Source organism: Glycine soja, chromosome 4 (assembly GCF_004193775.1).
Source record: "Glycine soja cultivar W05 chromosome 4, ASM419377v2, whole genome shotgun sequence".
NCBI classification, from domain to species: domain Eukaryota; kingdom Viridiplantae; phylum Streptophyta; class Magnoliopsida; order Fabales; family Fabaceae; genus Glycine; species Glycine soja.
In genome coordinates, this window is record NC_041005.1 from 17136678 (window position 1) to 17278626 (window position 141949).

The 141949-nt window shown below is 33.5% G+C and overlaps 7 protein-coding genes, 1 long non-coding RNA gene, 1 other non-coding gene and 1 pseudogene across 12 annotated transcripts; 4 read left to right on the forward strand and 6 right to left on the reverse strand.

The window, feature by feature from the left end:
• Positions 1–31209: 31209 nt before the first annotated feature.
• On the reverse strand, positions 31210–32329 carry LOC114408134 (putative nuclease HARBI1). The gene is made up of 2 exons (XM_028371238.1): positions 31862–32329; positions 31210–31781 (listed from the first exon to the last, which is right to left on the reverse strand). Exons 1-2 carry the CDS (start codon positions 32289–32291, stop codon positions 31324–31326), a joined length of 888 nt encoding a protein of 295 aa, XP_028227039.1. The 5' UTR covers positions 32292–32329; the 3' UTR covers positions 31210–31323.
• A 367-nt stretch (positions 32330–32696) lies between these two features.
• Positions 32697–38145, reverse strand: LOC114409453 (L10-interacting MYB domain-containing protein-like). Its single transcript, XM_028372922.1, has 2 exons — positions 37798–38145; positions 32697–33386 (listed from the first exon to the last, which is right to left on the reverse strand). Exons 1-2 carry the CDS (start codon positions 38128–38130, stop codon positions 32850–32852), a joined length of 870 nt encoding a protein of 289 aa, XP_028228723.1. The 5' UTR covers positions 38131–38145; the 3' UTR covers positions 32697–32849.
• Positions 38146–45456: 7311 nt separating this feature from the next.
• Positions 45457–47544, reverse strand: LOC114409454. The gene is made up of 2 exons (XR_003666094.1): positions 45874–47544; positions 45457–45800 (listed from the first exon to the last, which is right to left on the reverse strand). It is a non-coding gene; the product is annotated as an uncharacterized LOC114409454 (long non-coding RNA).
• A 945-nt stretch (positions 47545–48489) lies between these two features.
• LOC114409455 (protein RBL-like) lies at positions 48490–61503 on the forward strand. Of its 4 annotated transcripts, XR_003666095.1 has the most exons (7): positions 48490–48617; positions 48719–48817; positions 49526–50619; positions 50700–50961; positions 51636–51773; positions 52045–52439; positions 61120–61244. XR_003666095.1 is itself a non-coding variant. In XM_028372923.1 (6 exons), exons 1-6 carry the CDS (start codon positions 48599–48601, stop codon positions 61251–61253), a joined length of 1746 nt encoding a protein of 581 aa, XP_028228724.1. In that variant the 5' UTR covers positions 48490–48598; the 3' UTR covers positions 61254–61503. The 4 variants fall into 4 exon arrangements, 3 of the variants coding, with proteins under 3 accessions (XP_028228724.1, XP_028228726.1, XP_028228727.1); XM_028372923.1 differs by lacking the exon at positions 52045–52439 and having other exon boundaries at positions 61120–61503; XM_028372925.1 differs by lacking the exon at positions 61120–61244 and having other exon boundaries at positions 52045–52535.
• A 10332-nt stretch (positions 61504–71835) lies between these two features.
• Positions 71836–74357, reverse strand: LOC114409456 (inactive protein RESTRICTED TEV MOVEMENT 2-like). Its single transcript, XM_028372927.1, has 2 exons — positions 74139–74357; positions 71836–73252 (listed from the first exon to the last, which is right to left on the reverse strand). Exons 1-2 carry the CDS (start codon positions 74326–74328, stop codon positions 72021–72023), a joined length of 1422 nt encoding a protein of 473 aa, XP_028228728.1. The 5' UTR covers positions 74329–74357; the 3' UTR covers positions 71836–72020.
• A 3473-nt stretch (positions 74358–77830) lies between these two features.
• Positions 77831–78382, forward strand: LOC114410624. Its single transcript, XM_028374582.1, has one exon. It carries the CDS (start codon positions 77831–77833, stop codon positions 78380–78382), a length of 552 nt encoding a protein of 183 aa, XP_028230383.1.
• Positions 78383–87928: 9546 nt separating this feature from the next.
• LOC114409457 (T-complex protein 1 subunit eta-like) lies at positions 87929–88522 on the reverse strand. The gene is made up of 2 exons (XM_028372928.1): positions 88209–88522; positions 87929–88061 (listed from the first exon to the last, which is right to left on the reverse strand). The coding sequence occupies exons 1-2, from the start codon at positions 88341–88343 to the stop codon at positions 87936–87938; spliced, it is 261 nt and encodes an 86-aa protein (XP_028228729.1). The 5' UTR covers positions 88344–88522; the 3' UTR covers positions 87929–87935.
• A 10777-nt stretch (positions 88523–99299) lies between these two features.
• LOC114409458 (inactive protein RESTRICTED TEV MOVEMENT 2-like) lies at positions 99300–101031 on the reverse strand. Its single transcript, XM_028372929.1, has 2 exons — positions 100848–101031; positions 99300–99858 (listed from the first exon to the last, which is right to left on the reverse strand). The coding sequence occupies exons 1-2, from the start codon at positions 100936–100938 to the stop codon at positions 99497–99499; spliced, it is 453 nt and encodes a 150-aa protein (XP_028228730.1). The 5' UTR covers positions 100939–101031; the 3' UTR covers positions 99300–99496.
• Positions 101032–111247: 10216 nt separating this feature from the next.
• LOC114410938 lies at positions 111248–111354 on the forward strand. Its single transcript, XR_003666330.1, has one exon. It is a non-coding gene; the product is annotated as a small nucleolar RNA R71 (small nucleolar RNA).
• Positions 111355–130097: 18743 nt separating this feature from the next.
• On the forward strand, positions 130098–131579 carry LOC114410625 (annotated as a pseudogene).
• Positions 131580–141949: the final 10370 nt, after the last annotated feature.

Sequence of the window (141949 nt, forward strand, 5' to 3'; positions counted from 1 at the left end):
TATTCATTATATAGCAAGCAGTATTTACAGCTTCAGCCCAGAAATATTTAGGAAGGTTTGTATCACTAAGCAAAGTTCTGACTATTTCTTCTAAAGATCTATTTTTCTTCTCAACTACTCCATTTTGTTGAGGGGTTCTAGGTGTAGAAAAATTGTGTTCAATGCCATTTTCATCACAAAATGATTCAAAATCCTTATTTTCAAATTCTCCTCCATGATCACTCCTAATAGATGTAATATTGAGATTTTTCTTATTTAGAATAATTTTAGCAAGTTTCTTAAAAGCATGAAAAACATCTCTTTTATGAGTGAGAAAAGATGTCCATGTGAATCTTAAATAATCATCAACTATAACAAGAGCATAGTAATTTCCTTAAAAACTCATAGTTTAGAGGGACCAAAAAGATCCATATGCAATAGTTGTAAGGGTTGAGTTGTAGAAACAATATTCTTTGATTTGAAGGAAACCCTTACTTTTTTTTCCTTTTTGACATGCATCACATAATCTATCTTTTTGAAATTTAAGTTTTGGTAAACCAATTACTAAATCCTTAGAAATTGTATTATTTAAATGTTCCATGTTTATATGAGCAATTATTCTATGCCATAACCAAGAATCATTATCTTTACTAAGAAAACATTGAGCATGATTTGATGTTTTATCTAAATTTATCATGTATACATTATTTGTTCTATAGCCTATATGTTTTATATTTTTATCATGTTTATTTTCAATATCACAATTATGAGAGTCAAATGATACTAGAAAGCCTTTATCACATAATTGACTAACACTTAGTAGACTATGCTTAAGACCATCAACAAGTAGAACATTTTCAATGGAGGTAGATGGATTCGTACCTATATTTCCGACTCCAAGAATTCTACCTTTATTGTTGTCGCCATAAGTCACATGTCCACTATTCTTGGGAGAAATATGAGTAAACTTTGATGCATCTCCCGTCATGTGTTTAGAGCATCCGTTATCAATGTACCAACTTTTCTTCAAAGAATCCTATATAATCATATTTATGACTTATGTTTTTGGCCTTTAAGTTATATTGTACCCTTCTTCTTTCTTCTTCATCCCATTGTTCCCTGTGTTTTTCTATAGTTGCATTTCCTACTACCATAGTAAGGATGTAAGGACCGATTTCAATGTCTTCCCAGATGTTTAAATCTATAGCCTCTATGAAGATTTGCATACGGGTTTCCCAGTAATGGTAACCCACACCATTAAATATAGGAGGCCTATTAATATAGTTTCCTTCAGGAAATAGAAAGTTTGATGAGACCATAACTATTCTTGAAGTTTCTAAATTTTAAACAATAATCAAGCTCAGATGCCACTTGTTGGACAACTGGCCTCAATAACTTAAGAGGGGGGTGAATTAAGTTTCAAAATTTTCTCACTAACAAACTTTAATTCCCTTTTTAATACTATATGACATATTTAACATGCAGAAGAAGGAGCAACAAACAATTTAATTGATGTTCTTTAAATGCGCAAGATAAAATTAATTGCAATAATATAAATCATATAAGGGAAGAGAGAATTGCAAACTCGGTTTATCCTGGTTCAGTCATTTCCTGTGCCTACGTCTAGTCCTCAAGCAACCTACTTGAGATTTCCACTATCCTTGTAAAATTCTTTTACAACTTCTGAACCACCTTGGGATCCCTTTCCCTTGTGTTCAGAAAATCTAACAAATCAAGAGACACACAACCTCTTGATCACAACAACAATTTTCTTTTTGAAGTACAAAAGTTTTTCTCTCTTTTAGAAAAGAATGATACAAATTGAAGATCTTAGAAGAATCCTTAATTGATTTGCAAGTGTTTGGACAAAGGTTTATTTTTGAGAGAATAAGACAATGAGGTTCTGAAAAACTCTGAAGATTTTCCTAGACAAGTCACATATAAATAGGCCCTTGGTGGCTTTTCAAAAACTCATGAAGGGATGTGACTTTTCAGAGCAATTTTAAAAATTTCCTCACTAGTAATCGATTACAGATCTTTGATAATCGATTACACAGTTACAAAATGAGGGGTCATGACTTTTCATTTGAATTTCAGGTGTTCCATTAATGGTAATTGATTACATACAAATGGTAATCGATTACAGCTTTTAAAATTCAAATTTCAAACTTCTTGAAAAGTTGTTTAAAATAATTTGGCTTCTGGTAATCGATTACAACTCCTGGTAATCAACTACCAGAGGAAAAATTCCTTTTTCAGAGAAGCTAAAATATTAAAAAAAACTTTTTCATAATTAATTTAAAATTATGTTTTGTGGCCAAACCTTTTTCAATCATTAAGAGATTCTTTTAACAAAATAGACTAAGGCGTATCTTTTCTCTTGATCTTGATTTCAACTTGAAGTAAACTTGTGTGGCTTTTGTCTTTGGCATCATCCAAACCTTCATACATATACATTCACATCCATGAATCCATAAGGAATAGAACACTAATATATGTATGTATTAGTTCTAAGACATCCTTATTTCTTTCAGCACCTAAATTTCATTTAGTTTGTTTATTTTCCCTTTATATACTCAATGTAGAGTATAAGGTCCAACCAATATAAACGATCCAAAATTTCTTATAACACAAGCATCCAAATTCTCTATTAAGAGATATGACTTAAGCGCTTATGTTATAAAGTAACGAAATTCTCATTTAATTTTATGTTTTGTACCACCCAAAATTTTTGCAATAGGAACACTCAAATAACCATAAAAGAACTCATAACTTGCAACATTTGAATCACAAGAGAGACTAACTTTATTATTTCTAATTGAACAAAAATAACTGAATTTGTCCAAATTAGAAATAAAATTTTGTTTAATAAATAGCTCAATATATGTCTCAACCAAATTCAAATGAAACCGAGTCTTTTAAAGCAACATAAAAGTTCTCATAGCTTCCACTATAACTTTATGTCATCGCCCACATAGAAGAATCTTCCATTATCACTTGGTAGATGACTCCATAGGTAGCATCGAGTAGACATCCTTTTGTGAGTAGTAGAACCAAAATATACCCACTAAGGTCCTTCGGTACAAAACTAAATTAACTTTAAAACAAACAAAAAATGAGAAGTTTACCATTTTCGCACACTAAATAGTGTAAATGAGACTTTTTTTTATATGCTTCATCCTACAAAAGCAAAAAGGAAATTCCTTGTCTTGTTCTCTTGTTTCTCCTCTAGAAAAAAAATAAATTGTGCAATATCTTCAACTCTCAATTGACTCCCCTCAAACTCTAAATTTTATACATGCAACTTTGGGATTTAAATAATATGAGTAATTTAAACAATAGTAGTAACAACAACAACAATTAAAGAAGAGAACAATAAACATACAATGCACAAATAATCTTTATGGTACATTTCAAGACCTAAACAAGATGCCTACCGAACCATTAATTCTCAATCTTTGGATTGAAAAATACTAACTACAAGTGGTACTCTCAACACATTGATTAAACATGAGCAATAAGTCCAGTCAAACAAAGGTTGTCTTTAGACACTTCATTGCTGACATGGAAAACTTATATGATGATTATTCCAGTCAAATAATGATTGTCTTTAGACATTTCATTATTCACATGAAAAATCACACTATTTACAATCATCACATGTTTACCATCGCAAGCTTGTAATTATTCTGCCAAATTGTGTCTTCCTTTGGGCCGAGCACAATTCGCATGAATAATTCCATGTAACATCCATGTAAATTCAATCAAATCAACTTACGCAACAGAGGTTACTTTAGAAACATCTTGTTTCAATCAATTTAACAAAAAAATATAAGACAATTTAATATAATAAATCGAAGGTCTTAAAATTACACAACTTTCACATATAATTTAGTTATATAAAAATATACATAACAGAACATGCAAATATGTTGCGTAACAGACCCATCACAAGATACCTAACACAATATTAATTCTTAGAGAAATTAATTTGTAATTGGTACTTTCAATGCAATGATCAAATATTGATAATAAATTCTGTCAAATAATAACATTTCTTTGGACCGACTATTATTCACATGAAAACCCCTTATAACTGTCACACATTTATCATCACACGTACAAAATATTATTTGGTCAAGTTGTGTCTTCCTTTGGGTCGAACACAATTCGCATAAATAATCTTATACAAAAATCTATGTAATTTTAATCAAATCAATTTTCACAATAGGGATTACTTTGACAATATATCGTGCCAATCAGTTTACCGTAAAACAATTATATTAGGTATTTATCATTAGTGAGTTTTATTTTATGTGATCAAATTAAGTGAGCCTGTTAGACAACTAAATCAGATGATATGGACTGAAATGAGAAGATGTCACTGTTGGCCCATTAGGAGATAATGGGAACCCTATTAGGTTAACACACTATAAGAAGGCTATTGTCCCCAATATATCGAACCGTCACATATAGTTTCTCTTCTCTCCATCCGAAGAGTTACGAAAGTGCTATTAAGGAATAAAGAGGCTCGATTGAGGAAGAACCATGAAGCCACCGGTTACGCTGTTAGCCGGTTATCCGTTCCGTAATAGATCTTAAGAAGAGTACATAGATCAAAAATCACCTACGGATTTAGATTTCGCTATGTTTGTTTGATCAATCATTATGGATCCAGGTATTCCTAAAAATCTTCTTGATAATCTAACATAATATGTTCCTAGTTGTTATATTGGTATTTTATAAGGATCCCCTAAAATTCCTACAAGTGGTATCAGATCCGTCATTACAGTTAGATTATTGGGATTTAAAGTTATTTGAGTCTAATTATACCTGGATTGCTTTGTTTATATGAACCCAATTTTTTTAGGAACAACACATATTAATTGTTGGTAAATTGGATATTTGATTTAAATTTGAGTGTATTTTGTTTTTTTGGCATCGTTATTTGGATTTATGAACGACTTCTCTTCATGGCTATTGTTCATAATATATATAAGGAAGTTTTTTGCACATACAGTTTTTGTTTTTTTTATTTGTTAAAAAAAGAAGGGGGGGGGGGGGGGGGGAAGTTATATAAGGGAGTAGATAATGAAAATGTCTTACTTGACATCAAAACTAAAAGCAATTAAGCTAGAGCCTGGTAAAGACCTGCTCATGCATTTAGTTTTGATCTCACTTCCTGCACACTTTGGGCAATTCAAAGTGAGCTATAACACTTGGAAGGACAAATGGTTCATTAATGAGTTTATATCTCATTGTGTGAAAGAGGAAGAGAGGTTGCAAAAAGACATATATGAAAGTACCTCTTTTAAGCTTGACCTCTCATAATAAATAAAAAAGGAAAACTAAGGGTGCTCTATGTAACATCCCATTTTTTTTTGTATATAAAATTTTAGAGAATAATGATGTTTTATAATTAAATAAATAAAGAAAAATAGTTATTATAAAATAATGGTTTGAGAGAAAATAAGAAGGGTATTTTATTATTCATTTGATGGAGAATAAAATAGAGTTTCTTTTTTTATAAAATAATAAAAATAAATAAATAAAATAAATAATAGGTCGTGAATACCCCTAGTTATAAATAGCGACATGCTAGGTCAGTTTTAAGACCGACTTCTCAGCCTCCTCTGTCTACCAATTTCGTTTTTTCTCTCTTTCTCTCCCAAAACCCTCTCTTTTTCCCGCAGGCTATCAAACATGTCTCAGAAAAATGATGATCTCGTACTCATTTACCGTTGGATCGTCGTGAAATTTAAACAGCATGTTCGCAACCCATTTCTGAGCATCCTCACCGTTGATAATTTCAATATCACGTTTGAGCTAAGAGAAATACCCCTCGCATTGTAGCATTTTTCTTTCCCGCAGAAACCCAGAGCTGTCTTGGTAAAACTATGATCCCGGTTTCGTTAACCGTTGGATTGTCGTAAACTTTGGATATGTTGTTCGAAATTCAGTTGCGCACGCTTTGACCGTTGGGATTTGCAAGATAGTTTTCGTGGAGGGAGGAAAAAGAATCGCATGAAGATAGTCCAAATGGAGGCTTTAATCCTTTCTCCATTTTTCTAACGTTTGGGAACTCTATCGGAGCAGTCGGAGGAATCTTAAGGAACCGTTAGAGATGACGGTGGGTAGACACGTGAGTCCGCTTAGAGGTAAGGGATGAGTTATTTACAATTGGGGATTAGTGAGAACATGTGTAGGGATCCTTAGAGATATCAATTGGAATGAGTTTTGGGGGGGTGTTTTTGCAATTCCTTATAATTATTACAGTGAATTATATATGTTTGACAGACCAATTGTTGTGAAATTGATATGCTATTGTGTTGATTGTGAACCCTATAAATCGAGCATTTTCTAATTAATATGAATTGATGAAATAAAGTAAGGAAAAATTTAGAGAGAGATATTGATTTTGTATTTTCTCTTTTTCTTGCTTTTTTTAGGTTTTTATATATAATTTAAAAAATTAATATCATAATTGAAATTGACCAAAGTGTTCATATAATTATTTATAATTTGTGCATTGAAATCTTACTTTGATATTTGTGATTCAATATGATGTATGTTAGCTTATATATATAGAGGTAGTTATTTATATTAATAATTTATGTAAATAATATTGTAGAGTGTTATAGTATGATTCCAAAAATAATTAAGTGTGGAAGTTTGAGAATATTATGGTTAAATTTGATGAACATGTGTGTGTTGTACCTTATGAATATCATTAGGAATGTTATGAGATGATTGATGTGATGTTATGAGATGTTAAAGTGTGGACATGATATTCGATTGTGAATAAGCGGATGAGTTTAACACTTGATGTTACATTAATTATATTGTGAGCTATGAATTATACAATAACCCGACCAGTGTTTATGCGCAGTGTTAAAGAGAAAGTGTAGGTTCCTAGTTAGGAACCAGTGTTAAATTGTAGTGCAATTGTGTTAAACATGTTTGAAACATGAGTGTGAAGTCGTGGTATTGTATAATTCATGAGTAGTGTTTATAAATGAAATATGTGATGAATTATGGAATAATATGTTGCCTTGAGATTATAATATTGTTATTGAGATTGAGTAAAAGTGTAAAGTAGAACATGTGTTGAATTGTGAGATACGTGAAAACATGTGATGGTGGATTGTGACATTATGAGATGTGAAATTGTGAATGAGTTTTGGTTGTGAATAAGTGTGTGATTAACTCTTGATGTGACATTATTTGTGTTGTAAGCTGTGAATTGTACAATAACCCGACCAATGTTATCTTGAGAAAAGTGTAAATGCGCAGTGTTAAAGAGAAAATGTAGGTTTCCTATTTATGAACCAGTGTTAAATTGTAGCGCAATATGTTGTACGTGTTTAACACACGAGTGTGAGGTCATGGGTATTGTATAATTCACGAGCAGTGTCTGTGTGCTAAAATGATTTTAGGGGTTGGACCTGAATCAGAAGGGAGAGGCCCTGACGGACTCTTCGGAGTGTAGGCCTTGGGGGTCACCGGGTTTGAGTGCTCCTTTAAGACTATGCTGATCCCATATGATTGGAGCATTCTCGCAAAACATCGTGACCCTGACTGGTCTCCCTATGATCTTTCTTAGTGAGAGTGACCTGACAAACCCATGGTGTGGTGTGTCTTGTTATGTACTCCTAAGTGCCCCAAGGTGGTTTTTCACTGACATGGTACCACATTGCATATAGGATTGAGTCTTAGCATAACTGTTGCATATGCTTGCTAATTGATGTGTTATTATATCTTGATCGAAGTGTGGGATTCTTGTGTAATGTGATTGATGATTGATGATTGAAAAGTGAATTTTGAATGACGAAGTGGTGAAGTTACGTGAGCTATGTTTAAGCAAGTGGTATCTCATTTATATAATATGTATATTTAATTGTCTTGTTTCTCTATTAGCTAGGAATTTGATAACTCACTCCCTGTGTGTTGTTGTGTTTGGATCCTGTGATGATCTTGAACTTGTGTTCGGGGGAGCAGATGAATAGGTGGATGACTATGAAGAACCTCATGCTAGAGGACACGGGAATACAATGCTCTGATAGGATGTGACATTAGGATATAGGTTCTATATTTATTGTATGAAGCTCAGACGACCTTGTTTGAGTCGAGAATACTTTATTATTTATTTGGACAAGTTTGAATATGATGTAGAAGAAAATGAATGTGAGTCTTTTTCCCCTTTGAATGACTTGTAAAAAAAATGTTTTAAAAATACTTTTAACTAATATTTGAATTTTTTTTCCTTATTAGTATATATGTGAGGGGTAGAGGGTGTCACACTCTCAGCAAAAGAAACAAAAGAAAGATGCAATATTTACTTGGGGTATTTTAAGTATAAATCAATGATAACATTAAATATAATTTAAGGATATGATATTTACTTGTCGTAATTAATGTTTTATATTTTTTGCTATCATGATTGAAGTTAATTTAGCAGTAACAGATCATTCCCATTTATTTGCATATCTAGTGATTTTTTTTTGAAGAAATAGAAAAAACAACCTAATTCCTACAAACTAGTTTATTGCAAAAAAAAAAAACTTTAGAATTTCCAACACTAAAGTCGACCAGAAAATTTAGAATTTCTGAAATGAAAATCCAAACAACGAAAAATGTTTTTTTTTCTATTCTTGCATTTGCTTGTGTGATTTGAACAACAACAAATTGGAGACGTATCATGCGGGGGAAGAGGAGGAAGAAGGAAAAGAGAAGGAAAGGGTCAGAGAAAGCAAGGAGGGTAGTTCAGTGGGATTCAATGGTGCCACAGAAGCCATTACTAGTGTGACGACAAGTCCGCGTGCGAGAGAGAAGTGAGATGGCGGTGGCATCTTCGATGGTGGTAGGAGAAGACAACACGATCAAAGAGTAGTGGCTGTCTTTTGAAGTTTACTTTTGGATTTTTATTTTTAAAATTATCTTCTACTTTCTACCTTTGGTGCACCTTGACGTATCTAGCCCTTCATTTTTATCATACGGCTTAAATCACTTCCCCATTGTGCAGGACCTATGAAAGTCATGCCTAGTAGAAGCTATCACTAAAAATGAAAAAGTGACATATTTGTACAATCCAACAAATATTCAAGTCTTAAATATCATGCACAAATTTAATTTAAAATTAATACAAAATAAAATAAGTGAGAATGAATTAATTAATAGATTTACATATGACAATATCTTTAAAGTTGTGCATGTTCTTTATAGTAATTCCGCATGTTGTCTAGGGGATGACAAATACCAACAAACCTACAAAGGGGATAGCACAAAATATTTTTTTTTTATAATTTTTTAAGCAAAAGAGAGGGGCAATACTACTTCTGACCCATCCTAAAGGCCAAAGACAATCACCCTCTAATATCCATTAATAAAGAAGATTACAGACACCTGGGGGGACCCAAATCCAAGAAAGAGACAAACAAACAAACAACAATTAAGCAACCTAAACCTGTAATCAGCAATAAAGTGGGGAATGAAATCCCACCAACAAAAGAGAGATTAGATGTGTCGTGAGCGACTAGTCTAAACTTCCTCCAACCTTTGTCATGGAATATGTGACCAAGCAAAGTAAGATGAATACAATTCAAGCAAAGAGGAATTTGTTTCAACCCAAAACTTCCTCCAACCTTTTTCATGAGCAATTGCTATAGTTGTTATCAGTGTCATAACTTTGACAAAAAAGGCATTCTAGGAGCCAACATGTAAAGAAAAAGCAACCTTTTATTTACTTAATATGGAAATTAATTAATTTTTTGTCCCCATAAAAAAATAAGTGTTACCCCCATAAAATAATTATTTTAAAAAATAAATGTAAACATTAATTACTTGGCATATTAAGTAAAAGAAAAAAATAATTTAGTACTAATTTTATCGACAGAAAAATAAATTAGTGCTAATTTTATTCACATAAAAATAACTTACTTATGAATTTATTCACTTTATCTTTTTAATTTTAACCATTCCAAATTTCTCTAATACCTAATATTAATATGAATAAAGAAAAAATTTAATTTTGAAGAAGTTTAGGTATTTAAGTTTTTTGTTTGTCATGAAATTGTCTTTTGTAAAAATTTATAATATTTTTTGTTTGTAAAAATATTATAAATTATTTTTTGGCCCTCACCAAAGAAAATTTATGGATCCACCACTGATGGTCAATGTTCAGTTTGATTTTCAGATTGGCTTGTTATTGCCCCTTTACTAGTATTTGTATATTGATGTTGTATGTGCATGTTAGTGACTTTCACATCAAGGTGATTAACCTTTATCCAAAAGAAGCTTAGGATCTTGATCGGTTATATATCAAATTTGTTCTTGTTGCTAGATCGTACATAGGGTTTAGGAGACCTAACCTAGAAGTATTCAAGCGAGAAAGTGTAATTTGTTTGGCATCTAGGTCAAGTGTTAAGTTATATACCTTCTATCACATTCAATTGGGTCAAGATATTCAAGGATGATTTATTTTAAAGTTTTTAAATATATTTTGTTTATTTTACTAGAATCTTTTAAGGTATCATGATATTTGTTGGTTTTAATACCAATCAGAAGAAAGAATTAGAAACTACCAAGAAAGCACAAAACTAAACCAAAACCAATAAACCCAAAACATGCAACAAGGAAGAAAAAGCAAAATTCAAAAGCAAGAACGTATAACGAGAACATAATGCAATAATGTGGTTCATCCAATATGGCCTACATCCATCGAAAGGAGAAGGTCCACTATGAAATAGAATCAATGAGATACAACAAAGAACCTTCTTAGTTCTGCCCCCTTGAATTCAAGAAGAACACTCTGCATGAACCTAAGCCTCACACTCTGTTTCTGTCTCTTCCCTACGTACCTAGTGTTTCCTCTTTTATGTTTCTCACAACAATCTTAATACCTCTCACACTTCTGATGATAGTTAGTTACACTTACACAAAGATCCCAAGACATCTATTTATAGGCCCTAAGTCACTAAGACTCAACAACATAAGCCTAACAGAAAACACTCAATAGTCTAGTGTGTATTAGATTGATGAAACAAACTGTTCCATATGATTAAGCATCAGAATATCCTTAATTTGATCTCAACAGACGTCCTCATTTGACCGAACATCCATTAGATTGAACAACATATTTTGAGTCACATGCAACAATTCTCCACCTTGACTCCAAATCTAAAACTGACGATTCCTTCCACCATAGTGCTTCTCTCCCACTTCTAAAACTATGATTCAAGATAAATTAATCAAGTCCAAGCAATGCTTGAACTTCGACCTTGGTAGAGATTTTGTGAACAAATAAGCAAGATTGTCTTCAGATGCAATCTTCACAATCTTAACTTCTTCAAATTCAACCACGTCTTTTATGAAGTGAAGCCTAACATCAATATGCTTCGTCATCTCATGGTAAACATGATGATTTGCAAGATGCATAGCACTTTTTGTCTATCACATTGAATTGTCACACAGAAAAATAGAAATCCATGTTTAATCTCAAAGAAAAACAGAAAATCAATCACCATTGAAATATTCATCATAGACGAACCAATTTCAAAACCAAATCCATCTAAAACAATCATTCCCAAAAATCAGAATTCTTCTTCAAGACTTTTGATGAACGCAACTTCGATCTCCACATGACACTGCATTCCATAGAGGCAATTGTTGTTTTGCTCACTAAAAATTCTATTGCTAACCACCATTAGAAGACTAGATCTAATATGTCTACTCACTACACCAAAGCTCATCAGACAACAGGGGCAAGGAGCCAAGGCTCAACATTGAAGGAGAGGTTGGTGATAAGGAATTGTTCAACGTGAATGACGTAGTGGAGGAGGGGCCTTGGAACTCAAGGTTGACATTGGCAAAGATGGAGTTGAAGGTGCCTAAGCCCACAATGGTGACGCGGTAGTTTAAGATGAAGGCATGCTAAATGTTGGGTAGTGAGGACCATAGTGGGGAGGAGTTCCAGGAGGGTCATAGAAATAGACTCTGCCAAGGTAAGGGCTTCCAATGCTTGAATTACAAATTTATATGGATCCATTGAAGAAATGGTTGTTGGTACACCAAGTGTGGGTGTGAGAGTGGATCTAAGCTCATATTTGAGTTTGAGAGGTGGAAATGCACCTCCCCAAAATATCCCCTTCTATAGAAACCCTCAAACAAGAAAGACAAATTTGGATAGCAAAAAAATAAATTTTATTTGTTTTTTCTTTTTTTTAGATAACCTATGGAAGCTAGATTCCATTTGGATAGTGTTGGACAAGTGGCCTCAGATATCTTAAGAAGGGGGGGTTGAATTAAGATATTACAACTTATTTCCCCAATTAAAAATTCTATTTAACTTTCTATTCAAGTTATAAATTCCCTTAATAATGAATTTCTTAAATATTGATTCAAATAGAACAATTTGAATATGAATATAAAACAATAATAAATAAAGGAAGGGAAGAGAAAATGCAAACTCGGATTTATACTGGTTCGGCCACACCCTTGTGCCTACGTCCAGTCCCCAAGCAACCCGCTTGAGAGTTCCACTATCTTGTAAATTCCTTTTACAAGTTCTAAACACACAAGGACAACCCTTCCTTTGTGTTTAGAATTCTTTCACAACAAGAGACCCTCGGTCTCTTAATCCCTTTTCAAAATGAAGAAGAAGAGAAGAAGAAATCTCTCTTGAAAGAGATAGATTGAACAATTTGAGCACTCAAATAATTCCTTATTGAATCACAAGTAATTTGGCCAAGGAATTTGTAAGAGGATAAAACGATTTCTCTTTATAGGAGGATAAGACCTTTTTGTTCTGAAAAACTCTTATCAAATTCGTGTCTCAAGTCACATATATATAGGCCTATGATAGCCATTCAAGAACCACACAAAAAGATGTGATTGTTGAGAATGTTTTTTGAAACTCTCTTCTAGTAATCGATTACAGTATATGTGTAATCGATTACAAGCTTTAAAATTTGAATTAAAACGTTCAGAAACTACTGGTAATCGATTACTATATATGTGTAATCGATTACACAGTGCAAACTTTGAATTCAAATTTTAATAGCTGTTGTAAATCAGTTTTGGCCACTGGTAATCGATTACATCCTCTGGTAATCGATTACCAGAGAGTAAATTTGTTGAAAAAGACTTTTTAATTTAAAATTCTTGGCCAAACCTTTTGCTACTTCAATTGGAATTCCCTTCCTATTTAATATACCCTTTCTAAGACTCTAGAGACTGTCTTGATCATCCATCTTGAATATCTTTAATTTCTTTGTCTTGAATAAAGCTTTGAGACTTTGAGACGCATGTGAAACTTTGGCATCATCAAAACATTCAGCTTGATCCTTTGTCTACAATCTCCCCCTTTTTGATGATGACAATCCCTTAAATCAAGACAAGATGTATACAAGATGATAGCACGTTCACACAACCCTTACTCCCCCTATCTTTTGGCATGTATGCCTAACTTTACTTAATGATAAATTTCTAATTGATAATTGATTTCTAACCCAAGTTCTCCTCTCAAGTTCTCTCCCCCTTTGGCAGCATCAAAAAGAACTAAGCAACATAATCAATATCCAAACAGAGCCAATCAATAAACCAAAATAAATCCATACATTGTCATAACCAACCAAATCAAAGTCAAGAAATATAATATAAGTGCAAGACTACGATAACTAAGCAATAATAAGCCAAATACACGACGATAAACCAAAGTACTAATAATACTTAGTCATAATACTTAAGCTAAGACGATGATGGAGGCGGTGGTGGTGGATCAAAGCAAGTACGGATGAAGGAGACATCTTCTTCAACTTTGGTGATCCTTGATTCCATGGCATCGAACCGCATGTCGACTTGCAATTCCATGGCATCAAACTTGTCACCAACAAAAGTCTGAAGTTCATCAAACTTGTCCATAAGCCTTCAAAGAAGAGTGAAATTATCTTCAACTGGTAGGTTGCCTTCTTCATCAGCGGGTTGAGCGCCCTTTTTGACCCAAGAGCCATCATGGTCTTTGCGGTAACCAAAAGAAGCAATCACAGCAGCACCAATTAAAAAAGATATCTTGATTGGAACATAAGGTTCAGAATCAAGAGGAATTTGAAAATGGCGGAAAAAGAGAGTGACAAGATGTGGATATGGCAAAGGTGCAATTAATCGCAATGCCTTATGCATGCGATATCTTACAAGATGTGCCCAGTCAAGTTGACGGCCGGTATGAAAGGCCCACATGATAACAAGATCTTCCTCAGAAACTTGGGCAAGATTGGAAGATCGTGGAAGCAAAATCCGCACAATCAGATAATGTAGCATGCGGCTTTCAAAAGCCAATGAACCGGCAAGAAGGCGTCCGGTCATATCCGCATTGTTGGTGCAAACCAACTGGCGGGCATCATGTGCAGAAAAATCAAACTTCCAATCGTCATTCAGTGTACCTTCAAATGGTACACCGTCACTGGACAATTGGGTTAAGTCATGGAAAAAGGATTGGTCAATGACCATTTTTATCCCAAAAACCTCAGAAATTAAAGTGTTGTCCTGAATTTCAAGATTACAATAAAAGGCTTTAACCAATTCAGGATAAACAGGCAATTGTAATGACATGAAAGGTATAAGACCTAGGTTCTGAAAGGCTTGAATGCAATCAAAAGTTTCAGCAGAAAAGAATTCCATATCAATAAACTTAGGGTCGATAATAGAACGAGATGAGAAGAGATTTGAATACCGTTTCTGCTGTTCTTCGGAAGAAAACAATGTGGAAGAGGATAATGAGGGTGGAATTGGTGCTGTGGATGCGCTAGTGGCTCCGGAACGATGAGCTCTTGAAGCCGAAGCGGAGGCGGATGAACCCTTATGTTTCTTTGACGATTCTGCCATTTGAAGGAGTTTTTGCAGATTTCAATCGGTGAAATCAAAAGAAAAATGAAAAAGAAGAAGATTGCAATTTACGGGAGTTGATTTGATGAAGAAATGAGTGAGATAGGAAGATTTAGAGGTTTGGGAATGGAGGAACGTCGCAAGGAGGAAGGGGCTGCGCAGGGATTTCTGGAAAATGTGATATTTATAGAGCAGGACGCGTGGTAATCAATTACAAGTAATGGTAATCGATTACAGGAGGAGGACTGGTAATCGATTACATGAATACTGTAATCGATTACAGGCCATCTGTTCTAGTGTAATCGATTACAGTATTCATGTAATCGATTACCAGAACAAAAAATAGCCTTTTCCTAAAAGAAAAACTTATTTCTAAGTCTAAAAACTTATACTATCTTAAGAGTTAATTATACTAACAAGAAAAGTAAACTAAATTAAACAAAACAAGCGTCATACTTAATCAAAACACAATCAATCATTCATAAAAATTACCTATCCAAATCACTAAGGTCTAAAAGGCCTAATTCTCTTCCTATTGAAAATAATATTTCTTTTGGGAGAGGTTTTGTAAAGATATCAGCAAGCTAATTCTTTGTATCAACAAACTCTAATATACAGTCTCCCTTTAGGACATGATCTCTAAGAAAATGGTGCCTAATTTCTATATGTTTGGTTCTAGAGTGTTGAACAAGGTTTTTGGATAGATTTATGGCACTAGTATTATCACACCTAATAGGTATACGATCAAGAAGGATACCATAGTCAGATAATTGTTTCTTCATCCATAAAATCTGTGCACAACAACTGCCAGCAGAAATATATTCCGCTTCAGCAGTGGATAAGGCAACACTGTTTTGTTTCTTACTATGCCATGAGACAAGAGCGGATCCAATGAATTGACAAGTTCCACTTGTGCTTTTTCTATCAGTTTTAGATCCGACAAAGTCAGAATCAGAATATCCTATTAAGTTACATGTTGAGTTCTTAGGATACCATAATCCTAAATTTATTGTACCTAATAGATATCTCATGATTCTCTTAACTGCACTCAAATGTGATTTTTTGGGGTTGGATTGAAACCTAGCACACATGCATACACTAAACATAATATCAGGCCTACTAGCAGATAAATAGAGAAGAGATCTGATCATACCTCGATACTGTTTCATGTCTATAGATTGACCAGAGTCATCTTTATCTAAGTAACAGCTAGTGCTCATTGGTGTAGCCATGTGTTTTGCACTTTCCATCCCAAATCTTTTGATCAATTCCTTGCAGTACTTGGATTGATTGATGAATATACCTTCTTGAGTTTGCTTGATTTGTAATCCCAGGAAGTACTTTAGTTCTCCCATCATTGACATTTCAAATTCACTTTGCATATCAAGGGAAAACTCCTTGCACAATGAATCATTAGTGGATCCAAAAATTATATCATCAACATATATTTGAACCAACAAAATATCATTATGCTTTCTCTTTATGAATAATGTGGTATCCACTTTTCCTCTAGAAAATTCTTTTTCTAGGAGAAAATTACTTAAACGTTCATACCACGCCCTAGGGGCTTGTTTCAAACCATAAAGAGCCTTTTGTAATTTATAAACATGATTTGGTTTATCCGGGATTTCAAAACCTGGAGGTTGTTCAACATATACTTCTTCTTGAATTAAACCATTTAGAAAAGCACTTTTAACATCCATTTGATAGAGCTTAAAATTCATTATGGATGCATATGCTAAGAGCATTCTAATGGTTTCTAATCTTGCAACTGGAGCATATGTTTCTTCATAGTCTATTCCCTCTTCTTGATTATACCCTATTGCTACTAACCTAGCCTTATTTCTAATAATTATGCCATGTTCATCTAATTTATTTCTAAAAACCCATTTTGTTCCTATGACAGGATAATTTTCAGGTTTTTCTACTAGTTTCCAACATTGTTTCTTTCAAATTGATTCAGTTCTTCTTGCATGGCAATGATCCAGTTATCATCTACTATGGCTTCTTTTATATTTTTAGGTTCAATCATAGATACAAAAGCCATATTATTGCATAAATCTTTAAGAGAATGTCTAGTTGTTACCCCTTTTGATATATCACCAATAATGTTGTCGAGGGGATGATCTCTTGAGGCTTTCCATTCTCTTGGAAGTTCATTATTTGCTCTAACTCCATTATCTTGAGAATCTTCATTGCTTCCTTCATCTTTTTCTTTAGAGTCATTTCCATGAATATGTCTATCTTCTAAGGAATCTGAAATATCTTCTAAAAAATCCTTCCTTGGAAGAATGGCATTAGACTCATCAAAGGAAACATGTATAGACTCTTCAATTGTCATTGTTCTTTTATTATATATTCTATAAGCTTTACTATGCAGAGAATATCCAAGGAAAATACCTTCATCTGACTTAGCATCAAATTTTCCTAAGTTATCTTTTCCATTATTCAATACAAAACATTTACAACCAAAGATATGAAGATGTGAGATGTTTGGTTTTCTGTCATTGAACAATTCATATGGAGTTTTCTTTAAAATGGGTCTTATTAAAGCCCTATTTAAAATGTAGCATGCAGTGTTAACGGCTTCAGCCCACAAGTATTTTGGAAGAGGAGTATCATTTAATAAAGTTCTAGCAATCTCTTCCAAAGATCTATTTTTCCTTTCAACAACACCATTTTGTTGAGGGGTTCTTGGTGCAGAAAAGTTATGCTCAATCCCATACTTATCACAAAATAATTCAAATTCTTTATTTTCAAACTCACCCCATGATCACTCCTAATAGATATAATCTTGAGATTTTTCTTATTTTGAATGATTTTTGCAAGTTTTCTAAATGCTTGAAATGCATCATTCTTATGAGTGATAAAAAGAGTCCATGTGTATCTAGAATAATCATCAACTATAACAAGAGCATAGTAACTTCCTCCAAAACTCATGATTCTGGAAGGACCAAACAAATCCATATGTAGTAATTGTAAGGGTTGAGTAGTTGAAACAATGTTTTTAGATTTGAAAGAAACTCTAGTTTGTTTTCCCTTTTGACAAGCATCACATAGCCTATCTTTTTCAAATCTTAGTTTTGGCAAACCAACAACTAAATCTTTTGATATTAATCTATTTAAATGTTCCATGTTTATATGTGCAATCCGTTTATGCCATAACCATGGATCATCATCTTTACTAAGAAAAATTGATTATTATCTAGTTTTTGACTTAAATCTATCATGTAAACATTGTTGACTCTAAACCCTATATGATTTATATTCGTATCATGTTTATGTTCAATGACACACTTTTGAGAATCAAATGATACCAGATAGCCTTTGTCACATAATTGACTCACACTAAGCAGACTATGTTTAAGACCTTCAACAAGTAGAACATTTTCAATGGAGGTTGAAGCATTTGTACCTATTTTTCCAACTCCAAGAATTCTACCTTTGTTGTTGTCACCATAAGTTACATGTCCGCTTTTCTTGGGAGAGATATGTGTCAATTTTGATTCGTCTCCCGTCATATGTTTTGAGCATCCCTATCTATGTACCACTTTTTCCTCAAGGGTTCCTACAAAATCAAGGTTGTAACTTAGGTACCCAAACTTTATTGCGTCCTTGTGTGTTAGTATGAATGACAGATCCTTTTGGGACCCAAATCATTTTAATAATGTTACAATTTCTTCTAAAATAGCATGTAGATGTGCCATGCCATTTTCTTCCACAGTAAAAACATGTGATAAAACTAGAATTATATTTTTGTGTGGAAGTATAGAAGTTTTTATGAAATTTTTGTTGTTTTTCAGATTTATATCCTAGTCCAGCCTTATTGGAGGCATGTCTTTGTTTTCCTAATATGACATCTAAATTATTTTTACTATAAGAGAATTTTGCAAGTGAGTTTTTCAACTCTTTGATTTCTTTTTCATACTTCTCACAACAACTACAAGAATTTGACATTTTCTTGTCAGAAATAGTAGAGATATGAACTTTTTCATTTGGTTTAGAAATTGAGACTTCATTTCTAAGATGATCTAATTCTTTGTTTAATTTTGAAATTTCATTTTCTAAATTTGAAATTGTTTTCTTTGAAGATGAAACTAATTTTGCAAGTTTAATTGACTCTTTATGCAGATCAGCAAATGCATCTTGCAATTCATCAAAAGAAATAGATAAATTGTTTGAAGATGTTACCTCTTCATGACTTTCATAACTTTTTTGCCATAAGGCAGAGGTTTATTTCTTCATTTTCTGAATCTTCAGAAGATTCCAAATCGTTTTCATCCCATGTAATGTATGCTTTCTTCAATTTCTTTTCATTAATATTTTTCTTTTCAGACTTCTCCATCTTTTTCTTGAAGATGGGACAATCAAACCTCAGATGTCCAGGTTGATTGCACTCAAAGCATTTTAGAGTAGAGGATGAAGTTTATGTCCTTCTTTTAGGTTTAAAATTGGGTCGCTTTTGATTTCCTCTGACTTTCAGGAACTTGTTGAATCTTTTTACAAACAGACTAATATCTTCATCATTATCCAAGTCAATTGAATCTTCTTTATCACTATCTTCTTGGATTGCAGATGAGGCTTTAAGAGCGATTCCCTTTTTCTTCTTATCAGTTTCTTCATGCTGATTTAATCTTAGTAATTCCATTTCACGCTCCTGCAATTTTCCAAATAATGTAGCAAGAGACATACTAGATAAATCTTGAGATTATGTGATGGTTGTTACTTTTGGTTGTCATTCTCTATTAAGACATCTTAAGACTTTATTTACTAGATCTTCATTTTGAAAAGTTTTTCCTAGAGATGCAAGATGATTAACTATGTGTGTGAACCTCTTTTGCATGTCTTGTATACTTTCATTTACATTCATCCTAAAAAGTTCATATTCACGAGTTAAAGTGTTTATCCTAGATCTTTTAACATCTGTTGTGCCTTCATGTGTTACTTGTAGTGTATCCCACATATCCTTAGCACTTTTACAATTTGAAACCCTAAAGTATTCATCTATTCCTAAGGCAGATGTAATAATATTTTTGGCCTTTAAATTATATTGTACTAATCTTCTTTCTTCCTCAGTCCAATCTGCTTTAGGTTTTTCTATTGTTGCACTTTCGACTATTATAGAGGGAACATAAGGTCCTTGTTCTATGGCTTCCCAAATATTTAAATCTATTGCCTCTATAAAGATTTGCATGTGGGTTTTCCAGTAGTGGTAACCCACTCCATTAAAGATGGGAGGTCTATTTATAGAATTTCCCTCGGGAAACAAGTAGTTTAATGAGGCCATAATTCTTGAAGCTTCTAAACTTTATACAAGAATGAAGCTTTGATACCACTTGTTGGACAAGTGGCCTCAGATATATTAAGAAGGGGGGTTGAATTAAGATATTACAACTTATTTCCCCAATTAAAAATTCTATTTAACTTTCTATTCAAGTTATAAATTCCCTTAATAATGAATTTCTTAAATATTGATTCAAATAGAACAATTTGAATATGAATATAAAACAATAATAAATAAAGGAAGGGAAGAGAAAATGCAAACTCAGATTTATACTGGTTCGGCCACACCCTTGTGCCTATGTCCAGTCCCCAAGCAACCCGCTTGAGAGTTCCACTATTTTGTAAATTCCTTTTACAAGTTCTAAACACACAAGGACAACCCTTCCTTTGTGTTTCTTTCACAACAAGAGACCCTCGGTCTCTTAATCCCTTTTCAAAATGAAGAAGAAGAGAAGAAGAAATCTCTCTTGAAAGAGATAGATTGAACAATTTGAGCACTCAAATAATTCCTTATTGAATCACAAGTAATTTGGCCAAGGAATTTGTAAGAGGATAAAACGATTTCTCTTTATAAGAGGATAAGACCTTTTTGTTCTGAAAAACTCTTATCAAATTCGTGTCTCAAGTCACATATATATAGGCCTATGATAGCCATTCAAGAACCACACAAAAAGATGTGACTGTTGAGAATGTTTTCTGAAACTCTCTTCTGGTAATCGATTACAGTATATGTGTAATCGATTACAAGCTTTAAAATTTGAATTAAAACGTTCAGAAACTGCTGGTAATCGATTACTATATATGTGTAATCGATTACACAGTGCAAACTTTGAATTCAAATTTTAATAGCTGTTGTAAATCAGTTTTGGCCACTGGTAATTGATTACATCCTTTGGTAATCGATTACCAGAGAGTAAATTTGTTGAAAAAGACTTTTTAATTTAAAATTCTTGGCCAAACCTTTTGCTACTTCAATTGGAATTCCCTTCCTATTTAATATACCCTTTCTAAGACTCTAGAGACTGTCTTGATCATCCATCTTGAATATCTTTAATTTCTTTGTCTTGAATAAAGCTTTGAGACTTTGAGACGCATGTGAAACTTTGGCATCATCAAAACATTCAGCTTGATCCTTTGTCTACAGATAGGGGGTTAAGAGTAATGTTCTAAAATGAAGGGGTATCAGTGTAATAACAGCAAACCTTAGGGGGGGGGGGGTTCCATTTAATTTACTCATAAAAACACTATGAAAAATTACATCGATGAAAAGAACATTATAATGGTATTATGTGTAAGTATAACTTGAAAATCACATCACACAACCTACTACATAAGGTTCTTCGGATCTAAATTTGGATCACAATTAAGATTCAAATTGGGTTTAACTTCATGGTCTTAATTTGTTGACTCTTTTGTAAAACCTAAATCCTATAGTTGAATCAATGATTTTATGTAACTATACCTATTTTTTTTTCTTCTTCTTTTTTCCCCAAGAATCCTTTCTCTCTGATAAAAAATCTCTTGAATAAAATTAATGAAATTTTTTAAACTCCCAAATACAACTACCTTGTTACAACTTCACTCCAGTCACTAGCTTGACCTGTTGCATCCCCCTCCTTAATAATAAGGTAATGACTATGGGCATTGCAAGTGTTGGGATTTGAACAAAAGTACCAAATCGCTCAAGTAACACATTGATAAGTAAAATATCGACTCCATAGGGACTTGTGCAATAATTGGGTAATTAATAGTAAATTAAATGGACTACAATGATTAAAAGATTAAGTAACCGAACTAGACAATTGCATAAAAATAAAAGAGAAAAGTAAGAGAAAATTGGTTGAGAATTTCGTCAAACACTTGATATGTGTGAAAAAATGGGATGAAATCAACGAGAGAAATAGCCGAGGTTTAACTTCATTAGACTTCCTAGTAAGCAATCACTATGTATTCCTATTCAATTAAGCTTATGTTATCATTAAACCACAATTTTATCCTAGCCTTAATCCTAGAGCATGAGGTTATACTATCAATCCCTCGAATTAGCATAACGAAACGATTTGCATTAATAAAATAGGTTTATGATGAGTAATCTTTTTTACCCTATCCCTAGGCATAAAGAAAATTAGTTGTCATCTTTAGTTTGCAATCCAAAGGAATTTTCCAATTATAATTGGAATAATAGATTCATGAAAATAGGATGATCAGGCCCACGTTCATCCATGTGGCAAGTACATATGTGCACAATGGCTTTCCACATCATTTTGGACTAAATTGTCACTTTTTTTAATGTATTGATTTTCAAAGCAATAACACATAAAGATTACGTTTAGATGAATTTGCCTTCTAAAAATTTTCCACCAAAACATATATACTTATTGACAAATTGATCCCTAATAATTATTACTAACTGACAAACTAGCCTTGAAATAAGTAATAACATGCACTTAGCATAATCATTCATGAAATAAGATAGCATGCACGTAGTCCACAAAGCTAAAATGAGCATTCATAGAACATAAAATTGTTGTTCATTACACATAACATACCCAAGTTCCCAAGTAGTAGTAAAATTTCTACCATGATTATAAATTACCAAAAAAACAAAGACACCAAAGCATGTCACAATGTCACTGTCATAATAGAAATTTCCAAAAATAAAAAACACGTTAATACCTAATGTTCTAAAATATATTCAAAATATGTCTAAAACACGTTGAATCACTTTGAAGGGGTTGAGGCCATTCGATGTGTAGGAATGAAGCTCGTGAAGCTTATTGTGGCACTGTTGGAGATACTCCACTTGGAAATGGAACTTTAACCATTGGAGTATTTGCAGATTGAATAAGAGGTGGTCTGACTGTAGCTACAAGTAGTACAAATGTGGGGACATTGGCAACCTCAACAACAATTGCTATTGGTGTAACTTCAACTACAGCCTCTTCAGTGACTGGTGCATTTTGAGAACACACCATTTCTTCCTACATTGAATGAATGAAATTAAAATAAGTTACTATATTGATGTTTGAGAGTAAATGATTTCTAAATAACAAATAGATCACCAAAAATATTAGTATATTATTATTTGAAATGTTGCAGCTCCAGTAAGAGTAACAACAACTTCAGGTGAAGGTTTCCATTTTTTGGGTTCAGGTGGCACACCACCATTGTTGTAGCCCCTACTATTGTGATCTTCAAGGCCACATCTCGTACCAGTAATAGTGGGAAAATTCCTTTTCATCATAGTCCTATTGTTGTTGCATTCTCCCTCAGTTGTGTCCTTTCTCCTAGCCTTCTTAGGCCATCCAGGTCTTCTCTTCATTAAGGGTGGCTTCAATTTGTCATATGGTATCCTCACCCAATATTGTTGACTCCTGATAGGATGGATCTAGTAGTCCTATGTTGCATTATATGACCCTAATTTCAACATCCCATCACAGTAGCCCTCAAGTCTGTAATTTTTTAAATTGATTGCAATAATGGCATGCCTGCATGGCAAACCTAGATACAACAAAAGACAACAACAAGATAGGAATTCAATTCAATTCAACACTAAACATAGGATAGTATGAAATAAGAAAAATTAAATATATGCATGGACATATATACCAATAAGCAAATGAATTGAATTCCACAACCATAAAAGTTAGAAATGTTATACCTGTCAACTACCGTAGTCTACAAGTACAATGTCCAATGTTTAGATCTACATCAACCTTTGTTTTGTAGTGATAAACCTTATATCTGTTGCCATCATCATCTCCCAGCCACTAAGCAATCCACTTGTTGCTTTCATGCTTTTCTTTCTCTAAACCTAATTGTTGCATGGGTGCCAAGGATCTTATTCTAGCAGCCATTTTTAGTTTGTACTGCTCATTTTTCGCATGATATAGCACCTGATCTCCTCCAATAAAGTCAGGATTGGATTGCTCCTATACTTCAGTATCTTGGCATTGAAAGATTCACAATTATTGTTTGTGATTATATCCACCTTACTATTCTCACTGAAATAGGCTTTTGTCCAGGATTCCTTTGGCCATTTGTCCAAATACTTGAATGAATTATCATTCTTCCTCTTGATAGCTTCCATTCCCTTTTCAAATTTTGGTTTTGTTGTAGCCCTTGCACATTGCCAGACTAATCCCCTCAGCTCCTTGTATTTCCATTGTTTGAAAAAGTTCCTCCACAAGTTCATAACACAACTTGTGAAAAGCTCCAGGGAAGACCTCTTTCATAGTTGGGAGCAGACCCTGTGTGACCAGTAACAAGGCACAATCAAAATTCAATATAAATTATATTGACAATTTAGACCCTAAGGTTTTTCACTTAATGATAAATTGGTCCCTAAGGTTTCTCACTTAATAACAAATTGGTCCATGAAATTTAATGCAACCAAAAACATTCATTCAAGCATGCATGTATGCAAGGTCATTAAGAGAGAAATTCACCTTTTGTAAGTCAAACATAAAGTTCCAACCAAATTGAGAGTAATCACCAAGATCCTGATGTAGTAAAGTTAGAAACCATTTCCAATTTTCCTTGTCTTCCACATCCACAACAACATAAGCTATAGGAAATATTCCATGGTTAACATCCTGACCAACAACACACAACTATTGTCCTCCATAATATCCTTTTAAAAAACACCCACCAAGGCCAATAAATGGTCTGCAACCAGCTTTAAACCCCTTCTTGCATGTATCAAGACACACAAATTCTTTGAAAGATGGGTTGGGAATAGGGTACAAGAATGCAATCAATTTTCACTGTGCTTCCTTCATTGCTTATTGTCAGCTCATTAGCATAATCCAAAATTATTTCATACTATTTTTTAATATATCCTTCAACCATGCTTCTTGCAACTTTCAAAGCCCTAAACATCATCCTCTCTTCTATAATCACACCGTAGTCAACCTTCATATGGGCATGTACCTTATGATGAGTTAAAGTAAAGTGTACCTTTAACTTCTCAGCTAGCTTGTTTGCAACCCATTTCTTGTGAGTTCTTAAAAACCCTTCCATAGTTGTGTTCCTCAACAAAAGTCACACCCCCTTCTTCTTGTACATTATGATGGGCATCCTCTGCACATTTTTCAGCAAGCACCTTGTCACCCAATGGCACACTATGATCCACATCATTTGAACATTTTTCAGTGTCCACCTCCTCACATTGTAGCACACTAATATCAACATCCTTTGTATATTTTTCAGAATTACTTGCCCATTGTATTCAACACCCACATCATCCTCAATCACCATCACAGCCTCCGGATTGTCATCAACCACATGATTAAATATATATGTGAACATCCTTCTCCGGATCAATAGAAGTTGTGTTACACATACCCAACACATCTACTTCAATCTCCAATGGAAGTAACCCCTCCTCAAACCTTATTTCTGGTACCAAATAGAAAACTTTCCGAAACCAGGTATATCCGCCGTATTCCTTACAAAGATCCTAAATAACCCAAATGTTCATCAAATCAGTCTCCACTGAATGCCAGTAACATTCTTCCCTATCTAAATACTCCAACACCCCTTCATCATTACAGCCAAAACAACCCTTGGTGGTGCAACACAAGGTTAATTTTAGACATTCTGAAAAAATGAAAACATGTGCTAATTTAGTGCTTTTTTAACGCAACGGGGCACAAAAGTAACAGGGCACACAAAAAAATCATCATGAAACCATAAACCAACCCCTTTCAACAAATCCAAAAATTTCAAAGTACAAACATAATCGAATAATAGTCAGAATGTGTGTATATTGTATGGATGAAGAAAGAAGCAAACAAAAAAAAAACCTTGGTACTTTATGAAAGCAAACACAATTTTAAACATTGAACTACAAAATTCTAACATCTATAAGCACAAAAAATTACTACAAACATTGCACACCTAGAAACAAAATTTCTCCATCTACTTGTTTCTCATCCATTATCAACCATCAAAATCCCCAAGGAACTCTCCAATGATGGAAGGATTATGCAGAGAAAAGCTTCAAATAACCTTTTCCAAATTGTTTGTGCAACTGAACAATTCAAAATATATTAGAATGGATAATCAAAACCAGAAATTGATAATTCCATATTTTAGGATATGAAGTTTTACTTGCTCCCCAGTCTTTTAAGTGGCAAAACAATAAAGAAGATACCATGAAAGTACCATATGAAAAGTCTTTTTTTGAATATGTATGCGACTAGGGAATGAGGCATGGGAAAATGGAATTCACAGGGATCAAACCCCCTAACCAAAGAATAACTTCATCTCTAAGGTTTGCACATATTCAAGAACATTGCCAACAAATAGGTGCCAAAGAAGCAAGGCTATTATTATTCTATAATTACATTAATAACACTATATAACCACCTAGTAACTTTCAGAAAGCCTGATAGAAACTCAATATAAGTTTTAGACAGTCTCTTAACTTCATCCTACAAGACCAATTCATGAAAAGATCTTATAGTGTGTTTGGATAACACCAAGAATCAATTCTTACTTTGTTTAAAAGGCCAAATACATTTGAGATACAACTAACAATTGAATTATCTAGATATGCAAGTGTGAGTATTAAAGTAAAAAAGGAAACTAGGTGCTACAAAGCTCCAGACATGGTGGAGTCCAGGGAATGGTTTGATCCATTAAGGGAACAAAAAAAAAGATGTTTATGTTGGATGGAGTTACTTTGGAGCTAGGATTCACTACTAAAAAAATTGCTTTCCACGTCGCGGTATCTACATCGGTTAACAAAAAACCGATGTAGTACATGGTGCGGTGGCATTTTTGTAATAAATGCCAACTATATTATGCTGTTAACGACAGTTTTTTTATAAACCGCCTTTGATGTTAACGTTACAAAGGCGATTTTATAAAAAATGTCTTTGATCGAAGTCATTTTTAATTATTTTATTCATTTTCACTTTCATTAATTTACAACCCTTAAACCTAAAAAGCTTCCAGGAGAAATATGCTCCTCAGGAGAAAGGAGGAGTGACGCAGAGGAAGGCCCGCTGTTGTGGTGTTGTCAGAGAAGAAGCTGCCAAGGCCGCGCCACACACAATGAAGAAGACCATGAAGCGGTAACCTCTCTCTCTACTATTTCCCCCCTTTTCACTTCCACTTAGGGTTAGGTTTCTCCCTCTCTCTCTCTTCAATTCTTTAGGTTTTTCTTTTTGTTTCTTTCGAATCGAAACTCCTTTGGAGAAATTAACGAAACCATAACAATTACTGCCATCGATTCATTCCACAATTTTCTTTCCTTTCTTTCTATGTTCGATTTTCTTCGATAAAACGCTACTGAGCCACGCGTCGATGCAGTGCGCGTGGAACACGTGACCACACTTGGATAGCAAGTGGAGCGCATCATCGGCGTTGTCGAACTCCGCCAAACACACCGCACACTGAAACGCAGGGTTTTGCGGGGTCCTCATTTTGACTACGAAGTAGGACATGAAAGGACACATGGCGAGCATGCGCGGGTCAACTCTGCGTGCATGGCTTGTGGAAGCGCCTGGGGTTGTTCTTCGTGGGAGTAGTAGAGAATGAAGATGGAGCCGAATGAGGTGAAGAGGAAGATCATGAGTAACATGGGAAGCGTTGCTCTGGTGGAAGGGACATGAGCCACTGCCGGTGCTACAGGGGATTGAGCAAATGAATATGATGATGATGATGCTAGGAGGAAGAAGAGTACAATGAATTTCATTTGGATTCTTAATTAGTGTGTGTGTGACAAATTAAGGTTGTTGGGTTTTAATGATATTTTGAGTGAGAGTGGTTTTTGTTGTGTTTAAATAAGTGTATGTGCTGATGTGTTGCCATAGTTAGTTTGGTAAGAAGAGAAAGGAACATGGGAATGTTTTGTTTGTTTAACTTGTTAGGATAAGAAGTGGTTTTGGATGTGTCGTGATGGTTTTTATGATGGATAGAAATTAGAGTAGATACCATGCAAAACAGGTTTTCATATTATTCTTTTATTTTGACGAGCTAATGTTTTGAAGTATTGTGTGCTCTTATTATTCTTTTATTTCACTATTTTTTTATTTTATTGGTTACATTGTTGCTATTAGGGAGATTGGAATGGAGCTGGAGCTCACTCAAACTACAGGTAACATAACATAGAGCCTATATTGTATTTTACTTTTTTAGATTATTGTTTGAATTATTTCCATTTTGAGAACTTGAAATGAATGGTGATTTCAGCACCAAGTCCATGAAAAACCTTAAAAATATCACAATATTTTTCTTATAGTTGTTAACAGATGGATATAAATTTATACCATCAAGTATCAACTAATAAAGAATTGAATTATTCCATTTAATCCTTTTCATAAAAAATAAGTAATAGTGTTAAAAAAAATACTACTATGTTATGACTTGTTTTGAAATGATTGGAACTAATATGCAGGGCTTTAGTCCTTAGTTTCTTGTTTTTTTTCCTCCTAAAAGTGCTTTTTGAAAGTTATCGAAACAGGGCCTGAGTATGTTTCTGTGATTGCGAATCAATTCGTGTTTTACGTTTCAAACCATTAATGGAATGTTCTGTATGCATGCGCAGAGCTGAGTTCATTTAGTTCAGAAAGGGTTATAGTGAGTCCGCGAAAGATGATGCTTGCCATGTCCAATTACATTCCAAATTTTAATCTAACTAGCCAACAGGTAGAGTTGTGTGTGTGCTTAAGGTTGACTCTATACAATAAAAATTATCTACTTATCTCATGATAGAAAAGTCGGGAATCCACTTATGTAATAAAGTAGATCCCCATATATTTTAAACATATGGTGTAGTATCAAATCCCAAAGATAAAAACACTTTACAAGAAAGAAAATACTTTTTCCAAGATTCTCAAAAAAATGTCACTAGGTTAAAATTAACTTATACTCTCTAACTTTCTCGAAAACTTGTACTCCTATAACTTTTCTTATAGTTAAGAATAAAATACTTGACTAAAAGCTTACATAAGCTAGAAGCTAATCCAAGTTGGGCAATAGTTATTTACTTATATGGAATCCATTTAAGTGCTTGACATCCTGATTCAATTCTAATGGAAATCTATTTTTTGTATTCAGTAAGAGTTAGTTCTAGGCCAGTTGATGTGCAATTGCTAGACTTATTCAAGGAACAAAGGTGCTTACATCAGGAGGGCCTGATAAGCTATTTCAACAAACATTTGGGGGTTTTCTAGGAGAGAAGCTCTTACAGCCATGTGCTTGCTACATATCAACAAACTCTAGACCTCTAATTGGAACACTCTATATATCCACCAAAAGATTAGCATTTTGCAGTGACTCTCTATTGTGCCATCATCCATTCTCCCTGCAGCAGCATGAATGCGTTTATTATAATGTACCTTTTCACCTCATTGCCTAGTTATATTTTTATGCAGTTCACATGAATTAGTTTTAGGGATGATATTCACACATTATTCATCAAAGTCTCATTGCCTAGTATTTTTTATTAGTATTAAATTTGTTTTAGTTACTTATCTCAGGTCTCAGATGAAATACAATTGTATATTTCAAAGCAATATTTCTCTCATTTTTTGTTCCAATTTTTTATAAATGTTTTGTTTGCTTGTGGAATTAATGGTGATTTCATGAATTTAGATGTTGTCCTCTGTTGGGCTGGAGCTTATGCATGATTTTGGTATAAATATTATTAAGAATTTGTTGTTTATTTTAATCATGCTAATTTTGAATGCAGTAACATCTCTGTGTATCCATATTTGTGTTTCTTTACTTGTATTCCATTAATAAGTAGTTCATCTGCTGAATATGTAACTATATTTGAATTTTCAGGGAAGAGTGAAATGGCGGCATCACCTGGCATCATTTTTTATATTTTCAATTCCAAAAGTATCATTTTAATAACTTCTCATGTATGCATAATTCCTTTCTCCCTTTCTGAATGATGAACTAAAACAAATTTTTGGGTTTTATGGAGAAATTAGAGAAGTTGTTCTTGTTGGTTTTCATCCAATTTTGGCCTTTGTGTTTTAAAATAATACAAGCATTGTTAAATATTGTCTCTGTAATTGCAGATCTATGAATATCCATAATTGAATCATGTCAAATTTATTGAATTTTATGATGTCCGGGCTGCAGAAGCTTCTCTTTATGCATTGAATGGGATCTGCTTTGCTGGGAAGCACATTAAGCTTGAACCTGGTCTTCCCAAGATTGCAACATGGTTGCTGCTGCCACTTATTTTTTATTTTTAATTTAATTTTCTCTTTTTTTAAATTAACTTTTGCAACTATTTTCTACTATTTTATTGCAACATGGTTGCTGCTACCATTTTAAATGTGCAAACCTTGCTTTTGTAGTATGATGCAGCAGTCACAAAAGGGAAAAGATGAACCTGATTTTGGTCGTAGTTTGAGTGACAACATATCCTTAAGGCATAAAGGTATGATTTTTGTCTGCTTTTACTTGTCTTTTTTTCCTCGTGGTAGTATTGGGTCCACACATGCCTCCATGGTATCATTGGTATATACGGGCCTGTTTGGATGCACTATTGTAAAATACCTTATAGAGAAAGAACTTATCCAAGAAGCTCTTATCTGAAAAGTTACTTTTACATAAGTTAATTTGATGTTTGGATGATAAACTCTTAAGTGCTTATTTAAATTAATATGTTGTTTGGATGAAATTGTAGAAGATCTTTTGCATAATTAAAATTACCAAAAAGGATATTATATGCTTTGACATTATTATAACTAATAATTAAATACTTAAACATTATTATATAATTATTAAATGCCTTAAATAATTAAATATTATTAAAAATAATAAAAATTATTTTCTTCTTCTATTTCATTTATAAAAATATTTTAACTTTATCATTATATTTAAAATATTGTTATATATTTTCTAGAAATTTTGATTAAAAAATAATTATTTTTATAAAAATAAAATAAATGTATCTCATAAAAATAAAGTTATACACCTTTCTACATAATTACTTTTCATATTTAAAATCTAATTAATTTATTGTTTTAGTAATGTTGTCACTTACACTCTAGTTTATAATTTAATTATTATCTATGTAATTATAATTTATAACAAAATATAAAATATCATTAACTTGGTGATAATACGATCAATAATGTCTTTCAATATAAAATTGTTCAAATGTACCCATACCATAAACATGCAACCTTGTAGTATTAAAAAATAAAGAAATTAAATACGTGTTGGAAACATATTCTTCAAAGATTCTCTAAATCGTTCCATTTGTAGAGTACTTTGAGCATCCGGTTCTTCCCATGTTGTAATACTAGGACCAACTTCACTTTCATCCTCATCACTATCTATATCTTCATCTAGCGAATCAAATTCTCCATCACTCTTGTCATTTCTTTGAATGAAGTTATGTATAGCCATGCAAGCAACAATGATTTGGTTTTGTGTCTTCAAAGCAAAAGGTGGCATATTACCCAATATCTTCCATCTTGTTTTACATAAACCAAATGCACGTTCAATTGTACTTTGAAGACTGAAATGATAATAATTAAAAACTTCAACTCTTCCCCTGATTCTAGGCCCAATTCTAAATTGCGGGAGATGATACCTAGTTTTCATGTACGGTCCTAGAAAACTCATAAAAGTAGGGTAACCAGAATCAACAAGATAATATTTACCTAAAGAATAAAACAATAGAGCATGTTAGAACACAAAATTATAATGATACATATATTTATAATATATAAATTTTAAGTACCTTGAGGAGGATGTGGAAAATGCAATGCAGGCTTACGTAAAGCCTCCATAAATATCTTAGTATCATGTTCAGAACCTTCCCAACCTGCCCAAACAAAAGTGAAACACATGCTAAAATCACAAACAGCCATGACATTAGTAGTAGTGTAGCCTTTCCGACCAATATAGACTCCTTGTAGATGAGAGGGAACACAAACTCGTATATGAGTACCATCTATTGCACCAATACAATCCCTAAAGTAAGGGCGATATCTAGCATCTTTTAGAATCTCATCAGGAGTATCCCTAAATGATGGATCAACAGGCTTAATTATATCCTTTGCAAACATACACACAGCTTCTAAGACATTATGGAAATGTCTAGATATTGTTTCACCTGAATGTTGAAATCTTTCCTCACAATTATGAACAAAACCTGGTTGACTAAACATGTATAAAAACAAGCCAACTTGCTCATAAATGCTGACATTTCGAGTTTTATTTAAGTTGTACTTGGTTTCCAAGATATCACATAATTCAAGAAAGACAAGTTTCTTCATTCTAAACATCTGATAACAACGTATTAGATGACCATTTAGAATTTCAGATACCCAACGATGGCCTGTCATGCTTGAATCTCTACATGGATTTTTCACAACATATTTCATGAAGTAATTGGTAACATTAGCTACAACAAACATCAACACTTTGTTCTTCGTAATGTGATCGTCATCGTCAGATGAAGAGTCATTTGATGATAGTGATGAGTCATTTGATGATAATGATGAAGACATCCTGGAGAAGGAAAAAAAATCATAACACAACTGAAAATAAAAAAATCAAGAGCCAAACCATAACTAATATCCATAACATAACCAAAATTAAAATCAAAGATCCACGACATAACTTAAATTAAAAACTAAGATCCATAACACAACCAAGGTTCATAACCAAGCAAAACTAGCAAGTGTCAATGATATAAAATAGAGGAGAAATTAAGGAATTTGTGCTTAAGTTTCAGATTTGATCCATCCAAGTTGTAGCTCAGGCTCTTCTAAAGCAACAAAGGTGATCCTGTTTGCCCTTTTTTTCATAAGTTTAGTGGCTTTGTAAAATAGTTCACTCCCACGCTCAAGTCCTGGTAGATCTTTCAACTTTGCTACACATGCAGTAATGCTAGTTGGGTCTTGAGCAGATACACTAGATTCAAATGTTTGAATAATATGATCTAATTGTGAGAAAAGCTTGGCAGCAACCCCAATTCTTTTATCACCCTCTCTTCCTCTCTTCCTCTGTCCATTTTCCTTTGCCGAAGACGTGTTCTGAGTTGTCGTGTCTATCTCAGGCTCATTCACTTCCATGTCAGTGTTATCATCAATGTTATCATTTGTCTCTTCTATTCTTGTGTTGAATCCTTCATATTGTCTTGAATCTTCAGATGGTGCATATGCTGCAAAACCAGTAGCAATAGTACCCTTAAAAAGGAATTCCATCTCAGGTAAGAATTTGAGGCCTTGCTCTCTAAACTTTGCTACTTCAGGATCCTCCTATAAAATAAAAAATAAGAATTATAATATATATTTGGCATGATAATTAAGAGATAAAAATCAATCTCATTATAATATATTTGGTAAGGTTGACATTCCTATATAATTTAAATTAAGCAAAAGCTAATCTAATATGAATTTTTGCATATGTTAACCTGTGGCATAATATAAGTCCTCCTAACAACAACCTGACAATTCTCAATATAATGCCATTGTCTAACAATAAGGCACATGTATTGCTTTCAAATATTATAACTCAAAATCCCATATTTACAAAAAGCCATACCATAAAAGCTACGTGCCTACCAACTACCCAACACATTAAAGCTGTCACAAACCAAGAATATTTATAGAACAGGTCCTACCATACGCTCACAAGGAAAGCAATGAAGCAAAACAAATTATTTCGTTCCATTAAAAATAATCCACATCAATCATCCATTAAACATTAAGCTATCTAAAATACTGAGAAAACTAGAACAAGAGCTCTAATCACACAAAGAACCACTACTCAATTGCTGACTCAACATGCAAAACCAATCCTGTAACCAGAGAAAAACTTTGATCAAATCCTGCAACTGCAGTTTAGACCAGATGTTCAATTCAGTCAAAATAAGTTCCATCCGTATATATGATCATCAATTTTTCCTCTTGCATCTTCAACAAGAATCTTTACTTCCATGCAAATGTTACTATTTGTATAGTGAAGAAAATGTTCTAATGTCACAGAAAAATAGACCAGTAACAAAGCTCATGGCATACACAAAGCGGAGGTGCAATGCAATTATACTATGATCTCAACATTGCAGTTTGATAATCTGTGCATAGCTTCAAGCATATTCGCAATGATGCACAAAGCCAAAGAGTTTGTAACAGGTGACAATTCCAATAAAATTTATCACAAAGAATAGAGGGATGGAAGGACAATAGGGGTACAATACAGTGAACTAAAAAATAACCTACAGTAGCTAAAGGTATCAATAGTGATGGAAAAAAAAGCATATTAGATATAGCTAGTACTAAGACACATCATGAACTACATAGAGCATATTGAGTAGCAGGCTAGGCTGGCAATACTAACATCACTAAAAGCTAACAAGAAAGAAGAAGCAACAACATGAGTGGTGTGGGAAGCTGAGGCAATCAGTTGACATGTCAAACAAAAAAAAAGAAGATCTTCCTTTGATCCCATTCATGAGTAGGAGAGTGGCTAATGAGAGAAACTAGAAGGGAAGACAAGCATTTTTAAGTCATAGAAGTTAAAAATCAAAGTGTAGCATATATATATAACAAACATAACTTGCAAGGTTTGAATTTTGGACCCAAAAAGCAGCAAAGTAAAAGCAGGGTAGTCTCAATATATATATATATATATATATATATATATATATATATATATATATATATATATATAATCATTTTGGGTGAATCAATTACCAAGAAGAATAAGTCCATCATGTTTTGGGTGAATCATTTTGCCTCGATAAACTATACAGAAAGTCAAATGTTATGGTATTTGATTCAATGACTCGCTTTCGTTCAACCAATGCACATGCAATTCACACGGTTAATTCAACGAGTCTCTGCCTCAATCAATGTTTATGTCATTCAGTACTTTGCCACTTCCCTCTCTTTCTCTCTCTCAAAATCAAAGCACACTAACACAAGTCCAAACCCCTTACAAAGAAGTTACTACTCTCTACTTTGTTGTTCAGATTGTACTGTGGTGTTTTTTTTTGTTGGTTTTATCTACTCTTAGTTCTCACAATGAAATTGTCATTTGGCAATCATTAATTATGAAAAGGGAGGAAGCATGTGTGTCTCCTTCCTAAACCATTCTTTTGTCGTTACCACACTCTTCATTTCCTATTAAATTTGGTTAGCATTGTCGGTCTGCTTTTATTTTAGTCTTTTTCTCATAGGAGGTTGTCCCCCACAGTGCTTCAGCATATGCTGCCTGCAGGCTGTAGCTACCTCCAAACTCACTTCAATATTACTCTCCATTTGGGTTGTCAGTGAAAGATCTTCATAATGGAATTGCAGCTTATTTTCCTGCTAATTAAGCTACATTTTGTTATATGTATTCCCCAGCTTTATGAATATGCTGGTATGAGCTTAATTTAGACATTTTGACTTGCTTTTTACTACTTACATGTATGATCCATTTGAGTAGCCCATAAATTATTAATGAACATGAAATGTGGTTCATTATACATTTATACATTTACGGGTATTTCTTGTTTGAACATAATAAGATTCACCCAAGAATAAAATATCAATTGTTTGAACATAATAAGATTCATAGTAATTGTTTGCACTTTCTAGATTGCTTTGCCTCAAAGGCGTCCTTCAATTCCTAAATTAATATTTCAAGAGAATTGTGTTTTTATTATGGCTTCTAAGTATTACTTCTTGGTGTAGAGTGTTGAGTCAACCTATTTATTTATGCTCTGTACTGTACACATTCTTGTCCACATTGATGCCATTTATTAATATTTAGCAGTACATGCTTCACTAGCATATGCAGTAGCAAAAATATTCTTATACATGTACCTGTAAAAATTGGATACTCTTATGCTTCACTACAACTCATTTTATAGTGAGGATTTAAGAAAAAGTGAGCAATTTTTTAGTTGTAATGTGTTGCTTAAACAGTAAACATAATGATTTGAGAGTGTTTGGGGTTAATAATAATGTTATGTCTCCCTCATCTTGAACAATTTGCGGCTCTACACTATTTTCTGTTAAATCATTTAGAAATTGTAGAAAGAAGCATTCAAAGAATTCAAATATATAATCAAGATTGTAATTAACTCTTATTTCTCTTGAATATTCCCAGCAATCTAAGAAAACACACCATGTTAGAAGATTCTTTCCCGGTTTCCATATCTGTGGGAAGGTATGTGCTTGAAATTAAGCAACATAAGAACATGGCAAAATAAAGCCTCTTGTCATGAAATTTTTAAGAAAAATCCTGAAGACCACCTGAAATTCAGTTAAGAAAGGGATTTTTGGGGACTAAAACTCCTTAACTAGAACCACTCTTCAAATTTACCATCACTTATGAGTATGCTCATAAAAGATCAAAATACCGCATCTATGCTTAAGATACAAATTTTGTTCTAGATTATGAATACGCACAAGCTGTTAACGAAGTGACTTATTTATATACTTTATTTTTTTAAAATATATTTCCCCATGAATCTAACCGGTGTTGAGAGAGGGAGTGAAGAGGAGAGATGAAAAACAAAATAAGAAGCAAGCAATCAATTACCTTGGAGGACATGAGCATGATCCAAATCAACCAGTAACAACAAAGAAAGAAAAGAAAGGATAAATCAAAGGAAAGTTAAAGAATAAATTAAATAGAATGAATAGGGAAATAGACTTTGAATATATGATAAAAATTGGAATTGTTATTAACCCCACATGTGGTGAAAGATACATGTGACAGTGACAGTACCAAAATATTGAATAAAATTATATATGGAACCAACTTATGGTGCCATAAAAGGAAAAGGAAAAGGTTCAGAAAAGTCCAAAGATGATTTAGTTTATTTTATTTTATGTTTTTAAAATATTTTTGGAGGATGCCACAATTAATGATCTAAGATTTGAAGTGTGCTTTGTTGTTGAGTTCTACATGGAAACCTGCCACTCACTCTAATGAATTGGCAGAATGTGGCAAATTTAACGACATGGAATGGCGAGAGGATAACTGCAAACGAAGAGGGGACGCAGAAACAACCAACTTTAACATCTCTTAGACCAGAGAATTCAGAGTTCTGCTCTTTAATAATTTGCTGAATACACTGAACAAAGCATGGACAATCTGGCAACCGTGCAATGTAATGAATCACATACAACAATATAAAGAAGAGAAGCAGAAGTGAAATTGAGAATCTGCACCTAAATATTAAGCATTTAAAAATTCTGCAGCCATAACCAATTCTGCACCTAAATATGAATCACATACAACAATATAATTCTTTTAACTCAATGGAGCCTCTGCCCTCTAAACCAACAATGGTAGTTGAAATTCCAATCACTTCTTTCTAGTTTCTAGTAGTGTATAAGAACTAAGAATGTAAAAAACAAACACCCATAACCAATTCTAATGTTAGTTTGATACACATGGTAACTCTTCTATCAGTTCTAAACTCAATCTTTGTAGTTTCAACAAATTAGAAACTGCAATTTGCCTTTGGCATATCTATCAAACAAAGCTCAAAGCCTCGGACTAAAACAGGAAAACTCACAGAACAATTTGAATCAGAGATATATTAGAGTAAGTAAGCCTTTGGAAGTTGAATCCTAGAACCAAGCCTCTGAAGTTGTGATGATATACAGAGATGAAGCAAAATAAAAACAAAAATGCACAAAAACTCTATTTTCGTTGAATAACAAATACCTGAATTTTGGCTTCCCACCATTCATCACTAGCTGCAATGGTTCTCTTCTCCCCATCCCAGCCAAGACCCGTGTCCTTCCCAATAAGCTTAGCCCATAATTGCCATTCCTTTTTCAAAGAATCCCACCTATTTCTGAATTGTTTATATTCATATCTCAAATTTGTTGCCTTATTGAACTTTTCTGCAATATTTGCCCAACCAAGCTTAGTGAAGTGGTTGTGAGGTTTATTTCCAGCATTCACCTCTTCTATGCACACTTTCAACATAATCTCAGTATTCTTATCACACCATTCTGCTTTCTTTCTTTTCACAGGAACTTGATTGAGAGACATTTCACAAGCTTAATGAAACAAACAAAAGCATAACCTTAATCCATAACAATATTGAGAAGAAAAAGAAATTAATGAAGAACCTGTGATGCTAACAAAGGAAGAAGAAAAAATGACGAAGGATGATCGGAAGAGATGACGAAGAAGATTGGAAGCATGGGAGAAAAATTCCGAGGAAGGCACAGCACCGCAAGTTCTCAGGAACGAGAGAAAATTTTAGGGTTCAGAAAAATGAGGAGGGTATGCTTGTCATTTTGAAATTTTCTTGAGGACATTATTGTCCAAGCCTTATTTTGGGATCAGATTCCCGAAAAGGAGATTTGAGAAGCTGGGAATCTAAACTTGAGAGGAAGATCTGCTGAGAGCTTTTGCTTTTGTAAAAGCTAAAAAAATAATAATAACCAAACACTCTTAAAAAATAAAAAAGATTTTTTTTCAGTAGATAAGATAATAAAAGATCTTTTGGGCCACATCCAAACGGGCCCTATATCCATGACTCAAAAGGCCTTTTGAATTTAACTTTCTTGCCCATTTGCATTTCATGAAATCTTTCAAGTGTGCATCCTTTATATTTCCAAACATTCTTTTACTTTCGAAGTTAAGTATGTATAATTCTTTTGCAAAATTCACAGCATTTTCGTTTAAATTGCTTTCAGTTTAGCTGCTCTGTTTTAGATGTTTGCACTTAATTTTGGTTTGAATTCTTCTATATTTCTGAAATTTACATACCTTTTTTTATATTTTTGGCTATTTAGGAAAGATATTTTAACTAGATTTTAATTTTTTTACTAACTAAAAAATGTATTTAATCATTTGATAAATAATTTTTTTAATAACTTTTAATTATTTGAAACACTTTTAATAGCTTCGAATTTAGTTTGTCTCTATTGATGCCTGCATGATTTGTACTTGGCTATTTGCAGTTGTTTGGAGAGATTCCTGCACAGTAAATATAAGTATCTTTCTGCATTCCCCTTTTATTTTATGCCTAAGTTCTTATAATTTATAGATTGATATGATCTAAATTCTACTTTTTTTTTGCTTAGTTAATTTGAGTAGATTAATTTATAGATCTATATGGATAGATGTTCAAAATTTCTCTAGCAAACTCAACACATAATTATTAACATGATATTAGATTTTAAAAAATGTGTTTTTTCTTTTGTTAATGTTAGAATAAAGAAGTCATATGAGACCCAAAGAATGTATTATAATTGTTTTCTTGTCATAATATATTATAATTGTTGTTGTTGAGCAAGTCCTTTTGAAGTTTGTCTAGTATTTATCATCAAGCTCTAGAATAGGAGTTAAAGGAAAATGGACGTCATAAGCCCGGAGAATTTAGTTCTTAGAATAGTTCAAAGATTATTAACAAATTATAGTTCAAAATTATTTTATTTATTTTGAATCACCATCCCTATATAAGGAAGTTATCTTAACAAAAAGAAAAGGGAAATAATTATTAGTGACGAAAAAGAAGCATGAGACAAGGTGATGAAAGGCCAAGAGTTTAAATTCATAAATCATAAGCCCGGAGAATTTATCCTTTCCTGTACGTGAATTAAAGTGCTGAGTGTTTTTCTATGGGGTTGTTATTATTATTAGACAATTCAAGTAAAAAATGTTGGCACTTAAATTTGCATAGGCCAAAAGGTTGATAGGGGCTTTCTAGTTTAGGATAATTTTTGTTATATGGCACACTAGTATATTATTTTTTTTTACATGTTTTACTTGTGCAACAGATAAGAAACACCAAAAAGATGAAAAAGACTGCAACAAAAACATTAAATATTAAGCAAGTTTCACCATTTTTATCCGCGTAACTTACTGGATGTCCGGGATGCAAGACATAAACACATAACATAGGAATCTTAATTAGGATCAATTACATCTAGGGGTGGGAATAGGCCAGGTCAGGCTTTAAAAGGCTTGAACCTGGCCTATAGCCTATCAAAGGCTTTTATTTTGGCTCGACCTGACCTTTTTAAAAGTCTAGCCTGACCTGATAGCCTTTTTAAAAGCCTTCTTCATATTAAATCTTTAATATTCCTTTGTTGTGAGTAGGAACGTAATAGGAAAGTTAAAGGAGAACAGAAATGTTAACAGGAATATGAAAGCCAATAAAAATAATGAGGAATATAAAGGGGCACATGACTCACACCTAAATTGTAATTAAAGTCTTACTTGATTAGAGGAATGAAAGTTATGAAGCAGTAATGTGTAATCAAAGTCTGCTAGTTTCAAAAAAAAAATTAATTGTACCCAAAAAATAATATAAGTATATATACATATATACAGACTTATAAGACTTTTTAATAAGCTTAAGTCTGGTCTATTTAATTTAATAGGCTTTTAAAAAAGTCCGAGGTTAACCTTTTAATTAAATAGACCAGGCCAGACTTTATGTAAGCCAGGTCGTAGGCCACTATAGGCCGGTCTGGCCTATTCCCACCCCTAATTATATCTATGCCTTGTGAAAAAAATAAAAATGTAGCTAAGACACATATGTTGATCTTTTTTTTTCTTTTTTTACATCATTCTAGTGATACTCGCTGTCATGATCCTTGCATAAAAAAGTATAACCAACCATATGCATGCTTGTTGGATGCAAAAGTAAATATCTTATTATCATTTTTATTACATATCGTTTTAATATTTTATAATTTTTTTGGTTGTATAAAAAGTAGAAAGAAATACAACTCTCCTTACATTATGTCACATGTCCGGCAAGTTTTTTTAATACAGAGCAAAACTTGTTATTGATGTTACTTATTATTGACATTTATTTGTTTATTGTTTTTTATATAAAATTTGATAGAAAATACAAAAAAAATGCAAAGTCTTAAACTAAATAACAGTAGCAAAATAACTTTAGTTATCATCACATGAATTAACAATGCAATATATCATATAATAAGCACACAAAAAAATTTAAGGGAGAAATTTTTAATGAGCTTGAGTTGAAGCGCAAACGCTATCCTTCGAGAGAAAACACGCCCACTGCATTGGTAGGAAAATCTGATTGCGCTCCTCTCCCAAGATACGATAACCCATTGGTTCCGATCGTGTCCAGCGAAATGATCCCCGAACCTTTTGAACATCAATGCTCTTGTTCTCAAAAATAATTTTTTTTATAAGAAAGGAAAAGACAAAATTCAGATAGAAAGAAAGCAAATTGTTTATTCTGCTTATGTCTTTTCTATAGAGGAGGAGGAAAGAGATATATATAAGCATAAACTCTCTTATGTTACATAATAACAAAAATCTCAAAGTAAAACTACATGATCGTTGGAAATCAACATGTAGATCAAAACAAACGTAACAAACTACATTGAAATAAATATTTATTAACATTCCCCCACATAATTTAAAATTTTAAAATATTTTTTTAAAAATAATTTGTATAGAACATAAAAGAAAGAGCATGTGATATTATATTTCGGTATAAAGAACCTTTCGGTTTTAAGCCTTATACCTAGTGTTTATGAATTTTCGTCCGAGAAAAATGTAGTGACTTAATTGTCTTGAACTACACATTTTTTAACTGGACTTTAGTACAGAACTCCTACAATATTGACATTCATTTAGGTTCTAATAAGTGATAGCGCGTTACATGGCCTTACACATGTATCTTGTTTCGTGAGTGTCACTTAGAGATTAACCCATATCTCACAGTGGCGGCCCCACTACCACACTCACTAGGTGAATCCTCAAAGAGTGGTTTGTGACCTCATCCCTACAATAATTGTCATCCGATTCATTAAGATGTTTTTTTTTTACCAAAAATACACATATATAAATATTTCAACCTTAATATTGCCACAATTTATAATACTTCTCGTCATAGAAATGAGAAACGGAGCAACTCCACAAAATTTTATTTTGGTGTACTTTAGTCAATAAACAATTTTGTTATTACTCGTTGAACTCCATTCATGGGATCACTAATCACACGGAAATGGGTGTCCATTATTGTAACTAAATAATGGGCTCTAGTCCCATTTCCCTTGACGACTCAAGTACTTGTTGGTGCGTCAACCCTTTTGTAAGCGGATCTGCAATATTATTTTTTGACCTGACAAAGTCAAGAGAAATGACACCATAAGAAATCAAATTTCTGATAGACTTATGTCTTACTCTTAAGTGTCTTCTTTTTTCATTAAAATTTTTTCTAGTAACTTTAGATATAACAACTTGACTATCACAATGCACAGAAATAGGAGGTATAGGCTTATTCAATAACGACAAATCACATAACAAATTTTTAAGAAAATCAGCCTCACTAGTAGCATTATCTAAAGCAATAGTTTTTGCTTCTATGGTAGAACGTGAAATAATAGTTTGTTTAACAGATTTCCATGATACTACACCGCCAGCTAAAGTAAAGACATAACCACTTGTCGATTTTGTTTCATCAGAATCAGAAATCCAATTTGCATCACTAAATCCCTCAATTACTTTCTAATCTATCAATTGCATATGCAATGTCAGGCCTAGAGAAGTTTGTCAAATGTGACAAAGAACCAATAATTTGAGAATATTTATGTGAAAAAATTCATTTACTCAAATTTTTCTTTAACTTAATGAATGAGTCATAAGGAGTAGAAACATGTTTCACATCAAAATAATTAAACTTCTTCAAATAATGTGATTGGGTTAAAATCATGTCATCATCTTTCTTTATAAGCTTAATACCCAAAATCACATCTACATTAACAAGGTCCTTCATATCAAAATTACTAGACAATAAAGACTTCACATCATTTATGAAATGCATATTATTACCAAATATCAATATGTCATCCACATACAAACTATCATCAAATTGTTTTGCATACACACATTTATCACTATTATTGATTTGAAAACCATACGAAAGAACGACTTGATCAAACTTTTTGTGCCATTGCTTTGGAGCTTGTTTCAAACCATATAAAAATTTAACAAGTTTACAAAATTTCTTTTCTTTACTTGGTTCTACAAAGCCTTCAAGTTGGCTCATATAAATTTATTTTTTTAAATCACCATTTAAAAAGATAGTTTTTACATCCATTTGATGAATTTCTAAATTAAAAATATAAGCAAGTGCAATTAAAACTCTAACAATAGTAACTTTAGAAACAGGAAAATATGTATCAAAGAAATCTACACCTTCTATTTGTTTACAACCAATCATAACAAGTCTTTCCTTAAATTTTTCTATAGACCCATCAATTCTTAATTTCTTTCGGAAAATTCACTTACAACATATACTGTTACAACTAGGGGGAAGATCGGTATGAATCCAAGTTTTATTAGTTTTAAGAGAACTATTTTCATCATTAATAGCTTCTTTCCAAAAAGTTACATCAATATACCTCATGACCTCACCATAAGTTTTAGGATCATCTTTAAGTAGAAAAGAACAAAATTTAGAACCAAAATCCTTAAATTTTTCAGATCTTTTACTCCTCCTAAGTTCAAAAACAATGTCCTTATTAGCATTACTACAAGATGATAAATTAGACCAAGAAGTATCACAAACAAATTTAGACAATTTATTTTTCAAAGGAAAAACATTTTCAAAGAAAGTAACATCTCTAGATTCCATAATAGTATCATTAGATGTTTCATACACTTCTAAATTAACAACCAAAAATCTATAAGTAATATTATGCAAAGAATATCCAACAAACACAATCATAGTTTTTGGTCCAATTTTTCTTTTCTTATTAATAGGAATGTTAACATTTGCAAGGCGCTCCCACAATTTAAGATATTTCAGATGTGATTCTTTTTTTTTTCATAACTCATAAATGGGTTTTCAAAAAAAAATAATAATCTTAAGATATCCTAATAAGAATATGACATGCAGAATATAAAGCTTCACCCAAGTGTTTATTTTATTGCTTTGTGTATTATATTTTCACACGTTTATTTTTTTTTAGCAAGGAACTACATATATAGAGGCAACCAGTCACTCATGTGTAGCAACAAAATACTTGCAACAATGACGTTAAACAACAGAAAATAAAAAGCAAACAACAAACTTCTTAATTTTAAAGACTTGTAAGTTTACAAAGGAATTTGACCAAGTAAAAGATAACTTCCTGAAATTAGTATATAAATAGAAGTAATGAGATGCCTTTAGTTTTTCACATAGACTAATTCTAAAAGCATTTTATCTTTACAAAACATAATTAATAAAGAAAATATATTTTAATTTTAAAATTTAAATTATAAGAAAATATTTTCCAACAATCTCCCACTAATTTAAAATTTAAGGAAATGAAATAATATAATAAAAACATTTTTAATGGAGCATAATACATTGTGTTTTCATCAATTAATTTTCCAGGCTTACTAGAAAGAGACTCAATCATATCCATTATAGACATTTTGATAAAATAGAATGCTACTACAACAAAGATTATACAAGAAAGTAGTTTTTGTCTCTAAGATTGTTACAAAATTAAAATAAAATAAAAGAAATAAATGAGAAGAAAATGCAAAACCCTCAACTAAATAACAAAACAATAGTAGCAAAATAACTTCAGTTGACAGAACATGAATCAACAATGCAATATATCATACAATAAGCACAAAGGAAAATAATTTAAGGGAGAAATTTTTAATGGGTTTGGGTTGAAGTGTGCAAACGCTATCCTTAGAGAGAAAACACCCCATTACACTGGTAGGAAAATTTGATTGCGCTCCTCTCCCAAGATACGACAATCCGTTGGTTTCGATTGTGTACAACAAAAGGATCCCTGAACTTTCTAAACACCAATACTCTTGCTCTCAAAAATAATTTTTTTATAAGAAAGGAAAAGACAAAATTTAGAGAGGAAGAAAACAAATTGTTTATCATGCTTGTGCCTTTTCCAGAGAGGAAAATATGTTGACCATTGGAAACCAACGTGTAGGTCAAAATAAATGTAACAAATACGTAACAAACTGTATTGACCCACTAAAAGCAAAATTTTAGAAAAGGTAGAAAATCTAATTTTACGTAAGAGATTCTAAAACAAATAGTTTATTTTATAAAAGTAGAATTAATATGAGTAACATATTTTTATAAATTTTAAATTATAAAACAAATATTTACTAACAAAATTTGGGTGCTTTTGATTAGGAATGACAACAGACACGGATAATGTCTAGCTATTACCCGTCCCACGAGTTAGAAAATCAGCCCGTGTCCGCCCTGCGAATCCGTGGATATCCGCAAATCCAATTACTCGTGGATTTTTGTATACCTACGAATACCCATGGGTATCCATGAATGTTAAAAAATGAAAAATCTTTTTTGTAGCAAAAAAAGAAAAATATATAATGTCAACACCTTGATTGCATAACTCAAACATAAATTCAAATAACATTAAAGCATAAATTCAAATAAGATTAGTCTCTTTAAAACATTGGTTCAAATAAAATTAATCTATCTACAACATAAGTCCAATAAAAGAAGTTCAACTTCAATTCCTTAAATCTAAACAACTTCAACTTTACTCTTCAACAACCTCACTTTGGTCACTTGTTCCCGAAACAAAAAAACATATAAATTAAAACCATTGACGATAAATATTGTTAAAATTGGAATGAAATATATATAAAAAAGATACTAACATCATCAACTATTTCCTCAAACACTTTTTGGAGTAACATTTTGTCCACCTTAGATTTAGTTGAGCCTGAAAAAGAAAACAAGTTCATTAAAATATGTAAATAATATGAATAGCTAATTTAAAGTATCAATTTAACTACCTTCCATGTCGGTCCAAAGTCAATCTGCCTCCAAAGTATCTAGATGTAATCTACTACGATGTGAAGTAAGAATACGACCATATGTACTAAATGAAGACTCAATAATCATTATAAATTTGACCCATTTCCATGAATGAAACCATCAACCTAAGGTCATGGACTACTTCATTTCAATAGTATAATAATTCATAAGAGGGAAATATAAAAATGAAAGCTATACAGGAGAAACATGAAAATTTAACATTTGTAGTAGAGGATTAAAAAAGAGGCCAAAAGAAAACTCAGCAATTACAAGATTAAAAAAGAATATCTTGTTCCATCGAAGCAATTGAGCAATACCATAATGATCATCTAATCATCATCTATCTATCAGCTATAGGAGATTTGGCCATCAGAAACCTAAGCATGCTCAAGCACACTCTTAGCAGAAATCAGGAAAAGCAATGCCTTTGTTGTTCATTTCATTTTCCCTTTCATCTCCTGTCAGTTGTATATGTGAACCATTTCTGGTTGTTCAGAATCTGAACTTAAGTGCAAGTCATTGAGAAGTTGCTAGCTATACTCATCTACCCCTAGCTATCAATCCCAACTTTCTGGCGGCCCTGATAATATCCCAAATGTATATCACGATAGGCTTATCAGGCAAGACCCTTTCAGGTTCCATTTAGGGGAAATAGATTGCTTTCTTTTCCATTCCCCCTTTTTGTACAGTGCCTTCTTTCTGCATTAATTCATGATTTAAGGTGTTGTGTGCTGGTGTTGGTTAATTTTTAACATGTGCAAGTATATATAATATAATTATATACAATGAAGTATATTTCTCATTAAAATGTAAGGATTACATAACATACATTTTACGAGTCAATACTACAGTTGAGTACTTTTTACGTTTTTAATCTATTAAGAACAAATGAAAAATTAATTAATATCAGAAAAATTGCGGAGATGCCACGTTGATGTGTACTTTTTTTTTATTAGTCAGAATGCCTTGTCAATTGAAACCACCATTATCCCAGTGATCCTCCACAGCTCTTGCCAATCCAAAATTCGAAACTTTAGCCCTAAAATTCCCAAATCCCCCAAGTTTCAAATTCTAAATGCTAAATTGCTAATTACCTCATCCACACCAGAACCAAGTTTCAAATCCCCCAAATCATAGTATTAGGAGGGCGAAGGACATTGTAGAAGAAAATAGAAATTGAATGGAGATGTACATGTGCATCGAGGTTGTGAGAAGATTGGTGACGGTGTTGGAAGTGTGGGGTGCGGCGGTGATGACGAGGTTGTGAGAAGAGGAGGTTGTCCTCGGCCCTTTGCGCGGTGCAGCGGTCATGACGGTGTTGAGTGTTGGCAGTGTCGAAGTATGGGGTGCAGAGCGGCGATGCTTTGCGGCGGTGCGTTGCCGGGTGGCAGTGCTTTGTGGCGGTGCGGTGAGAGAGTGAGGCTGTGGCCTGTGGGGCACTGGGGCTGCGCCATGCGCAAAGTGTGAGTGAAAAGAGTACGGTTTTTTCCAAAGCCTAACTCGTTATATATATGAGGGTATTATGATATCCACTCTGCCATCGTGCGATAGGATATAGCGGGTACCCGGAGGACAGGTAAAAATGGATAGTTAAAAAATCCGTTTCCTCGGATAGTGAGTATCTGTTTACATTACCCCTTTTCTATCCATTGTGGATTTTGTCTTCCCTACTTCGGTTGCAAAGATATAAAGCAGTTAGAATAATAATAAAATAACGTGGTGGTTTGTTGTCCGACAAAAACTATAGTCTAAAGTCTAAACTATTGAAAATATGTCTGTGAACCTGTTTTTATCATTTCAAATCAGCTTTCACACATTTCAAAATATAGTAACAGTTAATTTAATCTTTTATTTTATATTTTGTTGTGATTTTAGTTTGAAGAACTCAAATAAATTCATAAAATTTGCTTTAAATTTCATTTAAATTCCTAAAATTAACTAGTTTTATCATTTTGGTCCTATTCCAGGTACTTAAGTAATAGTAATAACAAAATTTTTGGGACCAACATGAGAGATAAAGGTTAATTTTAGGAACTTTGCTAAAACCTTAAAAGACTTCAAGAATTTATTTGAGTTTTTATTTATTTCAATGACTAATGATAACAAAATATAAATCTAGTAACTAAATTAATCATAAAGAAGTAACATTTTGAACATTTTTGATTGTGCATCACTCACTTTGGACTGGATTAGACTCAACAAATTTCTTGTTCCTGCATCTTCTTCCAAGTTTTAATCTATAAAATAAAGACAAATGATAATAAAAAATGCAAAAATAAGCACATATTTTTTTTTTATCAATCTAAATAATTTGAATTGATAATCAATCACATATTAAATAAATTTTTATATTTCTTGGTAATTAATTTGAAAAGAATCCTTAAATTAATAATATAACCGATAGTATGTTTATTTATATAATTTAGTTCGTATTTAGTCTAATTTATATTTAAAAAAATAATCTCGTTAGCCCACTTTTTGATTTTTGTTTTTTGAATAAAAAAACATATACTGGAAGTCCTTTTTGTCCGGGGTCCTATTTGTAATTTTGTATTTGACCAAAGAAATAGACATCACCGGCAGCAGCAAAATATTTCTTTTATTTCTCCCTTATTCCCTCTTTCTTTCCCTCATTTCAATTTTGCTGCTCTCTTCCCATTTTCTCTGCTACACTTGTGCACCTTGACCCTCTCTCCAGCAACCATGAACGCCTCCATCATTGGTTCGTTTTCTTCTTTTCTCACACCCTTTTCTTTATCTCCATCTCACTCATCTTCCTTGTTTCACTTTTTTTTGACGTTGTGTTGTGCACCGTTATTGAAGATCCGTTGCAGGGCGATTTCCCTGAAGTGATAGAGGAGTATTTGGAATATGGTTGTATGAAATGCATTGCCTTCAATCGCCGTGGCACCCTTCTTGCTGGTAACGCCTCTCTCTCTCTCTCTCTCTCTCTCTCTCTTATGTTTCATATTCAACTGCTGCTGTGTCCTTCCAGGGTATTCTCCTTTGATGCATTTTCGTGAAAATTTTTTATCTTTTGGTTTTTTGTGGCCTGTGTTTATGCTAATCATTTGGTTTTAGAAAACGGGTTGTGGGTAAAAACTGAATTTTATGTACTAAATATCGATTTCAAGGTTAAAGTAGCGAACTTTAGTGCATAATTCCCTTTTTCCCTGATGACCCAGATAAGAAAAGGACACTATTTTTACTCATATTGTATATATTGTATATGTACTATGTAGGGTGTTTTTTTTGACACTTTTCATTGTGGGGCTTATGTTGAATTTTGGGATTCTACCATCAAGGGTGGTGTCCTGTTTTTAACTTTTCATGCCTTGGCTTGGTGATGGAGAAATATTAAAGGGTATGGATACATTTTTCCCTAACGCAGTAATGATGCAATTGATGCTGAAGGCATTGGATAAGCTTGATGTGCATGATGTAGTTGATGTTTACTTCACCATTATACTGGAATAAGTTTGGGAGGCAATAATGGGTATGTGTGGTATTTGTTCAAATGTGACTGGAGTAAATATTATAGCAAGTGTCGAACTAATATGAATTATTTATTGTAGTTATTTGCAATATCAATTTTCTTACTTTTGATCTTGAGTTGCTCAATTGAACCAGCTGGATGCAACAATGGAAGTTGTGTTATTTGGGATTTTGAAACCAGAGGCATTGCTAAGATTCTGCGTGATGATGAATGTTCTTCTCCCATAACTAGCATTTGCTGGTCAAAGTATGGTCATCAAATTCTTGTATCTGCTGCTGATAAATCATTGATATTGTGGGATGTTATGAGTAGTAAGAAGATAACACGGATAGTTTTGCAACAAACCCCTCTACAAGCTCGTCTTCATCCAGGATCCTCGACCCCATCTCTTTGCTTAGCATGTCCTCTTTCATGTGCTCCAATGATTGTTGATCTGAACACAGGAAACACAACTTTACTTAAAGTTTCTGTCTTAGAGACATGCAATGGACCAACACCAACCCCTCCTTCACGTAATAAATGTTCTGATGGAATTACCTCCTTCACACCAACTGCTGCTTGTTTTAATAAGTATGGGACTCTGGTTTATGTGGGAAACTCAAAAGGGGAAATTCTTGCCATTGATTACAAAAATGGTGACGTGCGTGCTGTAGTTCCAATCTCTGGTGGTTCTGTTGTAAAGAACATTGTGTTCAGCAGGAATGGGCAGTATCTGCTCACAAATTCAAATGATCGAATAATTCGAATCTATGAAAACCGTCTACCCCTGAAAGATGAAGTCAGAGCCCTTGATGACCTGAGTGAGAACCACAATGTTCTAAATAATATCGAGAATTTGAAGGCTGTTGGATCAAAATGTTTAACTTTATTCCGGGAATTTCAAGATTCCATCACGAAGGTACACTGGAAAGCACCTTGTTTCAGTGGTGATGGTGAGTGGGTAGTCGGTGGTTCTGCTAGCAAAGGTGAGCACAAGATTTACATATGGGATAGAGCTGGACATCTTGTGAAAATCCTTGAAGGGCCTAAGGAAGCTCTGATAGATTTAGCATGGCATCCTGTGCATCCTATTGTTGTATCTGTTTCGCTGAATGGTTTGGTTTATATATGGGCAAAAGATTATACTGAGAACTGGAGTGCATTTGCTCCTGATTTCAAGGAGCTTGAGGAAAATGAGGAGTATGTAGAGCGTGAAGATGAATTTGATCTGATTCCTGAGACTGAGAAGGTAAAAGATTATTTATTCGATTGGTCATGGACATCATTCTTTCTTTTTGCCCATTCTCTTTTTATGTTATATGCTTGCAGGTGAAAGGACCTGATGTTAATGAAGATGAGGAAGTTGACATTATAACAGTGGAGAAAGATGCTGCTTTCAGTGATTCTGATATGTCTCAAGAAGAGCTATGTTACTTGCCATCAACCCCTAGTCGTGATGTTCCTGAGCAGCAAGAGAAGTGTGTAGAAAGTTCTTCTAAGTTGTTGGACAGCAATAACACTGGATCCCCTCTTTCGGAAGAAGCTGGACCAAATGGACATATGATGAATCATGCATCTAGTCCTCTTGAAGGTAATAGCATGCTTTGCATTATATGCTTGTTGCTAAGTATTTGAGTTCTTTAGAATCTCAAATTCTAATACTCCCTCCTCCAATAAATAAAAGGTATAGAGTCATGATCTTGTAATTTTGCCAGCAAATTTATTTGGTGGGCTTGACTTTGGAATTTGCAACTCAACTTGATTAAGTCTATTACTGAAAGAAATGGATTACTTGTCTCTGTTTGTTTGAATGGACAGAAAATGAGGGGAGAGAAATATTTAAATTTGAATTGAAGATAATGGCGGAGAGAAAATTCTCTAATTTTGTTTCTTAAAGTCTAGTTTTCTCTTTCTCCCTCTCTCTCTCTCTCTCTCCATTTTCTCTTAAACCAAACAAAAAGAAATGCGTCATTATTTGTTCTTTTTTATTATTTCTACTCTATTTCTTTATAACCAAATATTGTGGTAGGCTTAATGTGATAGTTATAGTTTAGGACCAATTAACTTAGTCATTTAGTCTCTAATTATGCTTCTAAAAAGTTTCAAAGTCTCCCCAATTTTATTTAGACAAGACTTAAAAGTCCACCTTTTTATCCCCAATGGGTGGTTAAGTTGTAATGTATTGTCTATGCATTTTTCTAATACAGACCTTTGACTCTTCTGATGCCTTTAATAATAATATTTTATTTTTCTATTGTTATGAAGATGATGCTGGGCGCATGAAAAGAAAGCGGAAACCTTCAGAGAAGGTGTTGGAATTACAAGCAGAAAAAGTTAAGAAACCCTCAAAATCTAGCAAATTGGCAAAACCTAAGAGCAAATCTTTGGCCGATCAAGATAATGGTAACGGTTTTCATGGTGATGGACTTTATGATGAATAATTGTAGATTATGAAATTCTTGTTTACAAAAGCACAGTTTTATCTTCATTTTTTGTCTTTATTAGTTTTTCTTTTCTAAAAAAACTTACCTTTATGGCTTTATTTAAACTTGCCTCCTTTCTCTCTATCCTTGACCTATGTTTCTAAGTTGGTGGTGGTTAGTGAAAGCTGATGTGTTCTCTAATTTATATTTTTTTGACCATCCTCATTGATAATAGAGTTTTTTCGAGATAGGTTTGAGCAGTGTTATTAAAAAGCGGCCATGGCGGAATGGCGTCGCGGAATTTTGGAAAAACGCCACCAAATAGCAGTGGCGTTGCGGGTTGCTTATGGCGGCCATGGCGGAATCACGTGAATGACGGAATAGCGGATTTTTTTATTTTAAAAAACGTGCGTGACAGGGGTTGGGCTGACCCGAGCCAACCATACCCGAGTTTCTCCTCTTCAGCGGCACGACCAGCAGCAGTCTCCAGCGCGACGAATGGCGGTGTGGGCGCCGGCGACACAAACGACAACCGCAGACGACGTTCTCGAGCATGACGGCAGCAGACCAGCAGACGACGCATGCGAGAGACAGACGACCGACGACCAATGCACCAACGCACGTCGACGGCGACGGCAGTGCTCTGGTGCGTTTTAATTTTTTTGTTTTGTCCATGGCAAACTGGTCTCTTAAACAAAGAAGGAAGAAAGTCTAGACATTTGAGAATTGTTTGTTTCTTTTTTCCTAGGCTAAGGGCGTTTTCTTTTTTCTGTTTGACACCCGTTTTTGATGAGGGTTGCTTTTTTTTTTTCCTTTTTCTATTTGACATCCTTTTTTATTTTTGACACCCGTTTTTTGTTTTTTTTTTCTTTTCTGTTATTTGAATGCAATCCATTGTTTTTTTTCAATTTTTTATTAATATTTATACGTATATTTTTATTTATTTTTTGTCCGCCATAACGTCCGCCATCTGCCATATTTTTATGGCGGATTTTTGACTTTCCGCCATGAACCGCCATCCGCCATTAACAACATTGGGTTTGAGTTCATATGAATATCTTTGAATTGGCTAATGTTAACTTTTTATATTTTTTTTTAAACTTGTTGAACTTTTGGCTTAGCAATATTAAATAAATTTCTCAATTAGTTTGATTTGATCTAAGAGTAAATAATCTTATTAGTAACTTTACCACTACGTTTATAACTAAAAAATATGTATGTGGAGTCTCCAAACATTGCATATGTCAGTCTTGTTTGTTCTAAACATTGGATGGCTATTGTTTGGAGCAACAAACAACACACTTTGTTGTTGGCATGTTAAGTGTCACATGTAAATGACAACAAAGCCAACAATAAACATCTCTTTTCCTCCCCCAAAATTTCCTCTAAACTGATTTACCCCATTCTCATACAAAGGCATAACTTCCAATCCCATTCGGAGTTGATGGATCTTGTTGTGGGTGGGGTTTTGAAGTAAAGAGGGGAAGTTGTTTGAGGTTAATGCAAAATCCACACCCCTTTTGTTATTGTATTTATTGAAGCATGTTCAATGTTTTGTTTTGTTGTCTTCTTTTGTATAAATGCACTGTTGCATTCTGCATTTTGTTTTTGTTTTTGTTTTCTTTTTTAACAATGATTTGCGCTCCATTGTTTAAATTGATTGTGGTCCCATGTAAAAAATGTTTATGTTAAAGTATAGTTTAAACTTTAAAGTATATTTGTTTTGCTTTACATTGTCCCGTTTTTTTTTTTTTTTTTGAGCTGCAAAGTTAATTTATATTAATGATAGAAGTACCAGTGGTACTACAAGATACAGATTAAGATTGACTGTTGAAGGGATACTAAAACATACAAACAACACTACAGAAAAAACACAACCCTGCCCTTCCTAGAAACATTAAAAAAATGCTAAAGACATTGCTGAGGACCACTGGAGAAAAGGGACATTAAAATCCCTTTCCCACCCCTTCAGCCAGGTCCACATAAGAAAAAGAATACTATCTGCCAGTTTAGAGATATCAAAGGATTGACTATGGAAAATGATATCATTCCTGAGCTTCCAGATTGCATTTGTAGCTGCCAACCACCAAAGTTTCCATCTTCTAGCAGTAACCAATGATCCTGCAGTAGGTGAATGCTGAAGAAAGTTATCCATCGGTCTACAGTGGATGATTCTGACTTCCTGAGCTTTACATTGTCCCGTATTTTGTTTAATATACAGATATGGAAGTTGGTGTAAGAGGGTTTGTGAAGCTAGTTAAATTGTTTAGGATTGCATGATCTTATGATTTTTCAAACAGCCTACAATCCTATGCTGTGCTGAATTTGTTTTGGGGTGATTGGTTGGATTGCATGATAGTGAGCTTAAAATCATTAGAATAGGCTGATTCTACTTTGGCAAAAAAAAGATCTATTAATTGAGACCCACCCTTGTTCCACTTCATCAAAATTCTCAAACCTTTTTTTTTCCTGCTCATTTTGACCTCTTTGCGCCACTTCTCGATTACCATTCAGATTTGTGTTCTGTGTTCATATTCTCTATTTGACCGGGTTCATTTTCTTTAATTTCTGTCTCGTTCTATGATTGGGTTGTTGGACTGCTTTTGGTTCAACTGCTTCTGGTATATTTTATTTGATTACTTCTGTTGTTTGGTTTCTCTTTTTGCTTCTGCTTTCTTCTTTGCTTTTGGGTTGAGTGCTTGTGAAGTTGTTCTCTCCTTTGCTTCTATAAGTTTGTCTTGTTTTGGTGTTGTATCATGCTGGTTTGAAATGTTTTCATGTGGGAGTAGTGGTGTTGTGAGAGTTAATGGGGGTGCAGGTGCTGCTGGTCGCTTTGATGATGCCAAGAGTGTGAGAGTGGGGTTTTTTAAATGCAGAAAATGCTCCTGGAAATAGGAGTGATGTAGGATGAAAAGTGTTATCTATCTCAGTTGATGGAGATGCCTAAAAAATTAAATGCAAACTATGTAGACGGTAATAATTGGTGGGGTTTATTGATTGAAGCATCATTTGGCAGGAACACAAAAATGTTGGAGCTTGCAAATCTATTAGTGATAAAGTGAGGAAAAAAATGTATGAAATTGTTTTATCATTGCAAGAGAAATCAATTAGGAAATCAATAACATTTTTAAGGGGAAAAAGATATAGAAGTGTTTATCAGGAATTGTGTATTGTGTCATACACACACCGATTTATTTATAATCATAGGTACAAAATAATTAAGGAAAGAAAGGATATGAAATCCTGACATATTTATGAAATATATCCTATTTCCCTATTTGCATTCAATCTATTGTAACCATATCTTTAACATCCCCCGTTAAGCTGGAACATATATGTCATATGCACCAAACTTGTTCCAAATATAATAAATGCGAGACCGTTTGAGAGATTTAGTAAAAATATGCACCAGGTGGTCACTAGAGTTGACAAAGTCAGTGGTGATTTCTCTTCAGAGCACTTTCTCTCTCATAAAATGACAATCTATCTCTATGTGTTTAGTTTGTTCGTGGAAGACCGGATTAGATGCAATGTGAAGAGCGGCTTGATTATCACAAATAAGCTTAGTGCCCTAGGTGTCTCCAAATTGGAGCTGTTGGAGAAGTTGCTGTAGCCATGTAAGTTCATGGTACAATATTCAGTTCAACACTGGATCTAGCAAATGTATTCTGCTTCTTGCTCCTCTATGAAATCAAGTTACCTCCGATAAGAACACAGTAGCCAAAGGTAGACCTTCTGTTTGACAGCGATCTTGTCCAATCAACATCAAAGTAACAAACAATTTTGGAATTGCCTTTGTCCTCATATAAGAGTCCGTGACTTGGTGCATTCTTGACACATCGAAGGTTGCATATGACGGCATGCCAATGGCTATCACAAGGGGCATTAAGGAATTGGCTTACCACACTTACGGAAAATGCGATGTTTGGCCTGGTGAAAGTGAAGTAATTGAGTCTGCCAATAAGTCTACGATATCTTTTCGGGTCTATTAGTGGTTGCCCCTGACCCGAAAGAAGCTTGAAGTTGGGATCCATAGGAGTGTCACTTGGACAAAATTCAAGCATACCAATCTCGGTGAGAATGTCCAGAGCATATTTCCTTTGGGAAATGGCAATACATGAAGTGGGTTGAGGAACCTCAATGCCTAAAAAATATTTGAGTGGACCAAGATCTTTCATTTGAAACTGACTCTGAAGGTGAGATTTGAGTCAGCAGATACCATTAGAGTCATCACCAGTAATGACTGTATCATCGACATAGACCACCAAATAAATGCATTGGCCAGATGAAGAATGAAGGAAGAAAACAGAGTGGTCAGCTTCATAGCAAGTCATACCAAACTGAATTAAGGCTGAACTAAAATGGCCAAACCAGGCACGGGGAGATTGCTTCAGGCCATAAATAAAGTGTCGAAGGCGACAAACAAGATGAGATCCATTAGAAGCAATAAAACCTAGGGGTTGATCCATGTAAACCTCTTCCTGCAGCTCACCATGTAAGTTGGCATTTTTAATATCCAACTGGTGAAGTGGCCAATGATAAATAGCAGCCATAATAAGAAACAAGCAAACAAAAGTAATCTTGGCCACAGACGAAAAGGTATCCCTATAGTTGAGGCCAAAGATTTGAGAGTATATCCCTTAGCCACCAAACGAGCTTTGAACCGATCAATACTACCATCCAGTCCAACCTTCACTATATACACCCAGCGACTACCAACAACAATCTTCTCTGGAGGCTAAGAGACCAACTCCCATGTGCCCCTAGCTTGTAAAACAACAATTTCATCCAACATTGCATGTTGCCAATGGGGATCAACCATATCATCACCTGTAGACTTGGGAATAGACAGAATCCAAGGAGGAGATAAAAGAGAAATAGGAAGAAGATAATTGGTGATAATGAAGAGTACAAGCATATAAAGAGTTAGCATTGCTTGTAGACCGAATACCTTTGTGCAAGGCAATGAGAAGCTTAGGTGCAAGAGATGTTGTTGGAGGGCTGTTTGGGGTAGGAGATGATGCCTGGGGTATCAGTAGGTGGAACCACCAGTGGATGTCGCTGTTGTTGCCGATAAACAATTAATGGTGGTGGAGCAACAACAACAATCTAAGTTGGAACAACAGGCTGATCAACCAGAGGTGCATTATTGTCAACAGTCTCAAAGAAAAATGGAGTAGACTCAAAGAAAGTGACATCAGTAGAAACAATATACCTTTGAAGCTGTGGACAAAAGCAACGATATCCTTCATGGAGGCAAGAGTAATCGAGAAAACCACACTTAAGAGACTTGGTAGAGAGTTTATCTTGGAGTAAGATCATGGGCAAAACAAGTACATCCAAAGACATAGAGAGGAACATGGTAGAGGTCTTGTTGCGGGTACAAAATAGAATATGGGGTTTGATTGTTGAGGATAGACGAGGGCATGCGATTGATCAAGGAATGTGCAGTAAGAATCGCATCACCCTAGAAGCAGATAAGAACATTATAGTGAAGGAGAAGGGTACAAGCGGTTTCAACTAGGTGACGATTTTTTCGTTTAGCAACACCATTTTGTTGTGGTGTGTGAGCACATGAAGTTTGATGGAAAATTCCCTGCGATGTTAGAAAAGACTCAAATTGGCATGACAAATATTTTCTAGCATTATCAGTGCGTCAAATTTTAAAGGGTATCCCAAATTGATTAGTAATTTCATGCAAAAAACTTTGCAAGATAGAGAAGACATCAAAACAGCTTTTCATGAAGAAGACCTAAGAACAACGAGAAAAGTCATCAATAAAAGTAACAAAATAGTAATAACCTAAAGTTGAACATACTCGACTAGGCCTTTAAATATCGGAGTGAACTAAAGTAAATGGTGATGCAACACATTTATTGACTCGAGGACTATATGAACTACGAACATGTTTTCCTAACTAACATGACTCATATTGAAACACCTTAAGTGTACAACGACTAGGAACTAAAAGGCGTAACTTCTCCAAGTTGGGATGACTAAGGCACTGATGGGCAAGATCGACAGAAGTAGTGGTTACATAGGAAATCAGTGGTGAAAGATGATACAATCCCCCAGATTCATGTCCTACTCTAATCCTCCATCCGGTACGCTGATCTTGAACAAGAATAGAATTATTAACAAGCAAGACAGAAATTAAGGGAGCGAGTGAGTTTGCTAATGGAAATCAAATTGACAGGACAATCAAGAACAAACAAGATAGATTTCAAAGGGAGGTTAGGAAGGGGGTGGGTTTGACCAATGCCACGAAGTTTAATCTAAGAGCCATTTGTGAGAGTAACAGAAGGCAAAGAATCTGATAATGACAATTGAGAGAAAAAAGATTGTTATCGGTCATATGATCAGAGGCACTAGAGTCAAGTATCCAAGGTCTAAGTGAGGATGATTGAGAGACAAAGGCTATAGGATTACCAGACTGAGTCGTGACAGTAATAGTCGAGGCAGATTGTTGGGCTGTTTGACACTAAAGGAAATCATGATACTCACTAGGGGAGATAGTGTCATCCTCAAGGGGGCAGGATTAATGACCTGGGCAACATTTGCTGATTTCGACTGGTGTCAGGCCTTGTTGCAACAATCGGGTTCAATATGACCATAAATTTGACAATAATTGCAACATCGATTCTTCCCACCACGACCTCAGCCACGTCCCCATACCTTTTGCTAGGAGATGAGTGTGAGACAAGGGTGAAGGAATCCGCAGAAGAGACACTGAAGGAAATCATGATACTCACTAGGGGAGATAGTGTCATCCTCAAAGGGGGCAGGATTAATGACCTGGGCAACATTTGCTGATTTCAACTGGTGTCAGGCCTTGTTGCAACAATCGGGTTCAATATGACCATAAATTTGACAATAATTGCAACATCGATTCTTCCCACCACGACCTCAGCCACGTCCCCATACCTTTTGCTAGGAGATGAGTGTGAGATAAGGGTGAAGGAATCCGCAGAAGAGACACTGAAGGAAATCATGATACTCACTGGGGGAGATAGTGACATCCTCAAAGGGGGCAGGATTAATGACCTGGGCAACATTTGCTGATTTCAACTGGTGTCAGGCCTTGTTGCAACAATCGGGTTCAATATGACCATAAATTTGACAATAATTGCAACATCGATTCTTCCCACCACGACCTCAGCCACCTCCCCATACCTTTTTCCAGGAGATGAGTGTGAGACAAGGGTGAAGGAATCCGCAGAAGAGGCAGAGGTAGAGGAATGACCAAAAACATGCGAAGTGGAGAGATGCAGTAATTGTTCACTAACCATGTCATAAGTAGGAACAGTAGGGGCCGATAGAATCTGGTTACGCATCGAATGAAGGTCATTTAGGAGAGCAGCAAGAGCTAGAACCATGAAGTACTAGTTACATTGTCAATAAAAGGTCTTTGCATTAGAAGTGAAAGACATCAAATTGTTATAATCAACTATCAAATGGTCGAGCTTACCAAGATATGTCCATATATCCACATTCTCAAGTTTGGTGGACAACATAGTGGTTATCTCACTATAGAGATGATGAACATCATTGGAGTAGACTTTCTTGGCTTTGCTCCAAGCCTTATAACACGTGTCAAATGCTTGGTACAAAGCTTGAATCAATAGAGAACCAAAGGACACTACATAAAGAGGTGTCGATTTGCCGCCAATGGGCTCAATCATTATTGGGAATATCCGTGGCCTTAGTGGTCAAGTGGTTGGCATGTTCTTGATTACGAAGGCAAAGCTTGGATAGTGGCCGCCCAGGTAGTATAATTGGTAGATCCGGTTAATTTCTCACAAGGAATAAGTGGGACAATGATAAACATCATGGCGGAGACGGTGTCCATAGTACCTAAAGAAGCCATTAAAAGTGAAAACAAAAATATAGCCAAACAAGGGGCTTGTGTGGGTCGCTTTAGATGGAAGAGGCCGGGGTTGTCTTGTCAGCAAGCGGGTGTCATCGGAGATGCGTCACGTGCTGGAAAAGAGGGCAAGTGTGAACTTCACGCGCCAAAATTGTGTATTGTGGAAACATTTTTAAGAGGGGAGGAAGAAATCAATTCACCATTGTGGAAATATTTTGAAGTGGGGAGGAAGCAGTCAATCCACCATCAATAACATTGTTAAGAAGGGTTTGAGAGAAGAATACAGAGTGATTGCTTCTTTGTTCTACAAGTTTGCCATGCCATTCATTATGGTTAGGTGATGAACTTGACAAGTTTGTTGGAATTTGTTGCAAGGCATGGCATACTGTTTAAGCCACCATCCTACCATAACATTAGAGTCAAATTTTTAAAGAATAATGAATTTGACTATGGAAGCTATTGAAGAATGTAGAGCTCATTGAAAGAAAACGAAATGTACCATAATAATAGATGGGTGGATCAACAAAAGATGGAGGCCCATATTACTTTTGTTACACTATGATTCAAATTAGGGAAAGGAAAGAAAAGAAATGGCTCTCTTTTTTGGTTTGGTTAAAGGGGAGAAGTGACGTTCCCCTTGTTGGGTTAGCTAGGGGGTGGGAAATAATAGTAAATAAGTATTAGAAGGGAAGAGAAAGGCAAATAGAACTTCAAGAATGATATTGTTAGTTCACTCTAAAAATTACAAACCACTTTTACTCCCTTTCCAATTCAAAATCATCCTAATTTTAGAAGGGAGGGATTTTAGCTCCCTCATTTTTCATCTCCTCCCTTCTCCAAATGTTTGAGCCCAATGAGATAAAATTAAAAAAAAAAAAAAACTCCCTCACCATTTCATTTGAACCAAATCCATTATTAGTGAATTGTCCTAGGAAACATTTTTTGAACTCTGTTGATTGTTCTCACATTCAAAATAGTTGGGTGGAAATAAGCAGGTAGTCTGGCCTGCTTATTGAAAAAGTTAAGTTTAGGCTTTTTAAAAACTTTGTTTAAGTAAAAAGGCTAGGCTTTAAAAGAAAACCAATTATAATATATATATATATATATATATATATATATATATATATATATATATATATATATATATATATATATAAACATATAGTTATTAATATTATTTTTTTAAAGGCCCATTGGTTTGTTTATAAGCCTTATATAAAGCAGACCATGTAAGTAGACTTAGGCTAGGGCTAGTCCTTCAAACAGTCCTGGCCTTAAAAATTGGCCTGTAACATTAAAAGGGCCAGACTTAGGTTTTGTAATTATGAACCAGGCCAGGCTCAAGCCTAGTTGGCTTGTTCCCATTTGTAAAAAGTAAAAACAGTTGACAAATTTTTTAAGATGACAGATTACATTGTTGTGGAGATTCATGAAGAAAATGTTGCCTTTATTGTGACAGATAATGCAACAAATCACAAAGTTGTAGGAAAAATGACGGAGTTAAAGAAAAGATTTGGTGGAATCTGCCATTACTTGTTTCCCACATCATACCTAAGTTTAGGATGCCTCTCAATGACAACAAGGGAGCATTGATTAGAATGTTCTCATCAAGTCAATGGAAATCTAGGTTTGCAAAGACATAGGATGGGAGTTCTTTTGGAAATATGATTATGGATAAGCAGTTTTAAAAAGACAATTGTGATGAGAAGCAAATGTATTGTTTGGTTGATTTGGATGAGAAGCCAATTGTGATGTATGAGGAAATGGATTGGGCAAAAGAGAATATGCAAAATGCCTTCGATGGTGTCAATAAAAGGTAAATAAATTACCAATTTAGTTTAAATGTTGGAAGTCTTTGTTTGACAAGTAATGCTATTTTTTCATTATATATGCCTCTACAGACATGAGACAAACAATTCCATAGGCCATTGCATGTTGTAACCTAGTACCTTAGCCCTCAATTACTCTCTAGTCCTAGATTCAAAGTTGATTTTGAAGTTAAAAGTTAACTATTAAAAAAGGATGGTGGCAAGTGTTTTAAAGCAACTAAGATTGATGCTTAGTTTGAAGACTTAAAGAATAACCATGTGTTTGGATGGAGAATTCTAGCAATTTAAGGAAATTAAAATACATAGCATTTGAATTACTTGTAATTGAATTCCCTTCATTTTACAAATAATTTGTTTGAATAAAGCATTTCAAATTCCTTGTGTTTCAATTTACTTGTTTGGATAGAGTAATTCAATTTTTTCTGTATGTAAAATTTTGTTTTTAAATATTTATTTAAAAAATAAAATTTCAATATTGAACTTTATTAAAAATAAATATCAACTAATTTTTAAATATATCATAATTCAAAATAATTTTAATAATAATTCAAAAATACAAATATAGAGAATTCACAAGCACCAGCATATAAGAAACTTCATTTATAAATTTATAAAATATTCATGAAACAAATCAAATCATGAGAAAATAAATTCAATAAATAAAATCATGAAAAATAAGTAAAAGTAGTACATACAAATAAGTGAGATAACATCTTACAAATTTAGCAAAGCATACAATTTCTAACTATTCAATATTTTTACAAGGATAACTATAAATTGAAACTTTGAATGCATAAGTCATTAGTTGTACAACTCTCATTCTCTCCACAACTAAACCTAGATAATGATGAGAGGACAACACATTCTATTCCAATTGGCTCAATGACTTATGCAGAGTATGTCTGTATAATCTTTGGCGTGGCAGTTTCAGATTGGACTGGATGATCTTCATCCTATGTATGGTCCTGGGCAGTAGTACAAGCATTGATCAATATTATGTATAATAAATATTTATATCAGCACAAGAGCAAATGAAGACTTGGATTACTAATCAATTTACGAATAAAAAATAAAAATACTAAACAAGTGAATTAGAGATGTATTATGATTTTGTTCAAATAGAAAAAGATCAAATTTATGCCAAAGTCTCTAGAATTGGAAGTAGTAATAGAAAATGTACAAAGGATGGCTTGTTTTGCACTTAAGAGTAAATCATTAGGAAAAGAGAGATTAGATTTATGCCAAAGTCTCTGGAACTGGAAGTAGTAATAGAAAATGTACAAAGGATGACTTGTTTTGCACTTAAGAGTAAATAATTGGGATTAAGGAAGACTTGCAATTGATGGTACAAACATATTTCTAAAAATGGTGCAAACTAACAATATAGGAGGCAAATAATACCAAACAAACAAAACTTAGGACAAAACTGAAGTGGTCAATATCTAAGAGATTCAATATGCGGGGATGAATGGTGTATTAATCATGAGAGAGAGAGAGAGAGAGAGTGAGAGGGAGCGAGAGTGAGTGGACCACCATGATCAGAGGGAGAGGAAGACAGAGGGAAGGGGAGAGAAAGAGAGAGGATCCCAAAACGAACTATGCCTACAACAAGCCAGGACAATCTCAAAGGTATTACCATGAAAACTGGAGGGACAAAGATGCTATCACAACGTTCTACTTCACGCGATTCCCTGAACACACAACAAAGAAGGATCTCTGGGCTCATTTCAAGAAATGGGGAGATGTGAGAGAGATCTTCATCCCTAACCATAGGAACAAAAGGGGCAGAAGATATGGATTCGTAAGGTTCAAAGGGGTATCCGACGAATGCAAATTAGAAAGACAGCTTGATAACATCATATTAGATGGACTCAAGATGTATGTCAATGTTCTAAAGTATGGGAGAGGAAAGGTGAGGTTTGACGAGCATACCACCATACTTAGGACCCAAATGGAAGGACACAACAATGAAGTGGCAACCGCGCGACACACGTCAATGCACTATAGGACCCCTCTTAAGTCGTATGCGAAGGTGGTTTCCACTACCAAAGCGGATGTCGAACACAAGAATCACTTCCCACCTACGCATCCCAGACAGGCTGAGTCACAATCGTCGGTCCACCTTGAAGTTGCAGTGGGGGAAAAGAAGTGGCTCACAGACGCATGGGTGGGTCGGCCTAAGAAACTAGGGGCATTCGAAAGAATCGAACACAACCTACCCTAAGAGCTAGGAGTAAATGTGGTGTCGAAATATATCGGCGATGATATGATACTCCTCCTTGGGCTATCGGATATCAAAGTTGAGGAGATCATCAATGAAGAAACCCAACACGACACATCTCCGTTCCACTCGATAGAAAAGTGGAATCCAACGATCAGGCCGGGAAATAGATTGGTCTGCGTCCAATGTTTGGGAGTCCCTTTAGAAGCATGGGACATAGGGAACATTCGAAAAATAGTGGCGGCAGTCGGAGACCTTATCGAGGTCGCCGACGATGTTGAAGAGCTAAGAAGGCTAGATGGGGCCAGAATCCTCATCAGAACTCCATAGAGACCGTTAATCCATCACACAGTCGCAGTTAACATCGGAGGGGAGGTACATAATGTGTACATCGTCGAAAAGGGGTTGAGCGATGCCGGAACGCGCCACTATATGGGTCGAAAAGTCTCATATTCATTGGAGGAGATCAACTCTGATGATATCGACAACGCATCATCGCGCACAGCGACGTCATCAACGGATAATCTCCGGTATCCGCCAAACAGCCCCGACGGCGACCGAAATGTTGTTACCGACAACAGTCAATCCCTGCTTTTACCCAAAGGTACTCGACCCAAGGAGAACATAGTGGGTATTGCACATCGAAGCTGGGCACAACTTCCCAGTATCAATAATTGTGCGCGTTCAGACATGGAAAAGGCAAAAGAGCAGGAGCCCGCGGCGCACTTTATCGCAGAGATAACACCCAAGATCGGTGAAGATTGTGTAAGTGAGGTGCCAATGCAGAAAGCCCAGGGGAGTAGAGGTACGTTGAGAGTAGCAGAGGAGCGTTCAGGTCACCCTCAAAAGGAAATAGTTGTTGCGACTGCCCAAGTTCAAAAGAGAGTTGACCATGAAACTCCCAACGGGCCACAAATGGCCTTAAAATTGCCACTTCAAACCCAAACTAATGAATTTGTGCCAACAAATGAACTGGGCCTTATTCAACACACAACAGGCAGCCCAACACCTAACAAAGCCACCAACGTGCCTATAATGCCCTCAAAAGTGGCACGTGACTGTGCAGCTGCTGAAGCTAGGCCAACTACTAAGGTGGGCCTTTCTAACCACACCACTGCCAATAACCCACAACACAACAATGCAGCCCATTCTTATCAAACCTCCGACGGAGGAAGGGAGTGGAAGGTGTTTGCCAGGAAAAAGGGGTGTAAACAGAATATGGCCCAACAGAGTGAGAATCAACTCAAATTGGGCGATGCTAACATGACTACCCATCAGGATCCCACTAGCGCGGCCATGAAATCAACAACTACGGGGTATCCATCATACCCATCTTCCATGGAAAGAGGCACATCAGAACAAACCACAGAAAACAACCCAAAGCTGCTTCCAAAATCTAAGGGACCCAACGAAGGATAGATTGAAGAGGCATCATCTCAATGGGAGCTTGCAAAAATCATGTGGGTGTCTAGCGATTCAGAGCATACCATAATCATCAACAAAATCAGTGCTATAGAGAACAAAGACAGGAAAGAGGTTGAGGAATTGGGTGACAGACAATCTTCATCATGAATATTGTCTCCTATAATGTTAGAGGGCTTGGGAGAGGGGTCAAATGGGTTGCAATCAGGAGAATGGTCAGGAAACACAAAGTAGACATGTTATGCATTCAAGAAACCAAGAAGGAGCAAATTGACAAGTCTATGTGCCAGGTTCTGTGGGGAGATATGGATGTTGGATGGGAATTTCAGCCAACAATAAATACAGCGGGAGGACTACTGTGTATTTGGAGTGAACAAGCTTTCAAAGTGGAACAAAGAGTTAGGGGAAGAGGCTTCATCCTACTGGAAGGAGTGTGGACCCAAGAAAATCAGAAAGCATCTATAGTAAATATATATTCCCCATCTGATAGTCAGAATAAGTGGGAACTATGGGACTCACTCATGCAGTTGAGACAACATGGTCCTCAAGGACTGTGGTGCTTCCTGGGAGATTTCAACAACATCAGGCATCAATGGTAGGGTAGTGGAAGCCAACAACATCAATGCTTCCTAGGTATTTCTTCAAACATGGTCCTCAAGGACTGTGGTGCTTCCCGTGTCTCATAGGGTAGTGGAAGCCAACAACATCAATGATTTCAATGAATGGATAGCTGACATAGAGTTTGAAGAAATACCTAGTGTGGGGAGAAAATTCACGTGGTTCAAACCAAACGGGGCTGCTAAGAGCAAATTAGACAGATTCCTTGTATCCCATGAGTGGCTTCAAAAATGGCCAGGTTGTACCAGTTTCATTTTGGACAGAAACTTTTCAGATCATTGCCCCATTATGCTTAACAATATTGATCGATTGGGGGCCAAAACCATTCAGGGTGTTTGATTGCTGGTTGAAGGAAAAATCTCTTGAACGGATAGTCAGGGAGTGTTGGACAAACACACAACCAAGGGGTTGGAGGGGCTATGCACTCAAAGTAAAAATAAAAAAACTCAAGGAGGCAATGAAGGTGTGGAATAGGGAAACTATAACTCACGCTACTTCCACTTGTTGATGAACTCTAGACACACAAATAATGCAGTTAAAGGCGTAATCATTAATGGCTCATGGGTAGATGACCCCACAAGAGTGAAAGAGGAGGTCCGCAGCTTTTTCAACAACAGATTCAATGAGCTTGAGCAGTGCAGACCAAACCTTAATGGGACCAGATTTTATGAGATGGGACAACAGCAAAATGACATGCTGGTGGGAAGTTTTCTTGAGGAAGAAATAAGGGCGGTAGTATGGGATTGTGGGAGCGAAAAAAGTCCAGGACCAGACGGTCTAAACTTCAAATTCATTAAACAGTTTTGGGAGATATTAAAGCCCGACATCAATCGATTCCTTGTTGAATTCCATGCTAATGGGGTCTTCTCAAGGGGCAGCAACGTATCTTTTATTGCCCTCATCCCAAAGTTGAAAGATCCACAAAATCTTAATGAATATAAACCTATCTCATTAATAGGTTGTGTTTATAAGACTGTGGCTAAGCTCCTAGCGAATAGATTGAAGAAGGTGATGCCATAAATAATTGATGAGAGGCAGTCAACATTCATAAGTGGAAGACAATTGTTGCACAGCATGCTGATAGCAAATGAGGAGGTGGAGGAAGCAAAAAGGTGCAACAAGCCATGCCTGGTTTTCAAAGTGGACTATGAGAGAACATATGACTCACCCAAGTGGATATGCTGGATAGAGGGATGTCTTAAATCAACCTCCATTTCTGTTCTGGTTAATGGTAGCCCCACAAATGAATTCACTCCACACAGAGGCCTCAGGCAAGGTGATCCACTAGCGCTTCTACTCTTCAATATTGTCGCGGAAGGTTTAACTGGATTAATGAAAGAAGCACTGGATAAGAGCCTCTTCAGTAGCCTCCTTGTGGGAAAAAACAAAACACCAATTAACATATTACAATATACAGATGACACCATATTTTTTGGTGAAACCACAATGCAGAATGTGAAGACCATAAAGTCAATGTTGAGAAGCTTTGAACTTGCATTTGGTTTAAAGATAAATTTTGCAAAGAGCAGTTTTGGGGCAATAGGGAAATTCGATCAATGGCGGAAGGAGGCAGTTGAATACCTTAATTGCAGAATATTGTCCTTGCCATTCCTGTATCTGGGTATCCCCATTGGGGATAACCCAAGACGTAGTGAGTTTTGGGATCCCATAATTAGAAAATGTGAGAGAAAACTAGCCACGTAGAAACAGAGACACATATCCTTCGGGGGGAGAGTGACTCTCATTAATGCAGTCCTAACAATAATTCCTATTTATTTCTTCTCCTTTTTCAGGGTACCTTCAAAAATAATAGTCAAACTAGAAGCCATTCAGCAAAGATTTCTATGGGGAGGGGGACAAGATCATAGGAAGATCGCATGGGTCGACTGGAAGACAATTTGTCTACCAAAAGACAAAGGTGGACTAGGCATCAAAGATCTCAGGACCTTTAATTCAGCTTTGTTAGGGAAATGGCGTTGGGATCTCTTTCATAAGCAGGAGGAACCATGGGCCAAAATAATTTTCTCGAAGTATGGTGGGTGGAGGACATTAGAGGAAGGGAGAAGAGGCAGTCAAGATTCCACATGGTGGAAGGACCTGGTCACATTACAACTGTAGCAATAGAATAATGTAATTAAAAGGGAAACAATATGGAAGGTGGGTGGTAGTGATAAGTTTAGGTTTTAGGAGGACCGATGGATTGCTAATGAATTACCATTAATGAAGAAATACCTAAGGCTATATCGGATTTCATGCCAACAAAAGCAAATCATCATGCAGATGGAGAGCAACACGAACACCGAATGGGAATGGAAGCTCAATTGGAGGAGATCTCTTTTTGATTGTGAAGTAGCAATGGTGGATACTTTTATTGGGGAGATATCACAACAGCATATACACCCACAAAGAGAAGATACCTGGATTTGGAAACCTGACCCATGTGGGTATTATTCAACAAAAAGTGGGTATGACACGATATGGGGAGAATTAATGGAGGTAAATCAGAATTTTGACTTTGTGGAGCTATGGAAACTCAAAATTCCAGCCAAATCTACAGTGTTCGCATGGAGGCTAATTAGGGATAGACTACCAACTAAGATAAACCTTAGAAGGAGATAGGTGATGGTAAATGATACGTTGTGCCCTTTCTGCAGAAATAAAGAGGAGGACACTGCTCACTTATTCTTCACTTGTAGTAATATCCTCCCTCTATGGTGGGAGTCACTGTCCTGGGTTAACTTAGCAACAACAATGCCACAAAACCCTAGGGATCATTACATGCAACATGGAAGTGGGGTTGCTGATGGAAAGAAGTCCACAAGATGGAAATGTTGGTGGGTTGATCTAACATGGACAATTTGGCAGCACAGAAATAAAATAGTTTTTTAGAATGCAACTTTTGATGGCAAAATGCTGAACGATGCAGTTCTCTTAATCTGGACGTGGATCAAAACCATCGAGAAGGATTTTGTAATACATTTCAACCAATGGTCATCAAATCTCAAGGAAGGATTTAGTAACTAGGAGGGGATGGGTGAGGCTGGACTATGTAACAAATTAATGTGTCCCTAGCTTGGTTCTGTGAAAAAGCTGGAACCAGCTGGGCCCATACCTCAACATATGCAATTATAGTACCACTGGTACTATTTCAGTTTTATATGATATTTATTTTTGCTGAGCAAAAAAAAAGTATTATTATTAATATGATCAACATAATGAGTAATATGACTCCAAAATCAAAAGCTAAATTCTTTTTTTTTCTGGATAGAGTATGATTAAACAAGCTATAAATCAATAAAGTGAATAAACTGCTGAGTCAAAACACAAGATCTCAATGATGATTCAATCATTAAATTTTCTTGTAAGCCTTTTAACAAGTTCATGTGTAAGTAACTATACTCGATTATATATTTTTCTATCAATCACCAAAAAAAAAAAAAATCTTTCCTTGAGATTCAATTGGATCCACTTCTAGCCTAACCAAAATTCCAAAATCTCACATACCTAACTTACAAAATGTTAAAAGGTAAACATTTTTATTTGTAATAATAATTAAAATCAAAATCGATCTCCAATTACACATTATTATGGTGATATGTCTAAGTACTTCTAATTAAACAAAAAAAAAAGAAAAATGTTGTAAAGTAGAACATTTGAGTCATCTCTAGCATGACTATGTTCTATTTGTCTCTACCCCTAAGCATTAGCTAACAAGTTAGTAACAATACATACGCCCAAAGCATCGAAATTGATCAATGATGGCTTCCAATAGGCTTATTACTGGAGCAACTTGTAAGAATTCTGCATAACCATGCAGAATCTACACTTCACATCATCATTTGGCTGGTTTAGGTGTTCAATGAAGGATTAAATGCTGCCTTGCTGCATTGATACATTTCTCAAAACAAAAAAAGCAACAAGGGTTAAAGACACCCAATAAATGTGATTCTAAGTTCATGAAACTGCTTGAATTGTTCTCCACAATTATAGGCACCAAGCTGCAGAATCTCTATTGTATATATTATCAACGAATTGTCCAGGTAACCTCAATCAATCAACGAAATCAGTTCCCAAATATTTCTTTAAAATGCACCTTTGACCTCAGTCTCAACACAAGAATGAATTGCATTGTACCAAGACAACGAAATCAAACAGAGTAGAAAATGAAACCTTGAAACCCTATGATTAATATGCAAACAAACAAGCTTTTTTGTTCAAAACAGGTGTTAAAAAGCTATATGATATATGCTATAAAGTGAAAACATAATGCTTTCTACACCATTAATTGGCTCAGATACAAAGTGTGAGAAAAAAAACAGAACAAATAAGCAATCAGACTCACCACTGGCTGGTTCCAAACAATCATGCAAATGAGAAGATTACAAACTAAATACTAATTGCATTCATAATCAACAATAAAATCAAACAAACACAGAGTGGTGAGCGAGAGCTTTAGCGAAAAAGAAATTCAAATTCCTTAGATTTTGAGAGAATTTGAAATTCTAGCATTTTAACTGTTTAAAATATCTTGTAAAAATATTAGAATTTATTTTTTTAAAATATTCTTTCCAAACAAGATATTTTTCTATAAAGCATTAAATTCCATAAAAAAATGAATTACCTTGTTAAATATCTCCATCCAAACACATGATAAAAATGTTTTTGATAGTCACGATTCTAGTGAACACCAAAACTAATCATAATGGCGTGAATCTTATGGGGATGGACATATAGAACTCAAAAAAGTTTTTTGTTCAAATATTAAAGTTGCATGCAGTTCCTTTGGGTGTGATCATAATTTGAGTGCCTTTGAGATTCATTTTTATCTACTACTTGCAGTTGATTATTTGCTTTTGTATTTTAAGTCCATACGAAGAAATGATGAACCCATTTGAAGCAAAAGAATGAATAATTTGTTTGTGATGAATTAGCCAAGAAGCAACTAGGAAAATTTGTTTATAATGTTAATGGTATTTCATGCAATGATAATTAGGTTGTGGATAATGATGAAAGTTCATCTAACATTGAGAGTTTAGATATATATATAGACTACTTGGATATTCCAAATAAAGAAGACTCGATCAAGATGGAGAGTAAGCTAATGGTGATGGTAGTGTTACCCTGTTAATGATTTGGAGATTCTTAATTTTGATGATGACTTTAATGGAGATGGAGAGATGCCATGGATAATGAAGGTGATAAGGGTCATATGGAAGATGGTTATTATGATTTGAGCTTGAATGATTTGCTGGAGTAATGATCTAGAGTTGGATTGTTTGCTTTTGCTTTTGGTATTATGAGTAGTGATCAAAACTTATAGAAGTTGAGTTTGAGACATTCAAGTTGTATGTGACTGTGTGAGCTTTTATTCGTTTTCATGGAAAGTTTACTTAAATGTTGGTAGTGATTTTAAAGTTATTTAAATGAGTGTGTTTATAATTTTTTTTTGGGGCTTAAGATCTCTCTATTTGTATTACGATTATACGATGTAAGTGTTATATACTTTTCGATTTTAAGTAGTATCTTAATTTTAATTACTTTGGGGTTTATGTTGTTAATAATGGTCCAAAATTTTGTTTAAATGTAGAAATGACGGTGTTCTGGTTTAGCGTATTGCTTAATGTTTTTTTTTTTTTCATTTTCTCCTGTAGATGTACTAGTACTACTATTAGTTTTGAAAATAATCTCTGAAATTAATTTTTAACAACTATTTTTTGTATATTTATCTTGCGCGCGTGTATATAATTTTTCTGAAACACCACTTTTTAGTGTGGCCTATGTCTTACGTCACTTCATCAAATTTAAAAGACTCATCCATGTGATCAATTAAGTAAACCAACTCATGATTAATTAATTTTCTAATCCTAGAGAATTTTGACAAATTAAAAATAAATAAATTAATAGATTATTTTATTTTGCTTATCCATTATAATTCATTAAATACATCCCTTTTCACACCCTTGTTTACTCTTTGTGCCCCAAAATTGCATTGAGTTGTCACTTAGGCATGATGCGGAGTTCAAGGAGAAAAGAATGATAAACAATTGAAAGGAGTAAAATTGCGGCGGGGTTACCCAATTCCTTGATTATGCAAGTACCACAAATGTTATTTTAAAGCATAATTGCATACACAAAGAGCCCTGAACAAATAACTTCTGAAGCAAATATGCTTCTTCTACAATATTTTTGCAAGTCCTTATTTATTGAAAGGAAACTCTTTAGTAATAAAAAAACCATGTGAAAGGAAATAGATGTGATGCCATTAATTGCCTATGGTCTACGTGAACGAAGCTTGTAGGTACCATAAACTCCAAGTGCCACCACAAGAACTGCTGCACCCATGTATACTATCCTTTGTTTATCTTCTTCATTGAATTTCTTAGCTAGACTAGTTATAGCTTGAGAAGCAGAAGCAGCCACTTCCTTAATTCTTGCCCTTGTTGTTGATTCAGGAATGGCCTTCTTATCACTCTTTTTTCCAACATTATTGCCAATTTTACCATTTATTTCCCTTCTCTTCTCTCCTTCAGATGGGCCCAAACCTTTGCTTTCTTCCTTCCCTTCCTTGTTAGGGGAATCATCCACCATAGCCTTTTCAGGTGGCTTTCCTGATTCCCAAGTCTTCTTGGAATGGTCTTCAGTTTCTTCCTTTTCAACAAGCTTTTGCTTTTCCACATTTTCGTCAATTTCTCCTTCAGAATTTTCCTCTCCTTGAAGCTTGCCATTTTTTGCTAGTGTAGCATTTGGGGGAATTACTTCTTGACCCTTTTGAGGCATAGATTCTTCTGTGTCTTGTGATGGTGTTGAAGTTGAACCCTCATGACCTACTTGTATTTTACTATCAACTTTTGTTATAGTATCTTTTGTGCAAATTTCTTCTTGACCCTTTTGAGCCTTAGACTCTGGTGTGTCCTGTGATGAGGTTGAAGAAGCCTCATGAGCAACTTGTTTTTTACTATCAACTTTTGTAATAGTATCTTTTGTGGGAATTCCTTCTTGACCCTTAGACTCTTGTGTGTCTTTTGGTGGGGTTGAAGTTGAAGCCTCTTGACCAACATGTTTTTCACTTTCAACTTTGGTAAGTGTAGCTTTTTGGGGAATTCCCTCTTGATCCTTTTGATGCATGGACTCTTGTGTGGCATTTGGTGGAGTCGAAGTCACATGATTAGCTTCTTCTTTACTATCTTGATTATCATCTGTAGGAGTACCTTCTTTTTCTTCCTCTGGATTTGATTCTTCTTCTTCTGATGGTTCTTTGGGTGGTTCTTGTTCAGTTGGTTGTGTTTCTAGCTTAGGGACTTTCCCTGGAATTGTTGGTATTGTAATGATGACAGTTTTTCCATCAAACTTTCCCTTAATTTTGTTAATGTCACAATACTCTGGAAATTGATATAATGCATTGAAACGTGCCCTTTTATTGTTTCCAAGTGATCGTTCGCCATGAATTCTCACCCTTGAAAACTCGTACTCAATTTTTGCTCCAATATGCTCTCGTACAAAACCTGTACAAAGGAAAATCATGGGAAACAACGATTATAGAAAAAGGAAAATGGTCAACTTACACTCTAAAAATGAGGCATTGGGTAGAAGGAAGGAAGAAAGATAAAAAAAGAAAGAGAAAAATAATAGATGTGATAAATGATTGACAAGGAATGAATAGAGAATTAAGAAGAAAAATGTTGTTGAAACAAGATCAAAGAGAAAAGAGATGCATATAATAATAATGACTACTACAAAAATTACTTTGACAAAAGGAAGAAATTTAATAGACATCTAAATCCTTATCCAATATTTAGAAAGAGAAAAAAAATATAGGTATGATAAGATTAATGATGTGATAGAAAGAAATAAAAATAAAAGATATTTATAGTGTTTAAAATAATAGAGTATTTATTTATTATTACTCTAAAAAAATAACAATTTCAATTTCAGTCTATCGATATATCTGTTTTTTTTCTTTAAATTTAATTGTTTATATCGGTTTGTGTAGTTTTTCAATTATTTCAATTATACTTCTAACAAGAATTGTAACGAAGGGATACCATATTATTGATTTGTATTATATAGAAAGTATATAAAATAATTAAATAAAAATTAAAATGCATAAAATGCAATAAAGTCATTTTGTTTTACTCAGTTTGAATATAAAAAAATTATATATATATATATATATATATATATATATTACTTTTCTAAAAAAAATAATATATTATACATTCATTACATTTTTTTTTGTTAATTATTGGATGAAATTTTGAGATGAAGGACTTAATTTAACCAATTAAAAAATTAGGAGGAAAATCATCTCTTCATAAATTTGATACCTACTGAACAATTAAAAAATTAATGCAAGTAATAGAAAAGGAGCAGTAAGTAAACCAAACGAACCATCAGGAATGTGAACAACTAAGATGACTGATTCAGAAGTTTCCTTTGTTTCATATTTCGCTTCCAAATCTTCGAAGGATTGCGTGGTAGCCATTTTCCTACAATTGTGCTTTGATTTTATTTTTTTTCCTTTCAATTTCAGCAAATTAAGTACGGCAATGCGAGAATGGATACGATGTTTCTTGATCATTATTTGGTGGTTCCTCCGATCTTAATAGTGAATAGTTGAGAAGTTGAGTTTTCTTAAAAGTGAAACCATACCTTTTTGCCTGCATTGGTTTTCCTACATGATTAAACTTCTTGAATTTCCCTAGTCATCTGTGAGGTATAACTTCATTAATAAATAAAGTGAAAGTTCTCTGCTTGACTATTACACTTCATATTCCAGAAAGAGGGGGCAAACGTTTTTTTTTAATATATATATATAGACACACACACAAACAATATTCATGATACCTATTGTTCTATAAAGCATAATTACTCCTACATTTCCATTGACTACTAGAATGTTTCTAATTAAGAAGCATTAAAAAGGGAATTAAAAGAGAAATGAATTACTTGCAGGCTTGCACTATGCACCTTAGATAAAGATATTGGAAGAAGTAAAAATAAAGAAATTATAGAAAATAAATTTAATAAAAAATTAAAATTAAATTTTTTTATGTCGTTCTTTTTAACACAAAATTATTATTTTATTCTTTTATGTTATAAAATAATTTATCTTTTTTTTTAGAATTAAAAAATAGCACTCACTATTTTACTCCCATTTCATGTCTCTTAAATGGTAAATACTTTTGCTAAAACCGACCAATTATTATAACTCTTCTATCTTTTTCAACGCATCTAAATAAGATTTTTTTTTCTTTTTTAATTTTATCTTCTTATTTCACCTCATTCAAGTAAGGTGTAAGAGGACTAATTTATTTTTAATGAATTCAATTTAATATTTTTTTTTTACTTATAATATAATGCCATACACATTATGAATTAAAGGTCTGTTTGGTGGTAAGAATGATCTATTCCAGAGAAAAATGAGTACAATATATAATATATAGATGAGAGTATTGTCAAATAATTACATATCAATAATTATAAATTAAGGGTCTGATTGATGGTCAAAATAGTACAAGACATGATCCTGTCTTGTTATAATATGTTGTTTATTATGTGAATATGTTACAATCAATAGGATATAATAAGCTCACATCTCTCTATTTATCTATATATATTATTATAATATTTAAACTATTAAAAAAATATGTATAATAATATTAGGCTAACAAATAAAAGATTTATAATATAATAAATATAATGTATACTGATATATTAATTTGTATGACAGTTGTATAATTTATTTTATTCAATAAAATTATATAATTTATTTTCTTATTACTTTATATATAGTATTACATATTATTATAAATAAACGTTGAATATTATATGTATATGTATATATACATATATATATATATATATATATATATATATATATATAACTATAGTATTAAAATATACATAGTAATATGTAATATAAATTCACTGTAAAATAATATACACCGTATTTATTTATTTATTTATTTTATAAAACTATATATAGCGAATTTATATATTTACTTTCTACATCTTACTATATAATTTATATATTACTTTTAATTTTTATATATACAACTTATTTATATATTTTAATCATCCTATTATCTTATATAATAATAATAATAATAATAATAATAATAATAATAATAATAATAATATTTTGACACATAAACTTAAATTATATTATTAATTAAAATATTAAAATTTAAATAATTATTATTCAAATATTTTATTAATAATTATAATTTTAAGAAAAGTAATCACATAAATAAAACATATCTTGTATATTTTAGTTAAAATTATAATTTTTTTAATTTTCATATTTTGTAAAAAATAAATTAAAAGTATTTTTAGAAAATTATATGGAATTATAATGAAACATTAATTTTTCATTTGAACATAACTCATTATATTCTACTGTTATTTAGTTTGCTGTACACCAAACATTAAATATGATTAAAACTTCTTATATTCTTATCCTGCTATCTTATTGTATATTATCTTTAACTATGAAATGAGTCCTAAGAATATTCAATTTATATACTTGGCAGGGGAAATCATTTGCTCTAGCTAATCCCAACTTAAATAATTCCAAATTCCCAATAGGGACACCAACTAGGTGAAAGATAATACAACCAAAAATCGTCAGCTTCGTCAGTGCGTGTTGCTCTCTATTTTATTTTTTTTATGTTTGAGAAGAGATGTAAAAGAATTTGCTGCTCTATATGGCAATGGGAATACATAAATCATTCATTAAAAAAAAAAGAGAGAATACCCGAGTAGGATGCAAAAGACATTAATTGCAATATTGTATAGTTTCAACACTTTTCATTGACTTGGATCAAAGGAAAATGGACTTATATAAGCATAGATGATAGATCAATTGCCAAATCTTTGGGGAGGCATTCATGTTTAGGCAAGTTGGATGGTTGAATAGAAGTAATTTTGTAGCTCCAAATATTGCTTCAGTTGGAAAGGATAATTTTGATATTTTATAATTTTAAGAAAAGTTTTATATTTTACTTGGTGAGTTGTAAGTAAAAGATTTAAAACAATTTAACTAATTTAATTTATGAAATGAAGTGACAGGGTAATTCTTTAGTAGCAAGTTGCAACCATTGTTCCCAAAAGAACTTAAATAGAGGCATGAAAAGGGCCAAAAATGTCTTTCACCGAACAGGTACCAAGAAATGAAGAGAAAAACTGTAGCTATAGTAATCCCTTCTGTCTTCCTTCCTTTCCTCTGCACATCTAAAAAATCCATGATGTGCTGAATTGGAAAGATGCAGCATCTACACAGATAGCCTTTACAAATTTTTTAATTTTGACACAAAAAAGAATAGATGTATCATGCTAAATGAATAGCCAAATCACTCAGTAAACAAAGAAATAAATTAGCTTGGGTGATAGAATAGCAGTGTTATTAAAAATGAAATTCTATATCAATATCAAGTGTAGAGTAAAAAGGCTTTCCAAATCTGTGACAATACTTAAACATGCGCCAGCGCAAGAATAATTAAACACGCTAAATAAGATTTGCTCAAAAGTTTCTATAAGCTTGTAATGCATATATAGTGGGGTTCTTAACGTTGTACTAAGTTCACTTAATTTATCCAACATCAAGGCTTTTATATAGGTTTGGTTGGGTTATGTAAGTGAAAAATGTAGAGGCCAAAAATAAAAGCTACCACCAAAAGTAATGATCAAGAGTCAAATGAGTTAAAATTTTGTTTTGCATCCATATACTTTTGATAAGATGTGATTATTGGAACTGTCTAACAAACTATAATAGATCAGATTTTTTATGTTATTTTTTAGGAAAAATAAAAGTTATGTTGACTAATAGGATAAAGCAGTTTTGGTCCTATTCTCTAGGCATGATCTATTAGTGATGTTATCTCTGTGTTAGCAGTTATTTTCTTTTTTATGTTTATAAATACGTTGCTTCATATCTAAATAAAACAAGCCTTTGCAGTCTCAATTTCCTTTACGCTCTCTTTCATTCTTTAATACTTATGTCTGTTGTTATTAACAAAAAACATCAAATTGGTATCTAGAGCTCTTATCTTTAAGGGATCTATGAATTGAGAGAAATCGTAATGGAGGGAGAAACATCATACACAGTAGGTCCACCACCAATTTTTTATGGTGAAGAGTACGAATTATGGGCTACAAGGATGACCACTCATCTTGAAGCTTTGGTTTCACAAGTAGTAGAAGAAAACTATGATGTTCTTGAACTACCTTTAAATCCAATGGTGGCTCACATGAAGAATCATAGAGAGAGGAATACCAAAAAGGCTAAGGCTAAAAATTGCCTTTTCTCTGTTGTGTCAAAAATTATTTTTACAAGAATTATGAACTTCAAGTCTGCCAAACAGATTTGGGATTATCTTAGATCAGAATATCAAGGCTGTGAAAGAACCAAAGGCATGCAAGTACTCAACTTGGGCAGAGAATTCAATATGCAGAGCATGAAAGAGATTGAAACAATTAAAGGCTACACTGACCGGCTATTAGGTATAGCAAATAGAGTGAGGTTTCTTGGGAAGGACTTTCCTGATGAAAGAATAGTGCAAAAAATACTGGTCACTATACCCGAGAAGTATGAATCGAAGATATCAGCATTGGAGGAGTCTAAAGACCTGTAAATCATCACCTTGGGAGAACTCATAAATGCTCTACAAGCCCAGGAGTAGAGAAGAATGATGAGACAAGAGGAGGTGGTACAAGGTGTGTTTCATACGAAAGCACAAAATTCAAAAGGTGGCAAAGACAAGAAGAACAACAAATGGAGGAACAAAAAACCAGAAGGCTCCAACAAGCTGCAAGGTGAGACCTTTCCTTCTTGTCCGCATTGCAAAAAGACAAATCATCCTGAAAGAAAATGTTGGTGGAGACCATATGTCAAGTGCAGAAATTATGGCAATATGGGACATGTAGAGTGAATATGCAAGTCCAAATCAGAAGAGGCAAAGGTGGTTGCGAAGGAACAAGAAGATAAGCAACTCTTTGTCGCAACATGCTTTGCCACAAGCAATAGTTCCAGTGATTCATGGTTAATAGACAACAGTTGCACAAACCATATGACTAATGACTTGAAACTCTTTAAAGAACTTGACAACGGGAAGGAATACAGAAATGATGTTTTTGATAAATTTTGTGAAGAAGCTGGTATTGAGCACCAACTCACCGTACCTTACACCCCACAACAAAATGGTGTGAATGAGAGAAAAAATAGAAGTATCATGGAGATGACAAGGTGTATGTTGCATGAAAAGGAGTTGCCAAAGAAGCTATGGGCGGAGGCTGCAAACACTGCAGTATTTTTACTTAATAGACTACCTACAATAGTTCTGCACAAAAAAACTCCATTTGAAGGCTGGTTTGGTTACAAACCAGATTTACAAAATCTAAAAATCTTTGGTTGTGTTTGTTTCTTTTATGTTCCACAGGTTAAAAGGGACAAACTTGATAAGAAGGAAGAACCCGGAGTTTTCATTGGATATAGCAACACCTCCAAAGCTTACAGAATTTTCCAACCTCAAAATGGAAAAATTCTTGTGAGTAGAGATGTCAAATTTATGGAAGATCAACAATGGAGTTGGGATGAACCAATAAGGAAGTAGCTGCCAGAAATCCCATAGTTCCTTGATGATGATGTAGATGACATTCTTGTCAGAGGTACAAGATCTTTATCTGAGATTTATCAAAAGAGTAATGTAGTTGTCCTAGAACCTGTAGAATTTGAAGAAGCTAAAAAGAATGACAAGTGGATAAATGCTATGAAGGAAGATTTGAAAATGATAAAAAAATGACACGTGGGAGCTAGTGGACAGACCTCAACACAAACAACCTATAGGGGTAAAATGAGTTTATAGAACCAAACTTAATCCAAATGGTTCTATAAATAAATACAAGGTCGGGTTGGTGGTGAAAGGCTATGCTCAGGTGTTTGGAGTGGATTTTTTAGAAACCTTTGCCCCAATTGCACATCTGGATACAATTAGAATGCTACTTGCCTTGATTGCACATAAAAGGTGGAAAGTTTATCATTTAGATGTAAAATCTGCCTTTCTAAATGGTTACTTGCAGGAGGAGATTTATGTAGAGCAACTTGAGGGGTTTCAAATCAAAGGAGAGGAGCATAAAGTTTACAAGTTGAAAAAGGCATTATATGGTCTTAAACAGGCTCCTAGGGCCTGGTATAGCATAATAGATGATCATCTTCAAGATCTTGGATTTGTCAAAAGTCCAAGTGAGGTTGCATTATATGTGAAATTGGTAGATGCAAACTTAATCATTATTGTTGTCTATGTTGATGATTTATTTGTGACAGGAAGTGATGAGAAACTCATAAAGGAGTTTAAAGCTGAAATGCTTAAAGCATTTGAAATGACAGATCTTGGCTTGATGAGTTTCTTTTTGGGAATGGAGGTGAAACAAGATCATGATGGAATCCTCATTCACCAAAAGAAGTACACAAGGGAAATACTCAAGAAGTTTCATATGGAGGACTGCAAAAGCACTACATCTCCAATGAATCAAAAGGAGAAATTTAGCAAGGTTGATGGAGCTGATAAAGTTGACGAAATGCATTACAGAAGCTTGATTGGTTGCTTAATGTATCTTACTGCAACTAGACCTGACAGTTTGTTTGCAGTAAGTATACTTTCAAGGTTCATGCATTGTGCTAGTGAAGTTCATCTTCAAGTTGCCTGTGATACCCTCTACCCCTCACATATATACTAACAAAGGAATAAAAATTCAAATATTAATTAAAAGTATTTTTATTTTTTTTACATTTTTAAATACAAGCCTTTCAAAGGGATAAAAGGCTCACATTCAATTTCTTCTACATCATATAATAAAGTCATCTCGGTTCAAACAAGACCGTCTAAGACTTCATACAATTAATATAAAACCCTATACCCCAATGCCACATCCTATCAGAGCGTTGTGTCTCGACGTCTTTCAACACAAGGTTCCTTAAAGCAATTCACCTAGTCATCTGCTCCCCCGAACACAAAGTTCAAGATCATCACAAGATCCAAACACGAACAACACACGGGGAGTGAGTTATCACATTCCTAACTAATAGAGAAACAAGACAACTAGATATACATATCATATAAACCAAATAAAACTTACTTACACGTAATTCACGTAATTCCACCACTTTGTCATTCAAAGTTCACTTTTCATCCATCAATCACACTTTTCAATCATCAATCACATTACACAAGAATCACACGCTCTGATCAAGACACAATAACACATCAATTCCATAATAAACAATTAGCAAGCACATGAGACAGTTATGCTAAGACTCAAGCCTATATGCAATGTGGTACCATGTCAATGAAAGATCACCCTGGGCGCTTAGGAGTACATAACAAGACACACCACACAATGGGTTTGTCAGGTCACTCTCACTAAGTAAGATCATAGGGAGACCAGTCAGGGTCACGATGTTTTGCGAGAATGCTCCAACCATATGGGATCAGCATAGGCTTAAAGGAGCACTCAAACCCGGTGACCCCCAAGGCCTACACTCCGAAGAGTCCGTCAGGGCCTCTCCCTCCTGATTCAGGTCCAACCCCTAAAATCATTTTAGCACACAAACACTGCTCGTGAATCATACAATACCCACGATCTCACACTCGTGTTTTAAACACGTACAACATATTGCGCTACAATTTGACACTGGTTCCTAAATAGGAAACATACACTTTCTCTTTAACACTGGTTCCTAAATAGAAAACCTACACTTTCTCTTTAACACTGCGCATTTACACTTTTCTCAAGATAACACTGGTCAGGTTATTGTATAATTCACAGCTTACAACACAAATAATGTCACATCAAGAGTTAATCACACACTTATTCACAACCAAAACTCGTTCACAATTTCACATCTCATAATGTCACAATCCACTATCACATGTTTTCACGTATCTCACAATTCAACACCTGTTCTAATTTACACTTTGACTCAATCTCAATAACAATATTACAATCTCAAGGCAACATATTATTCCACAATTCATCACATATTTCATTTATAAGCACTGCTCATGAATTATACAATACCCACGATCTCACACTTGTGTTTCAAATACGTTTAACACATTGCATTACAATTTAACACTGATTCCTGAATAGGAAACCTACACTTTCTCTTTAATACTGCGCATTTACACTTTTCTCAAGATAACACTGGTCGGGTTATTGTATAATTCATAGTTCATAATATAATTATTGTCACATCAAGTGTCAAACACACACACTTATTCACAAAAAAATATCATGCCAACAATTTAACATCTTATAATATCACATCAACCATCTCGTTTTTACATGTATCTCGCAAATCGACACATTCAACTTTATACTACTCAATCTTCACTATAATATTATAACACCATTATAATAACTTATTACACCTTATAACTCATATATACTTCACACAATAATAATATTTGCATGATACAATATATATATATATATATATATATATATATATATATATATATGTATATGTATATAGTAAATTAAACTACATTGTTTTTAATCAAAGGATTTCTATAACAATTAATTTAATATTACATCAAAAGAAATTACCACTAGGCATTAACCTTACAATTTTTTTTAATTTATTATTCTAGTATTACAATAATTATATACACGTAACATGTTGGTCATCATCGTAGAAAAATTAGAACAAGATAATAATTTGTATAAAATAAGTCATTGAATAATATTATTTAAAATATAATTTACGTTAATAAAAAAAACTTAATTTTTTTAAGGGGTTCACACTCAACAAAAACACATCAATTTCACAGCAATTTCTCATTGGGACGTCAACTGATTCATCAAACATATATAATTCACTGTCATAATTATAAGGATAAAATGAAAATTATAAAAACACCCCAAAATTCATTCCAATTGATATCTCTAAGGATTCCTACACATGTTCTCACTAATCTCCAATTGTGAATAACTCATCCCTTACCTCTAAGCGGGCTCATGTGTCTTCAGCCAACGATAGCAGCATCTTTAGTGGTTCCCTGAGATTCCTTCAGCTTTTTCCTCTAACTGGTCCGATAGAGTTCCCAAACGTCAGAGAGAGAAGGGATTGAAGCCTCCACTTGTACTGTCTTGGTGTGATTCCTTTTTCTCTCTCCGTGAATATTATCTCGCAAATCCCAATGGTGAAGATGTGAGGAACTGAATCGCGAACTACATATCAAAACTTTATGAAAATCCAACGGTCAATGAAATCGAGGTTGTAGTTTTACTGATGCCGTTTTGGGTTTCTGCGGGAAAGGAAAATGCTACGATGCGAAAGGTATTTCTCTCAGCTCAAAAATGATATCAAAATTCCCAACAGTGAGAATGCTCGAAATTGGGTTGCGAACATGGTGCTCAAATTTCACGACGATCTAACAGTGAATGAGTCCGAGATCATCGTTTTTCTGAGACAGGTTTGGTGGACTGCGGGAAAAAGAAAGTATTTTGAGAGGAGAAGGGGAAAAACGAAAATGAGGGAAAGAAGAGGCATCGTCAGTATGAAAACTGACCTAACATCGCTATTTATACCTAGGGTACACACAGCTTGTTATTACTCTATTTATTTGTTTTTTATATTTTATAAAAAAAGAACTCTATTTTATTCCCTATCAAATGAATGAATCAAATGTTCTCTTTTTTTTTTCCTTCAAATCATTATTTCTCATTATTTATTTATTTATAAAAACCTGATCATTTTTCTAAAACTCTATTTATTTAAAAATAAAAATTCTTTTTAGATTGGCTTACGAAAAATGGGATGTTACACTGCCAAACAAGTTGTTAGATATGTTAAAGGCACTTTAGACTATGGTATAATGTACTCTCATTCTCAAAATTGTAAGCTCCATAGATATTTTGATAGTGACTGGGTAAGTTGTATTGATGACATGAGAAGCATCTCTGGTTACTGTTTTCCTTTGGTTCTGGAGTCTTTTCTTGGTGTTCTAAAAAGCAAGAAGTTATAGCTCAATCAACTGTAGAAGCAGAGTATGTAGCTGTTGTTGCTGCAGTGAATCAAGCTCTTTGGATCAGGAAAATTATGACAGATTTGCATATGAAACAAGAAGAAAGCACACAGATTTTTGTGGACAACCAGGCTGTAATCTCAATTGCTAATGATTCGGTGTTTCATGGCAAAACTAAGCATTTCAAGATAAAGCTTTTTCTTCTAAGAGAAGTTCAAAGGGAAGGAGAAGTGAAGTTACTGCAAAACAGAGAATCAAAGTGTTGACATTCTGACCAAGGCACTTCCAAAAGCCAGATTTGAATACTTGAGACAAAAGCTTGGAGTTTGCAGTTCCAAAGTCAACGAGGAGTGTTAAGATGTGACTGTTGGAACTGTCTAACAAACTATAGTAGATCATATTTTTATGCTATTTTTTAGGAAAAATAAAAGTCATGTTGACTGATAGGATAAAGCAGTTTTGGTTCTATTCTCTAGGCATGATCTATTAGTGATGTTATCTCTCTGTTAGCAGTTACTTTCTTTTCTATGTTTATAAATACGTTGCTTCATATTTGAATAAAACAAGTCTTTGCAGTCTCAATTTCCTTTACGCTTTCTTTCATTCTTTAATACTTTTGTCTGTTGTTATTAACAAAAAACATCAACTTTATTAGATAAAGATTATGTTTTGCTATTTTAATGTGAAAAGTCAAAATTTTGATTTTAAATAGAGCAGATAATCACATGCTTCAGCCTCAAAAAAATTACATGATACTCTTGTTTTGATCCCTTTCACAGATAATCATGGAAACAAGAGTATCATGTAAATGTTCGTTCTAAATTAGAACAGATAAGCACTTAGCTAATACATATAGTAAAAGCTTCTATCATGAGTCCGTATTGTAAAACAAGTAAAGTCTCTACAGAAAAAGAAAATGTCAGACTTATTCTAATTATGAGATGGGTGATTGTAGTACAAAGATTGCAAAGAAGTCCTTTTAAAATCTTCAACATGTTCTATGCAATCTAAAAGGGATTGCACGCATTAAGCAAATGAAAATAAGATTAATGGAAGAAATGAAATAACTCAAGTTTTTTTTTACATAAGAGGAAGAACCTTGCTGTAACAATAAGGCCACTCTACTTATGGAGACAAGGCTGCAAACATCTATCTTCCTAGATTCCACTAGGTGGAATCCCTTTTTGAAGATTTTGAAGACCAAAGAAAAAAAATATTAATTTAGGAGAGAAACAATTTCCTTTGAGTAATAAATAGAAAATTAAAATGACATCATCTAATCTTAAGATTTTTACCCAACAATTATAACAATAGCTAATAGAATGAACCAACAAATTAGTCAAACTGCAGAACCACCAAAAATATGTTCACACAAGGTTTTTGACCACTTACTTGCTGTAACACAAATTCAGATAACCCAATCACAACTCTGGAGCTCAATTTCAATAAGGCAAAACCAAGCTTGGAACATAATCACTATTAGAAAATATGCTTTCTACATCGGTTATTTATGACTTTCAACATCAGTTTTTGAATCGATGTTGAAAGTACCGACGTTGATAGTATTATCGTTAACATCGGTTTTTTAAAAACCGATGTTAACGTAAAATTACCAACATCGGTTATATAAATAACCGATGTTGGTAATATGAATTACACCTAAAAAATGTATATTAATGTTGAAAGTTAACATCGGTTTTTACAAAAAACCGATGTTAACGAATGTGTTAATGTTGACAGTTAACATCGGTTTTTTGAAAAAACCGATGTCAACGTTAGTTAACATCGGTTTTTTGTAAAAAAAACGATGTTAACGAATGTGTTACTATTGACAGTTAACATCGGTTTTCTGTAAAAACCGATGTTAATGAATTTGTTAATGTTGACAGTTAACATCGGTTGTTTGTAAAAAACCGATGTTAAAGAATGTGTTCCTATTGACAGTTAACATCGGTTTTCTGTAAAAAAACCGATGTTAACGAATTTGTTACTATTGACAGTTAACATCTAATATCTGTTTTTTACAGAAAACCGATGTTAACGAATGTGTTATTATTGACAGTTAACATCAGTTTTTATAAAAAAAAATCGATGTTGTTTTCAGGAATTTTTTTTAAATAATGTCTCTGTTTTTACAAAAAAACCAAAATTTAACCTGTAAATTTAAAATCAGACCACACAGCACACAACATATATCATTTGCATTTTGTTTTCAAATAAGTTTTAGCAAAAAACTAGCTATCAACAAAGGTTATTGAATGTTAAGATGAAACAACAATTGTAAAAAATGTAATGCAAAGTATGTAAACTAATTAAGTAACCTAAAGTTACATAGTTACCTAACATCCTATGTTTGATTTCTAACTTTTAGATAATACTGTGCCCACTGTATGCGAAGTGCCTTGAATCTCTCTGCTTCCAATGGTCTAACTTCATTAAAATACTGCATGATCAAATAAAAAAATAAATTAATAATATAATAACAATTATAAAAAAACCAACTTTGTTTGAAATAAACAATTACCGTCTCCTAATTATTCCTGAAAGATCCTAAAATTATCGTGGACATCCAATGCATCACGTAGTAGCCACATTCAGTGATTCCTTTTTGTCTATTACACTAAATACATAATGATATTTGGATATTAATTAAACGTTAACTACAATTAGTGTACACACACATAAAATATATATAAGTAGAACTTTTATTTCAATCACGTACCTTAACAACATAACATAACCAGACACCAATAACTTCTATTACCTCTCACAAGATCATAGAACTGCACTGTGGATAGGCCCAGTCACGGGATCCCCCACATTTTCAGTCACACACCACTTTCATCCAAATCCACACCTATATACATTAACCTAATTAGAAATTAGAAAATAAGAGAAAAGTTACTGCTGCCTCCTTAATTGGAAAATTTGAGATCACAAGGGACAAAATTAAACTATATGCAAAAAATTCGTATTCGTATGTAAATACAAACAAAATATAATAAAATACCTCATAATTTATATTAATGCTAATTTAATATTTTATACATTTATCGGACATCAGACAGAATTGGATGCGTCCAAACTAGAGAATAGATTAAGAGAAATTGGCTAAGCCAACAACCAACATTAATTTCATCCAAGAATTGGATGCGTCCAATTATACACAGTATATTCATGGTATCATTGCAGAAGATATTGTTAATGGTAATTGCAATCGTGCATACAAGAGGAATTGACCGTGGCACTCGTAGGACCACATGGTCCTTAACGTTCTCCAATGATAAAAATTAAAAAGCGTCAAATTGTCATCCATCATCTTACCCTGCCTCTCTACCACCATGCACCATATCTTGATTCATACCCCAATTTTCCTCATAATTGTGACACATTTTTTTAAAATAAATATTATCCGTGTGCCCCCAAAACTGAATACTATTGTCTTTGATAAATAGGAAAACAATAAAATCCCAGAAAAAAAGTAAAAAGAAAAAAAAAAGAAAAAGTATACAAATTCCTGTGCAAGATGTTACACTCATACAAACAAAATACAATATATGCAATTATTTTAATATAATCAACATATATATTAAAAAATAAATAAAAGAAATGAATGAAGGGGTCCAAGTATATTATGCCATCTAAAAAATAGACCTATAGTGGGACCCACATGGAGCATCTAAAAAATAGACCTATATTATGCTACTATTTCTTTTTTATTTAGCTTCAACTCACTTCACTAGTGCGGATTTAATTAACGTTGATAATTTGAGTTAGGATATGCATAAATCTTATCCACATCTTGTCACTAATCAGTTCAAACACTCAAATCATATAGTAAATCATGTTACGTGAACAAATTTTGCTTCTGGACTTCTATTTTTACAGATACAATATTTTCTTTCTTAAATTATAAAAAAAATACATTCTTTCTTAAATAAATATATATATGTAAAAAAACCGTCTCAATCAATGAAAGGATATGTTGATAAAAAAATACTGTAGTATATTAAATAAATTTAATTAACATGAACTTATTTTAGTGATTACAAAAAATATATAAAATTATTTGAATAGATATATTTAAACTTTTTAATTTAAAATGTAAAAAAATAATTAATAAAACTAATTTGTAATATTTTTTTACAGTATATGAAATTTAATTTATTATATAAAATATTAATTTTATAAAGTTTTGAGAGTGAACACCATCTTCAATGAATGGCTTGGCCTCCCTTAAAAACTCAGCTGCAAGCAACACCACAGTGGTGGTTCCATCGCCAACCTTTTTCACATTCACAACAATACAAGAGTTCATTTACTAACAAAATTAAAATTCCAATTCCACAGTGTAAAGCATCTGAATGAAGCGAAAATGAAAAGATCTTGAAAGCAGTGGCATTGCATGAGATCGAAGGGAAGTTAAAGTTACCTCGGAGTCCTGAGACTTGGCGATGTCGGCGAGGATTTTTGTAGTGGGGTGGACGATGTCGAGGAGCTTCATGATGGTGGCGCCGTCGTTGGAGATGGTGACGGCTCCCTTGTCGTCATGGATGAGCTTGTCCATGCCGCGAGGGTCGAGGGTGGTGCGGACGACGTTGGCGACGGCAGTGCAGGCATTGATGTTGCTCACTAGCTGTGGCTTCCCTTGCCAAGGTTGAAGATGCAGAAGAAAGAGAGAGAGACAACTAGGGTTTAAGTTTTGAACTTCAAAAGTGGGTCGAGAAGTAGCAGTTTTCTGGCTCCTACATTTTTATCTGTTTCGAACCGATATTTCATTTTTATCTACATTTGGGCCTCCAACCCATGCTCTATCCCACCAAAAATATTACAACCATCACCATTTGGTGTATAAAGGATTTTTACGTGTTAAATCAGAAAGTGTTATATATAATAACTTTAAGTTTATTAATTCTTTATAATAATTATATTAACTCTGATAATATCCAATTATAATAACTATGTATCATTCCCATTTTTTTTTTAATTTTATTTAAATCTTTTAAAATTCACTTTCAGTTTCAAAATAGTAATAGATTTTATGCCAGAAGTGATTTATCACCTAGAAATTAGATAATTTTAGTTTTATTTCTTATAATTTTTATTTAACATCTAATTTATTAAAATACATATTTTTAGTTCTTATACTAAGATAAATCACATAAACTAATAACGTGATAAAGAAATCATTCAAAGCTAATATAAATTGATTATATGACATAATTGATTAGTAGAATAAATTAATTTCAACAACTAAAAATATGTATTCTAGTGAAATTATGGATCAAATAATTTTTTAGTTACAAATTTTATTTTTATTTTTGTCTATCATATTAATTACTCATTTTATCTCATACTTTTCTCTTCCTAATTTTATATTTTCAAATAAAATTATATTAATTATTTATATAAATTTAAATTAATTAATTTTTCAAGACATTTAAACCTTTGTTTAGTTCATGACTGCTTTAGAAAATCGCATGAAAATGTCCTGATAGCGATGTCCCCTCAATGTAATTAACTTTTGGATTTTGCTAGTTCTAAAGGTATTAGTTAATGAATTATATGAGGAGTATATTTTTACAGATTTTAATAAAAATATTTTTATTATTACATCCTTAATTGGTGTTCTTGAGGCACTGATAAAACATTATATCACTCATTTTTTATAGTACATGCAAAAAACATTAGGCTTTAATATAATTATTTATTTATTTTTGCTTTCTTTTACGTTCATTCAAACAAGTAATATTAATATTTTCACTTATTTTTCTTTTTTTATATTTGCCTAAACAACACTTTTTTCGACTATATGTATCCTTAATTTTTATTTGTTTTCTTTCATTCCTTTTAATTTTTTTCTCTTTATTAATCTAAACAATTGGTAAACCACATTTACACAGTAAAATCTATGTTGTAAAAATTATATTAAAATGTTCTTAATTTTCTTTTCTTAAAAAAAATTGTCCTCACCAAAGTCATGAAACCCCTTGCAACCTCATTTTTTTTTGTTCAATTTCAATTTGAAGTCATGAGTTTATCCATGATTTATTTCTTTCTTTTTCGCATTTTTCTTACCTTTTATTAGTAAATAAATATTTTATCCTTAATATTAAAATAATCATATTAAATAAATTAAATAAATTTTTATTTTAATAATACTTATTTCAAAAAAGAAAGAAATCCCTACATATTCTACGACCTCTGTTTCAAACATATTAAAAAAAAAGGAAAACTAAAAAGTCACGGGCCCAACAACTTCTAAAAAAATCAGATTTCATAATAAAGTCAAAGAAATTTTCACGACTTTTAAAAAAAACCAAAAATAAAAAAACTCTAAAGTCGTAAATGGTATCTACGACTTACCCTTGACTTGATAGTTAAAGAGATCTGACTAAAGAATTTTTTTTTTTTTGTCTTTTCTTGGTTGAACGGTTATTATATATTTTTATGTTTAATTTTTACGAATAAAAAAAATTAATCAATCCGACCCTACACTTACTTGGATAGTAGTCACATACTACATTTGGACATTTGCGGTAGACCGATCTTTGACAAAAAAAAGTTACGCAAGATTTTAATTTCTATAAAGAAACCATATAATTTTTTTTATATCATTCATTAGTTAAAATTTATTATTACTACAATTTTTAGGATAACTAACATAAGAAAAAATTGTACATGATAATTTATTATTAAATATTAGTGTAAAAAATTAAATTATTAACATACACTATTTACTCTTTTTTTTTAGTAGCATCCACTATTTACTCTTAACACAATTCATTTGGTAATAACCAAAATATTAAATTTCACTTCCATTTGTATGTTGGTCATCATTAGTTAACATCGGTTATTAAATTTCACTTCTTAACATCGGTTTTTTCAAAAACCGATGTTAACATTATTAGTTAACATCGGTTATTAAAAAACCGATGTTAATGTGTATGCATTAACATTGATTTTTGGAAAACCGATGTTAGCATATTATATGTTAACATCGGTTTTTGAAAAACCGATGTTAACATCATTAGTTAACATCGGTTTTTGAAAAACCGATGTTAACGTGTATGCATTAACATCGGTTTTTTGGAAAACCGATGTTAAGAAGGATACTTTATTTACAAATATGCCACCGCGTTTAACTTTACATCGGTTCTGTACAAAACCGATGTTAAAACTACTTTTTGTAGTAGTGAATGAAAGAAGCTTCACAAACAACTAAGATTGGTGTGAATTTGAATCTACTTTGCCTTGTTATCTCTCAAGTTGTACATAATTATTTCAAAACCTGCATTGCTTGCCAGCAATAGGACTTCTCCCTTTTTAGACATCCACAATGGAAATCGGTAACAAAATAAATTAGATATTGGAAGACGCTGATAACTGACTTTCAGCAACAGAGTCCAAGACTCTACAATTCCAAACTCCTTCATTTGCCAAACAGAAAAATGACTTCCCTCCTAAAAGAGTTATTCTTGGAATAAGTTGATCCATCCTATATATATATATATATATATATTAGTTTTTTAAAAAATAAAATATTTGAAAATTTAACTACTTATTTTTTACTGCAAAATTTAACTACTTTAAAAGTTATAAATTGATTGATTTCTTTAATCTTATCTTATATAAGTAAAAATGGTAATTTTCATCTTTTGAAATTAAGGATTCAAAATATTTAGTTATTATCACAACCAGAATCAACACAAAATGAAAAAAAAATTGAAAATTAGGTTACCACCAAAATCTATCTAATCTTTATAAATATGAATTGTTGTCTTGAATGAGAATGTTTGTAGGGATTTTTATTAAATATTGATATTGTTAGAAACAATTATTTTTAATGATAGTGTACTTTTGTTAGGCCACATGGTTTATCCAAATTTCATCCATTGAACAAGCATAAAGGTCACATTGATTATATCCTTCTTCCACTTTTGCTTCTTAGCTAGAAGCTCTATGATCATATATCTATAAAGCGGTTTCCATATCAATGCATGGGAAGTGTTGATGAGCAATACAAAAAGGGCACTTAAGGATTTATCAAGTTCATTGTGTCTTTTTTCCTTGACAATCAATTGGTGAAAAGAGATATTAACTTGTGGAAGGCTTTCTACTTGTTGGATTTATACTCGCAAGCACTTCTCACATCGTTTTTGTGTTCTCTCTTCATCTTTCTATTCTTTTTCTTCACCATTTTCTCTTGAATGATGCTCTACTTCAAGACTCTCCTCATGTGTTTTAACTTTTAACCTCAGTTGATTTGCCTCCCCTTATGGCTAAAGGATACCTTTCAACAATTTGTTATGCTAGCTTCCCAACTTCAATCTCAAGATTTTTAATCGAACTTTGATTGACTTCAAAGCTAGCTTGGGAAACTTCCATGAATTGCATCAACACATTTTCAGGAGAGTTATTTTCTTCAAGTTAATTAGAAGGGTATGACTCTTGCTCCCACCAAGATTTTTTCTTGGAGTAAAGACGACAATCACCATTGAAATGTTTTCCTCCACAAAAATCACAATTGATAGATTGTGGATGATTGATCCTCAACTACATGATTTCAAGATGCTCAGACAACATCTCTAATTGGTTACTAAGAAGGCTCTGTTGTGTGTGTGTGTGTGTGTGTGCGCACGCGTGAATACTACAAATATCTTGCATGTATAGCCTCAAAGAAAAAGAGTTTTTTTTTTAATTTTTTTTTACAATTAGCACAATACAATACAAAGAACTAGAAAACAAAAGACTAGAGCACACAAGTTAGCACAAAATAACATAATTTAGAAAATAAATCTAAAGAATGAAGCCTAAATAAGTAGAAAAATGTGAGGTTGCCTAGTATTGAGACGCAAGTCCCCAACAATGACACCAAAAAACTTGTTGACTCATTGACAAGAGTACTAAGTTGTCGATATCTTTAGATTTTATTTTAAAAAAAATATATTCTAAGACGATTTTTAAGAAAATCGATGTAAAAATTGAGATTCTAAGACGGTTTAAAAACCGTCGTGAAAAATCAACACTTTTTACGACAACAGATTTATAGACGGTTCAAAACCATCGTGGAAAAAGTAAAATAATTGTTTCAAAAAGTCTTTTTTGTAGTAGTGAGACTCACGTAATACTTGGCAAATTTACTATCTAAGCTAACAAAAAATAGTAAAAACATTTAATAACAAGGATTAAATAAACAAAGGCACAAGTTTGAAAATATTTTTTGGGTTTTTAAATAAAAACACGATAAAATGGTACGGAAATCAAATGATGAACGTTGTTGGGGTTTGATTTCACCAAATCAAACTCCCATGCAATAAAGCACAATCCCTAACTTGAGATTCAATGTTAATATCAATCATTGTTCAAAAATAATATTCTAATCCTAATTGGTTACATGAAAAAGAGCCTAAATTCATCCATTAAATGTTAATCTCTTGCGCATTTAATAAAAAGAACTTTAAGCTTAATGACCCAAAGATAACCAATAACCCTTATTCTATTCCTAGTTAGCTCCAAGGTTTATAGAGTGTTCTACTACAATTCAAGATAAATAGAGTATTTTGCAATCATAATCTCATCTAAAAATTAAACTATGGAAACATTTTCCAATAACAAATCATAACAAGCATTAAGAGTAGAAGTAAAATACTACCATTAACGAACAAGATGCATATATAAACATTTAGTTACATCTAGCAACTTATTTCCATGGGTAGCACCAAAATCCAATAATGGATGGAAGAATGAAAGAAAGGAGAAATAGGGAAGCTTTCCTTCACCAAATAGTGCTTTTGTCTTGAAATGAAGCTCCCTTCAAAATGGAGATTTGGTTAAAATCCCTAAAATAATAGCTTTTTAATAAGAATCAGCTTAAGCCAAAATTTCGGGCTTAAGGCATATTTTTGCATCTACACATTTTGACCTATTTCAGTTTGAGGCAAATTTGTTGTAACTTTCCACTTGAAGCTTTCTCAATCTTTGGTTAAGGTTTTCTTTTAAACCACTTCAAATTCCTAAAAAAAAAAAACAATCCATCAATAAGCACATGTAACCTATCAAAATGATAAACTAAATAGAAAAATAAACATTCACAAATTTATAATTAAAAAGGCCCAAACAAGGTTCTTAGTAACAAAAAAGATGAGATAATTACTTAAATTTACATCCCTCAACTAAGAATTTTTAGCAATTATCAATAGTATTAATAGTTAATCTTGCATCAAAATTTACATTGTTTATTTATTGTAAATTCAAAACATATTTTATATGTTCAAAAATATTTATTTATTGGTATTTTAGCTGCATAAAATAAAATTTATAAAACCAGAAATTAAAATAAATAAATGCTTCTAAATATATATAAATTAGATTATAAATAAATTTGCAACAACATAACATTTTTCAACATATAAATTATATTTTAGATTCATGATTAATAATATGTAATTTATACCGTATAATAATGTTATTTTTAATTATTGATAATTTATTTTAAAAGTATTGATATTAAAGTTAGAATTTAGACTAAAGATATCCAAAATGATATATTGAAAAGGTTAAGAAAAATCTCTAAAAACACTATAATTGAAAAGCTCCTAAAAATGCCCTCATTAAAACTTGACAACTAAAAACACTCTCATTCAAGATAATTATTCTATTATATATATATATATATATATATATATATATATATATATAAATAATAAACTCAATTTGAAGCTTTTTAAACTAAACCTATTTTATATTTTAAAATATAAGTTTATATTAATTTTCAATCTTTATATTGTTTTAATTTAATCAAGGTGAAATTGTAATTTTGATCCTTCCAATTGATTGTTAGTTGACAATTTAAAGTCAAATGCTGACTGTGATGTGACATATTGGTGCTGATATGATATTTGTCTAAGCTATTGATATGATACATATATCACAAGGAGTTAAATAAAGTGAACATAAGAAGGGTCTTGAGAGAAATTGAACAAATGACCTTTTATTCAAAGATAAGGTAATAAATCACTAAAACACTTACTTTGTTTAATTAATTTTATAAACACTATTTTATATGTATCATTAGTCAAGAGTTATTAATTTTTTTCAAATTATAAAAAAATTTAAATTTAAAAATATTTAATATATAAATATTTTTAATTATATTTTTTTATCATTTTATATATTTTTATTTTGAATAGTTTACATTTTTTTATTTTAAAAATTTATAATATAATTTCATAAATTAATATATATGTTATTTATACAAATTATTTTGTAAATTGATTTAATATACAAATTATGTTTACTATAATTGTATAAATCAATATAATTGCATCAATTAATGTGTAAATTATACAAATTAAGTAAATTTATTTTAATATGTCAATTTTTTTATTTTAATTATATAAATTAATAATACTTTGATATTTAATTTTTTAGGAAACTTACATGTTAATATTTTTGTTTTAACTCTACACATTTATTTAGTAAATAAGTTTTTAAATACCAATTATATAAATCAAGAAAATTACATAAATTAATATTTAAATTATTCTATTTAATTTATTAAAATTATGAAAATTTATTTTTATATATAAATAATATAATTTTTTTATTTTAATTATAAAAAGTAATAAGTTATTAATCTTTTGTTTTTAAATGATTTAAATATTATTTTAAATTGACGTAATTTGTGTAAATTACGTAAAATATTTTTTAAAATAATCTATATATTAGTTTATGCAATTGTTTTAAAATTATAAAAAAATAAGAAAAATTTCTTATATATGATAATTTATTAATTTATATTAAAATAAATTTTTATAATAAGTATAATACATGTAAAATTAAATATTAAATATTTTATTTTAATTTTTATATTTTATAATTTGAAAAAAATTAATAATTATTGACTAGTGATACATGTAAAATAATATTTATAAAATAATGTTTAAACATCAGCACTAATATGTCGTAAGAAAGATAACATTTGAATTTATATGATTAACTAACGAAAAAATCAAAATTGCTTATTCTAAAAAATAAAAAAACTAAATGTCTTGATTTAAAAATAAGAAGACCAAAATTACATATTTAAAATATAGGGAAATCAAAATTATAATTTAAATTTTATTCAATAATATCAAGTTTAAGTCATAAATGTACATGTGTATTAAAGAAAATTAGATACAATATTAAAAAGTATTCAAAAAGGTAGAAATTTATTTGCTCATAGAGTGCATCTACTTTCGTTGAGGGAATTATTGGAGCATTTGATGCTAATAACAGTACAACTCTTAAAAAATAGACTTAAAAAATGTAATTTGATAATTATATTTATATACATTTATTTATATTGTTAATGAAAAGATAAACTCTAGTAAAATATATTTATCATAAATAAGTTACTTGATAATTTAATAAATTTATAAAAAAATAAAAATATGTGTTATAGTAAATTTATAAATAAAAATGTATTCATACCTATAGGTTCAATTTGAATTGAATTGGATTGGTTTGATTTTCAAAATCAAATTTTGAAATCCGATCAAATCTAATGATTTTTTTGTTATTTATTTATTTTTTCTTTATTCAATTTTCATTTTTTATTTTTTATTTTTATTTTGATTGAATTGATTTATGCATATCTCTAATTTGTCGACTAATTTATCCTTTTCTTAATAAAAAAGTTTGTTTGAAAATATATTTTAATTTAAATAAACTTTAATGAAGACAATTTTCTAATTCCTTAAAGCATTTTTCATTGTATCATGAGTCATGAAATTAGAAATTACTCATTGGTATCTCATTGAATTCATAAGAAAAACAATTCTAGAATTACAAAATGGTGGTCTAGAATATTAAAATCATGTTGGCACAATTATTCTCTACGAAAGTCATGAGACAAAAACTCAATGTTAGGTTTGGATGATCCATTAAATTGAACTACGTACCTACCACACCTTAGTTTTGATGTTTATAAAAGTATAAGTGGTTGATAAACTAATTAGTTGTTGTTAAGTGTATAAGACTATCTTCGTAAAAGAGTTTAATCATTGTTATATCAACATCTATGCTCTACTAAGTTGTATCTGTACTTAAAGTGGAAAACATTTTTTAAAGATATATCCAACGTCCAACGCATTATAAAATCAATCGCGTCCACTTATTGTGATAACCCATGTCTATACATTGAGTTGTTTACTACTCATGCCCACTTGATATATATTACTTACACACTCATTTTACACTCTTAAAAGGTGACATCCATTTCAGTACGAAAAGACAATGTTAGCCACAAAGGAAAGTGCACTATCTCTCTTTACGAAATTCAGTTTTGTCTCTCTTTATTTGAATTGTTAACATTTGAATTTAAGGAAAATATAGAATAGAGGACAAAAGAAGGTATTTAAAGAATATTCTTCTAGAGTTCGCTTTCGACGCGGAAGAGGAATACATGTTGTTGTCTGTACTATTGTTCCATTCCTTTCTAATCAGAGCATGTCATGTTGTCCATCTTCCAAATGTGAGACAACGATCATATCAAAACTCAATGCTAATCCCGTAATGATTCATTCACTAAATTTTATAAAAGGCAGTCTGTACTCGAAAGCATAACACAAAAAAATCATTAAAAAAACGAACAAAATCTTTGAAGCAAAACTTTGCGAAATCACTAGACAATACACTTGAGATTATATTGTCTATCCTTTGCTAAGCAAAACTATTTGTATTCGAGCTCAAATTGTTTATTCACTATTTTAGTGTTGTTGAATCGTTATACTCATTCAAACTTTTGTTTGTGAAAGTTAAAAGTGACTTAGTGTTAAACAATACTTAGGCGTTCTTATATTCAAGGAGAGTTTAAGGGTGTGCTAGAAGTGGCTCGAAGAATACTTGTATAGTCAAGAGTGACATGACAAAATGCTTGTTTTGTAATCAAAGTTTTGATTAGTAGAATCCTTTACAGTTGTGTAAAGGAGAATTAGATGTAGTTGTGTTTGAGTAAACTGGTATAAATCAAGTGTTTTTATGTCTTTCTTAAGCGGTTTTATTAAGTATTTTCATAGCTTACTTTGTCATTATTTTCTCACCAAATTTTTATCTGAAAACCTTTTTGAAAATATTGTTTTATATTTACTAGACGATCAACCTCTATTTTCATTAAACTTGGTTTTTCTTATTAGTGGACAACTCCAGTGCATATATCTTTCTGAACTTGGGATAAAACACTTTATTTACAAAAAAGTTCTTATATTTGATTAACACTATTCAATCTTCATTCTAGTGTGATTGTTGATATTTCACTCGAAACGTAGAAATCACTAAAGTGGGTTTTACCATTCCAACAAAGCCTTCTTTAGGCACACGACCAAGGAATCAAATTCTTATTAGCATACTTAAGAAACCCAATCATTTATTAACTATGCTGAACTTAGTTGATAATTTCAATTAAACTTTTTTTTATTTAAAGTTAAGGTTTTTTATTATTAGGTACCGACAATTAAATTTAAATCTTTAAGTACTCATTCAATCCAACACTGGATTTTGAGAGGAAAACATGTGTTTTACTGGGAAAACTTTAATTGAAATTTTAATTTAAAGTTTTCAATCTTTTAAGTGAGCTTGAGATTGGAAATGTGAACTCTCACCTTTATAATTCTTAGATCAAATAGTCCAAAATTATTTAGTTGGGTATAGGTCTTTAAAGTAATTGTTCTTAAATCCTAAGGTGTTTCGGTATAAGAATATGTAGAAATATTAAATTTAATTCTACAAAAATAGCTTTTAAAAATAAAATATAATACATGAAATGGGTGGTTTATATATTAATTTATAACAAACCAGTATTTTAATATGTGTATTGTATATAATAAATGTTTATTTTATATAATTAAAATTTATAATAAATAAATAATTTTAAACATATAAATATATTATAATTAAAATGTAATAAAAAGATATTCTTAAACATATAAAATATATTTTACATTTTTGGTAAATAATTTATATTTTGATGCAATGCTATTTTTAATTATTGTTAATCATAAATTGAAATTTAAATTTGAACTAGAAATATTGAAAATAATAAATTGAAAGAATAAAATTATTCTCATTCAATATACATTATTTTAATTTATATAGAGAGGATGCTTAGTTAATGGGCTTAGTATTTTTTATTATAAATTTTTAAATAGTTTCCTGGGATTTATAAATAAATCAATATTTACTTTTTACCCGTCCATTATAATTCCGTTCAATAAGTTCAAAATTCATTGCACATATCTTAAAGACTACATTGAGTTGTCACTCAAGACATATTGTGAAAATGAAAATGTTAAATAGTCTCGGACCACCATATATTCACGATTCCAACTAATTTTTGTATAGCACATACTAAATTTTTTAATTTATGATTTTTTTTTAGTAATCCTTGATTATATATTATGTACAGATTAGTCGACAATATAATATAATCTCACACCATCTAATAATTTTTCTGAAACTACAGAGAAAAGAGCAACAATAATTGAGAGAAGTAAACTTGTGGGTTACCCAAGTCCTTTTTATTGCAAGCACCATAAATTTTATTCCTAAGCATATTGTTTACATTGCTAACTATCTGATTTATTATCTTTTTTACTAGAGGCCTCAATCTCACACAACATTTAGCATGATGGGGATGAAGCCTCTTGACCCATTTGATGCATAGACTCTTCTGTGACCTTAATTTGATGGGGTTGAAGCCTCATGATCAATCTCTTCTTTACACTCAACTATTAATTTGGGAACCTGATCACTAACAATGGTTTTCTTTTGATCATCATCTGTAGGAGTACCTTCTTTTTCATCCCCTGGGTTTGATTCTGCTTCTTTTTTAGAGACTTTTCCTGGAATGGTTGGTATTGTGATGGTGACAATTTTGCCATCAAACTTTGCCTTAATTCTATTAATGTCACAATATTCTGGAATTTGATATAATACATTGAAACGTGACCTTCTATTGTTTCCAAGTGATCGCTCACCATGAACTCTCACCCTTGCAAACTCGTACTCAATTTTGGCTCCAATATGCTCTCGTGCAAAACCTGCACATTCGTGGAAAACAACATGCACAATATGGTTATAAAAATTGCTTTAACAAAAATAGCTCTTTTGGGATTTATATTTTACTTTATGTGGAATTTCGGTTCCTTAATTTTCCAATTATTATGTCGCTCACAAGAATAGTCAAGAAGGTATAACATATTATTGATTTGTATCAATCAGTAATTTAAAGAAAAAAATGTATAAAATAAAAATGAAAAAAATGCATAAAATTTAATAAAACATTTTTTGTATTTAATTTTTATGTGTGAATATTTATATATTTTTATCTTTCATTAATTTTAATATACTAGTATTAATTATTGATAATCTATACTATATTAGAAAAACATAAAAACTTATGAATTTAATTTTTACACACTAAAACATAGTAACATCAAGGACCAACGTATACTAATAAGAGTGTATATATAAGGGTTTGAAGTTATTTTTTTTTCACATAGAAAATAACTTCTAAATGAGTATCACCTATAAAAACTAAATGGTTAATTTAAATGTAAAAATTATAATTTAATGGTCATGTATTGTTAATGTAAATTTTTTACACTAGCAACTAATAAAAATCATTATTTATATAATTTATAAGATAATTAGTATAAAAATAAGTTTAATGATAAAAGTTTTATATTGTCGTGCAATCAACACTTATTGTTGATATGACTTTTAAGAAAATTATATAAAATTTAAAAAAATTATTAGAATTTGTTATTAAATAAAAATATAAAATTATAAAATTAATTTGTATTATCAGTACATAACATATCAATAAATTTATTATTTATTATTTATCATTTACAATTTATTTGTGATGGGATAACAGTAAACCTACTTTACCATGATGAGTTTATATCAAATTTTCTTGAAAAAAAAATTAAAACTTGATAAATCTTATAAAATAACCTCGCCATAGGAGAAATAAAAACTTGATGCTGCTTATTATAGAAAGAGAGCAATAGAAAACCAAACAAACCATCAGGAATTTGAACAAGCAGGAGGATTGATTCAGGCGTTTCTTCTGTTCCATATTTCGCTTCCAAATCTTCGTAGGTTTGCATGGACATTTTTCAACACTTGCTCTTAATTTGATTTAATTTCTCTTTTCGGTTTTCAGCTCCAGCAAATGATTTGGTGGTTCCATTGATCTTTATAAAGAATTTCCACTACTCATCTCATCTGCGAGGTATAACTCATTTAATAAATAAAGGGGAAGTTCTTTGCATGGTTCATACTCCACTTCATATTCCAGAAAGAGGGGGCAAACGTGTTTATATACACTAGCTAGGGGAAAAGAGGCATCATGTGCCTCGTTGCCTCTCCATGTTTATTTTTTAAAATAAAAAAGAAAGATAATGGAGGTGGAGGTTATATAATGAGGTAATTTTAAACAGAAAAAAAACTTTTACGAGTAGGGATACTCATAATTTTAATGTTTACATAATTATAACTATAACTAATAAATAATTAAATTATAAGAAAATATTATAACTATAATAATCATCACTAGCTATAATTTTATATAATCAATTATTATTTTTAAAATATGGGTATATAATTGGTTATAAATTAACTAGTTATATAATCAATTATTTAACAAGTTATATCTAAAACCAATTATATAATCGGTTATGAAAGAATAAAAATAAATTATTTAAAATAAATATATATTTCTATAAAACTAGACATAATTAGAATTATTTTTTTAAAATTAGTTTTCTTGAGCAGCCCTATTTATGAGACTGCTAGAGCCCATTTGATAAATAAAAGTCCAATCTAATTTCCTTCGTCTATACCAAGCACAACTTACATGCACTCATAATTTGCCTCCCACACACGTACACCATGATTTTCTGAAACTCTCTTCTGTTCTTCAGCGTGGCCGGTCTTTTTATTTTTTTAAATACAATTGTTATATTAAAAATAAAACTTAACTGGATTGTATATTATTATATAATAGATTTCTTTCTGAATGATAAAAGATTCGATAATATATATGTTAAATTGCAATTTTCATCTTCTTTTGATTTTCCATGATTTTTTATCCCTTAATTTTTCTTTCATCTCTATATTTTAAAATTTTCAATTTTTTCAAAAAATTTATTTTTTATATTTTAATTAACTAAATTATTTTTTATAATGATTAAATAAATATATTAGATCTAGGATTTAATTAGGTCAAAATGAAAGAAATAAAATATAAGAAAAAATAAAAGTACAGATTTTAAAAAATGTTGAGACTGAAATTGTAAAAAATAAAAAAATAATAGAATCAAAATTACAATTCCGCTTAATAGAAAATAATAGAATAAATAGAATAGTCCATAGATAATAGATAATAACATGTTAGAAAGTGAACGTTATTTTTCAAAGATATAGACATTAATAATTTAATTTTATCTAGAAGAATTTTTAGAGAAAAATAGTTCTTCAAATCAAAGTATATGTTATAAAGTTCTTCCCCCGTTTTACCTAACCATATTTTTTTTATGCGGTTAAATTGATTCGGTTTTGATATAAAAAAAATGAGTGTTTCAGGAAAATCGTCTGACTAGGGTTTCATAAATTAAACAATCTCATTCATGTTTATCCGGATACTTGGAAAATATATATATATATATATATATATATATATATATATATATATATATATATTATTTTTTTTATCAACAAAACAACTATATATCTATATATATTATTAATAAAGGAAATATGATGTTTTATTCTACATTTTTTTCTCATTTTATATATCTCCAAAATCATTTTTAATTTTTTTTATCCCTATAACTTCTCTCTTCAACTAATCCACACCCCCACTCACATGCTAAAATCTGAGTTACTAGATGTACCGCAAATGTTAATATGGTGGAGTGGTGGACATATCTAACCAAACCATACATCTCCTATCAATAGGTTAAACAATCATTTAGAGGCAACATGCAACTAAATGATGTATAACCCATTGATCAGCAAAATGATACCCAATGCAGCAATAAAATCCTTCGCTGCACCAATCAATCCCCACCCATATCTTTATCTCCTTTAAAATCCAGAATTGTGCTTGTGTCAAGCTGCCAAACAATTTTAAATGATAGAGACATCACCAATCCCCATACCGCTCCTCACTTTCATCCTTCGCCTCTCAGTATACACGCTCCAGGTGTTGCGGAGCATTGAGAGAAGTAAAAAATAAAATCTGGAAATTTATCTTTGCTCCACGCCCAAGCAGTAATTCAGTAAACAAGATATTTGCATGAGAATTTCTGAATTAAAGGATACTTCCCTGAAGATACATTCATTTCTAAGCTTCCATACACACCAATTTACCGCTGCCCACACCACTCTCCATAATAATTTCTTTCTAGACGTCAAGAAGACTGAATGCTGCCAGAAATTTGAAGCAATTGTTTGTGGCAGAACCGTTGATACCTATAGCCAAGCATAACACTTTCTCCAAATACCATAAATTTTGCAGCATGAGAAAAAGCAATGTGAGGCCGTTTCTTCTTCTTCCAAACAAAAATACACACAAACTGTCATGGTGGGCATCAATGATATTTCTGCTGATTAGATTATCCTTAGTAGGTAATCTCCAAATCAAGAAGCAACTTTTCGGTTGAATTTTCAATTTCCAGACTTGGTCCAACTCTTCTACAAATTGTGAGCCTTCTCACCCCACGACCCCATCTCCTTAATACGCAACAGTTGTTGCAAGGAGACAAGAAAAAAACCTAGGGAATTTCTGATTGAGGCCATACCCGAATCAAATAAACATGAAAATGCAGTAACTAGGAAGTGATCCTAGGTCGTTTCCCAACGAGCAGTGACAAACCAAATGTTCATAATATACTTGCAGTAACAGTAACGATTGGGGGAAGGTTGTTTGTTTTGTGATTAAAGAGCAGAACAAGTAAACTGGAATACGAAACTACTAATATTAAAAACGGGTTGTTTCCTCTGATTCAGAAGCCATTCTCTTATCCTGGGTTATGGAGAATTCGTCCCTGACAGTCAACCACTTAATCCAACCCTATTTCAATTTACTAAGCGAAAATCAACTTAGGGTTTTCAATACGTGATTAGGCACCACATACACCAGTTAGCCCTTCGTCCATTAAGCATGAACGCAAGTTAGGCTCAGAGGCAATTAATCGAACACGAAGCGTGCACTGATTAATATTCACGAATTTGGGATAACTGGTGAAGGGAAAACTGCCAGAAAACCACATTACAAGCGAAACCTCAAAGAGAGTTGGGCTTCGTCCTCAAAAGGAAACAATACCAGAAAATCTAGCCTTCCATGGATTCAAACAGAAAACGCAAATGAAACATGAAGCAGAAACGTAAATGAACAGAAACGTAAATGAACAGAATTGTAAATGGAACAGAAACGTAAACGAGAGTAGAAGAAGAAGCAAGAACAAAATTGTAATTAGAAGCAGAAAACGTAAAATTGCATTACGTGAACAGTAGCATCAAAGCAGAAAAACGAAAACCCTAAAACAAAAGCTCTGAATAATGAATAGCATAACAGAATAGCCTTGCACGAATCCCAAGGCTGCTATTTAAAAAGAGTCACTCAAAGCCACTGGGCCCTATTACAATACTCTGGCCCAAAACGAAATAAACACTAAACAACATAAAATAAAATTGCGAAATTTCCTAATTAACTAAGGTAAGCGCTGCTTAATTTGCCCTCTTTAAGTCCATAACCAAAATCCGGATTAAGCCCAATGTTTCATTAATTCCTGAAATTAGATTAAAAACATCAAATTAGCTAAATGAGCCCAAATAATAAAACTGCCTGATTAATTGACAATTAAGACCAATCAGTAATTAAAATGGTGCAAAAAGGGTTTAGAAAATAGAAGAAAATGATGGCACATCAAAACCCCCCATACTTAGCCTTTTGCACTCCTGGGCAAAATGAAACAAAGAACAAAATCCAAGGATATCAAAGAGAGACAAACAAAAACATTCACATATTTCTTAATGAACATCGAGGAATGAAAGGAATGGGTAACATCTAACATAAGGAGATCCAAAAAGTCAAGACATTCATGAAAATCATCCAAGTAACCCAATCATGGCAAAATAGTTAATCAGCTCAAGAATGAAAAGTGATAAAGCCTCACAAGATATACACTCTATCTCTCAAGTGTCTAGGCTACTATTTACCCTCAAAGCACCCATGAAAGCAAACACCACATAAACTTGGCAAGATTCTAAAATTGACAATCAACCCATAAACACTAGCACATGAGGATCAAAAGGTCTTTTAAGGTTGTAATGGGGCCAAGGACAAGGTATGGAAAAATATGGAATAAGTGGCTAAATCCCAAAGGAATAGAGGAGCAATGGGGAATAAGTGCATATTAAGAAAAAATATGAAAATAAAAAGAAGTAAAGATAAAATTTAAACATAAAGAGTAGAACCAAGAGTTTCATCATTCTTGTGCCATTTAAGATCTTATTCACTCAACTTTATTGCTTTTCTTTTTCTATTTTCGAATTTTTTTTATTTTTTTTAATTTTTTTTTAGCTCTATAGCCTTTGAGAAACAACATTTCATTCAGCATGTCCAACATTTAACCAATATACAATGTACATCAAGTATGGCCCAAAATACATCATGAAACATAGCCAACAAAACAAGTTATCCAATGAAACAAAAACCCCCCACACTTATTCCCAAAACAATTCCAAAGCTCCAAAATTCCTTAAGGATATGGTGATATCATGGTTTTTCATTTAAGGCTTGTAGTGAGCTTCAAAACAAGGAAAGGGAAACAAGGCTCAAAAGGGCTATCAAAGGAATTAATTCAAGGTAAGTCCATTTGGCTAGAAGCTTATAAGAACAAAATTGCCTCAATCATTTCCAAATATGCATGTGAATTAGGAAGCATCAACAAGAATCAAGCCAAGGCTATTGTGCAAGCAATCAATGGGGCAAAACACACCAAATGATTATGATGATGGATGGCTCAAATTCTCACAAAGGTAAACTCATCACTTTCAAATTGAGCTTTCAAAACTATCATGACATGTAGAGGAGAATCAAGGATTTCAAGTCACAAAATGTCAAGAACTTTTATTTTCAAAACAATTACCCATTTCTTGAACATATCCTATAATTCAAAGAAAAACATGCAAAGTCGTACATGCACACAAAATTGACCCAAAATATTAAACTAAAAATCCGACGAAACTAACAACATTAACAAATTAACACAACTAACAAATTAACAAAACCAACAAAACTAGCAAAACCAAAGAACACTCCCCCCATACTTAAACAACACATTGTCCTCAATGTAGCACAATTAAAAGATTAAAAACAATTAAATCATCAAAGAGAATCAGACAAGTGTAATAAAAGCAAAGAAGGAGATAGGAAAAGGAAAACTCCCTAAGTCATGGTGGAGGAAGAGTAGGGTGGAGTAAGGAAGTCTCTTCCACCACTACGTCCACTAAAGAAGGGTTCGTGAGGAATGGCTTAAGTCGATGTCCGTTGACCTTGAAGCTCTTGTTTGTGGAGTCGCTTTTGATCTCAACTATACCATAAGGAAAACATTAGTAACAACAAAAGGACCAATCCACTTAGACCTCAACTTACCACTCATGAGTCCGAGCCTAGAATTATACAATAACACTTTTTGCCCAACCATGAAGTCCTTTTTAACTATCATGCTATCATGGAACTTCTTGGTCTTTTCTTTGTAGAACTTGGCATTCTCGTAGGCTTCTAGGCGGATTTCATCTAACTCACTCAGTTGCAACTTTCTTTCCTCACCAGCTTGATCCATAGAGAAGTTGCAAGTCTTCACTGCCCAGTAAGCTTTGTGCTCAATTTCCACTGGAAGATGACATGCCTTTCCAAAGACAACCCGATAAGGAGACATTCCTATGGGTGCTTTGTAGGCAATCCGATGTGCCCAGAGAGCATCATCAAGCCTGGCACTCCAATCTTTCCTGCTTGGCTGCACAATCTTCTCTTAAATTCGCTTGATTTCCCGGTTAGAAATTTCTGCCTGTCCATTGGTCTGGGGGTGGTATGGTGTGGATACCCTGTGTACCACCCCGTACTTCTTAAGTAGGGCATGCATTGTCCTGTTGCAAAAATGGGTTCCTTGATCACTAACGATTGCTTTAGGTACTCCAAACCTGCAAAACAGATTAGACCTGACAAAGTCTGCAACAACTTTAGCATCATTAGTTCTAGTGGGCTTGGCTTCCACCCATTTTGAAACATAGTCAACTGTAAGGAGAATGTAAACATAACCAAAAGAGACAGGAAAAGGGCCTATGAAATCTATACCCCAAACATCAAACACCTCACAGAATAGCATAGGTTGCTGAGGCATTTGTTGTCACCATGTAAGTGTATTTCCTGCTCTCTGACACTACTCACAAGTGCTGCAGATCTTCCACGCATCTTTAAAGATGGTGGGCCAATAAAAACCACAATCAAGCACCTTGCGAGCTGTCCTTTGAACACCCAAGTGACCTCCCGATGCGGAAGAATGACAGAACTGCAGGACTGAGTCAGTCTCATGATCTGGAATACATCGTCTAATTACCTGATCACTGCACAATTTCCACAAGTAGGGGTCATCCCAAATAAAATGCTTAGCATCACTTTTAATTTTATCTTTTTGGGCCTTAGATGCTAAGGGAGGAAAAACAGAGGCAACAAAATAATTGACAATGTTAGAAAACCAGGGAGTAGAAAGAGAGTCAGAAATACTATACAGTATATACAAATGATCATCCGGGAAATCATCCCGAATGGGTGAATCCGCATCTGATACATGTTCGATCCGACTCAAATGATCAGCAACTAGATTTTGTGCTCCGCTCCTATCACGGATCTCCAAGTCAAACTCTTGGAGCCAGAGCATCCATCGGATCAACCTAGGCTTAGAATCAGCCTTCTTCAACAAGTACTTTAGAGCTGCATGGTCAGTATAAACAATAATGCGGGTACCAAGCAAATAAGATCGAAAATTTTCAAGAGCAAAAACTATGGCTAGAAGCTTTTTCTCAGTAGTAGTATAATTCGCTTGGGCAGTATCTAAAGTCCTAGAAGCATAATATATCACCCTGGGCAATTTATCAATTTTTTGAGCAAGGACAGCCCCCAATGCATAATTTGATGCATCACACATAAGCTCAAAAGGGGCTGTCCAATCGGGTGCCTGGATGATGGGGGTGGTAGTCAGCACTCTTTTGAGGCAATCAAAAGCCTCTTTGCATCTGTCATTAAAGTCAAACTCCACCTCCTTTTGCAACAAGATGGACAGTGGAAGGGCTACTTTGCTAAAATCCCTTATAAAGCGCCTGTAGAATCCTGCATGACCAAGAAAAGATGACACCTCTCGCACACAAGAGGGGTAAGGCAATTGTGAAATAACAGAAATTTTTGCATGATCTACTTCAATACCCTTATTGGAAATAATGTGGCCTAAAACTATACCTTGCTCAACCATAAAATGACATTTTTCAAAATTTAGAACAAGGTTAGTTTTAATGCATCTATTCAAAACTTTTTCCAAACTATTCAAACAACAATCAAAAGAGGATCCATATACAGTGAAATCATCCATAAACACCTCTATGCAATTTTCTAAAAAATCGCTGAAAATACTAATCATGCACCGCAAGAAGGTACCAGGGGCATTGCACAGGCCGAAAGGCATCCTCCTATAAGCAAAAGTGCCGAAGGGGCAGGTGAATGTGGTCTTTTCCTGGTCCTCAGGAGCAATAGTAATTTGCATATAACTAGAAAAACCATCAAGGAAACAGTAGTGGGATTTACCTGCCAGGCGTTCAAGCATCTGGTCAATGAATGGCAGGGGAAAATGGTCCTTTTTGGTAACCTGGTTCAGCCTCCTATAGTCAATGCAGACTCTCCAACTGTTCTGCACCCGAGTAGGAATTAGCTCCTCCTTCTCATTTTTGATCACTGTGAGGCCGGTCTTCTTCGGGACTACCTGGACGGGACTCACCCATTGGCTGTCGGAGATAGGATAAATGATTCCAGCTTGCAAAAGCTTGGTTATCTCATTCTTCACTACGTCAAGAATCACCGGGTTGAGTCTTCTCTGTGGCTGTCTTACTGGTTTAGCTCCATCCTCTAAATTTATTCGATGCATACATGTGGATGGGCTAATACCAGGAATGTCCACCAAGGTCCAGCCTATAGCCTTCTTATGTTTCTTGAGAACTGACAACAACTTCTCCTCTTGCTCATCAGCAAGGGAGGCAGATATAATCATTGGAAAACTCTTGCTATCATCCAAGTATGCGTATTTTAAATTTGATGGCAGAGGATTCAACTCTGGTGTGGTCGGCTGGACAGTGGTAGAAGGAGATGGTTTCTCAGCCTTTACCTCATAGTCAGAGGTATGTGTACTTCCTGAAACATGGTTAGTTCTATCTGACTCTATAAAATCAATCTCAAGAGGTAAAACACCACCACCAGCCATGCAATCAATATCACTCTCAGATTCACTCTCAGCATCAAATTCAGACATATGATCAAGTACAATTTCAGACTCAATGCATGAAGAGTGAGAGGCATGCAGATTAGAATAAAGATCAGTCATGTATTCATCAACAACATGGTCAATTATTTCAGCACGAAATATAGAAAGATCTTCAGATGGGTATTTCATAGCATCCAGAATATTAAAATGAACAGTTATATCACCAAACTCCATGGACAGTGTGCCTGCATAAACATCTATCTTAGTTCTAGCAATTTTCATAAAGGGTCTGCCTAGAATGATGGGAACTGATCCTTGAGAAAATCCATCTTCCATATTCAAAATATAAAAATCAACAGGGAAAATCAGTTCACCAACTCTGACTAAGACATCTTCTATGAAACCAACAGGGTAGGCAACACTTCTATTAGCTAAATGAATTACCACATCAGTTGACTGCAAGGGGCCTAGAGATAGAGAATTAAAAATAGACAGAGGCATAACACTAACAGAAGCTCCTAAATCTAGCATGGCATTGTCAAACTTACTATTCCCTATAATACAAGGTATGCTGAATGTACCTGGATCTTTGCATTTTTCAGGAATTTGAGGAACAGATTTACCAATCAATGCGGAGACATTTCTGCCCATGCTAATCCGTTCACTTCCTTTAAGCTTCCGCTTATTAGTGCACAGGTCTTTCAAGAATTTGGCATATCTTGGAATTTGCTTGATTGCATCCAACAGAGGTATGTTTACCTCTACTTTTCTAAATGTTTCCAAGATCTCTTTCTCTGCCTCTTCCATTTTTTTGTTGGCAACTGCTCTTGGAGGGAATGGAAGAGGGGGAATGTGCTGCTTCTGCAAATCAGAATTACCTGTGGAAGAAGATTCACCTGCACAGAAATTGTTAGGTAAATTTTTGTCATCACCTTTTTCTGGAGTAGAGTGAAGTTTGGCAGGTTCATTTGCAGATGAGGAAGGTGCTACGGGTTGAGGTCCTTGACACTGCTTTCCCGACCTCAATGAAATGGCACTGACATTTTTGGGATTTTGGACAGCTTGAGAAGGTAGCTTGTCAGAATTCTGGGACTGTTGTTGATTCAATTGTGTAGCTAATTGTCCCATCTGATTAGTCAAGCTTTGAATGGAAGCTCTGGTCTCTTGCTGAAACTGCATGTTCTGCATAGTCATTTGCCTCACAAGTTCTTCGAGGGAAGGTTGTGGAGGGGCCTCAACTGTTGGCTGTTTCTGGGGTTGTTGCTGTTGTTGGATTGGTGGAGGAATGTATGGTCTGCTTGGGCCAGCAGCATTTTGGAAGGAAGGAGCAGGCTGCTGTTGTTGTTGTTGCTGAGGGCTGGACCATCTGAGCTTAGGGTGATTCCTCCATCCAGGGTTGTATCTGTTGCTGAAGAGGTCATAATTGTTCTGCTGTGGTTGATTTTGCTACTGAGGTTGAGGAGGTTTATTGTAAATGTTTGCAGCATAAGCTTCAGGCTGCTCAATTGCTCCAGGTTGCTGCATGGAAGGGCAAAGGTCTGTATGGTGGTCAGCAGAGGAGCACAAACCTCAAACTCTTGCGACAGGAACAGATTTCTGATTCAAGGCCAGCTGGGTTACCAAGTTAACCAATGCATCCAGTTTGCCTTCAAGCTTCTTAGTTTCAGATGATGCAGATGGGTTTGTAGCTACCTCATGCACTCCTCTAATGACTATGGCATCATTTCTGGCGCTAAATTGCTGGGAGTTGGAAGCCATCTTCTCAATTAAATTTCTGGCTTCAGCAGGAGTCATGTCTCCTAGGGCTCCACCACTGGCAGCATCTATCATACTTCTCTCCATATTACTGAGTCCTTCATAAAAATATTGGAGAAGAAGCTGCTCTGAAATCTGATGGTGGGGGCAACTGGCACATAGTTTCTTAAATCTCTCCCAGTACTCATACAGGCTCTCTCCACTGAGTTGTCTAATACCTGAGATATCCTTCCTGATGGCTGTGGTCCTGGAAGCAGGGAAAATTTTTTCTAAGAATACTCTCTTAAGGTCATCCCAGCTTGTGATGGACCTTGGAGCAAGGTAATACAGCCAGTCCTTTGCCACTCCCTCTAATGAATAAGGAAAAGCCTTCAGAGATATATGATCCTCTTGGACATCTGGGGGTTTCATGGTGGAGCAGGCAATGTGAAATTCTTTCAAATGTTTGTGCGGGTCTTCACCTGCAAGGCCATGAAACTTTGGAAGTAAATGAATCAGTCCAGTTTTAAGAACATATGGGACATCCTCATCAGGGTATTGGATGCACAAGCTTTCGTAGGTGAAATCAAGTGCAGCCATTTCCCTTAGAGTCCTCTCACGGGGTGGAGGTTGTGCCATGTTCTCAGAATGTGCAAAATCAAAATGCTCAGAATCAGAATGCTCAAAATTATAATGCTCAAGATCAGGATGTTCAAAATCACCAATAACAGAATGCACAGATTCACCAGTAATGGAATGCTCAGAATGATCAAAAGGTATAAAATGATGCCTAACTAATCTATGAAATGTCCTATCTATCTCAGGATCAAAGGGTTGTAAGTCAGATGGATTGCCTCTAGTCATACACTACATTCAGCATGCACACAACTAGTTGCCTTGTCATGTAAATAAAGGTGTAGGTTTGAACTACAGCTACCCTCAAATGATATCCAAATGACTTGAAATTTTGTGAGCAACCTTATAAAATGATGAGAAGATAGCACAACAAATTTCAGACAAAAATTCAAAGTCTAACTATGAAAGCTAAAAATGGTAGGTTAAGAAAAATAAGTGAATAAAACTTGAAAAATAAAAAAATTTTGACAGAATCGCTTATTTTGGACGATGGAGACCTCAGCCGACCGCAAGCTGCCACGGCGTAGGAAATTTTTTTCTACCCCAAATGCATATATAATAATTGCGATTTTGATAACCGGAGTAAAAGTTATGGCCGTTTGAAGTTTTGACAAACACAAAATTTGCTAGTTTTTTGAAACTTTCAAATCTGACCAAACTAAAGGCTCTAGCTATTTTTCCCACAAAATATGGATTAAAAGAAGTTACCACAAAAAAATGCAGCCAAAAATAACAACCCTAGCTACTAAAACAAAAAATCACAAATAATTCAGCATGGGTGGTCGCTAAAATCCGTCTCTAATTGATTTCTACTACTACTCTGTTTTGCCGCAAGCAAAAGTGGTCGCAAAGTCCGTCGCAAAACACTATTCACAGCAAAACACCCAAGACTGAAACAGGGAAAACGCTTAATGGGAAAACTGAAACAGAACACACACTAAACAAAATATCAGGACACTAAACAACACTAACACACATACTAACACAATACTAACAATTAAACATAAAACACGAAAGAATTAAACACACAACGCTAGCTATTATGAACCTTTGGACACTGCTCCCCGGCAACGGCGCCAAATTTGATCGAGGCTGTACCCGAATCAAATAAACATGAAAATGTAGTAACTAGGAAGTGATCCTAGGTCGTTTCCCAACGAGCAGTGACAAACCAAATGTTCATAATATACTTGCAGTAACAGTAACAATTGGGGGGGGGGGGGTTGTTTGTTTTGTGATTAAAGAGCAGAACAAGTAAACTGGAATACGAAACTACTAATATTAAAAACGGGTTGTTTCCTCTGATTCAGAAGCTATTCTCTTATCCTGGGTTATGGAGAATTCGTCCCTGATAGTTAACCACTTAATCCAACCCTATTTCAATTTACTAAGCGAAAATCAACTTAGGGTTTTCAATACGTGATTAGGCACCACATACACCAGTTAGCCCTTCGTCCATTAAGCATGAACGCAAATTAGGCTCAGAGGCAATTAATCGAACACGAAGCGTGCACTGATTAATATTCACGAATTTGGGATAACTGGTGAAGGGAAAACTGCCAGGAAACCACATTACAAGCGAAACCTCAAAGAAAGTTGGGCTTCGTCCTCAAAAGGAAACAACACCAGAAAATCTAGCCTTCCATGGATTCAAACAGAAAACGCAAATGAAACATGAAGCAGAAACGTAAATGAACAGAATTGTAAATGGAACAGAAACGTAAATGAGAGTAGAAGAAGAAGCAAGAACAAAATTGTAATTAGAAGCAGAAAACGTAAAATTGCATTACGTGAACAGTAGCATCAAAGCAGAAAAACGAAAACCCTAAAACAAAAGCTCTGAATAATGAATAGCATAACATAATAGCCTTGCACGAATCCCAAGGCTACTATTTAAAAAGAGTCACTCAAAGCCACTGGGCCCTATTACAATACTCTGGCCCAAAACGAAATAAACACTGAACAACATAAAATAAAATTGCGAAATTTCCTAATTAACTAAGGTAAGCGCTGCTTAATTTTCCCTCTTCAAGTTCATAACCAAAATCCGGATTAAGCCCAATGTTTCATTAATTCCTGAAATTAGATTAAAAACATCAAATTAGCTAAATGAGCCCAAATAATAAAACTGCCTGATTAATTGACAATTAAGACCAATCAGTAATTAAAATGGTGCAAAAAGGGTTTAGAAAATAGAAGAAAATGATGGCACATCAATTTCTCAGCCATGCTAAGACACCACCCCAATTATCAAACGGCTTGACCCCCTCTCCTAACTTCCAACAAACTTTCTTATCAAGCCATCTCAAGTCATTGCCCCTTCCGCAAGTTTATACCAAATCCCTCCACCAAATAGATGATATATTATTAACCTCTAAGATTCCTTCCCACCACCATACTTGGATTGAATAACCCTCACCCACAAAGCCATCAAAGCCACATTAAAAATCTTAATGTGTTTAATGCCAAGGAAATTTGTGGCTCTTCGTGAAACAAATTTTCTCCAACTCACCCAACTTATTTTTCTTTTTTCCTGATCAATCCCCATCCCACAAAAATTCCTTTGAATACTAATACTTTGATTGACAAGTCCTTTGGAAAAATGATACTTGGACTTTCTATTTTATATTACTTGTGCAATTTAGTTCACTTGCCACATCTTGGAATGACAGGTCCCACTTGCTCATTGTTCATCAAGACAGAATAAACCACAAAATTGAGGCACATATAGATCCAGGACACCCACCTTTCTGAGAAACCCATCTTCTTCATTAAGGCACAAACATACTTCCAGTTTATTTTGTCATATGCATTACTGAAATCAATTTTCATAGTTGCCTCTCTCATCCCTCCTCCCATCTTGCATCTTAGATAATGAATAGTTTCATTCTCAACTAACACATTATCTAGGATTGCCCTCTCCTCTAGAAAAGTTGTGTGTTCCTCTGTTATGCACATGCTAAGTAATGTCTTGAGCCAATTTGCAAGCAATTTGGATAAAACTTTATAAGCAACATTACAAAGCAAAATTGGCCATAGGTTTTTCATAGTATTTGGGCTATCACACTTAGGAATTAAGGCAATATTTGTATCATTCACTCTCATTGGTATGACACCCTCCTCTAACCACTTCTTGCATTCATTAAATATATCATTTCCACAAACCTCTCAATACCTCTTATAAAACCCCAGGTTTAGACTATTCGAACTCGAGGCTCTATCAGAATGCATATAGAACATCACATGTCTAAATTCTTCCAATTCAAAGGGTGTTGTTAACATGTTATTGTCCTCCTCCATAATATGAGGACTCAAGATGTCTATTATATGATCCAAAATCATATCCTTCTCTTGAAAAAGACCTTCAAAATATAGCTTGGCAACACCACACAACCCAATATGATTCCAAACCTCCTCCCCTTCATCATTCACCAAGCATTTCACCTTATTGCCTTTCTTTCTCGTCAAAGCAATTGCTTGAAAATATCATGAGTTCTTATTGCCCTCACGATACCAAAAAGTATTGGCTCATTGTCTCCAATAGCAATCCTCCTGTATAAGTAGTGATTGCATCCTCTTCTATAACTCATGATATCTTTGTCATGCAGGAGGATCATCTTGCATACGACACGATTCCATCTGGCCCATACATGCTTGAATCTCCTCCTTATACATAACTCCCTACAATTGGAATTTCTATAGCAACAATTGTTGGTTAGAAATTTAATTTCGGTACACTAGGGAAATGAGAATAAAATTTAGACCTTATTGAGATTGTACAAAAATCTCAATATAATTATTTTAGAACTTGAACCATTATAGGAGATAGCTATTGCACTCTATAAATGACCACTTTGATTCTAAACGAGCCTCAAAGTGTTTAGTCCTCATCATAGGTATTAGTGATTATGAAATCACTAACCGCGGGTGTTAAAGATAGGGGAGCAGCAACATGAGCAACATGGAACAACCTAAGGCTAAAGCTTGAAGCTCGAGGAAAAGTTTGAAGGATCTTTAGAAGATGTTTTGGCTTTTACATGCCCAACTCCCTTGAGTAACATTTGTATTGGTTGTTAACTTGATTGTTGCATCTCAGTACATTTGATATTTGTTTTGCATTGTGCATCATCATAGTGTGTGTGAAGGAAATTTTCTAAGTTAGAAAAATTTCTTCAAAGGCAAAAACTCTATGTTTTAATCGATTACGGAGTTGTCATAATTGATTACAACAAGTTGTTTGAAGCTTAAAGAGTTAAGCCTTGTATTGGTTTAATTTATTACACTATTGTTTGAGACAATGACTGATTTTTTCAGGAGTCTCTGCTTTAATCGATTACCAGATGTATTAATCGATTACTTCTCTCTTGCTTAATTGTTCAGAGGTGAACAATAACACTTTAATCGATTACTTAGGTCATCTAATCGATTACATTGTTCTTGAGTTGTTTTCTAGATGTTGGATGAAAACTTTAATCAATTACTTAGCTAATATAATCAATTACTTCATTGAAATAATCAATTACCTTATAAATTTAATTGATTACAGGTGATTATAATTGTTTTCTCTATAAATAATCAGCTTGTGTTCATATCTACATATCATGAGATCATTAGAGAATACTCAATACATCTCAAAAATTACTTCTTAGCCTCAGTATGAGCAAGATTTTGTACTTTCATTGGTGAACAAGAGATAGAGAGAAAATAGCTTTATAGTAACTCACAACTTCTTAATCTTTAGATTTGGAGGATCTTTTCTTGGAAGTGAGTTGTTTCTTTTGAGTAAAAGAAGATCAACTTCTCAATCCACCAAGGTTTTTGTGGAAAGATTGGTCAAGTTGTATCTCTCCAACTTAGTCTTTGTCATGTGTATGGTTTTTACACGGTCTTATGTTTATGCGTGAATTTCTTACAACATGCTAGAATATGTTTTTCTAGGTTGGGCTAAGAGTAGGGTTCTCTTAGGATTATATACACAGAGGGTCCTAGTGTTGGTGCCTGAGTCTCTTTTTTCGGGGTGGGAATTGTAGATTGTTTGTAAGGATTCTTGATGTATAGTGGAAATCTAATTCAAGTTGTAGATTAGATAGCTGGATTAGCTTCTCTAGAAATAGAGAGTGAACCAGTATAAAAGATTGTGTCTTCGTCTCTTGATTCATATCTTTCACTCATTCAAGGTTTAATCAACTAATTCAAGTTTTATTCAAGGTTTGAAAAGATTTAAGTTTTATGATTTTGACAGAAAGAAAGTTAATGAAGGATCATGTGTAAGGAATGATTGATTAAGTATTGATTACATTCAATTTACATTTGTTTTGTGATACGATTCGTTTAGAAAAAATATTTCTGCAACTATTTTTAAAAGTACGATTTTGTTTGAAAACCAATTCACCCACCCTCTTGGTTTATTGAGTTTCATCATCTTTTTTCAATAGGCACACGCCACTAAGACACTATGATGCAATCCTCCCTAGGAAGGGACCGGTCACTAGAGCCATGAGCAAGAGGCTCCAAGAGGATTGGGCTAGAGCTGCTAATGAAGGCCCTAGGGTTCTCATGAACCTTAGGGTAGATTTCTAAGCCCATGGGCCAAGGTTGGGTCCAATTATCTTTGTACATATTAGATTATGATGTCATTATATTTGGTCCTTGTATTTAGGGCTCCATAATGTAGGTAGGGTACCCTAAAAGTATAGGATTTTGCAACCCTTGTATTTTAGGGCACCTAGACTAGTTTTTATATTAGGGGTAGTTTTGTAATTTTACATGCCCTAAGTGAACATTTGATGTGTGTGTTGGGAAATAAATTTAATTGAATTGGTAGAAGCTCAATCCAATTAAATTTTAGAGGGGGAGGTGAGCATTTGCTTACTACACCCATTGCCACATCATATAGTCACACTTTGTGCATGTCTTTCATGCTTTACATGCCTCATGACACCTAACCACAATTAGTGGAGAATCTTGGAACTGATCTTGGATTAGTAGGCTGAACCATAACTGAAATTCACTAATCATAATTAGTGAAATTTTGGCTCGAAAATCTGGCTCCACAAATTCAATTTCAAATTCAAGTGAAATTTGAATTGAAATTCAAATTGTCCTCCAATTTTGTGTGACACTTAGACTATAAATAGAGGTCATGTGTGTGCATTTTTTCAACTTTGATCATTTGAAAATTAAACTTCAGATTTCAAAGCTCTTTTAGAGCACAAAATTTCGTGCTCTTCTTTTCCTCTCCCTTCATTCATCTCCTTCTTCCTCCAAGCTCTTATCCATGGCCTCCTATGATGGTGAGCTTCTTCAAGACTCATCTTCTCCTTGAAGTGGCATCTCCTCTCTCTCTTCCTTCTCCATTCCACTGCTATTCATTCTTCCAAGAAGCAAAGGAATCCATTGATGAAGAAGATCCTAGGCCTACAAGCTCCAATGGAGCTTACATCATGTGGTATCAAGAGCATCTTCATCTAGGTGATGTTCTTTTGCTTCCTCTATCTTTTTGTTCAGTGAATTCTCTTTAATTCCTTGTTCTTCATCATATTCTCCATCTATATCCTCCATTATCTTGTGGTTTGGTGCTGTTTAGAGTTGATTCAAAAAAATAAACCAATTAAATCTTAGATCTACACTTGTTCTTGCATTTCTATGGTTTAAATTTTGTAGATCTACTCTTGAATCATGTTTTTGTGTTGATTTTAGGTTCTATCATTTTTCATTCATAATATTATTGTGTTGAACCTTAGATCTAAATTTTCTTCCAAAATATTGATTAGAAAAAAAAACACAAAAATCTAAGTGTAAATCACTTAATCCATGTTGTCTTAGAGTCATGTTTAGTAATAGTAATTGTCACATTATGTTCTAAGTTTGTGTTGAATTTTTATTTTTGTTGATTGAATTCTAGATACATTTGTTCATGTATTCTTGTCATTCTTATCCTATCTTTTGAATTTTGAGTCTAATTCATGCATGTTATTTAGTTCATAACATGTTCTAAATAAATTCCTAGAAGTAGTCTTGTTGTTGAACTCTTTTTTTTTTCTAAGTTTCCTACATGATGCCTATGATGAAGTTGAGTTGTGGTGCTGATTTGTGACTGGATTTGTAAATCAAAATAAGTCTTAAGCTCTATTGAATTTTGTTATTCAAGATAATTGAGCATAAGCAAACACAAATTGTAACTATCCAAGCCTTAAGCAACATAAACACAACTCTTGATTTCTAGGTTGAAATCGCTGGTGCTGGCAGCTTGGACATAAGAATTTGTATAAATTACTGGGAATTGGTCACTACTTTTTTTGAGCTGAAATTTTTACTGAATTTTCTAGACATCTGGAACAAAATTATGAAAAAAGAACCAAGCGATTTGGATTAAAGGAAAAAAAATAAGAAAAATCACACAAGTTGACAGAAAAATCAGTGTCCAGGAAAAAAAAAAGTGAAAGGGAAGTGTGCTTGTTGTTTTGGCCTCAAAATTTGTTCTATAATTGGTGCCTATTTTATACCAATCCTAGTTCTGAAATTTCAATTGAAAATTACTATGAATACAAGTTCCAAGACTAGAGGTTTCTTGAGTCTTTTTTTTTAGTTTTTTTTACTCTACTCTAGAGTCATTCTAAGTTTCTCTTTGAGTCCTAGCTTGCTTTTATGTGCCTTTCATTGCTTTAATTGTTGAATAATCCTTGAAAATTTGTCTTGTTAAAACTCTATTGGTTTATATTTAATTTCATTTTTTTGGTCTTTGGTTATTACTTGTCTCTTTGTTTCCATATTTGTGAGTTGCCATATAGGGAATTGGAAAGGAGGATTGGTGCCATCCCTTGAAGAATTTGAGTCAAGAAACAAGGGGAAAACCACTTTAAGAGCTATTGGACTGAGAAGCACTCCAAATTAAGTGAATCACCAAAGAGAGAACAACCACCAAAATTGAGGACCTTTTTATAATTTTGTAATTGACAATTTACTTACTTTCATTGCTTTCAAATTTTGTAACAAAAAGGCCTTTTATTGGAAGTAAGTTGGGAGCCTCTAATAGGTCACCCTACTTCCATTTGTGTGTAATAATTTTAAGCAATTTTCCCTTAGGATTGTGAGTGTTTTGTTGGGAACCTTAAATGTGGTCATCCAAACACTCTTAGGATTCTCCTAGTTTACATTTCTTGCTTACTTTTATAGCTTATTTCCTTTACCTTCCATTGTCAAACTGCCTAGATAGATTACCTTTTACCAATTAGTTTTTACCTTATCTTTCACACCTCTTTTAGTGTTTATTTTGGCTAGTTTCAACCATAGTTTCTTTTACCTTTTGTTTTCAAACCCCCAACAAGAAAGAACCATAACTTAGGAACCAACATGAGTCTTCATTCTTCATCTAGTGTTAATGGTGAGGGTTCTACTCCTAAGAACCCCTTGTATAAGATATTAGATGAGTTGAGATCCCTTAAGTCGTGGAAAGAAAACCAAGAGAGATAAGAAAAAGGTAAAAAAAGAGTGGAAGAAATAAGTGAAGATGAAAGAGACAAAATAAGAGAGAAAGAAAGAAGAAAAATAATGAAAGAAATAAAAAGAGAAAAGCATGCCTCCTATAGTAGTCATGACTCTTGCAAGTGTTTAAGTGAAGAACTTAGCAACTATTATAGAGGGCGTCATAGTTCACATACTAAACATCATTCCCAAAGAAGAGAAAAGGATAAAAGGTCTCAAGAGGTTAACATTAGCCTCCCATATTTCCACGGAAAAGATAATGTTGAGGCCTACTTGGATTGGGAAATGAAGGTTGAACAACTCTTTGCTTGCCATCGTATTAGCGAAGAGAGAAACGTTCCATTGGCTACCCTTAGCTTTCAAGGGTATGCCCTCTATTGGTGGACTTCCCTTGTTAGGGAACGAAGGATTCATGGGGATCTTCCAGTAGAGTATTGGAATGATCTTAAGAATGCCCTTAGGAAGAGGCACATTCCCTCCTACTATGAAAGGGAGCTTATGGACAAGCTCCAAAGGCTTAGACAAGGGAGAATGAGTGTTGAAGAATATAGACAACAAATGGAACTACTCTTTTTAAGAGCTGGACTTAGGGAGGAGGAAAGAACAAGCATAGCTAGGTTCCTTAGTGGGCTTAGTATAGAAGTGAGGGACAAGGTTGAACTCCTTCCATATAGGGACCTAGATGAGCTAGTCCAACTTTGTATAAGAGTGGAGCAAAAAATTAAAAGAAAGTCTTCTTCAAAATCTTATGGCTCTCACTTTTATACAAGGAAAGACCAAGCCCATAGAATTTTGGGAGCTGCACCTTCAAAACCAAAGGAAGATAGGGGTAAGACCATAGAGAAATACACCCTTAAGACTAGTTCCCAAGAAAGGACTAGCAACATTAAATGCTTCAAATGTCTTAGGAGAGGTCATATTGCCTCTCAATGCCCCACAAAGAAAATCATGATCATGAAGGGTCAAGACATTTATAGTAGTCAAGAGGAGACTACTTCTTGCCCTTCCTCTAGTGGGAGTGAAGATGATGTAAGGGGTGAAGAGTCTAGTGAGGAAGTCTACTCCCATGAAGAAGATGACCTCTTAATGGTTAGAAGGCTCCTTGGAGGTCAATCTTGTGATCTATCTCAATCCCAAAGATAGAACATCTTATACAAGATGCAAAATTTTAGATAAAACTTGTTCTCTCATTGTGGATAGTGGATCTTATTGCAATTGTTGTAGCACAAGATTAGTTTCCAAGTTGAACCTCACTATCATTCCCTACCCAAAACCTTATAAACTTCAATGGCTCAATGAGCAAGGGGAAATGATAGTTAACCAACAAGTGAAGGTACCTTTCTCCATTGGGACATATAAGGATGAAGTTAATTGTGATATAGTTCCCATGGAGGCAGGACATATTCTTTTAGGAAGGCCGTGGCAATTTGATAGGAAGATCATTTACAATGGCCTAACTAATGAGATTACCCTCACCCATCTTGGCACTAAATTTGTGTTGCATCCTCAAACACCTTCACAGGTGGCCAAAGATCAACTAACTATGAAAGATAAGAGGGATGAGGAAGAAAAACTAGAAAAACAAAAGAAAAATAAGGATAGTAAGGCCTTGTCTTCAAAGGACAAGGGGAAGGAAAAAGAGGGAAAGGATTCCTCCAAGAAGATTTTTAAGAAGGAAAATCATTTTGCAACAAAAGGTGATATTAAAAGAGCACTTCTTCTTAAACAATCTTTCTACCTTCTCCTATCAAGGGAAACATCCCTTAGCACTGCCACAATTCCTACATTTGAGACCTTACCCCTAAAGGTCCAAGAACTCTTACATGAATTTGGTGATATATTTCTCAAAGAGATACCCCCTGCGCTACCTCCCTTAAGGGGAATAGAACACCAAATAGATTTAGTCCCAGGAGCAAGCCTTCCTAATAGGCCAGCCTATAGGACTAACCCTCAGGAGACTAAGGAGATAGAGTCTCAGGTTAAAGAATTGTTGGAGAAAGGTTGGGTCCAAGAGAGCCTAAGCCCATGTGTTGTGCCAGCGTTGTTGGTGCCCAAAAAGGATGGTACGTGGAGAATGTGTACAGATTGCAGGGCCATCAACAACATCGCTGTAAAGTATAGGCACCTCATTCCTAGACTTGATGATTTGCTTGATGAGTTACATGGTGCCAATATCTTTTCAAAAATTGATCTTAAAAGTGGTTATCACCAAATCAAAATGAAAAAGGGTGATGAGAGGAAAACCTCTTTCAAGACCAAGTTTGGTTTGTATGAATGGCTAGCGATGCCTTTTTGAGCTCACTAATGCACCAAGCACCTTTATGAGCCTTATGCATCATGTCTTAAGGGATTTCATAGGTAGATTTGTAGTTGTTTATTTTGATGATATTTTAGTGTACAGTAGGATCCTAGATGATCACTTAGGAAATCTCAGGCAAGTTCTTTCAGTCCTTAGGAAAAACACCCTTTATGCAAATATAGAGAAGTGTACCTTTTGTGTAGATAATATAGTTTTCTTAGGGTTTGTAGTTGGTAGAAATGGGATCCAAGTGGACCCTGAGAAAATCAAGGCCATCCAAGAATGGCCCACCCCAAGAAATTTGGGAGATATTAGGAGCTTCCATGAGTTAAAAAGCTTCTATAGAAGGTTTGTTCCTAATTTCTCTACAATTGCATCACCTCTCAATGAGTTGGTGAAGAAGAATGTGGCATTTACCTGGGGTGAAAAACAAGAGCAAGCCTTTGCTTTTCTCAAAGAAAAGCTTACTAAGGCACCTGTTCTAGTTCTTCCTGACTTTTCTAAAACTTTTGAGCTAGAATGTGATGCCTCTAGAGTGGGAGTTGGAGTTGTATTGTTACAAGGTGGGCACCCTATTGCTTACTTTAGTGAAAAACTTCATAGTGCCACCCTCAACTACCCCACCTATGATAAAGATATTTATGCCTTAATAAGAGCCCTGCAAACTTGGGAACATTACCTTTTTTCCAAGGAATTTGTAGTTCATAGTGATCATCAATCACTTCAGTACATTAGAGGGCAAAACAAGTTAAACAAAAGGCATGCAAAATGGGTAGAGTACCTAGAGTAATTTCCATATGTTATCAAAATGTGGTAGCTGATGCCCTCTCTAGGAGACACACATTGTTTTGCTCCCTAAAAGCTCAAATTTTAGGATTTGATAACATTAGGGACTTGTATGCTTTAGTTGAACATTTTTCTCCCATTTACGAGAGTTGTGGGAAAAAGGCCCAAGATGGATTCTATTTGGTTGAGGGGTATTTGTTCAAAGAGGGAAAGCTTTGCATACCCCAAGGATCCATTAGGAAATTACTTGTGAAAGAGAGCCACGAGGGTGGGCTCATGGGCCACTTTGGGATAGACAAGACCCTTGTCTTACTCGAAGAAAATTTTTATTGGCCCCATATGAAGAAAGATGTCCATAAGCATTGCACTAGGTGTGTGACTTGTTTACAAGCCAAGTCTAGGGTGATGCCTCATGGGCTATACACACCCTTACCCATCCCATCTGCACCTTGGGTAGACATTAGTATGGACTTTGTCCTTGGGCTTCCTAGAACCCAAAGAGGTGTAGACTCTATCTTTGTGGTGGTGGATAGGTTTAGCAAGATGACATACTTTATACCCTACCACAAGGTGGATGATGTTTCCCACATCTCAAAACTCTTTTTCAGGGAAGTTACGAGACTCCATGGTTTGCCTAGGACCATTTTGTCAGATAGAGATGCTAAGTTCCTTAGCCACTTCTGGAAAACCTTATGGGCTAAGCTAGGAACTAAACTTCTTTTCTCTACCACTTGTCATCCACAAACTGATGGGCAAACAGAGGTAGTGAATAGGTCTTTATCCATCCTTTTAAGGGCTCTTCTGAAAGGCAACCATAAGTCTTGGGATGAGTATCTTCCTTATGTAGAATTTGCCTACAACAGGGGGGTTCATAAAACCACCAAGCAATCCCCTTTTGAGGTTGTCTATGGGTTCAATCCCCTAACACCGTTAGACCTCATTCCCCTTCCAATGGACACTTCTTTTATACATAAAGAAGGGGAATCTAGGTCAGAGTTTGTAAAGAAGTTGCATGAGAGGGTTAAGAACTAAATAGAGAGCCAAACAAAGGTGTATTCAACTAAAAGCAATAGAGGAAGAAAAGAGCTAATTCTTAATGAGGGTGATTGGGTTTGGCTCCATCTTAGGAAGGATAGATTCCCTACTAAAAGGAAATCCAAGCCTAGCCCTAGAGGGGATGGACCTTTCCAGGTTTTGGAGAGGATCAATAACAATGCCTATAGGTTAGACCTCCTAGAAGAGTATGGAGTCAACACCACTTTTAACATTTCTGATTTAATTCCTTTTGCAGGTGGAGCTGATATTGAGGAGGAGGAACTAACAAATTTGAGGTCAAATCCTCTTCAAGGGGGAGAGGATGATGTAATCCTCCCTAGGAAGGGACCAGTCACTAGAGCCATGAGCAAGAGACTCAAGAGGATTGGGCTAGAGCTGCTGACGAAGGCCCTAGGGTTCTCATGAACCTTAGGGTAGATTTCTGAGCCCATGGGCCAAGGTTGGGTCCAATTATCTTTGTACATATTAGATTAGGATGTCATTATATTTGTTCCTTGTATTTAGGGCTCCATAATGTAGGTAGGGTACCCTAGAAATATAGGATTTTTCAACCCTTATATTTTAGGGCACCTAAACTAGTTTTTGTATTAGGGGTAGTTTTGTAATTTCACATGCACTAAGTGAACATTTGATGTGTGTGTTGGGAAATAAATTTAATTGAATTGGTAGAAGCCCAATCCAATTAAATTTTAGAGGGGGAGGTGAGCATTTGCTTACTACACCCCATTGCCACATCATATAGTCACACTTTGTGCATGTCCTTCATGCTTTACATGCCTCATAACACCTAAGCACAATTAGTGGATAATCTTGGAATTGATCTTGGATTAGTGCTACCCATCTTGATATTCACTAATCATAATTAGTGAAATTTTGGCTCCACAAATTCAAGTGAAATTTGAATTGAAATTCAAATTTCCCTCCAATTTTGTGTGACACTTAGGCTATAAATAGAGGTCATGTGTGTGCATTTTTTCAACTTTGATCATTTGAAAATTAAACTTTAGATTTCAGAGCTCTTTTAGAGCATAAAATTTCGTGCTCTTCTCTTCATCTCCCTTCATTCATCTCCTTCTTCCTCCAAGCTCTTATCCATGGCCTCCTATGGTGGTGAGCTTCTTCTAGACTCATCTTCTCCTTGAAGTGGCGTCTCCTCCTCTCTTCCTTCTCCATTCTGCTGCTATTCATCTTCCAAGAAGCAAAGGAATCCATTGATGAAGAAGATCCTAGGCCTACAAGCTCCAATGGAGCTTACATCAACTGGTGCCAATAAAAGCCGCTTTCGAGTCTTGGTGGAAGTATACTTATAGAGCTGTATATGACCAGATAAAGAAGGCAAGGTATTTGAACACATTTTGATTCTGTTCACAGTCTTTTGCGAAGCTAATAAATTTTCTAATTACTAATTACTGTAAATAGTGAGTGTAACATGCATAAGTAACCCCAATTTAAGAGCCTAATTTACAATTAAAATAAGACTACTAGATACTATTTGACTGAATTATCTTGGAAACATGTTAAGAAGTTTGAATAGATATCTACGTGCATGTTCGTCAAATCTGCCACAATAGAGTACCCATGCTTCATCTGCACATATGCTTTTTAATCAAGTTATTTGTATGATTATCTTTTTTAAAAATTGAAACTCTCAACTAGTAGGCTTTATATTTAGGTTCACTTGTAGTTAAAGGAGTTAAAAAGTGTGCCTTAATTGCCAAAATGGGATGAATGATGATGGATAGTAGAAGTTCCTCTTACATGTTATTGTTCTGCCTCTTCTGTGAGTTGTGCTCATTTTATATCTTAAAAAATGCTTTTACTTAAATGGAGATTCTCCAACCAAGTGTCCTAAAGAGCAGGGAATTAGCAAAGCTTGGCCCATGAGAAGCCTAGATATTAATATGAACAACAGTGGCAACCCACGGATCAATTGTTGCTTGAAGCAAAATGAGTTACGTAAAACAGAGGATGATGTATAAGTATTCTAGTATAATGGTGACTCTAGTATATCATATTATTGAGGAAGAACAGTACCATAAAAAGGTGCTGGCCACACCAAGGATTGACCTGTCAATTCCCATACAATCGAAATTTAGAAATAGAGTCACTAAAATAACGAATTAAAAATTTAAAATATTCAGATCGACTAAGATGATAAACCTGATAGGATAAGTGTTTTTTGTTGTGGCACACTAATTGATTGCAAGTCATTGTTATGGTAGTTCTATTGACAACGCATCTAACAAGAACAAAAATCAGGTAGCACATATACATTCCATAATTTAGTGTAATTATATATAGTTACAGTGATGAGGTGTTCAATGTATCTCAATTCTATGTTGTATGTCTGCACACCTTTGAATCGTTTAGTAGGTGTAGTGTGCTTAAACTTGTCCTCTTTTAATTTAAATGTTGTCCTCTTTTGCTACATTTCTGTAGTTACTGTGTCGATTGTTCCCTAAAGGTTCTTGTGTGTTGACATGCAGAGGCAAGGTGTTTGTACCCCATTTATCGATATCCTTTTTGATACTGTTTTACATTGATATAAGAACACATTTTCTCTTAACAGTCACTAACGCATTCTATAATATTCTCTCACATATGTAGAAGCAAAGCTTCCAAGATTATTTTGATGATGCCAAAAATTATTAAAGATTCATTCAAACAAGATTAAAGAATCAAGAAGATTCAAGAGAAGACTCAAGATATGCAAGAGCCTCAAGAAAAACATCAAAGTAAGTTAAAAAGAATTTTTCAAAGAAAAGATTGAACAACACAAAATTGTCCAAGAGAATTTTTCAAGAAATATCTTTTACCAGAGTTTTTACTCTCTGGTAATCGATTACCATAAGGTAGTAATCGATTACCAGAAGCCCAAAACATTTTATAACTGATTTACAAAGTAGTAATCGATTACCATTGTCTTGTAACATTCAAAAGTATTTTCAAAATAGTGTAATTGATTACACAATATCTGTAATCGATTACCAGTGTTTTTTGAACGTTGGATTTCAAACCTCAACATGAAGAGTCACAACTTTTGATAAAATAAACTGTGTAATCGATTATATCATTATAGTAATCGATTACCAATGACTAGATTTGAAAAATTGCCATGAGTCACAACTTTTAAAGTGACTGGTTTTGAAAAAATTGTCAAGAGTCACAACTTTTATAATGACTAGTTTTGAAGTGTTAGATCAAGTGGCCTCAGAATAATTAAGAATAGGGGGTTTAATTAATTATTACTAGACCTTTACTAATTAAAAATTACCCTTCTTAGGCTTTTACTATGTTGTTAAGAAAATAAAGAATAGAAAAGAAACTTAACCAAAAGTAAAAGCAGAAATTAAAGTGCACAGCGGAAATTAAAAAAGTAGGGAAGAAAGAGACAAACACACAAGAGTTTTATACTAGTTTGGCAACAACCCGTGCCTACATCTAGTCCCCAAGAGACCTACGGTCCTTGAGATTTCTTTTCAACCTTGTAAAAATCCTTTTACAAGCAAAGATCCACAAGGGATGTACCCTCCCTTGTTCTCTTTGAATAACCTAGTGGATGTACCCTCCACTAGAACTGATCCACAAGAGATGTACCATCTCTTGTTATCAGTCAACAACCCAAGTAGATGTACCCTCTACTTGTACCACAAAGGATGTATCCTCCAATTTGTTAAGACAAAGTTCTCAGGCGGTTAGTCCTTCGAAACTTTGTGAAGGGGGAAACAAAAGAATTCTCAGGCGGTTAGTCCTTTGAAATCTTTTGTTTTAGGGAAAGGGAAGAATTAAAAAAATTCTCAGACTGTGTCGTTTTGAATTCTTTGACAAGGAAGAAGGGAGACACAAAAGAATTCAGGCGGTTAGTCCTTCGTTCTTTTGGAAAAGGGAGAAGAGAGACACAAAAAGAATTCAGGCGGTTAGTCCTTGGCGAATTCTTTTTGGCAAAGGGAGAAGGGAATGAAAAAGATGAATAGCACAAGTTTTTTAACAAAGAAATTTTCTTGGAAGAAAAATTTTTGAACAAAAACTTTTAGAAAGATGAAGAGAAGATGAAATAAGAAAGTTCTGAAAGAAATGAAAGAAGATATTGAAAGATAGATAGAAAGATAGAATGGTTGAAAGAGATGATAGATCTGAATGAGATAATTAAAAATGTTTCATGCCAAGGTCACATATTTATAGTTTCTTGATGACTCGAGTCAAAACTTGTAACTCTTGGCAATTCCTTTAAAACTAATCACTTAAAAAGATATGACTTTTGAAAGAATCTTCAGAAACAAGTCACTTGAAGAAATGTGACTTTTGGAAATGAAGTTTTCAAAAACAGTCACTGGTAATCGATTACCATAAAGGTGTAATCGATTACACATCAACAAATGTGACTCTTCATTTTGAATTTTGAAAATCTTAATGTTTTAAAACCACTGGTAATCGATTACTATAATCTGGTAATCGATTACCAGAGAGTAAAACTCTTTGGTAATGATTTTGTAAAAAACTTCTTGTGCTACTCAATGTTTTGAAAAACTTTTTAATACTTATCTTGATTAAGTCTTTTCTTGATTCTTGAATCTTTGAGTCTTGAATCTTGATCTTGATTATTCTTGAATCTTGAATCTTGAATCTTGATTCTTGAAATCAAATTTCCTCTTGATCCTTGAAGTGTTCTTGACTCAATCTTGAACTCAATCTTGAACTCATTCTTGAATGTCATCATCTTTGTTATCATGAAGTGATCTTGACTTTTGAGCTTTTTGTCATCATCTTTGTTATCATCAAAACTCCTTGAATCAATCTTGATTCATCATGAAGCTTGCTTCTACATGAAGAAATTGCCAAGAGTCACAACTTTTTAAAGTGACTGGTTTTGAAGAAATTACCAAAAGTCACAACTTTTAACATGGCTTCTTCAAGAGCCATCAAATGGCTATAAATATGTGACCATGGCACGAATTTAAAAATGTTTATTCTCAACATCTTTCTAAGAGTTTTTGTTCAACACTTGCTTTGTCAAGAAAAGTTCATTGGGCAAAAACTTCTGCTATTCTATTTTCTTCCTCTCCTCCATTCTTACAAAAAGCTTTTCAAGAGACGGTCTACTTGGTTGATTCACTGAACATAAAGGAGTAACGTCCTTTGAGGTTCATTGCAAGAAGTGAAATTTGCTTCTTGGTGTAATCACTGGACACAAAGGAGTAACGTCCTTTGGGGTTCATTGCAAGAGGTGGGATTGCCTCTTGGTGTAAACACTGAACACAAAGGAGGGAAGTCCTTTGTGGTTCATTGCTTGTAAAGGGATTTTACAAGTTTAGTGAAAACGCTCAAGTAGAATTTGCTTGAGAACTAGATGTAGGCACGGGTTGTGGCCGAACCAATATAAATCCGGTTTTGCATTTTCTCTTCCCTTAATCTCTTTTACTTTTTGTTGTTTTTATATTTCTTTAAAGTTACTTCTCCTTATTTATTATTCGAGTAACTTATAATTAAAGAAATAATTGAATCTAGGGAATATCTAAGTAAGGGAAATTTTCAATTAGGAATAGTCAACAAAATCTTAATTCAACCTCCCTTCTTCTTAAAATTTCTGAGGCAACTTGTTCAACAACATATGGATATTGTGTGTCCTTAACTTCATTCTTCTTTTATCATTACTGATAATGATGAACATTTTTTTGGTGAGATTATGTTCCTCATTTGATTACTATTGCTACTATTATCATACAACTTATTTGCACCCATTATCATGTTTGTTTCAGATTTTCATGAAGATATTCCAGTTAGTGCTGCCAATGGTATATATGTCCATCTTTTGTAGTTATAATGCCATAAAACAGTTTATCTAGTGTATATTGTTAACATTTAAATAGGTAAACCTAAGATTGAGGTGAACAATGGCATCAAACCTAATGCAAATGAAGCTAAATAGAAGAAGATAGCAAATGGTGAAGATGAAGATTCCTCTGAATCTGAATCTGATGATGATTCAAGTGAAGATCAGGTATTTATACAACAACCACAAGCGACTTTTATGATGGACTGTTGATGATGTTGACTCTTGCATAATTTGTTTGGTGGTATATAATTTTTTTAAGCTGATGTTAGTGAAATGAAATGGTTTGAAGATTTCAAGTCCAAAATAATATTCATTGGCCACAAAAAGATAGAATAATAAGTGTAGTTTGTAACTAAATGCATGGCATTGTCATTGGTAAATATATGAGAGATAGTAGATTGTTATGTAGGAGGAGGGAGACGATGAATCTGATGAGGAGACACCCAAGAAGGTAAGGAAGGACTATAAGGTGTTTCATTTTTGTGGTTTGATTTGAATTTAACCTTCCCTTTTTTTGTCATATAGATTGAAGCAAGCAATAACACGGGTATTGACTCTTCTAAGAAAACACTTGTTTCTGTGAAGAAGACAAAATTTGTTACTCCTCAGAAGACTAGTTAGTTGGTAATGTTTTTTTTTCTCCCAAACTCTTTCTTGTGTGACATTTATTTTTGTAAATCATGTATTATATTTTTTACTCCAAGCTTTATTTGTTTTATACTCATTTTGGATGTGCTAAATTGGATACTTTAAGATGTGAATATTGTAATTTACATGTGAGGTTTTTCGTGTTGTTATCAAGTTGTCATGGGTTGTTGCTTGGGCCTTCCATGATTATTTACTCATCACACTAAGTATTTTCTTGGAACAATCACTATTCTATTCACAGGGGAAGCCCCAATCACTTATGCATTAAATTGTGCTACCCATGATTTTTTTTGTGTTATCCCATGATTTTCAAACTAAATGTTTTTTTTCCTTTTAGTTTCTGAACTAGTGCCCTTAGGGAACTGGTTAGTAAGACCCATAAATAGTGTCACCTTTTAGAATAGTTAGTTAAAGATGTAGTATATTGATGATAATTAATGCTCTGTTCAGATAGCAAGAATGTTGGCTATGTTGCAACTCCTCACCCTTCCAAGCAGACTGGTAAACCAACTCTGCTAATAACAAGCAGCAGACTCCGAAGTCAGGAGATTACAGCTGCAACCCTTACAACAGGTGATTGGAGATGTCTTTTTATATTGATTTGTCTCCTCCTTTTCCTTATTTTCCTTTTTCTTAGCAATCAGGCACATCAATTCACACATAATTTTTATATTGGCTTGCATGTCATTTAAGACAGCAGATGCCTTAAGTTCTCATAACAATGTCAAGCACAGCGCTAACTGAATGCTTGCTTTTTGGCCGAGCAGTGGCCATGAGTGTTGGACATTTTAGTGTAATTGATCTCTTTATTATGTTAAAATAAGAGTGCACGCTTGTTTTAATGTAATAACGAGATGTTCGGTTTAGGCAAATTTTGGAAGTTACATGGAAGTTACTAAAACTTCCATCAACGGTTGGAAGTTACATGGAAGTTACTAAAACTTCCATCAACGACAGTTTAAAAAAAAAAAAAAAACTTCCATCAACTGCCAAAAACCACTTGTTCTTTGATCATAAATAATCATTCTGGTTCAGAAAGCATAACGGGTGACAAAATATACAAGACCAAAACAAAACTCTTGAATTATAATCTTCTGATTTTATCCGATTGAACAATTTTGGTTGAACCCCGAAATTTGATTCAATCTGAAAGTGTTATACACGACTTCAGATTTATCCAGTATCATCTCGATTTTCAAATTAACCAACAAAAGATTGAATCAAATTTTTTTCGAGATGACGAACGATAGTTCGAAGATGACAAGCAAGTTTACGAAGTTGGACAAGTTTGAAGGGCAGGATTTCAGAAGATGGCAGAAGAAGATGCACTTTCTCTTGACAACATTGAAGGTGGTGTATGTGTTGAGTACACCGATGCCGGTGTTTATGGAAGACGAAACTCTGGATCAAACAAGGAAGTGTTCAAAATGGGAGAACGACGATTACATTTGTCGTGGACACATTTTGAACGGTATGTCTGACTCTCTCTTTGATATTTATCAAAATGTTGAGTCTGCTAAGGAATTATAGGACTCTCTTGAATCCAAGTATATGGCAGAAGATGCCTCAAGTAACAAATTCTTAGTTAGTAATTTCTTTAATTACAAAATGATTGATTCGAGGCCTGTTATGGAACAATATAATGAACTGCTGCGGATTTTGGGTCAGTTTACTCAACATGATTTGAAAATGGATGAATCCATTGCAGTTTCATCTATAATTGATAAAATGCCTTCTTCTTGGAAAGACTTCAAGCATACCTTGAAACATAAGAAGGAAGAGTTGACTCTGGTTCAACTCGGTAGTCATTTCATGATTGAGGAGTCGCTGAGGGCTCAGGAAATTGACAAAGTCAATGATAAAAACGTAGCAGGATCCTCTTCCGTTAATATGGTAGAGGAAAGTGGAACAATTAAGCAAAATTACAATGCTAAAGTTAACAAACGAAAATTTCAAGGAAATAAGAACAAAGGTCCAAACAAACAGACAAAATTGTCATGTTGGAAGTGTGGGAAACCTGGTCATTTAAAGAGGGATTGCCGGGTGTTCAAAGGAAAGAACAAGGCTGGTCCAATTGGGTCTAATGATCCTGAAAAGCAACAAGGTTAGATTGTAGTGAATAATTTTAATTCGAATACGAATTCAAATTATGTATCACTAATATCTGATGCATTCTATGTGCAGGATGATGACGTTGCTTGGTGGTTTGATTCGGGAGCAACAAGCCATGTGTGCAAAGATTGTCGTTGGTTCAAGGAATTTAGACCAATCGATGATGGCTCTATTGTGAAGATGGGCAATGTTGCAACTGAACCAATCCTAGGATTAGGTTGTGTGAATTTAGTTTTTACTTCCGAAAAAAGTTTGTATTTGGATAATGTCTTATTTGTACCTGAATTCGTAAGAACTTATTGTCTGGTATGGTTTTAAATAATTGTGGTTTCAAGCAAGTACTTGAAAGTGACAAGTACATCTTGTCAAGACATGGTTCGTTTGTTGGATTTGGTTATCGTTGTAATGAAATGTTTAAATTAAACATTGATGTTCCTTTTGTTCATGAATCTGTTTGTATGGCCTCGTGTAGTTCTATAACTAATATGACAAAATAAGAAATTTGGCATGCTAGATTAGGACATGTTCATTACAAAAGATTAAAAGATATGTCAAAAACAAGTATGATTCCTCCTTTTGATATGAACATTGAAAAATGCAAAACTTGCATGTTGACCAAGATCACTAGGAAACCTTTTAAGGATGTTAAAAGTGAGACTAAAGTCTTAGACCTTATTCATAGTGATTTGTGTTTGCATGCTACTCCATCATTAGGTCATAAAAAATATCTTGTTACTTTTATTGATGATGCATCAAGGTATTGTTATGTATATTTATTAAATACAAAAGATGAAGCTCTTGATAAATTTAAAATTTATAAGAAAGAGGTAGAACTTCATCAAAATGGGCTAATCAAAACTCTTCGTACGGATAGGGGAGGTGAGTATTATGATCCGGTTTATTTTCAATCTACTGGAATAATACATCAAACTACAGCTCCCTATACACCACAACAGAATGGTGTAACCGAAAGGAAGAATAGAACCTTGAAAGAAATGGTGAATTCCATGTTATCCTATTCGGGTTTAAGTGAAGGATTTTGGGGTGAGGCTATGTTGACAACCTGTTACTTGTTGAACCGAATTCCTAACAAAAGGAATAAGGTTACCCCATATGAACTTTGGCTAAGGCATATAGTCAAGTGTATAATGGGAAGTCTAGACACTTGGGTGTTAGACACAACATGGTTCGGGAGTTAATCATGCATGGTGTGATATCAGTGGAGTTTGTGAGAACTCAGCATAATTTGGCCGATCATTTAACCAAAGGGTTAAGTAGAGATCTCGTGAAAAGGTCGGCTGTGGGATTAGGATTAAAGTCCATCTGAAATCTCTTATGTTAAGATACCCAATTCCCATCTAATATGACATTAGGTGCTGAATTCAATGTGGAAAGCTTAACATGTAGAGATTGGAACACATCATCGAAAGTATCCCAAAAGGAATGTGTTCGGTTTTGTAAGTTAAGGAGGTTGAAGTATAACTTCTCAATGGTTCTTTTGAAAAATTGCATTTGCAGGTGCAAGAAAGAAAAGGACTACCTATATAAGCATGAAGTTTTAGCCGCTTCAAGAAGCTGGGACTTGGCTTTGATATGCTTATGAAGGATAGGGACACAGGCTAGTAAACTAGTGTCGAGCAAGAGTAATGTTATAAACTATTGTGCAGATTATCTTCATGTATTCATTATGAATAGAAAGGGTTCAATCCTTAGTGACACCCTGATATTCGAATATTTGAAACGTATAATTTGCTAAGATGAAATTCAATCGTCACGATATTTCATCTATGCAGTAGTTTGTGGTATGTTATGACTTTGGTGATTTGATCGGTAATTACATTAAAATGGGGGAGGTTTGTTGGACATTTTAGTGTAATTGATCTCTTTATTATGTTAAAATAAGAGTGCACGCTTGTTTTAATGTAATAACGAGATGTTCGATTTAGGCAAATTTTGGAAGTTACATGGAAGTTACTAAAACTTCCATCAATGGTTGGAAGTTACATGGAAGTTACTAAAACTTCCATCAACGACAGTTTTTTTAAAAAAAAAAAACTTCCATCAACTGCCAAAAACCACTTGTTCTTTGATCATAAATAATCATTCTGGTTCAGAAAGCATAACGGGTGACAAAATATACAAGACCAAAACAAAACTCTTGAATTATAATCTTCTGATTTTATCCGATTGAACAATTTTGGTTGAACCCCGAAATTTGATTCAATCTGAAAGTGTTATATACGACTTCAGATTTATCCAGTATCATCTCGATTTTTAAATTAACCAAGAATGAGTTCATGTTTTTGGTGTGGATGATTGTGTACAAAAACAATTTAGTTAATGTACGAAAGCTGGTCTCGGTGACAATGAGTGTTGTTGTTTTTGGTATTCAACTTTGATTGGATCAACTTAATCTCTCTGCAACTCATGAAATAAGTATTCCAAACCTCTTATGGTAATTTCATTATCCTTCTATTCATGAATTTGCGTTTCAGCCTTCATTTTTAATAGTATTATTTTATTCAGTGACTTTAAATAAAATTTGTCATTTGAAATGGGGTGGTCACAGATTTTTCGTTTGAAGCAACATTATTAAAACTTGCATTCCCAGAAGATGTAAGTTACCAAACACTAGAGAACAAATGTTGACCCTTTCTCCTATATTTTTTAATTGAATTCTTATTTTTTGTTCAATACTAAAGGTTCACTCGTTTGCTAGCCTTTACAATAGAGGTGGCCATTTCGACCAATACAAAAATGTATAACTCATACTTGATTGATTGACAGTGTAAGAATCCTTACATATATGCATGAAAATTAAATTTTAATAACCATGTCTATGTATGCTAATTTAGGAAGATATGAATATGAAGATGAGATATTATTGTTTAGTTGTTTTAGAAGGTCACACAATTTGCTTAAAAATTCAACAAATATGGTACTAAAAGTTTAGATTTATTATGTTATTCCCTTTTTTCCCATTGAGCTTTCTAATTTTTTCCTTCTTCACAAATTGTTGTTTGTGAGATGGACATTATGACCTGCGACTGATTGGAATATGTACTATATACTGCAGTGTGTTGGAAAATACATAAGAATACATACTGCAGTGTCTTGGGAACGTCACGGCTAATGTTGATGACCTTATTTCTCAAACAAATGCATTTTTTGAGGCTCAATCTACAATTCGGTGCCTTAAACAAGTTAGTATTATTATTACTTTGCACTTGCTCAAAATATGCATAATGTTATCTTAATTGGAAAACATCGATTTTTACTTGGACATAAATTTGTAAGTGTGACCATATCCACCATAACCTAATAAGTTATCCTTTGAAAAATCATTTGTTGCAAGTTGTATCTCAGAATAGCTGAACCTCTTTAACTCATTGGTATATAATGCAGTCTGTGTCCCACAACCAGCACAAAGAATTGGAGCCTCAGAACAATTTGGTAAGAAGTCATCTGTTTTGCTTTTGCAAAATTTGAGAATTAATGGTATGCTTATATTCTCCTTGAATGCTTGTGCCTGAAAGATATTTCACAGTCTTATTTAGTACATATAACTTATTAGAGTACAAAACGAGGGCTAATGGATAAATTGTTAGTATTTGAATGTTTCATACTGCTCTTAGACATATTAGCCCCAGTCAGAAGCAATGGATAACTTGAACCATGCATTTTGAGATATTTTATTGTCAGCGACAAAACAAATTAACTAATAAAACATTGTTTGGAAACTCATTAACAATTTAACATGTAGAGACTGGTTTGTTGTATCTGCTATTGCAACCTAAAGTTTTCCATATCAAATACAAGTAAGCTAAGGCAAAAAAATGTATTGGCCAGATTAATTTAAACTATTGGCTTTTGCCACTTTTGAATTTTGGTACCATCGATATACCACGTCAGCCAAATGTAAGATAATGGTCATTTAGAAGTGATAAAAAAAAGTAACCTATCAAGGATTACCCAACATGCATTATAGTATGTAACCTGTTGTAAAATAACCTATCTAATTGGAAAACTTGCAGTGACTTTAATCGAGATTTTTATTCAAACTGAATTTTCATAAAATTGAATTTATCAAACCATGAACCCGTAACATTAACAACTTTTATTTGTATCCAATGCAGAGATTCTAAAACTGAACATACCTCAAAAATTTTGATTAAGATTATCATCTAGTGTTAAAAATTTGATATCTTGATAATTCAATGAGGGAAAACACAAGGAACTGGTAACTGCTGCATTGTTTGTCATATTCTGCAACTCTGAGGATGTGGCATTCGATGCATGCTCAAAATTTGATCAATTACTGTGTCTCAAATGAAATGCTGACATAAGTAATGGACTATACTTATTAATTAAATCTTAATTTGAAATTTACTCAAGTTCATGTGGAGCGCTCTGATTCCCACATGGCTTTATTTCTCTCATTGATAGAAAGCCTTTAATATTTTGCATGTACTCGTTGAAGGCAGTTGAAATGTTTTATCAAGCATTTTCTCTTTTTGTTTTAGTTTAAGAAAATGGTAAATAAATAAGAATAGCAAAATTTTGTATATATTTTTCTAAACTTTGTATCCTTGTTTAGTGTTATGCATGAAGGATGTTTTGTTTAATTTGACATACATTTATTATTTATATATTTATTTATGATTGTTCCATGTCTAAATTCAAATTAAACTATTTCCTTACAGTACATACATGGTTTGGCTACACGAGGAGTTCCTTATTATTTACATAAACTCATACTAGAAAAGCATCAGGATTTGCCACTCTTTTTGTACAGCCAATTAAAAGCCACATGGACATAAGAATTTGATGAAGACAATCGGCTAACCAACTTTACTACATTGAAGGAGCACAATTTGACCATGGGTACTACAACATTGTGTTTTTCTAATAGCAACAGTATAATTTTGTTCTCCTACATGCCTTTCTTTGAGTTGCATCTCTAGCTAGCTAACATGATCATGATTTCTTTTCATTACATGTGTTGGTAAATTCACTATTGCAAAGTTATGGTGTATGTAATGTGTTAATTTAATTTTTTCCAGGTTGCGATGTGTTGGTCGAATTCGTAATACATACATATATATATATATATATATATATATATATATATATATATGTGTGTGTGTGTGTATGTATAAATAAGTGGTTGTGAAAACAAATCACCGGTTAAAAAAAATCATTTCTACGATGATTCTGTCAAAACTCATCTTAAAATATGTCACTTTAAAACGACCGTCTTAGAATATGTCACATTTTAAGACGGTTTTTGAAACACGATCGTCTTAGAATGTGGCACGTCCGTTACGACGACGGTTAACCACCAACATCGTATATGTTTTATAACCGACGTAAAATCAATATTTTGTAGTAGTGTCAAGAAGAGGAGAAAATGTTACTCTATGAATATATGTCCAACAAAAGCCTAGATTCATTTCTTTTTGGTTGGTTTCTAATCTCCTAAAGTTTGCTAATTATATGGTAAAGTTTTTTCTTTTATATTTCATTTTGAAAAGAAATTGCTAATCAATAAAATGGATTTTGTTGATAGATCCAACTCAAAGTAAACTTCTAGATTGGTCTACACGCTTCCATATCATGTGTGCAATTGTTCGTGGACTTCTTTATCTACATCAAGATTCTATATTGAGGATCATACAGAGATCTAAAAGCAAGTAACATTTTGTTAGACAATGATATGAATCCAAAATTTTCAGATTTTGACTTAGCAAGACTTTGTGGAGATGATCAAATTGAAGGGAATAGAAATAGAGTAGTTGGGACATAGGAAGTATGTTTTACTACATTGAAGTTATAATGAAAAAACAACTTCAAATTAACTTTTTTTGTTGGTTATATGGCGCCAGAATATGTCATTGATGGGTTATTCTCCATAAAATCTGATGTATTCAGCTTTGGCATATTACTGCTAGAGATTATAAGCGGAAAAAAAAAATAAAGGACTTACATACATGGGCGCCGATAATTATAATCTTATTCGGCATGTGAGTAAGAAAAATAATTACATACATGAAATGTATATAACAATATTTTTAAAATTGTAACAGGCATGCAGAACGTGGAAAAAAGGAAATCTAATAGAATTGATTGATGATTGTCTGGGGGACTCGTATGTTATATCAGAAGCCTTACGTTGCATACAAGTTGGTCTTTTATGTATACAACATCATCCATATGATAGGCCTAACATGGCATCAGTGGTTGTTATGTTGACAAATGAAACTATTTTAGCTCAACCAAAGGAGCCTGGTTTCTTATTAGAAACCTAGTGAAGTAGAATCTTCTCCTGAAAGGCAAACCTCTTCTTCAGTTAATGGCATATCTATTTCACAATTGGATGCTAGATAATTTTTGTATTTCTTACATTGCATATGAAGCCAATATGAATAGCTTTTTGACTCGCTGCCCAAATGTAGTACATTGTTGTTATAAGTCTCATACTGAGTAGAATAAAATGTTCAGGTATTTAAGTCATGAGACTATCTCACATAATGGACTGGCAATTTTTTGTTGATTTTTTTTAATATACTTAAGTCATGACAATTAGTGTTCTCGTTGAAAGTTGGATTACGGAAAGGATTATACATATACGTCGGATAAAGTTGTAATGTATTGAATATTGTTACTAACTTACTGGTAGGTAAATGAAACTACTAATTAGGAAAATGATAGGCTATAGACATTTGGGAAATTAGTAGTATCATTTAGGTAAATGATAGGCTCTATACCTTTCTATATTTATACCAACATTTGGGAAAAATATCTTGGCTGGTTTAATCTCAAATTTGCATCAAACATTCAGCTGAAGCAATCCGCTACCCTAAACCATCTAGGAAGGGGATTTTCTGTGGCATGCATTAGGTACTTGAAATAAAGTATAATAGCACCAGCCCAAAGTAAGCTTATAAAAAATGAAAATAAGATCTTACACCAAGCTTAAAGCAATATTCAGTAGCCAGTATAACAAGAAAGCAATGTGTTCTGTTTTAATTCTCATAAAGGCTGCAATAAGTTATTACAAGTTGTATATAAGTGAGAAGAAAGTCTTTACGGATCCCAGAATTCAAAATGATCGAAAACATGTCAAAGACTCGAACACGTAGGACAATATGGCCACGAGATAAATTTTACCGTGAAAATTAAAACAGAACATCAAGTGTCAACTTCAATTTCTTTTCTTCTAATGCAAACAGCAACTGTAGCAAATTAAGTAGTTCTCAAATATATGCAACACAAAGCTACTCAGTCGAACAGATATTCACATATTCTCAACAAAATATAGATATAGAATTTACATAAATCATTGTTGTTCTTTGGGTGCCGCTAATGAACAACTTTTCTTTTCCTCAATCTATAAATAAATTCAAATACCGAAACAGAATTTTGAGTGAAATGTGAATCAATCATAGTTTAGGCCATTTGAATTGGATACAAAATTAATCTTTTGTTCAAGGCATAATCACACTTAAAGTTCATCTCCCTTCCCCAACGATGTGTTCTATGACAATAGAAATAAGGCCCCATTTACAATTACATTACTACTTCACGAAAATGGTGCAGTTTCTCATGTAAATACAATTAACAACATACCAATGTTGTAAAAACCAACTTAAAATTCACATAAGTACCACACAAAAAGCTAAGCCATAAACAAGATTGATGCAGAACCCCAAACCTATGAAGAACTAAGCTACTGTAACATGTTAATAACTGATTTTTTTAAAAGATGGACTTCTCTATATCAAATGCTCCAAAGCTACGTGTTAACCTAAATTAAGTTAATGAATTACCTAAAAGATACCTGATCACCAACTTCAATACCTAAGTTAGGTCCAATTTGACACCCCTTTGCAATGTCCTTGGAAGAAATAGCAAGAAAATTGAGTTCACAAATTCGTTAAACTTTAAATAGAAAAGAAAGGGTGATAGAAGAGTCATCCCAGCCATAACTTCCCTATTAATTCCATTGACATTAATTAGAACCAGCATAATACGCTTTCCCCAAGCCTAAAGACACCGCCAGAACAGAAAATTCATATAAAATTACTTTAAATTTATTAGCATGTATTTACTATTTATTGTAGCATTTCAGCCTGCTAAAATAAGTAGAGTAATTCCAATCTCTCTTGTTCACTGCTTGTCTATTTCATATTTATGAGTAAAAGAGTGTAGTTTTATATTGATAAAATATGTCTTTATCAAAGTGATGGTAATTTGCGTGTTAATCAAGACGTGAGTATAAAAATAAACACTTTTAATCTGGCATGAAAGTCAAGATTGATAATATTGACTTCATAAATGTAGCTTAGATTAAATTGGACAGCACCATTAATGCTAATGTTATATCCAGTTCATAACAATAGTGTTTTCACATATCAACTGATAGTCCCAATTTAAGATTTGGCTACATATCATGCTACCAATGCAATAGATTCACTATTAAGGCTAAGCTTAAAAAACCCATGAAAGAGTGGAAGGATATAAATTGCAAACAATAACACGGTAATAACATCATGATGAAATAATAATAAAACAAAACATATAATAGAAATTCATCATTCTGCCTATTACTTTTTCATGCTTTAATACAACAGAAGAATTTATAATAATAATATGAGTATTCAGAAAATACTAAGATATCAGAAAATATTTCACAACCTAATTCCTCTTGTTCGCTAATCGCTATTATTACTCAACTTCTTCAGTTTGCTCGCTATCCGTTGTCACAAGGGAGTGTAATTAGAGACTCCATATAGACATCCCACATTCCATACACAGTCACCTAAGGTCCATCTGGAACATTACCATAGGAGCGATACTTTTGCAGTTGTCCCTTGTCATTAATAAGTCATTAGTTCATATATACTAATTTACTATTATACTTTTATCAAGGTATTTTTATATATCACGTCAACTATTATTTTCTTAAAATGGACTTTGTGCAGTTCTTCTAAAGAATTCAA

Excerpts from the sequence above, each read along its gene's own strand:
- LOC114409455 (XM_028372923.1), top strand. Across the intron at positions 50,620-50,699 it reads TGATTCCTGAGACTGAGAAG|GTGAAAGGACCTGATGTTAA; the intron begins GTAAAAGATTAT and ends ATATGCTTGCAG. Across the intron at positions 51,774-61,119 it reads TTTGGCCGATCAAGATAATG|ATAATGCAACAAATCACAAA; the intron begins GTAACGGTTTTC and ends TTATTGTGACAG.
- LOC114409457 (XM_028372928.1), bottom strand. The coding sequence starts at position 88,343 with ATGGACAAGCTCATCCATGACGACAAGGGAGCCGTCACCATCTCCAAC. Across the intron at positions 88,062-88,208 it reads CCAAGTCTCAGGACTCCGAG|GTTGGCGATGGAACCACCAC; the intron begins GTAACTTTAACT and ends AATGTGAAAAAG.
- LOC114410624 (XM_028374582.1), top strand. The coding sequence starts at position 77,831 with ATGGAGGGAGAAACATCATACACAGTAGGTCCACCACCAATTTTTTAT.
- LOC114409458 (XM_028372929.1), bottom strand. The coding sequence starts at position 100,938 with ATGTCCATGCAAACCTACGAAGATTTGGAAGCGAAATATGGAACAGAA. Across the intron at positions 99,859-100,847 it reads GCTTGTTCAAATTCCTGATG|GTTTTGCACGAGAGCATATT; the intron begins GTTTGTTTGGTT and ends ACGAATGTGCAG.
- LOC114409453 (XM_028372922.1), bottom strand. The coding sequence starts at position 38,130 with ATGTCTCTCAATCAAGTTCCTGTGAAAAGAAAGAAAGCAGAATGGTGT. Across the intron at positions 33,387-37,797 it reads GGTGGGAAGCCAAAATTCAG|GAGGATCCTGAAGTAGCAAA; the intron begins GTATTTGTTATT and ends TTTATTTTATAG.
- LOC114409456 (XM_028372927.1), bottom strand. The coding sequence starts at position 74,328 with ATGATCAAGAAACATCGTATCCATTCTCGCATTGCCGTACTTAATTTG. Across the intron at positions 73,253-74,138 it reads AGTTGTTCACATTCCTGATG|GTTTTGTACGAGAGCATATT; the intron begins GTTCGTTTGGTT and ends TCCTTTGTACAG.
- LOC114408134 (XM_028371238.1), bottom strand. The coding sequence starts at position 32,291 with ATGTTTAGTCAACCAGGTTTTGTTCATAATTGTGAGGAAAGATTTCAA. Across the intron at positions 31,782-31,861 it reads TTTTCCACATCCTCCTCAAG|GTAAATATTATCTTGTTGAT; the intron begins GTACTTAAAATT and ends TTTATTCTTTAG.